The sequence below is a fragment of the Salmo salar genome, chromosome ssa14 (assembly GCF_905237065.1).
Source record: "Salmo salar chromosome ssa14, Ssal_v3.1, whole genome shotgun sequence".
NCBI lineage: Eukaryota > Metazoa > Chordata > Actinopteri > Salmoniformes > Salmonidae > Salmo > Salmo salar.
This window is the reverse complement of record NC_059455.1, coordinates 53,762,782-53,906,960: the sequence shown is the minus strand read 5'-3', so window position 1 is coordinate 53,906,960 and position 144,179 is coordinate 53,762,782. Positions and strand designations below refer to the sequence as shown.

The 144,179-nt window shown below is 43.6% G+C and overlaps 5 protein-coding genes across 12 annotated transcripts in view; 2 read left to right on the top strand and 3 right to left on the bottom strand.

The window, feature by feature from the left end:
• The window catches only part of ndc1 (NDC1 transmembrane nucleoporin), a 30,286-nt gene extending 13,238 nt beyond the window's left edge, over window positions 1-17,048 (bottom strand). For 3 of the 5 annotated variants that reach the window (XM_014141469.2, XM_014141473.2, XM_014141472.2), the window contains exons 1-8: window positions 16,733-17,048; window positions 11,224-11,344; window positions 10,440-10,541; window positions 9,832-10,006; window positions 5,908-6,040; window positions 1,489-1,597; window positions 1,334-1,385; window positions 544-676 (exon numbers count right to left, since the gene is read on the bottom strand). In XM_014141469.2, the coding sequence (XP_013996944.1) occupies window positions 544-676; window positions 1,334-1,385; window positions 1,489-1,597; window positions 5,908-6,040; window positions 9,832-10,006; window positions 10,440-10,541; window positions 11,224-11,344; window positions 16,733-16,771 (864 nt within the window). In that variant the 5' untranslated portion in view covers window positions 16,772-17,048. Of the gene's footprint in view, window positions 1-543; window positions 677-1,333; window positions 1,386-1,488; window positions 1,598-5,907; window positions 6,041-9,831; window positions 10,007-10,439; window positions 10,542-11,223; window positions 11,345-11,589; window positions 11,649-16,732 lie in introns of all 5 variants that reach the window. The other 2 variants (XM_014141474.2, XM_014141471.2) reach the window with 2 other exon arrangements.
• A 13,364-nt stretch (window positions 17,049-30,412) lies between these two features.
• Window positions 30,413-31,273, bottom strand: zgc:113691 (uncharacterized). Its single transcript, XM_014141489.1, has one exon. It carries the CDS (start codon window positions 31,271-31,273, stop codon window positions 30,413-30,415), a length of 861 nt encoding a protein of 286 aa, XP_013996964.1.
• Window positions 31,274-41,258: 9,985 nt separating this feature from the next.
• yipf1 (Yip1 domain family, member 1) lies at window positions 41,259-57,369 on the bottom strand. Its single transcript, XM_014141477.2, has 9 exons — window positions 57,297-57,369; window positions 52,864-52,920; window positions 51,477-51,643; window positions 49,484-49,571; window positions 47,179-47,295; window positions 46,831-46,997; window positions 46,462-46,644; window positions 43,918-44,032; window positions 41,259-41,873 (listed from the first exon to the last, which is right to left on the bottom strand). Exons 2-8 carry the CDS (start codon window positions 52,898-52,900, stop codon window positions 43,919-43,921), a joined length of 873 nt encoding a protein of 290 aa, XP_013996952.1. The 5' UTR covers window positions 52,901-52,920; window positions 57,297-57,369; the 3' UTR covers window positions 41,259-41,873; window position 43,918.
• A 227-nt stretch (window positions 57,370-57,596) lies between these two features.
• On the top strand, window positions 57,597-75,768 carry LOC106569833 (zinc finger protein ZFMSA12A). Of its 2 annotated transcripts, XM_014141479.2 has the most exons (10): window positions 57,597-57,740; window positions 65,729-65,931; window positions 66,463-66,555; window positions 66,762-66,857; window positions 67,067-67,177; window positions 67,357-67,486; window positions 68,461-68,875; window positions 68,906-69,370; window positions 74,903-75,020; window positions 75,093-75,768. In XM_014141479.2, exons 1-10 carry the CDS (start codon window positions 57,737-57,739, stop codon window positions 75,675-75,677), a joined length of 2,220 nt encoding a protein of 739 aa, XP_013996954.1. In that variant the 5' UTR covers window positions 57,597-57,736; the 3' UTR covers window positions 75,678-75,768. The 2 variants fall into 2 exon arrangements, with proteins under 2 accessions (XP_013996954.1, XP_013996953.1); XM_014141478.2 differs by having other exon boundaries at window positions 68,461-69,370.
• A 6,728-nt stretch (window positions 75,769-82,496) lies between these two features.
• On the top strand, window positions 82,497-137,105 carry LOC106569835 (MAP kinase-interacting serine/threonine-protein kinase 2). 3 transcript variants are annotated; one of them, XM_045694572.1, is made up of 13 exons: window positions 82,497-82,589; window positions 83,110-83,236; window positions 86,017-86,107; window positions 88,675-88,776; window positions 91,743-91,840; window positions 105,346-105,425; window positions 105,542-105,615; window positions 106,370-106,530; window positions 107,545-107,640; window positions 125,659-125,853; window positions 129,890-130,054; window positions 130,714-133,021; window positions 133,197-137,105. In XM_045694572.1, exons 2-12 carry the CDS (start codon window positions 83,186-83,188, stop codon window positions 131,101-131,103), a joined length of 1,503 nt encoding a protein of 500 aa, XP_045550528.1. In that variant the 5' UTR covers window positions 82,497-82,589; window positions 83,110-83,185; the 3' UTR covers window positions 131,104-133,021; window positions 133,197-137,105. The 3 variants fall into 3 exon arrangements, with proteins under 3 accessions (XP_045550528.1, XP_045550527.1, XP_045550529.1); XM_045694571.1 differs by having other exon boundaries at window positions 82,503-82,589; window positions 83,014-83,236; XM_045694573.1 differs by lacking the exons at window positions 82,497-82,589; window positions 86,017-86,107 and having other exon boundaries at window positions 83,014-83,236.
• Window positions 137,106-144,179: the final 7,074 nt, after the last annotated feature.

The window sequence follows — 144,179 nt, the reverse complement described above, 5'->3', positions numbered from 1 at the left end:
TGAGGAGCAGTACATTGATGTATAGTACCAGGTGAAGGTTAGGAGGAGGATTAGAGGTTAGGGTTAGGGTCCTGAGGAGCAGTACAGTGATGTATAGTACCAGGTGAAGGTTAGGAGGAGGATTAGAGGTTAGGGTTAGGGTCCTGAGGAGCAGTACAGTGATGTATAGTACCAGGTGAAGGTTAGGAGGGTTAGAGGTTAGGGTCCTGAGGAGCAGTACAGTGAAGGTTACACTCCGATCAGACCGACAGCGTCATTGCATCAATTCTACGTAATACAATCTGCAGTCAAACTCATTTCATTATCTAATCCAACATTTTGACTGGATGTGTGAGCGACAACAGTTCAACATTCACCCTTTTTCCTACTAAATTCTGTCAAGTCTACTCATACGATTTGATGTCTACGACGAGATAAATCCAACGTACGCAGCACACAGAACGCACAGCAACTGACTCTACAACGCTACGCTGCAAGGCAAACGCAACGACTCGTCGGTCTGATCGAGGTGTTACGGGGGGGGGTCATGGGAGTTATACGTACCTCGGTAACAAAGATCCTGAAGAGGAGTACTGTGATGTACCAGGTGAGGAGGAGGAAGGTCCCACTTATCCACAGGTGGTACAGGAGGGACAAGTCCAATAGACTAGACACACTGTCCAGGGAATGGATTGAACTGGGAAAAGGGGAAAGACCAGAACACTTCTGTCATCTGTTTAGTCTGTCTTGATGCATGTACCAGTCCATTCCAGTGGACTGTTGACATGTCCAGTTTCCACATGGAAAATCAATGTAGGACTTAAAATACATTAGGAAAGGAATATGAGGAGGCTAAAGAGAGCAGCCTAGCAGTCGAGGGGGTAGACAGGGGGTCAGCAGCCTAGCAGTCGAGGGGGGTAGACGGGGGGGTAGACGGGGGGTCAGCAGCCTAGCAGTCGAGGGGTAGGGGGGGTCAGCAGCCTAGCAGTCGAGGGGGTAGACAGGGGGTCAGCAGCCTAGCAGTCGAGGGGGTAGACAGGGGGTCAGCAGCCTAGCAGTCGAGGGGGTAGACGGGGGTCAGCAGCCTAGCAGTCGAGGGGGTAGACGGGGGTCAGCAGCCTAGCAGTCGAGGGGGTAGACGGGGGGGGGTCAGCAGCCTAGCAGTCGAGGGGTAGGGGGGTCAGCAGCCTAGCAGACCAGGGGGTAGACGGGGGGGTAGACGGGGTCAGCAGCCTAGCAGACCAGGGGGCAGACGGGGGGGTCAGCAGCCTAGCAGACCAGGTGGCAGGGGGGGGGGTTGTCAGCAGCCTAGCAGTCGAGGGGGTCAGATTTAAATAATATTATGGAGGTTAACCTGTTGATGTTGAGGTCTAGTGTTCTACAGATCCAGGCTCGTGGTGCATATCCTTAAAGACAGGGAGATAAAGACATCACTATCTGTTGACTACAGAACGGTTGGGAGACACCCCACTGAATATGCTCATACACACAAAGCCATGTGTTCCTTACCCATGAAGAAATACAGGAGAAGGAAGTTCCTGAGACAGTAAAGAGCCTGAACAGCACTGGCCTTCACCACTAGGGGCAGAGCTCCCTTGAAGCGGAGGTACTTGTATTGCTGAAACATGAAAGCAGAGCAGTGGAGGCAGCTGAGGGGAGGAGGGCTGATAATAAGGTCTGGAAAGGAGTAATGGAATGGTAGCAAACAAAGACGTGTTTTTTTTCTCCCCATGTGGTTAATTCCGTGCCATTGACTCCATTCCAGACCTTATTATGAGCCGTTCTCCCCTCAGCAGCTTGGAGGAGAACATGGCACTTCCTGATGTCTCATAACAACATAGTGCTATCAAAAAGGTAACAAAAACTACAATACCCAACAGTAGTAGTAGACATTGATGGGTTATGTTCAGTAGAGCGCACTGTAGGAAAACATTACGCAACTGAAAACAATATGCCACGTTGTTATTGGACAGGTTCCGGTAGCACCTCTGTTAGATCTTTCAACATTTTGTATCTACTGAACACAACCCAGCAGTGTAACAGTCATCCATTATCTTGTAGTTTTAGACACCGGGCGTTTCTCTGGGAAGAGGGGACAGGAGTTCTACCTACCTGGGTCCAGTTTCCCGATAGAGCTTAAGCTTACGAATGTTTTTAACGATGCAGCGTTCCTACAACGGACGAATATGTAGCGTGCGTTTCCCCAAAACAACACGCAGAGAACGTTCGCCATGTTTCAATACTGATGCCAGATCAGCTCCCAGAGAGATATTACCACCTAATGGGCTGCAATACTGACGCCAGATCAGCTCCCAGAGAGATATTACCACCTAATGGGCTGCAATACTGATGCCAGATCAGCTCCTAGAGAGATATTACAGAGATATTAGTAGCCTACAAATAGATCTCAGCATAACACTTACTTCAATATGAAGGAAATATATCGGCCTATAGGTCTACTGCATACATTCTTATAATGCGTATTTTTAATCCTTTGCCTGTTCAATTGCAAAGACATTGGCAACTTTGTTCCCAAGTTATCGGCGGTCACAGACAGATAAACAGCATGCAGTCGGGAAGTACTCAGACCCTTCACTTTTTCCACATTTTGTTAAGTTACAGCCTTATTCTAAAATGGATTACATTGTGTTCCCCTCCCCTCAGTCTACACACACACACACACTACCCCGTAATGACAAAGCAAAAACAGGTTTAAAACGTTGCAAATGTACTAAAAATACAAAACTGAAATATAACATTTACATAAGTATTCAGACCCTTCACTCAGTACCTTGTTGAAGCACCTTTTGGCAGCGATTACAGCCTCAAGTCTTCTTGGGTATGACGCTACAAGCTAGGCACACCTGTATTTGGGGAGTTTCTCCCATTCTTCTCTGCAGATCCTCTCAAGCTCTGTCAGGTTGGATGGGGAGCGTCGCTGCACAGCTATTTTCAGGTCTCTCCAGAGATATTCGATCGGGTTCATGTCCGAGCTCTGGCTGGGCCACTCAAGGACATGCAGAGACTTGTCCCGAAGCCACTCCTGTGTTGTCCTGAGCAGATTTTCATCAAGGATCTCTGTACTTTGCTCCGTCCATCTTTCCCTCTATCCTGACTAGTCTCCCAGTCCCTGCCCCTGAAAAACATCCCCACAGCATGATGCTGCCACTACCATGCTTCACCGTAGGGATGGTATTGTCCAGGTGATGAGCGGTACCTGGTTTCCTCCAGACGTCAGGTCAAAGAGTTCAATCTTGGTTTCATCAGACTAAAGAACCTTGTTTCTCATGGTCTGATTCCTTTTGGTGCCTTTTGGCAAACTCCAAGCGGGCTGTCACGTGCCTTTTACTGAGGAGTGGCTTCCTTCTGGCCACTCTACCATAAAGGCATTAATGGTAGAGTGCTGCCAAGATGGTTGTCCTTCTGGAAGGTTCTCCCCTCTTCATAGAGGAATTCTGGAGCTCTGTCAGAGTGACCATCGGGTTCTTGGTGACCTCCCTGACCAAGGCCCTTCTCCCCCGATTGCTCAGTTTGGCTGGACGGCCAGCTCTAGGAAGAGTCTTGGTGGTTCCAAACTTCTTCCATTTAAGGATGATGGAGGCCACTGTGTTCTTGGGGATCTTCAATGTTGCAGGAAAAAAAGGTCTGTACCCTTCCCCAAATCTGTTTCTTGACACAATCCTGTCCTGGAGTTGTAACGGACAATTCCTTCGACCTCATGGCTTGGTTTTTGCTCTGACATGCACTGTCAACTGTGGGACCTTCTATAAACAGGTGTGTGCCTTTCCAAATCATGTCCAATCAATTGAATTTACCACAGGTGGACTCCAATCAAGTTGTAGAAACATCTCAAGGATGATCAATGGAACAGGATGCACCTGAGCTCAATTTCAAGTCTCATAGCAAAGAGTCTGAATACTTACGTAAATAATGCATGTTTTTTTATTTGTAATAAAAATAAATAAACTGTTTTCGCTTTGTTATTATGGGGTATTGTGATGTCATTATGGGGTATTGGGTGTAGATTGACGAGGACAATTTTTTATTTAATCAATTTTAGAATGAGGCTGTGTAACGTAACAAAATGTGGAAAAAGTGAAGGGGTCTGAATACTTTCTGTACATGTTTATATGTTTAGCGGAGATCTTCTGAAGGGCAAAAAAAAGCATCTAACGACATAATCAGCTGGTCTGAACCAGTCAATTAATAACGAGCAACTTTATCAACCTAGCCAGCCAGCCAGGCAGCCAGCCAACCAGCCAGCCAGCCAGCATTCAAGGTTTTGTAAACGACTTGAGCTGCAACAGATTTCCACAAATTGTTACTAACCTTATTATAAACGACATAATGAAACATCTGTTCACTAAAAAATATTGTTCTCACATAGTGGTATTTAACCTGTTGGGGCTAGGGGGCAGTATTTTCACGGCTGGATAAAAAAACGTACCCGATTTAATCTGGTTACTAATCCTACCCAGTAACTAGAATATGCATATACTTATTATATATGGATAGAAAACACCCTAAAGTTTCTAAAACTGTTTGAATGGTGTCTGTGAGTATAACAGAACTCATTTGGCAGGCAAAACCCTGAGACATTTTCTGACAGGAAGTGGATACCTGATGTGTTGAATTACCTTTAAGCCTATGCCATTGAAACACACAGGGGTTGATTAATGTTTTGGCACTTCCTATTGCTTCCACTAGATGTCACCAGCTTTTACAAAGTGTTTTGAGTCTTTTACTGTGAGATCTGACCAAACAAGAGCCATGGAACGATGATGTCCCATTAGACACCTGGCGCGCGAGTTCATGTTGGGTACCCTCGTTCCAATACGTTATAAAAGAGAATGCAGTCGTCCACCTTGAATATTATTCATGTTCTGGTTAAAAAAGGCACTAATGATTTATGCTATACAACGTTTGACATGTTTGAACGAACGTAAATATATTTTTTCCCCTCGTTCATGACGAGAAGTCCGGCTGGCTTAGATCATGTGCTAACAACACGGAGCTTTTTGGACATAAATGATGAGCTTTTTTGAACAAAACTACATTCGTTATGGACCTGTGATACCTGGAAGTGACATCTGATGAAGAGAATCAAAGGTAATGGATTATTTACATAGTATTTTCGATTTTAGATCTCCCAACATGGCCGTCTTGTCTGTATAGCAAAGCGTATTTTTCTGGGCGCAGTGCTTAGATTATTGCAAAGTGTGATTTCCCAGTAAGGTTATTTTTAAATCTGGCAAGTTGATTGCGTTCAAGAGATGTAAATCTATAATTCTTTCAATGACAATATAATATTTTACCAATGTTTTCTAATTATTTAGTTTGTGGTGCTGACTTGATTGCCGGTTATTGGAGGGAAACGATTTCCTGAACATCAACGCCATAGTAAACCGCTGTTTTTGGATATAAATATGAACTTGATAGAACTAAAAATGCATTTATTGTCTAACATAATGTCCTAGGAGTGTCATCTGATGGAGATTGTAAAAGGTTAGTGCATCATTTTAGCTGGTTTTGGTGACCCTGTCTTTGAATTGACAAAACATTACACAGTTATTGTCAATGTACTCTCCTAACATAATCTAACTTTATGCTTTCGCCGTAAAACCTTTTTGAAATCGTAAAACGTGGTTAGATTAAGGAGATGTTTATCTTTCAAAGGGTGTAAGATAGTTGTATGTTTGAAAAATTTGAATTTTGACATTTATTTGGTTTCAAATTTGCCGCTCTTGAAATGCACCTGCTGTTGATAGGGTGCACATCGGGTGGCACGCTAGCGTCCCACATAGCCCCAAGAAGTTAACACTAAAATCACAGGAATTAGTGGTTTTGGGTAGACTTTAAATGTAAGATGCTTTTTGGGACACCGGACCCAGGATAAAAACAGATAGGAAGTAAAGAGACAGTACGTACCTGCATGGTGTGGAAGGAAACGTAGTTCATGTTGTAGACCACTCCCACCAGGCTGTGGCTATAGCCAATGAAGGCCCCCACCAGCAGCAGCACCAGGTGGTATTCATTCAGGCACATCTCAGGACCACTACTACTGTAACCAACACAACAACAGACAGATATATATTTGAACGGAGCTTTGCTCAATGATGAGGCATCGAAGAAGAAAGAAGTTAGGAAGGAAGGAAGGAAGGAAGGAAGGAAGGAAGGAAGGAAGGAAGGAAGGAAGGAAGGAAGGAAGGAAGGAAGGAAGGAAGGAAGGAAGGAAGGAAGGAAGGAAGGAAGGAAGGAAGGAAGGAAAAAAAGAAATCAACCAAAAAACTATTTCGCAACAAATTCAATACCTTCTAGACAAATTCCTGGACAAAATGTTTCACTGTAATAGTGAAGGTGTAAACTTGGCAGTAGAAAACAAACAGTATATTTGACTTCTCAGCTTCCCTATGAAATCTAAAAATGTCAACAAAATTAACAATGACAATTGGTTTGTTGAAGAATGCAAAAACCTAAGAAAGAAAAAAACAGAGACCAAGAAAACCTGAGTCTACGCCTTCACTATGGTGAATCACTAAAACAATACAGAAATACACTACGGAGAAAGAAGGAACAGCACGTCAGAAATCAGCTCAATGTAATTGAAGAAACAAACAAGCAAAAAAGGCTAAAAGTCTTGTCATGCTTCGTTGATTTCAAAAAAGCCTACTACTTAATTTGGCACGAGGGCCTGCTATAGAAATTGATGGAAAGTGGTGTTGGGGGAAAAACATACGACATTAAAAAATCCATGTACACTGTGACGGCCCTGAATGTTTCTGAACCGTCTCAGTGCTTCTCCTTCCAATAGGGTGCTTCCCCTTTAATTCCCAATTAAATAGCCAGCATCAGCTGCGCAAAAGTGGGGTTGTGATGGAAACGTGAGGATGTGTTCAACCCTCAGTTCTGAAGCGTCTCTCTTCCGTTTGTTGTGTTGTTTTAAAAGTGTGCTTTGTGTAGCCTAATAGCAAGTTTTACCCAGGATCGGATCCACTCTTTGCGTCCGTGGACTACACCTCTCCGTTGTTCTTCGTGGCCTTTCTCCGCTGGAGATCTGTCGGTGGATTGGCTTGTCTGACTGACCGACTAACTACAACCTTTTTGTATACGGTATTTCATTTGTTTTGGTGTGATGTATACGGTAATGATTTATGTAGTTAGTTGTAGTTGAGGACTTATTGAGATGTGTGGTAAATATTTGTTATTTTGATTGTATGATTGATACTGGATTTACGCTACACTGGGATGAACGGACAAACATTGCGTGACTAAGTTCACTTGAGTTCCCTGAACTTGTTTACCGGGCTGGACTCTTTTTAGGCCCGAGGTACAGGACATTTCTGGAGGAACTAGAGCTGTTTAAAGCACATTATTGTATATTGTTATGTGTGTGTGTGTGTGTGTGATCATTTGTTAGTAATACAAAACAACTGTATTCTGTTGCGTGGTTGTAAGTTCTTTCCAATGTTTTAAGGGTTTATGAAAAGTGTATTTCCATCCTGACTTTTACATGAGTACTTTGTATTGGTGTAGACTTGACGGACCAGATGGGACTCATTCCCTCCCAAACCAAAAGGAGAAACCAATATTTTCTCTGGTAGGCACAACCTACCTGGCACCCCTATAAACGATAACCTCAAGTCAAAACCGTTACAACACAAACAAGTGTGAGGTTAAAATAGGCAAAACATCTTTCCACAGGGCCGTGGGGTGAGACAGGGATGCAGCTTAAGCCCAACCCTCTTCAACATGTATATCAAAATATTGGCGAGGGCACTAGAACAGTCTGCAGCACCCGGCTTCACCCTGCTAGACACGGAAATCAAAAGTCTACTGTTTGCTGATGATTTGGTTCTTCTCTCCCCAACCAAGGAGGGCCTACAGCAGCACCTAGCTCTTCTGCACAGATTCTGATAGACCTGGGCCCTGACAGTAAATCTCAGTAAGACACAAACAACGGTGTTCCAAAAAAAGGTCCAGTTGCCAGGACCACAAATACCATCTAGACACCGTTGCCCTAGAGCACACAAAAAACAATAAATACCTTGGCCTAAACATCAGCACCACAGGTAACTTCCACAAAGCTGTGAATGATCTGAGACAAGAAGGGCCTTCTACGCCATCAAAAGGAACATCAAATCGACATACCAATTAGGATCTGGCGAAAATAATTGAGTCAGTTATAGGACCCATTGCCCTTTATGGTTGTGAGGTCTGGGGTCCGCTCACAAACCAAGAATTGACAAAATGAGACAAATACCAAATTGAGACTCTGCAGAATTCTGCGAGTAGAACGTGTACAACGTAAACCACCAAATAATGCATCCAGAGCAGAATAAGGCCGATACCCAGTAATTATCAAAATTCAGAAAATAAATTCTACAACCACCTAAAAGGAAGTGATTCTCAAACCTTCCATAACAAAGCCATCACCTACAGAGAGATGAACCTGGAGAAGAGTCCCCTAAGCAAGCTGGTCCTGGGGCGCCGTTCACAAACACCCCAGGACAGCAACACAATTAGATCCAACCAAATCATGAGAAAACAAAAAGATAATTACTTGACACATTGGAAAGAATTAACAAAAAAACAGAGCAAACTAGAATGCTATTTGGCCCTAAACAGAGAGTAGACAGTGGCAGAATACCTGACCGCTGTGACTGACCCAAACTTAAGGAAAGCTTAACCTCCGGTCAAACGTATGACCATATTAGTATCACATATTTCCCCCCAGAATACACACACCGACAAAGAATTTGAAAATAAATTTTGACAAACTCCCATATCTACTGGGTAAAATAGGTAGGTAGCCTAGTGGTTAGAGCATCGGGCCAGTCACCGAAAAGTTGCTGACAAGGTAAACATCTGTCGTTCTGCCCCTGAACAAGGCAGTTAACCCACTGTTCCCCTGTAGGCCGTCATTGTAAATAAGAATTTGTTCTTAACTGACTTGCCTAGTTAAATAAAAGGTTAAATTAAAATTAAATACCACAGTGTGACATCACAGCAGCAAGATTTGTGACCTGTTGCCACAAGAAAAGGGCAACCAGTGAAGAACAAACACCATTGTAAATACAACCCATATTTATGTTTATTTATTTTCAATTTTGTACTTTAACTATTTGCACATCATAACACTGTATATATACACACACACATAATGACAATTGAAATGTCATTATTCTTCTCGAACTTTTGTGAGTGTAATGTTTACTGTACATTTTTTATTGTTTATTTCCTTTTAGTTTATTATCATCTATTTCACTTGCTTTGGCAAAGTTAACTTATGTTTCCCTTAAATTGATTTGAATGAAATTGAGATAAAAGGAAAGTTGCAACTAAACCCTCAACTTATGAGGATAGTATTTTTCACTCATACAGGGGGGAAAAACAAGTATGTTTCACTTAAGTTAACTGAAGGTCCCCAACCTCAACCAAAATATTGATCAAATAAACAGCGCCAAGGCAATTATGAATAAAAGTATTCTTTCATAAATAAGGAATTACTACTCTACAGCTATAAAGATCTATGCAGGAACTGGCCAACCAGGCTGGAAGTTTTACCGTGTCCAACATGTGCTACTTGTTATTGAAAAGTACAACACTTCCCTAGCCGGTAGATAGCTTGACTCGTTCTACTAGCCCAGTCTGAAAAGTACAACACTTCCCTAGCCGGTAGCTAGTTTGACACGTTCTACTAGCCCAGTCTGAAAAGTACAACACTTCCCTAGCCGGTAGCTAGTTTGACACGTTCTACTAGCCCAGTCTGAAAAGTACTAGCCTGGCACCATCTTCATTTCCATCCCTGTGTGTATACCAGGTAAACCTAAAACATGTTGTGTGGTGTCTCACCTCTCATCCTGTGTACAGGGGTGCCCCAAGGACCGGTAGCGCCCTCCGATGGTGAAGGCACAACACCAAGCTACTACAACACCCATGATGCAGTGCACCAGTGAGTGGACGAACTGACGGGGGTGGAGCACCTGACCCAGTAGGGCGATCTTGGAACAGGCGATGGATGGGACGACTGGTGGGAATCAATCAAACAATAAATAAATAAAACAGGGTGAATGCTGGGACTGTGTTGTCCCAGGACATTGGCACCTCCATATACAGGGTGAATGCTGGGACTGTGTTGTCCCAGGACATTGGCACCTCCATAAACAGGGTGAATGTTGGGACTGTGTTGTCCCAGGACATTGGCACCTCCATAAACAGGGTGAATGTTGGGACTGTGTTGTCCCAGGACATTGGCACCTCCATAAACAGGGTGAATGTTGGGACTGTGTAAACAGTGAAAGCATCATTTATATCTATTTTCTTCTCTCCAGTAATTGTATTGTCTTGGTTCCACCCACGGACCCTGATTGACTCTCAAGAGATGACATGCAGCAATCCCCTCTGGATCCTTCCACTCAGAAGTGCGATCCCCTGGGAGAACCCTTCATGGACTGGCTCACCTGTACAATACTCCAGGTTGAAGAAGCCCACCAGCAGCACCACTCCACAGAGCAGAATGAAGGAGAAGATTGCACTGGTACTGGTTAATAGGGACAGGCATTCTGGAAGCAGACATTACAATAATGAATAGGCTGCTGAATACCTATATATACCCACCTACTGGCACTGGTCAACAAGGCCAAGCATTCTGGAACGAGACATTACAATAATGTGCTTACAAGCAGTCTCCGACATAACTGTCTTAGCTGGCTACACAGCCAGAGAACGACTACAGTAAGGTAAGTTAGTCTGACTGGCTACACAGCCAGAGAACGACTACAGTAAGCTAAGTTAATCTGACTGGCTACACAGCCAGAGAACGACTACAGTAAGCTAAGTTAGTCTGACTGGCTACACAGCCAGAGAACGACTACAGTAAGCTAAGTTAGTCTGACTGGCTACACAGCCAGAGAACGACTACAGTAAGCTAAGTTAGTCTGACTGGCTACACAGCCAGAGAACGACTACAGTAAGCTAAGTTAGTCTGACTGGCTACACAGCCAGAGAACGACTACAGTAAGCTAAGTTAGTCTGACTGGCTACACAGCCAGAGAACGACTACAGTAAGTTAGTCTGACTGGCTACACAGCCAGAGAACGACACAGTAAAGTGAGTTAGTCTGACTGGCTACACAGCCAGAGAACGACTACAGTAAGCTAAGTTAGTCTGACTGGCTACAGTAAGCTAATACATTTTGACATTGTGTTCAAGGTGAGCGTATTGGCGTATGAAAAGTTCTCTTACCGGAGATCCAGAGTATCGGGTGAAACAGGCTGAATCTGCTGAGAACGACAAACAGGGCTGTGGTGGGAAGCAGCAGCAGGACAGACCACGCCATACTGGCTACTGCTCTCCAACAAATCACCTGGAAACACCACCATTCATACATCACATTGGGAAGTGACTCTTATGCCATAATTGTGTTCCCTGAAAAAAAATGTTAGCCTGAATAAGCCTAGCTGAGGAACGCTGAACTCTGTTCTCTTACATCGAGGTGGAGTTGAGTTCTGATCATCGGTCGCGTGACTTGCTAGCGACAACATTGAGGCACCATCAGTCGATGCTTGTAAAAATACATTTTTTTTTAACGCCAATTCTGAAAACAATTACCTGTAACTATGTTTCTTCTGTACAATCACATTCCTCCCATAGGGAGCTGAAATTCATACCTGAAAAAAATATATATATATTTAAAAACATTGCGAATACAACCACTGACTTTTTCCTCCTTTGTGTTGCGCAACTCAGTGAATGGCACATAGTCGTACAGGACAAACATAGGTACAGGTAAGGGTTTTCAAAATAGACATTTTTACAAGCGTCGACTGACAGTGCCTCAATGTTGTTGCAAGTAAATTACACTCCACCTCGATATAAGAGAACAGAGTTGAGTGTTCTTCAGTTAGAATAAACCCATCCCTCTACTAGAGTTGCAAAGGGTCGGAAACTTTCCAGTAAAGTTCCAGAATTATTCCATGGGAAGTTAAGCGCCCGGGAATTTGGAGAATTTAGCTTAAATTCATCAAAACAAGTTAGCTTATAACAGTGAACTTTTTTTTTGTGGGATACACATAAGGCAATTCTAGGTCTTGTGGCATATTTTGGTTAAACTATCCCCTATTCAATGGAATTGCAACACTCTGCATGCAGTGCACTATTCCATCACATGTACAGCTGATTCTCAAGATCTGGCACACTAATGAGATGCTATTGAGCCCACACTACTACACTGTCTGAGCCAAGGACTACATTCTTTCTGGTAAGTTGATTACAATACTGGGTGGGGTGAATATATTTTATATGACATATGATTTTTTGTTAGCTAGTAAATAGTAGCCTACAGCAAAGTGTGTTTAAATCATTTCTAATTTCTTAACACTTTCTGCTAGTTAGTTTTTGCTACCATGTTGGTTTTAGCTTGCTTGAGCCTGCTAACTGAGGAGTGTTAATTCACCTGTTTCCATACATGTTTCATTTTAAAACATCTTACAAGAGGAGTTGTTTAATCTAACTGCTTAACTATTTATCTGTACATGGAATTGTATGTTTTTTTTGTACAAATTTTATTCCTAATCTTCACAGGAAAATGCCACGGACACCATCTGATGTGTGGAGACATTTCACTGCAGCTAATGTAGAAGGAAAAGCTGTGTACATTTGCAAATACCGCGACAAATCATATGTGAACAATGCAACAAAGATGCAGAATAATTTGTCCATGTGCATAAAGTTCCCTCAGCGCTCACAACAAGTAACGTCTGACTAAAGTCCCTCTACTTCTATTGGAGGTGAAAATGATGAATCAGGCACCTTATCGATAGCAACAGCTCATGGTCCTCCTGGAATCAGAAGTTTTTTTGACTCAATAGAGGAACGTAGTCAGAGAAATGCTGATGAATGTCTTGCTCGAGCTGTGTATGCAACTGGTTCACCTCTGATGCTCACAGGCAATGTGTATTGGAAGAGATTTCTGAATGTTCTTCGCCCAGCATACACCCCTCCAACCAGACATGCTTTATCTACTCATTTACTGGATGCAGAGTTCAACAGAGTTCAAGTGAAGGTCAAGCAAATCATAGAGAAAGGAGACTGTATTGCAATCATCTCTGATGGGTGGTCGAAAGTTCGTGGGCAAGGAATAATTAACTACATCATCGCCACCCCTCAACCAGTATTCTACAAGAGCACAGACACAAGGGACAACAGACACACCGGTCTCTACATTGCAGATGAGCTGAAGGCAGTCAATGACCTTGGACCACAGACGGTATTTGCACTGGTGCCAGACAATGCTGTGAACATGAAGTCTGCTTGGTCTAAAGTGGAGGAGTCCTACCCTCACATTACACCCATTGGCTGTGCTGCTCATGCATTGAATCTGCTCCTCAAGGACATCATGGCACTGAAAACAATGGATACACACTACAAGAGAGCCAAGGAAATGGTTGGGAATGTGAAGGGTCATCAAGTTATAGCAGCAATCTACCTCACCAAGCAAAGTGAGAAGAATAAGAGCACCACATTGAAGCTGCCCAGCAACACCCGTTGGGGTGGTGTTGTCATCATGTTTAACAGTCTCCTGGAGGGGAAGGAGTCTCTCCAAGAAATGGCCATACCACAGTCTGCCGATATGGACAGCCTCATCAAGAGGATCCTCCTGGATGATGTATTTTGGGAGAGAGTGGTAAGCAGCCTGAAACCTATAGCAGTAGCCAATGCACAGATTGAGGGAGACAATGCCATCCTGTCTGATGTTCAGACTGCTTGCAGATTTAAGAGAAGAAATCCGTACTGCCCTGCCCACTTCACTGTTGCTCCAAGCAGAGGAAACTGCAGTTCTGAAATACATCAAAAAGTGTGAAGACTTCTGCCTGAAGCCCATACACGCTGCAGCGTACATGTTGGATCCCAAGTATGCTGGCAAGCGCATTCTGTCTGGCACATAGATCAACAAGGCCTAGGGTGTCATCACTACCGTGTCTCACCACCTTGGCCTGGATGAGGGCAAGGTTCTTGGCAGTCTGGCAAAGTACACTTCCAAGCAAGGGCTTTAGGATGGAGATACAATATGGTAGTCGTGCCAAACATATCTCATCAGCCACCTGGTGGAAGGGACTTTGTGGATCTGAGGCTCTTTCCCCTGTTTCCTCCATCATCCTCCAAATCCCACCAACATCAGCCGCCTCAGAGCGCAATTGGTCCTTGTTTGGGAACACACACACCAAAGCACACAACAGGCTGACCAATACAAGGGTTGAAAAATTGGTGGCCATCTGGGCAAATGAGGCTTTTTGAGCCTGACAACGAGCCATCCTCAACAAGGTTGGAAAGTGACAGTGAAGATGAGGCCTCAGAGTCTAATGTTCAAGAGGTGGACATTGAGGAGGTCCAGGGAGAAGACATGGAAGCCTGAGAGGAAGACAACCAAAGCTTTAGTTTCTAGACTATCATTTTACAGATTTATGTTAAACGTTTCTGGGAGATGTGATGGATCATTGGGGATCATTCAATATTCCCTTTCTTTTGTTGTTCAGTGAAATCATCCCATGTGAAGGGTCAACTAATTTAATTAAAGTTAAATTCGTAACTAAATTGGTTATTTTTTTATTTCTATTGGAAGGATTTAATCATTTGCAGTTATGTCTACTTATGATAAGGTAAAATGTTTTTTCTCCATACGATATGGTAAATATCCAATGCAAAAAACATCTACATTTAATTGCCATTAATATTAATTTGCATACATTCCTGTTAATTCACATTAATTCCCACGGAAGTTTTCCACCTCTGAGTAATCCCCAAAACATGCAACCCTAGTGGTGACACTGTCTGTGATTTATTTAGAATTCAAGGAACACTTAACCAGCATGGCTACCACAGCATTCTGCAGCGATACGCCATCCCATCTGGTTTGCGCTTAATGGGGCTATCATTTGTTTTTCAACAGGACAATGACCAAACACACCTCCAGCCTGTGTAAGGGCTATTTGACCAAGAAGGAGAGTGATGTAGTCCTGGCATCCACAATCACCCGACCTCAACACAATTTGAGATGGTTTGGGATGCAGTGAAGGAAAAGCAGCCAACAAGTGCTCAGCATATGTGGGAACTCCTTCAAGACTGTTGGAAAAGCATTCCTCGTCAAGCTGGTTGAGGGAATGCGAAGAGTGTGCAAAGCTATCATCAAGGCAAAGGGTGGCTACTTTGAAAAATCTAAAATATATTTTTGCTTACTACATGATTCCATGTGTTATTTCATAGTTTTGATGTCTTCACTATTATTCTACAATTTATAAAATTGTCAAGAATAAAAGAAAAAAAGCCTTGAATGAGTAGGTGTGTTCAAACCTTTGACTGAAATTATGACCAATTCCTCAGTAGCCTATTCATGCAGGCTATTGGGAAACACAAGCACTTCTTACCTCAAAAAATTGCCTTGCTATTTATGTTGAATAAATTAGTCTTAATTTGAACTAAGCAAGCTGCTAAATCGTTCATTTTACATCTAGGGCTATAGGGCTACCTGCTTTTATCAAAGCAAACCATGGCAAAACTGAATCACAATCATCAACCTAGATTTTAGTCTGTAGCTTAAACACCTATTGAAATGACAAGTCATTCTCAGGAAATGGGCCATTTATAACAGCTTATATGATTAACATCAGGCATATAATAACAGAAATTGCCAGAAAATAGCCTAACATTAAAAAAAATTACGTTAGTCCAAGTGGTTCTTGCTTTAGAGATTGAGATCCTCTGTCCCAACTTTCATCACTCAAACTCTCCTGTTGGATTCATCTATGTTATGGACATATGCAAAGGGGATTTATTTACAATTATAAACATGGTTTAAGCCCTGAATGCTGACTGACTGAAAGCAGCGGTATATCAGACCAAATACCATGGGCTATGAGAAAGCTTTCCTTTTAATTATGTTGGTACACAGTTTATTACAGCAATAAGGCACCCCGGGGGTTTGTGGTCAATATACCACGACTAAGAGCTGTATCCAGGCACTCAGCTTTGCATCATGCACAGGAACAGCCCTTAGCAGTGGTATATTGGTCATACACCATACCCCCTTGTGCCTTATTGCTTAATCATAGCAGTCAAACGAGTTAAATCGCCATCCATTGATGGAAAATGATCTGGCGAGTTTAATTAGGGTGAATAATTTTATGTCTTGCCACATATTCAGTCATGTCATAGCTTGCAATAACTATTATTTTGAGAATAACACGAATTACACTTCTAATGTCGTTACAAGTTACTATGTTATTCCTTCTAATTGGATCGATAACATTATGGAAAAGGGTTTATTGTATAAATATGGCAACTCCACTCTTGCTGTGAAAAGAAACTAACTATTGGGCTGGTTTTCCAGGCCTTTTGTGCGGGTTTTGAGTAGTATGTTTGGGCTAGAAATAGTAGCTCGGAGCCAGACCCTCTGGTCAAAGCTGAATGCTACGTTAAACTACTAAGTTACCTAACTTATGTGAAACTTGAACATCAAGCTAGCTTTTCTACAATTACAGACAGCCAGCAACAACTAGTGTTGTTGTTGTTGTTATACTAGCAATGAAATGTAGCTACTGTTACTAGCTAACTAGTTAGTTAATAGCAAGCTAGCTACTGTAATTGGATAACAACCACGGGTAACTAGCTAACTAGCTACTGTAATTGGATAACAACCACGGGTAACTAGCAAACCAGCTAACTGTGGTTTAGTTGTTTAAAATAGGGCAGTGCTTACCTTACGAACGAACCAACAACTTTGATCCGCTGAAAACATTTTGTTTCGATAAAGATTTTTTTTGATCCGACTTGCAAAAAAAAATAAAGTGTTGATAAAATGTGCCTCATGTGCTCGCTAGTCGTCAAACTCCTCGACAATATCTCATTCTTGTGCAGTTTCACATATAGCGCGGCACATGCATTCAAAGGACATGTCAGGACCCCTTTCACAGTCTGTCCAAAGAGATTACAGCATGAAGAGAGACTAAAACCGCTTCTCCAAGACAAATCTCACAGTCTGTAAAAGCGATGTCATGGTGACGACGGCGAATTCAACTCATGCGGCGCCCCCAACTGCGCATGTGCAGTCCGTCATTGGGTCTCGCCACCCCAACAGCGCATGTGCAGTCCGATCGGGGTCTCGCCGCCCCTACTGCGCATGTGCAGTCCGTCATAGGGTCTCGCCGCCGCCCCAACTGCGCATGTGCAGTCCGTCAAACTCAAAGGACTTCTCCATCGATATAAAGTTGTTTTTGATGAAAAATGAAAACATGTCACTTTCACGACGTTGGAGTAATAACATGTTCAACTACTTAAGACATTGGCTCGAATCTTGGTTCTGCTTTTAGATTTCGAGAAAATTAACAATAATTTTTTTTTTTTTTTTTCACTTCTCTCATTGACTTCTCAAACCCCCTAAACTCCGGTCTGTTTGGTCCGTTTCGGGAAGCGTCCCCAGAAGGGTCGTGATGTTGCGTCTCTGGGTTTAGAAACTCTGTGGTCTGTCACATAGAAATTAGGTGGTGGGCCGATGCCGAAAAAACGTGAAGTTGATCGATCCCCATCGAGGGAGGACCTGATCTTTTGTATATAACAGTACAACATTCTTATAATGACTATAAAAATTTGTTGGCACCTTAACTTGTCATAAAAAAATATATTTCAACACCCTTTCTACTCAGGCAAATTTGCAAAATGCTAAACTTGGAACCAATAGGATCTTTCGTACATACCCCTCGTGATGAAGACAGCCAATGGCTGTAGGATGTAAACACAGCCTCCAATGAAAACTCGAGCTGCTTCCTGTACGTGCGTGTAAGTGTGCGCAGAGATGGAAATTAGATCTGTTTTGGAGTGAAATGCAACAGGAATTGCCCTACTGCCTCTGATCTGGCGAACTAACTAAACACAAATGCATCGTTTGTAAATTATGTCTGAGTGTTGGAGTGTGCCCCTGGCTATCCATAAAAAACACGAAAATGGTGCCGTTTGCTTTGTTTAATATAAGGAATTAGAAATTATTTATACTTTTACTTTGGATGCTTAAATATATTATATCAATTACATTTTATTTTGCTACTTAAGTATATTTACAATCAAATCCTTTTAGACTTTTACTTTAGTAGTATTTTACTGGGTGACTTTCACTTTTACTTGAGTAACTTTCTATTATGGTATCTATACTTTCACTCAAGTATCACAATTGGAGACATTTTACACCACAAGTCAACGGTGTTTCCTCTTCAGAGATGACCAGGGATGTTCTCTTGATAAGTGTGTGAATTGGACTATTTTCTGTCCTGCTAAGCATTCAAAATGTAACGAGAACTTTTGGGTGTCAAGGAAAATGTATGGAGTGATAAAATACATTATTTTATTTAGGAATGCAGTGAAGTAAAAGTAAAAGTTGTCAAAAATATAAATAGTAAAGTAAATTACAGATACCCCCCAAAAAACGACTTAAGTAGTGCTTTAAATAATTTTTACTTAAGTACTTTAAACCACTGCCATAGCCAATTTATTAAAAGCTAACCAATGTTAGTTTGACTAGCCAAGCCAGCTACTGTAAATGTCAATTTGCCTGCCCAGGAGGCTCGTGTTTCATTAGCTGTCTCGCTGTCAGTGAATTACATTGTTGAATCATGTTTTGGCATAATTATATGTCTCATTTTAAGTAACTAGTTGCAGGCTTAAATAAACATTAAATCATATACTTTGCATAGAAACCTAAATAAAAGCATGTAGATAGAATGATGTGTCTCGTGTATGTTAGAATGGAGGTTAAAAACTACAGTAACATTTGCGTATTAGCCAACAAATCATAACCTACACATAAACCATACCTTGCAATACAATCTTGTCTAAAAACAGTTGTACAATGTGCTCTGCAAAAAGAAAACCAGAGTTTGATTTCTAAACCAGATGAGTTCTCAAATAGCAGCTGCCCAATTCCATGGTGGGCATGGATAATGCTGGATGTATTGAACTATAAGGTAAAGAGAATGATAATCCAATTCCATGGTGGGCATGGATAATGCTGGATGTATTGAACTATAAGGTAAAGAGAATGATAATCCAATACCATGGTGGGAATGGATAATGCTGGATGTATTGAACTATAAGGTAAAGAGAATGATAATCCAATACCATGGTGGGCATGGATAATGCTGGATGTATTGAACTATAAGGTAAAGAGAATGATAATCCAATACCATGGTGGGAATGGATAATGCTGGATGTATTGAACTATAAGGTAAAGATAATGATAATCCAATACCATGGTGAGAATGGATAATGCTGGATGTATTGAACTATAAGGTAACGAGAATGATAAAGATCCTGACTTTCTAAATTCTTTCCAATCAATTCATTGTTCTACTGACTATGACTGAGTGTGAGAATTGTTTAACATAATGTACATTTCATACATATACACACAAACACATTTAATGTTTCACTATTTATTGAGTACGGGGACAAATTGTAAAGGTGTCTCAGGCAGTTTATAGAGAGAGAAGTGCTGCGGGAGGCACAATCTTTACAATGTTGCTGTCCAGATATGACAGCTTTACCATCTATGCCAAAAGGCTGGACCGCTAATGGAGACTGTAGAACTGTCATCAACCCATGCTTCAGTATTCCCCCTTCTCTCTAGGAGCATTCGTGTGCCCAGGCGACATACAGTTGAAGTCAGAAGTTTACATACAGTTAGGTTGGAGTCAATAAAACTCCTTTTTCAACCACTCCACAAATGTCTTGTTAACAAACTATAGTTTTGGCAAGTCGGTTAGGACATCTACTTTGTGCATGACACAAGTCATTTTGCCAAGAACTGTTGCCAGACAGATTATTTCACTTATAATTCACTGTATCACAATTCCAGTGGGTCAGAAGTTTACATACACTAAGTTGACTGTGCCTTTAAACAGCTTGGAAAATTCCAGAAAATGATGTCATGGCTTTAGAAGCTTCTGATAGGCAAATTCACATCATTTTAGTCAATTCGAGGTGTTCCTTGTGGATGTATTTCAAGGCCTACCTTCAAGCTCAGTGCCTCTTTGCTTGACATCAAGGGAAAATCAAAAGAAATCAGCCAAGACCTTTGTAGACCTCCACAAGTCTGGTTCATCCTTGGGAGCAATTTCCAAATGCCTGAAGGTACCACGTTCATCTGTACAAACAATAGTACGCAAGTATAAACACCATGGGACCACGCAGCCGTCATAACGCTCAGGAAGGAGACGCATTCTGTCTCCTAGAGATGAATGTACTTTGGTGTGAAAAGTGCAAATCAATCCCAGAACAACAGCGAAGGACCTTGTGAAGATGCTGGAGGAAACAGGTACAAAAGTACCTATATCCACAGTGAAACGAGTCCTATATCGACATAACCTGAAAGGCCGCTCAGCAAGGAAGAAGCCACTGCTCCAAAACCGCCATAAAAAAGCCAGACTACGGTTTGCAACTGCACATGGGGACAAAGATCGTACTTTTTGGAGAAATGTCCTCTGGTCTCATGAAACAAAAATAGAACTGTTTGGCAATAATGACCATTGTTATGTTTGGAGGAAAAAGGGGAAGCCTTGCAATCCGAAGAATACCATCCCAACCGTGAAGCACGGGGGTGGCAGCATCATGTTGTGGGGGTGCTTTGCTGCAGGAGGGACTGGTGCACTTCACAAAATAGATGGCATCATGAGGGAGGAAAATTGTGGATATATTGAAGCAACATCTCAAGACATCAGTCAGGAAGTTAAAGCTTGGTCGCAAATTGGTCTTCCAAATGGACAATGACCCCGAGCTGGTGTATTGTGGGAAGCTTGTGGAAGGCTACACGAAACGAAATTACCAAATACTAATTGTGTGTATGTGAATTTCTAACCCACTGGGAATGTGATGAAAGAAATTAAAGCTGAAATAAATCACTCTCTACTTTTATTCTGACATTTCACATTCTTAAAATAAAGTGGTGATCCTGAAACTGACCTAAAGACAGGGAATTTTTACTAGGATTAAATGTCAGGGATTGCGATAAAAAAAACTGAGTTTAAATGTATTTGGCTGAGGTGTATGTAAACTTCCGACTTCAACTGTAGGTGTATCGAAAGGATCCCACCCTGGTCACCAGTGTAGCTGACCGATGCAGGGAGAGATAAGTGCCTTAGCAGAATTCTACCCACTGCATGTTACAGTAGTAAAATTATCTGTGTTTCACCTCGTCAAATTTATTTTATATTGAATTTAGTCTTCGAGATGCTGTAACGAACATGTGTATGTAACCAGAAGGTTGCTGGATCCAATCCCCTAGCTGACAAGGTCAAAATCTTTCGTTCTGCCCCTGAGCAAGGCAGTTAACCCACTGTTCCCATCACGCCGAAGACGTGGATGTCGATTCAGCCCCCCCCCCCTTTATCAACTCTCTGGGGTTGGGTTAAATGCGGAAGACACATTTCAGTTGAATGCATTCAGTTGTACAACTGAAGAGGTATCCCCCTTTCCCTTTCCCTCTCTGTAGTTGGCACTCTAAAATACACATTCTTCACAGTCTAGTGCAAGACAAAACCCACAAAGAAAAGACAACAGGCCAAGGCCATATGTGGTCTCAATGTCTAACAGTGATGGCTGGGCTTGTTCAAACTGCAGTAGGATGGTTCTCCTCACAGGTGAGGGAATCAGCTGAGCCCATGCTTGCTGAATAGCACCTGGTTGGTCTCTGGGATCAGGACACAGGAGAGGACAGCTGAATAGATCATGGAAGACAAAAGTGAGAAAAGAATGAATCACAGCAAAGGATTGTAGTTTATAAGCAAGAAAATGCTCTGCATCCTACTGCAACTTAGCTACAGATTGTACACCAGAAAACGTGATTTAAACAAAGGATTGTTGGAATGTCCATTACTGGACGTTACAGGTTTGCCTATACATAACGCTGCCATAGATTCTTCAACTAACCTGGTATTGGCGATAGTCTCTTCATTCTCAATTCTGGAAATTTGGTAACTTACATTGCATTCAGAAGGTATTCAGACCCCTTTCCTTTTCCCACATTTTGTTAGGTTACAGCCTTATTCTAAAATGGATTTAAAAAAATGTCTCAATCTACACAGAATACCCCATAATGACAAAGCAAAAAACAGGTTCTTAGATAATTGAGCAAATGTATTCAAAAGAAAAAACATTCAGACCCTTTGCTATGAGACTATAAATTCAGCCCAGGTGCATCTTGTTTCCATTGATCATCCTTGATGTTTCCACAACTTCATTGGAGTCCACCTGTGGTAAATTCAATTGATTGGACATGATTTAGAAAGGCACACACCTGTCTATATAAGGGTCCACAGTTGACAGTGCATGTCAGAGAAAAAAAACAAGCCATGAAGTCGTAGGAATTGTCTGTAGAGCTCCGAGACAGGATTGTGTCGAGGCACATATCTGGGGAAGGAAACCAAAACATTTCTGCAGCAAAGAAGGTCCCCAAGAACACAGTGGCCTCCATTATTGTTAAATGGAAGGAGTTTGGAACCACCAAGACTCTTCCTAGAGCTGGCTGCCCAGCCAAACTGAGCAATCGGGGGATAAGGGCCTTGTTCAGGGAGGTGACCAAGAACCCGATGGTCACTCTGACAGAGCTCCAGAGTTCCTCTGTGGAGATGAGAGAACCTTCCAGAAGGACAACCATCTCGGCAGTACTCCATAAATCAGGCCTTGTGTTAGAGTGGCCAGATGGAAGCATCTCCTCAGTAAAAGGCACATGACAGCCCGCTTGGACTCTCAGACCATGAGAAACAAGATTCTCTGGTCAGATGAAACCAAGATTGAATGCTTGGATGCCAAGCATCACGTCTGGAGGAAACCTGGCACCATCCCTACATTGAAGCAAGGTGGTGGCAGTATCATGCAGTGAGGATGTTTTTCAGCGGCAGGGACTGGGAGACTAGTCAGGATCGATGGAAAGATGAACTGAGCAAAGTACAGAGAGATCCTTGATGAAAACCTGCTCCAGGGGTTTACCTTCCAACAGGGGCGAAGGTTTACCTTCCAACAGGACGACAACCCTAAGCACACAGCCAAGACAAAACAGGAGTGGCTTCGTGACAAGTCTCTGAATGTCCTTGAGTGGCCCAGCCAGGGCCCGGACTTGAACCCGATCAAACATCTCTGCAGATACCTGAAAAAAGCTGTGCAGCGATGCTCCCCATCCAACCTGACAGAGCTTGAGAGGATCTGCAGAGAAGAATGGGAGAAACTCCCCAAATACAGGTGTGCCAAGCTTGTAGTGTCATACCCAAGAAGACTCAAGGCTGTAATTGCTGCTAAAGGTGCTTCAACAAAATACTGAGTAAACGGTCTGAATACTTATGTATATGTGATATTTCCTTTTTTAAAATTGTTAATACATTTGCAAAAATGTTGATTTATGAGGGAGAAAAAACAATCCATTTTAGAATAAGGCTGTATCTCAACAAAATGTGGAAAAAGTAAAGGGTCTGAATACTTTCTGAATGCACTGTTAATTAAAAACATAGACTGAACCAATTGCAGTCTTTTTTTGCAATAGAGGGCATAACAACCACATGAATTGATGATCAAATTAAAAGCCATATCAGGCTCCTCTGAGAAAGTCAAGTTTTCAGGAGAAGATCAAAACAATAAAAGCATGTCATCCTGTTTTTCTTTCCTAATCATTTTTATTTTTTATCTTCATTTATTTTTATTTATCCTCATGTTTCCACATTAGCCTTTTTATATACTCCATTTATACTTTATATACTATTCTGTCTTTACTGTATGTTTCCATTCGTTTCATAATGAAAAAAGCCTTACAGTATGTGTTATAAAGCCTTACAGTATGTGTTATAAAGCATTACAGTATGTTATAAAGCCTTACAGTATGTTATAAAGCCTTACAGTATGTGTTATAAAGCCTTACAGTATGTGTTATAAAGCCTTACAGCATGTGGTATAAAGCCTTACAGTATGTGTTATAAAGCCTTACAGCATGTATTATAAAGCCTTACAGTATGTTATAAAGCCTTACAGTATGTTATAAAGCCTTACAGCATGTTATAAAGCCTTACAGTATGTGTTATAAAGCCGTACAGTATGTGTTATAAAGTCTTTCAGTATGTGTTATAAAGCCTTACAGTATGTTATAAAGCCTTACAGTATGTGTTATAAAGCCTTACAGCATGTGTTATAAAGCCTTACAGCATGTTATAAAGCCTTACAGTATGTGTTATAAAGCCTTACAGTATGTGTTATAAAGCCTTACAGTATGTGTTATAAAGCCTTACAGTATGTTATAAAGCCTTACAGTATGTTATAAAGCCTTACAGCATGTTATAAAGCCTTACAGCATGTGTTATAAAGCCTTACAGCATGTGTTATAAAGCCTTACAGTATGTTATAAAGCCTTACAGTATGTGTTATAAAGCCGTACAGTATGTGTTATAAAGTCTTACAGCATGTGTTATAAAGCCTTACAGTATGTTATAAAGCCTTACAGTATGTGTTATAAAGCCGTACAGTATGTGTTATAAAGCCTTACAGTATGTGCTATAAAGCCTTACAGTATGTGTTATAAAGCCTTAGTGTGTATTAATGCCTTACAGTATGTGTTATAAGGATTTACATTATTATAAAGCCTTACAGCCTGTGTTATAAAGCCTTACAGTATGTTAAAGCCTTACAGCATGTGTTAAAGCCTTACAGTATGTTATAAAGCCTTACAGCATGTGTTAAAAAGCCTTACAGCATGTGTTATAAAGCCTTACAGTATGTTATAAAGCCTTACAGTATGTTATAAAGCCTTACAGCATGTTATAAAGCCTTACAGCATGTGTTATAAAGCCTTACAGCATGTTATAAAGCCTTACAGTATGTGTTATAAAGCCTTACAGTATGTGTTATAAAGCCTTACAGCATGTGTTATAAAGCCTTACAGTATGTTATAAAGCCTTACAGTATGTTATAAAGCCTTACAGCATGTTATAAAGCCTTACAGCATGTGTTATAAAGCCTTACAGCATGTTATAAAGCCTTACAGTGTGTGTTATAAAGCCTTACAGTATGTGTTGTAAAGCCTTACAGCATGTGTTATAAAGTCTTTCAGTATGTGTTATAAAGCCTTACAGTATGTGTTCATTGGTTTCATAGTGAAATATAGCCTTATTATTTTTTATTTTTTTCACCTTTATTTAACCAGGTAGGCTAGTTGAGAACAAGTCCTTTATTTAACCAGGTAGGCTAGTTGAGAACAAGTTCTCATTTGCAACTGCGACCTGGCCAAGATAAAGCAAAGCAGTTCGACACATACAACAACACAGAGCTACACATGGAATAAACAAACATACAATCAATAATACAGTAGGAAAATCTATATACAGCATGTGCAAATAAGGTAGGATAAGAGAGGTAAGGCAATAAATAGGCTATGGTGGCATAGTAATTACAATATAGCAATTAAACACTGAAATGGTAGGATGTGCAGAAGATGAATGTGCAAGTTGAGATACTGGGGTGCAAAGGAGCAAGATAAATAAATACAGTATGGGGATGAGGTAGATTGAATGGGCTATTTACAGATGAGCTATGTACAGGTGAAGTGATCTGTGAGCTGCTCTGACAGCTGGTGCTTAAAGCTAGTGAGGGAGGTAAGAGTCTCCAGCTTCAGAGATTTTTGCAGTTCGTTCCAGTCATTGGCAGCAGAGAACTGGAAGGAGAGGCGGCCAAAGGAAGAATTGGCTTTGGGGGTGACCAGTGAGATATACCTGCTGGAGCGAGTGCTACGAGTGGGTGCTGCTATGGTGTCCAGTGAGCTGAGATAAGGCGGGGCTTTACCTAAAAGAGACTTGTAGATGACCTGGGGCCAGTGGGTTTGGCGATGAGTGTGAAGCGAGGGCCAGCCAACGAGAGCGTACAGGTCGCAGTGGTGGGTAGTATATGGGGCTTTGGTGACAAAACAGATGGCACTGTGATAGACGGCATCCAATTTGTTGAGTAGAGTGTTAGGGGCTATTTTATAAATGACATCGCCGAAGTCGAGGATCGGTAGGATGGTCAGTTTTACGAGGGTATGTTTGGCAGCATGAGTGAAGGATGCTTTGTTGCGAAATAGGAAGCCGATTCTAGATTTAATTTCGGATTGGAGATGCTTAATGTGAGTCCGGAAGGAGAGTTTACAGTCTAACCAGACACCTAGGTATTTGTAGTTGTCCACATATTCTAAGTCAGAACCGTCCAGAGTAGTGATGCTGGACGGGCGGGCAGGTGCGGGCAGCGATCGGTTGAAGAGCATGCATTTAGTTTTACTTGCATATAAGAGCAGTTGGAGGCCACGGAAGGAGAGTTGTATGGCATTGAAACTCATCTGGAGGTTAGTTAACACAGTGTCCAAAGAAGGGCCAGAGGTATACAGAATGGTGTCATCTGCGTAGAGGTGGATCAAAGAATCATCAGCAGCAAGAGCGACATCATTGATGTATTCAGAGAAGAGAGTCGGCCGAGAATGGAACTCTATGGCACCCCCATAGAGACTGCCAGAGGCCCGGACAAGAGGCCCTCCGATTTGACATACTGAACTCTATCGGAGAAGTAGTTGGTGAACCAAGCGAGGCAATCATTTGAGGAACCAAGGCTGTTGAGTCTGCCAATAAGAATGTTGTGATTGACAGAGTCGAAAGCCTTAGCCAGGTCGATGAATACGGCTGCACAGTATTGTTTCTTATCGATGGCGGTTATGATGTCGTTTAGGACTTTGAGCGTGGCTGAGGTGCACCCATGACCAGCTCTGAAACCAGACTGCATAGCGGAGAAGGTACGGTGAGATTCGAAATGGTCGGTGATCTGTTTGTTAACTTGGCTTTCGAAGACCTTAGAAAGGCAGGGCAGGATGGCTATAGGTCTGTAGCAGTTTGGGTCTAGAGTGTCTCCCCCTTTGAACAGGGGGATGACCGCGGCAGTTTTCCAATCTATGGGAATCTCAGATGATACGAAAGAGAGGTTGAACAGGCTAGTAATAGGGGTTGCAACAATTTCGGGCAGATCATTTTAGAAAGAGAGGGTCTAGATTGTCTAGCCCGGCTGATTTGTAGGGGTCCCGATTTTGCAGCTCTTTCAGAACATCAGGTATCTGGATTTGGGTGGGGGAGGTTTGGGCGAGTTGCTGTGGGGAGCGCAGGGCTGTTGACCGGGGGAGGGGTAGCCAGGTGGAAAGCATGGCCAGCCTTACAGTATGTGTTATAAAGCCTTACACTATGCGTTAAAAAGCCTTACAGCATGCGTTATAAAGCCTTACAGTATGTTATAAAGCCTTACAGCATGTGTTATAAAGCATTACAGTATGTTATAAAGCCTTACAGTATGTTATAAAGCCTTACAGTATGTGCTATAAAGCCTTACAGTATGTGTTATAAAGCCTTAGTGTGTATTAATGCCTTACAGTATGTGTTATAAGGATTTACATTATTATAAAGCCTTACAGCCTGTGTTATAAAGCCTTACAGTATGTTAAAGCCTTACAGCATGTGTTAAAGCCTTACAGTATGTTATAAAGCCTTACAGCATGTGTTAAAAAGCCTTACAGCATGTGTTATAAAGCCTTACAGTATGTTATAAAGCCTTACAGTATGTTATAAAGCCTTACAGCATGTTATAAAGCCTTACAGCATGTGTTATAAAGCCTTACAGCATGTTATAAAGCCTTACAGTATGTGTTATAAAGCCTTACAGTATGTGTTATAAAGCCTTACAGCATGTGTTATAAAGCCTTACAGTATGTTATAAAGCCTTACAGTATGTTATAAAGCCTTACAGCATGTTATAAAGCCTTACAGCATGTGTTATAAAGCCTTACAGCATGTTATAAAGCCTTACAGTGTGTGTTATAAAGCCTTACAGTATGTGTTATAAAGCCTTACAGCATGTGTTATAAAGTCTTTCAGTATGTGTTATAAAGCCTTACAGTATGTGTTCATTGGTTTCATAGTGAAATATAGCCTTATTATTTTTTATTTTTTCACCTTTATTTAACCAGGTAGGCTAGTTGAGAACAAGTCCTTTATTTAACCAGGTAGGCTAGTTGAGAACAAGTTCTCATTTGCAACTGCGACCTGGCCAAGATAAAGCAAAGCAGTTCGACACATACAACAACACAGAGCTACACATGGAATAAACAAACATACAATCAATAATACAGTAGGAAAATCTATATACAGCATGTGCAAATGAGGTAGGATAAGAGAGGTAAGGCAATAAATAGGCTATGGTGGCATAGTAATTACAATATAGCAATTAAACACTGAAATGGTAGGATGTGCAGAAGATGAATGTGCAAGTTGAGATACTGGGGTGCAAAGGAGCAAGATAAATAAATACAGTATGGGGATGAGGTAGATTGAATGGGCTATTTACAGATGAGCTATGTACAGGTGAAGTGATCTGTGAGCTGCTCTGACAGCTGGTGCTTAAAGCTAGTGAGGGAGGTAAGAGTCTCCAGCTTCAGAGATTTTTGCAGTTCGTTCCAGTCATTGGCAGCAGAGAACTGGAAGGAGAGGCGGCCAAAGGAAGAATTGGCTTTGGGGGTGACCAGTGAGATATACCTGCTGGAGCGAGTGCTACGAGTGGGTGCTGCTATGGTGTCCAGTGAGCTGAGATAAGGCGGGGCTTTACCTAAAAGAGACTTGTAGATGACCTGGGGCCAGTGGGTTTGGCGATGAGTGTGAAGCGAGGGCCAGCCAACGAGAGCGTACAGGTCGCAGTGGTGGGTAGTATATGGGGCTTTGGTGACAAAACGGATGGCACTGTGATAGACGGCATCCAATTTGTTGAGTAGAGTGTTAGGGGCTATTTTATAAATGACATCGCCGAAGTCGAGGATCGGTAGGATGGTCAGTTTTACGAGGGTATGTTTGGCAGCATGAGTGAAGGATGCTTTGTTGCGAAATAGGAAGCCGATTCTAGATTTAATTTCGGATTGGAGATGCTTAATGTGAGTCCGGAAGGAGAGTTTACAGTCTAACCAGACACCTAGGTATTTGTAGTTGTCCACATATTCTAAGTCAGAACCGTCCAGAGTAGTGATGCTGGACGGGCGGGCAGGTGCGGGCAGCGATCGGTTGAAGAGCATGCATTTAGTTTTACTTGCATATAAGAGCAGTTGGAGGCCACGGAAGGAGAGTTGTATGGCATTGAAACTCATCTGGAGGTTAGTTAACACAGTGTCCAAAGAAGGGCCAGAGGTATACAGAATGGTGTCATCTGCGTAGAGGTGGATCAAAGAATCACCAGCAGCAAGAGCGACATCATTGATGTATTCAGAGAAGAGAGTCGGCCGAGAATGGAACTCTATGGCACCCCCATAGAGACTGCCAGAGGCCCGGACAAGAGGCCCTCCGATTTGAAATACTGAACTCTATCGGAGAAGTAGTTGGTGAACCAAGCGAGGCAATCATTTGAGGAACCAAGGCTGTTGAGTCTGCCAAAAAGAATGTTGTGATTGACAGAGTCGAAAGCCTTAGCCAGGTCGATGAATACGGCTGCACAGTATTGTTTCTTATCGATGGCGGTTATGATGTCGTTTAGGACTTTGAGCGTGGCTGAGGTGCACCCATGACCAGCTCTGAAACCAGACTGCATAGCGGAGAAGGTACGGTGAGATTCGAAATGGTCGGTGATCTGTTTGTTAACTTGGCTTTCGAAGACCTTAGAAAGGCAGGGCAGGATGGCTATAGGTCTGTAGCAGTTTGGGTCTAGAGTGTCTCCCCCTTTGAACAGGGGGATGACCGTGGCAGTTTTCCAATCTATGGGAATCTCAGATGATACGAAAGAGAGGTTGAACAGGCTAGTAATAGGGGTTGCAACAATTTCGGGCAGATCATTTTAGAAAGAGAGGGTCTAGATTGTCTAGCCCGGCTGATTTGTAGGGGTCCTGATTTTGCAGCTCTTTCAGAACATCAGGTATCTGGATTTGGGTGGGGGAGGTTTGGGCGAGTTGCTGTGGGGAGCGCAGGGCTGTTGACCGGGGGAGGGGTAGCCAGGTGGAAAGCATGGCCAGCCTTACAGTATGTGTTATAAAGCCTTACACTATGCGTTAAAAAGCCTTACAGCATGTGTTATAAAGCCTTACAGCATGTTATAAAGCCTTACAGTATGTGTTATAAAGCCTTACAGTATGTGTTATAAAGCCTTACAGCATGTGTTATAAAGCCTTACAGTATGTTATAAAGCCTTACAGTATGTTATAAAGCCTTACAGCATGTTATAAAGCCTTACAGCATGTGTTATAAAGCCTTACAGCATGTTATAAAGCCTTACAGTGTGTGTTATAAAGCCTTACAGTATGTGTTATAAAGCCTTACAGCATGTGTTATAAAGCCTTACAGTATGTGTTATAAAGCCTTACAGTATGTGTTATAAAGCCTTACAGTATGTGTTCATTGGTTTCATAGTGAAATAAATCCTCCTTTTCACGTTGATGATTCCCATTTCCCAGCTGGAGGCCATTTCCCAATGTATGATGGTTGCCATTTCCCAATGTATAATGGTTGCCGTTCCCCAGCTGGTGATTCCCATTTCCCAATGTTGTTAAACCCCCTTGTTTATCTATTGAAGACCTTCTCTTGTGGTGTCGTGATCGTGGCGAAGGAGAAGGTTTGGTCTCAAACGCATTGGGTGGGAGTTTCTGGGCTGAATTGATGGACATCTCTGTTTGTGCTCCCTTGTGAGACACAGGTTTCTCTCCGGGCCTCTGGGGTAGGCCTATCGCAGGGAGAGTGAGCTGCTCTCTTTGAGATCTCTTATCCTCCCAGAGTTTCAACAAACGGCGTTGATTATTCGTCATGTCCTTCAGGTTCTGCTGTAATGACTGCACCTGATATTCCAGAAGAGTTTTGGACGTGACAGCATTTGCCAGCTCCGATGTCAGATCATCAATGGTCAAACTGAGTCGACCTGTTTTCTCCACCAGGGAACTGCACTGACGCTCCTTCTCGTGCATGTCAGAGATGATGTCCTTGGTGGTCTTGCCGTTGAACTGGGGGCTCGCCTCCAGGCCTATCTCTTGACGGAGAGCCTTGACATGCTTGCGCAGCTCCTTGTTCTCCGAAGTCATGGTCTTGAATTTTTGTTTCAGCACCTCCGTTGACTTCATCCTGGACTCGTACTGTCTCAGCTTCTCCCTCATAATACTCTCCCTGTGCACCGCATCGTCTCTTTCCTTCCTGCATTTCTCCAGGAGTTTCAACATCTCAAACTTGGAGACGTTCTCTTTTTTCTCAGCCATCCTTTATAGCTTTTTACAGACTCAAATATCACACCTAAAATTAGAATCCCCTGGTGTAGGATAATAACCTATTAATCCTCTGTTCTCTACTCCTGGTTTCAGGTTTCTCTACTGCAGGTCTCTCCCATGAGTTCCAATAGATCAACAAATCATTACAGAAATCGTAACATGAATATTCCTCAGGATGTAGAATGTTCCATCCATTGTTATATCCACCCTGGATATAAGCACTTGACACAATCCCCTCGTATTAAGTCTATCAGAGAGAGAACAGAGAGAGAAAAAGCAGAGAGGCAGGCAGGCGGCACCAGGGAAGCTCCAGCTGGGAGAACAGCAGTTCCTCTCCAGTGTAACACTAAGCTCAGGGCTAGAATGACCGTTAATTAGGCCAGGCCATCTCTTTGACACAGATAGTTCCAGTGTAACACTAAGCTCAGGGCTAGAATGACCGTTAATTAGGCCACGCCATCTCTTTGACACAGGTAGTTTCAAGTGACACAATGTTTCTATTTTCTTAATTAAAGCCAAATACTTGAGCCCCTCTTGATTGGTAAATGCATCAACATAAGCACTTCTTGATCGGTAAATGCATCAACATAAGCCCTTTTTTACTCAGTAAATGCATCAACATACAGTGAGGGAAAAAAGTATTTGATCCCCTGCTGATTTTGTACTTTTGCCCACTGACAAAGAAATGATCAGTCTATAATTTTAATGGTAGGTTTATTTTAACAGTGAGAGACAGAATAACAACAAAAAAATCCAGAAAAACGCATGTCAAAAATGTTATAAATTGGTTTGCATTTTAATGAAGGAAATAAGTATTTGACCCCCTCTCAATCAGAAAGATTTCTGGCTCCCAGGTGTCTTTTATACAGGTAACGAGCTGAGATTAGGAGCACACTCTTAATTAAAGGGAGTGCTCCTAATCTCAGTTTGTTACCTGTATAAAAGACACCTGTCCACAGAAGCAATCAATCAATCAGATTCCAAACTCTCCACCATGGCCAAGACCAAAGAGCTCTCCAAGGATGTCAGGGACAAGATTGTAGACCTACACAAGGCTGGAATGGGCTACAAGACCATCGCCAAGCAGCTTGGTGAGAAAGTGACAACAGTTGGTGAGATTATTCGCCAAATGGAAGAAACACAAAAGAACTGTCAATATCCCTCGGCCTGGGGCTCCATGCAAGATCTCACCTCGTGGAGTTGCAATGATCATGAGAACGGTGAGGAATCAGACCAGAACTACACGGGAGGATATTGTCAATGATCTCAAGGCAGCTGGGACCATAGTCACAATTGGTAACACACTATGCCGTGAAGGACTGAAATCCTGCAGCGACCGCAAGGTCCCTCTAGCTCAAGAAAGCACATGAACAACCCCGTCTGAAGTTTGCCAATGAACATCTGAATGATTCAGAGGACAACTGGGTGAAAGTGTTGTGGTCAGATGAGACCAAAATGGAGCTCTTTGGCATCAACTCAACTCGCCGTGTTTGGAGAAGGAGGAATGCTGCCTATGACCCCAAGAACACCATCCCCACCATCAAACATGGAGGTGGAAACGTTATGCTTTGGGTTTTTTTTCTGCTAAGGGGACAGGACAACTTCACCGCATAAAAGGGACGATGGACGGGGCCATGTACCGTCAAATCTTGGGTGAGAACCTCCTTCCCTCAGCCAGGGCATTGAAAATGGGTTGTGGATGGGTATTCCAGCATGACAATGACCCAAAACACACAGCCAAGACAACAAAGGAGTGGCTCAAGAAGAAGCACATTAAGGTCCTGGAGTGGCCTAGCCAGTCTCCAGACCTTAATCCCATAGAAAATCTGTGGAGGGAGCTGAAGGTTCGAGTTGCCAAACGTCAGCCTCGAAACCTTAATGACTTGGAGAAGATCTGCAAAGAGGAGTGGGACAAAATCCCTCCTGAGATGTGTGCAAACCTGGTGGCCAACTACAAGAAACGTCTGACCTCTGTGATTGCCAACAAGGGTTTTGCCACCAAGTACTAAGTCATGTTTTGCAGAGGGGTCAAATACTTATTTCCCTCATTAAAATGCTAATCATTTTATAACATTTTTTACATGCATTTTTCTGGATTTTTTTGTTGTTATTCTGTCCCTCACTGTTCAAATAAACCTACCATAAAAATTATAGACTGATAATTTCTTTGTCAGTGGGCAAATACTTTTCCCCCTCACTGTAAGCCCTTCTTGGTCAGTAAATGCGCCCTAGATTGTAGCTGTGTTTTGGTCAATAAAAATAGGAGTCGTATAGTATCTGTGGTAGTGTATAGTATCTGTGGTAGTTTATAGTATCTGTGGTAGTGTATAGTATCTATGGTAGTGTATAGTATCTGTGGTAGTGTATAGTATATGTGGTAGTATATAGTATATGTGGTAGTGTATAGTATCTGTGGTAGTGTATAGTATCTGTGGTAGTGTATAGTATCTGTGGTAGTGTATAGTATCTGTGGTAGTTTATAGTATCTGTGGTAGTGTATAGTATCTATGGTAGTGTATAGTATCTGTGGTAGTGTATAGTATATGTGGTAGTATATAGTATATGTGGTAGTGTATAGTATCTGTGGTAGTGTATAGTATCTGTGGTAGTGTATAGTATATGTGGTAGTGTATAGTATCTGTGGTAGCGTATAGTATCTGTGGTAGCGTATAGTATCTGTGGTAGTGTATAGTATCTGTGGTAGCGTATAGTATCTGTGGTAGCGTATAGTATCTGTGGTAGTGTATAGTATCTGTGGTAGTGTATAGTATCTGTGGTAGTGTATAGTATCTGTGGTAGTGTATAGTATCTGTGGTAGTGTATAGTATATGTGGTAGTATACAGTATCTGTGGTAGTATATAGTATCTGTGGTAGTGTTTAGTATATGTGGTAGGGTATAGTATCTGTGGTAGTGTATAGTATATGTGGTAGTGTATAGTATCTGTGGTAGCATATAGTATCTGTGGCTAGTATAGGTTATATATAATGTTTTCCATCGTATTGGAATAATGATACTGTAGATCTGTTCCCGTCCCACAACCTGTTACTGTCAGGCTGACTGATTGACATTGATTGACATTGGCTAATGTCCACGTATTAAAAACATTAAGGGACAAAAGCTGCACTTAAAATCAGCAAATGTCTAGACGTCCACTCTGTTAAATTGACTTTGAGACACTGCAATTACTCTAGTCCTTCCCTCTAAGTTACCTTCTGTCCCTGAATGATTTAAACATTCAAATTGTACTGATGTACTGGCTTACTTTAACCTGTTAGGGCTAGGGGGCAGTATTTGCACGGCTGGATAAAAAAATGTACCCGATTTAATCTGGTTACTAATCCTACCCAGTAACTAGAATATGCATATACTTATTATATATGGATAGAAAACACTCTAAAGTTTCTAAAACTGTTTGAATGGTGTCTGTGAGTATAACAGAACTCATTTGGCAGGCAAAACCCTGAGACATTTTCTGACAGGAAGTGGATACCTGATGTGTTGTATTACCTTCAAACCTATGCCATTGAAAAACACAGGGGCTGAGGAATATTTTGGCACTTCCTATTGCTTCCACTAGATGTCACCAGCCTTTACAAAGTGTTTTGAGTCTTCTGGAGGGAGATCTGACCGAACAAGAGCCATGGAACGATGATGGCCCATTAGACACCTGGCGCGCGAGTTCATGTTGGGTACCCTCGTTCCAATACGTTATAAAAGAGAATGCATTCGTCCACCTTGAATATTATTCATGTTCTGGTTAACTAGGCAAGTCAGTTAAAAACAAATTCTTATTTACAATGGACTGCCTACCCCGGCCAAACCCGTACAAAGCTGGGCCAATTGTGCGTCGCCCTATGAGACTCCCAATTACGGCCGGATGTGATACAGCCTGGATTCGAACCAGGGACTGTAGTGACGCCTCTTGCACTAAGATGCAGTGCCTTAGACCGCAGAGTCCATGTGTGTGTGTGTGTGTGTGTAACTATTTAACTGTACTAGAATGCTTAAAAGGCTGCTAAAATGTAAAATATTGGTTATCAGTATAATTCTTTTTGGGCAAAGAAAATATTGGATATCAGTATCAGCCAAAACGTCATATCGGTGCATCCCTATATATTATATTTAGAAAGAGGAAGGAAAGTAATTTAAGCACATGTTTTTGTTTCAGTCTCCTCCATCTCCACTAACTGAAACTAATTGTATGGATTTTTTTTCTCTTAATAATGTAAAATTAACATCTGTACAGAAAGACTCATGTGAAGGCCAAATTACAGAGGAAGAACTTATTGATGCAATTAAAGCCTTTAAGGCAGAGAAAACTACAGGGCTGGATGGCATACCAGTGGAGGTATACCAAACTCCAGGGATGGATGACATACCAGTGGAGGTAAACCAATTTTTCTTTTATATACTCAGAGGACCGTTATTAGCATGTTTTAACCACTCCTCTATAAATGGTAGATTATCAGACACTCAACAAGGTCTGAATTCATTATTACTGAAACACGATACAAGTGGTAAATATAAAGATCCAGTCCATATAAAAAATTGGAAGTCCCTTACAATTCAGTGTTGTGATGCAAAAATGCTAGCAAAATGTATAGCGCATAAAATTAAAAAAGGTTTTGTCAGATATTATTAATTCTAATCAGACAGGTTTTTTAGATGGATGATACATTGGAGATAATAGAAGACAAGTACTGAAAACAATAGAACACTATGAAGAACCTGGGGAAACAGGCCTGGTTTTCACAGCTGACTTTGAAAATGATTTTGATAAAGTACGACTGGAGTTTATATATAAATGCCTAAAGATTTCCATTTTGGTAAATCTTAAAGTCATGTATAGTAACAATATGTAACAAAATGTAAAATAGTAAATAATGGCTACTTCTCATTAAGTTTTAATAAACTGTCAAGTGGAATAAAACAAGGTTGTCCACTATTGGCATATCTATTTATTATGGACATTGAAATGTTAGCTATTAAAATCAGATCCAACAACAATATCAAGGGATTACAAATCAAGGGCTTAAAAACAAAGGTGTCATTGTACGCTGATGATTCATGTCTTCTTTTAAATCCACAGTTTGGATCCGTCCACAGCCTCATAGATGAGGATCTAGATACTTAAAAAAAAAATATATATGGAAATGTCTGCTCTACCCAAAATTACAACCAACTAATTGCAGCATTACCGCAAAAATGTTAGAGGAAAGTGTAAGGGGGGAAAAGTAGGGAACTTGTCTGTTGGCCATTAAAGACCATAATTGGTTAAATAAAATTGTGTTAAATAAAAAAAGTATACCAGTTTCATTTAAGGACCAAAAATGAACAGCTGTGCCATATAGATGGCAAAATAGTTGAAAAGAGATTTTCGACGTACTGATTCCATGGCACATGGTTTATGAACTGATACGCAAAATGAAGCCGGATTCAAAACTTAGAATTTTTCAATTTAAATTATTATACAAAATTCTTGCAACCAATAGAATGTTATATACAGTTGAAGTCGGAAGTTTACATACACTTAGGTTGGAGTCATTAAATCTCGTTTTTCAACCACTCCACAAATTTCTTGTTAACAAACTATAGTTTTGGCAAGTCGGTTAGGACATCTACTTTGTGCATGACACAAGTCATTTTTCCAACAACGCATTCTGTCTCCTAGAGATGAACGTACTTTGGTGTGAAAAGTGCAAATCATTCCCAGAACGGCAGCAAAGGACTTTGTGAAGATGCTGGAAGAAACAGGTACAAAAGTTTCTATATCCACAGTAAAACGAGTCCTATATCGACATAACCTGAAAGGCCGCTCAGCAAGGAAGAAGCCACTGCTCCAAAACCGCCATAAAAAATCCAGACTACGGTTTGCAACTGCACATGGGGACAAAGATCGTACTTTTTGGAGAAATGTCCTCTGGTCTGATAAAACATAATGACCATCGTTATGTTTGGAGGAAAAAGGGGGATGCTTGCAAGCCGAAGAACACCATCCCAACCGTGAAGCACGGGAGTGGCAGCATCATGTTGTGGGGATGCTTTGCTGCAGGAGGGACTGGTGCACTTCACAAAATAGATGGCATCATGAGGGAGGAAAATTGTGGATATATTGAAGCAACATCTCAAGACATCAGTCAGGAAGTTAAGGCTTGGTCGCAAATTGGTCTTCCAAATGGACAATGACCCCAAGCATACTTCCAAAGTTGTGGCAAAATGGCTTAAGGACAACAAAGTCAAGGTATTGGAGAGGCCATCACAAAGCCCTGACCTCAATCCTATAGAACATTTGTGGGCAGAACTGAAAAAGCATGTGCGAGCAAGGAGGCCTACAAACCTGACTCAGTTACACCAGCTCTGTCAGGAGGAATGGGCCAAAATTCACCCAACTTATTGTGGGAAGCTTGTGGAAGGCTACCCAAAACATTTGACCCAAGTTAAACAATTTAAAGGCAATGCTACCAAATACTAATTGAGTGTATGTAAACTTCTGACCGACTGGGAATGTGATGAAAGAAATAAAAAGCTGAAATAAATCATTCTCTCTATTATTCTGACCTTTCACATTCTTAAAATAAAGTGGTGATCCTAACTGACATAAAATAGTAAATTTTTACTAGGATTAAATGTCAGGAATTGTGAAAAACTAAGTTTAAATGTATTTGGCTAAGGAGTATGTAAACTTCCGTCTTCAACTCTATATGGGGGATACAACCTTCCCAGCTCTGCAGATTTTGCTACGAAGAGACAGAATCATTAGATCATTTGTTTTGGTACTGTCCATATGTAGCTTGTTCTTGGTCGCAGGTCCAGGAATGGCTGAAGAACTGGAACCTTTACCTGGAACCAACTCTGCAGATAGCAGAGTTCTTGGTCACAGGTCCAGGAATGGCTGAAGAACTGTAACCTTTACCTGGAACCAACTCTGCAGATAGCACTGCTGGGAGATCTGAAAAGTCATAGTCAATATGATCAATAATATAATAATACTATTAGCAAAAAAAAATATATATTTTGTTTTTATTTACAAGATGTAGAAATTATGAGAACATAGAACGGTTCAGAACTTTTGTGAAACATCACAGCACAGTTGAAAAAAAATATTTGGAAACAGAAATCCAATATGGATGGTGTTAAGACATAGATGGGAGGGGTTGAATGGAGCTGAAGGATGGGACTAATAACAACTAATAACAACAAGATAACAAAATGTAAAACATACTGTGTCCATAAAACATATATAGGTTCAGATTTTTTTGTGAAATAAATAGATGAGAGAGGTTGAGATTAGAGGAAGGACAGGAGTAAAAACAAACAAAACATAACTATTGTAAAATAGATTGTGTTCATGAAATGTATATAGTATTATATAGTATGTATAAACTGCAAGTAAAGGCCTAAGCGTTGTTGTTCTCTAGTTTACTCCAATTAGGGGAGGGGTGGTAGGGTTAGAAAGTAATAAAGGAAAATATATTTAAAAAAATATGTATATACAGTACCAGTCAAAAGTTTGGTGACACCTACACATTCCAGGGTTTTTCTTTATTTTTACTATTTTCTACATTGTAGAATAATAGTAAAGACATCAAAACTATGAAATAACACACATGGAATCATGTAGTAACCAAACAAGTGTTAAAACAAATCAAAATATATTTTATATTTGAGATTTAAAAGTAGCCACCCTTTGCCTTGATGACAGCTTTGCACACTCTTGGCATTCTCTCAACCAGCTTCATGAGGTAGTCATCTGGAATGCATTTCAATTACCAGGTGTGCCTTGTTAAAAATGTACTTGTGTAATTACTTTCCTTTTTAATGCGTTTGAGACAATCCGTTGTGTTGTGACAAGGTAGGGGTGGTATACAGAAGATAGCCATATTTGGTAAAAGACCAAGTCCATATTATGGCAAGAACAGCTCAAATAAGCAAAGAGAAACAGCTGTCCATCATTACTTTAAGACATGAAGGTCAGTCAATCCGGGGCCTTTCAAGAACTTTTAACGTTTCTTCAAGTGCAAAAACCATCAAGCGCTATGATGAAACTGGCTCTCATGAGGACCGCCACAGGAAAGGAAGGGCCAGAATTACCTCTGCTGCATAGGATAAGTTCATTAGAGTTACCAGCCTAAGAAATTGCAGCCCAAATAAATGCTTCACAGAGTTCAAGACACATCTCAACATCAACTGTTCAGATGTGACTGCATGAATCAGGCCTTCATGGTTGAATTGCTGCAAAGAAACCACTACTAAAAGACACCAATAAGAAGAAGAGACTTGCTTGGGCCAAGAAACACGAGCAATGGACATTAGACCGGTGGAAATCTGTCCTTTGGTCTGATGAGTCCAAATTTGAGATTTTTGGTCCCACCTGCCGTGTCTTTGTGAGAGACACAGGTGAACGGGTCATCTCTGCATGTGTGGTTCCCACCGTGAAGCATGGAGGAGGAGGTGTGATGATGTGGGGGTGCTTTGCTGGTGACACTGTCAGTGATTTATTTAGAATTCAAGGTACGTTTAACCAGCATGGCTACCACAGCATTCTGCAGCAATACACCATCCCATCTGGTTTGCGCTTAGTGGGACTATCATTTGTTTTTCAACAGGGCAATGACCCAACACACCTCCAGGCTGTGTAAGGGCTATTTGACCAAGAAGGAGAGTGATGGAGTGCCTCATCAGATGACCTGGCCTCCACAATCACCTGACCTCAACCCAATTGAGATGGTTTGGGTGTCATTGTCGTGTGTGTAGGTGGCAGGGAAGTCAGGCGCAGGAGAAACCAACTTGGTGTAACTGGAGTAGTTTAATTATTATAAAACAAACTCCAAAAAAACCAACGTACATAAAAATAAACATGGGTAAACATACCCGTCGCACACCTATACAAAATACACGAACACATAACCACAAACAATCTCCGACAAGGACATGAGGGGAAACAGAGGGTTAAATACACAGCATGTAATTAATGGGATTGGAACCAGATGTGTAGGAAGACAAGACAAAACCAATGGAAAATGGATCAATGATGACTAGAAGACCGGTGACGTCGACCGCCGAGCACCACCCGAACAAGGAGGGGCATCAACTTCGGCAGAAGTCGTGACATTGGGATGAGTTACACTGCGGAGTAAAGGAAAAGCAGCCAACAAGTGCTCAGCATATGTGGGAACTCCTTCAAGACTGTTGGAAAAGCATTCCTCATGAAGCTGGTTGAGAGAATTCCAAGAGTGTGCGAAGATGTCATCAAGGCAAAGGGTGGCTACTTTGAAGAATATAAAATCTAAAATATATTTTGTTTTAACAATTTTTTGGTTACTACATGATTCCATATGTGTTATTTCATAGTTTTGATGCCTTCGCTATTATTCTACAAATGTAGAAAATAGTAAAAATAAAGAAAAACCCTGGAATGAGTCCGTGTGTCCAAACTTTTGACTGGTACTGTATATATGGGGGATTGGAAGTGATGCAGACAATTACATTACAATCTAACCCCTAAAAAAAATTATCTACCCCCTGGAACTCTAGCAGTGTATAACGAAGACAGAGGACTGGAAGTTTCTGGACCTCTAGCAGTGTATAATGAAGACAGAGGACTGGCAGTTTCTGGACCTCTAGCAGTGTATAACGAAGACACAGGACTGGCAGTTTCTGGACCTCTAGCAGTGTATCACTAAGACAGAGGACTGGCAGTTTCTGGACCTCTAGCAGTGTATAACGAAGACAGAGGACTGGCAGTTTCTGGACCTCTAGCAGTGTATAACGAAGACAGAGGACTGGCAGTTTCTGGACCTCTAGCAGTGTATAACGAAGACAGAGGACTGGCAGTTTCTGGACCTCTAGCAGTGTATAATGAAGACAGAGGACTGGCAGTTTCTGGACCTCTAGCAGCTCTTTTCTGTACATTTAGTATATGCGATAGTAATGACTCGGTAACAATGAAAAAAAATGTAATACAAAGAAGCGTCTTTCAAATTACATTTTTTTGTGAACAGTGTCTTATCAATATCAAGTTGTATGTATATATTTAACAGTAAAACTATGATTAGTTAAACAAGGAAGGGACTGGCTCTACCCAGTAACACAACGCATGTTTAATTCTATATCATTAAGGCAAACAGTTCAGACACCATCCCATTACAAATAACATTCTGTTGTCACCACCAGTGTCCGTTTCCAGAAGTCAGCAGGGGGGGGGTGTTCCAAATAGCACCCTATTCCCTACATAGTGCATTAATGGGGTCCTGGTCAAAAGCAGTGCACTATATAGAGAATAGGGTGCCATTTGGTAAACAACCCAGGTCTTCGGACCAGGGTCGTAAACATTAGTAAGTACATACACATGAAAAACATTTTTTAAAACACTTTGCAACGGAAAACGCAAATATGCGTTTATTATTGTTTCAGTCCATTTTCTTCCTTTTGGTTCTTAATGAATACAATCCAGGTGTGTGTGTCGTGCTGTAACCCGTTACTGTGTCTTTAAGGGCTTTAACAGGAAGACCCACCCAGGCAAGGTCGGTGCAGCAGGTCGGTAACCAAGACGACACCATGACACCATCGCCACGGCAACTCGATTCTACCTAATAAAAGGTAACAGGAGACGTTGCAATTAAAAAATAATAACACTTGTTCACTGTGGGAAGGATAAATAATTTCCAGGACAGGAAGTCTGGTGTCAGATGATGTTGGGTAAAACAGGTGGTGGTAAATAACTTAAAAATGTTTTTATGCTAACTCACACATTTGTAGACAATGAGTAAAAAAACACAAGGTTTTAGTGGTGGACATTTTATCTAAACAGGACAACTCCAACAGGATGTACAGTGGCATGGAAAACCACATAATACATTCACAAGTCTTTTCACATGTGTGTAGTACAGGAAGTGCTGAGTGATTAGTGCTTTTTTGAGGTCAGTTCAGTTTCGGTTCGATAAAAAAAAAAAAAAAGGATCACGTTTTTTGATTTCGATGATTAAAAAAAAAAAAAACATGAAATGTATTATGAAATAATAACGTTCAAATTATTTGAGAGCTTTTTAACGCAAATTCCAAAGCCTAAAAATAACGAACATTCAATTGCCAAAACATTTTAAATATTCCATTGTCTCTGTCACTTCCACATTGGGTTGACATCAATAGAAACATAGGAAATTACTATGAAACAATGACATATTTCAGTTGTGTATATTGCTTATTTTGATAATTGCATTATTTTTAAATCCTCAAAGTTATCATCTCATATCAGACAGTAGCAGCCAGCCAGCCAGCCCATCTAACGTTATGTCTCTCCATACTGTACTGTCTGTAGTTATCGTCTCATCTCTGATCAGACAGTAGCAGCCAGCCAGCCAGACCATCTAACGTTATGTCTCCCATACTGTACTGTCTGTAGTTATCGTCTCATCTCTGATCAGACAGTAGCAGCCAGCCAGCCCATCTAACGTTATGTCTCTCCATACTGTACTGTCTGTAGTTATCGTCTCATCTCTGATCAGACAGTAGCAGCCAGCCAGCCAGACCATCTAACGTTATGTCTCCCATACTGTACTGTCTGTAGTTATCGTCTCATCTCTGATCAGACAGTAGCAGCCAGCCAGCCCATCTAACGTTATGTCTCCCCATACTGTACTGTCTGTAGTTATCACCTCATCTCTGATCAGACAGTAGCAGCCAGCCAGCCAGACCATCTAACGTTATGTCTCCCCATACTGTACTGTCTGTAGTTATCGTCTCATCTCTGATCAGACAGTAGCAGCCAGCCAGCCAGACCATCTAACGTTATGTCTCCCCATACTGTAGTCTGTGGTCATCCTATTTAGCTAGGATGCTGTTGAGCTGTCTGACTAAATAATTTTACTAGTTCTTTAAAGTAGATAAGGCATACTTTCACAAACTGTCGCTGTCCCTCGTCGTTGTGTTGTGTACATTCCTCTCACATGCGGTCTGTGTGTGTGTAACGTAATGTAGTAGCAGGCGTAAAAGTATATCCATCCAGAGATCTGTATGTAATGACGAGATGCTCATGTCTCCACCCTTTAACAACGGGAGTCGTTGTCACAAAGGTGGGAAGGCAGGCGACAAGCTTAGGTTCAAAATAACCCCATAGAAACACATTTTTTGGCGAGAGTGAAACCTCTCGTGTCGCCTCTTTTTCTCTGATTCGTCTCTGAGCTGGGGGGGAAAAAAATGGCGCAATGGATTATGGTCATTGTAGTTAATTACCACGTGTCTTTGCTAAGCTAGGCTGAATATTTGCTATATGAAAACTACAACTCAATTCAGCCCAGCGTCCCACATAGTTCTTGACTTGATTTCTTCGATTTCTCTCATGAATGATTTGATTTCGAACCGGAGTCGGTCAAATAGTTGTTTAATAAACCCCCCCCCCCCCAAAAGACATCTTGGTTAATCGCTCAGCACTAATTACAGGTTAGTTCAATGTATGCACACATGACTAAGTCGCTTGGAACAAAAGCATCTAGTAAATGGCATATGTTATTATTATATTATATTTTACTCATGTTGGCTGCGGTGAAGGAGCCGCTAACATGTTATTATTATATAAGACCACCAGTGGAGGTATGAATGTCTACAACGCAAAATATCTTTAGTTGTACCATTTACCTCAGGACATTGTATTAGTTCTGTGCATCTTCATGGTTAGAGATGACTTGGTTCCATGGCCCACCACAGCATTAACAGCAGTGTGTTCAACCTCCAACGTACTGAAGAAATAAGCCTGGATGAAAATAAACACAGAAAATAATTTATTCTGAGTGAACACTGGGGTTCTGCCCCAAAATGACACCCCCCATTCCCTTTATAGTGCACTACTTTTGACCAGGACCACCCATAGGGAATAGGGTGTCATTTGGGACACATCCGAGACCAACAAGCTAGATAGGAACAGAGGCTCTGGTCAAAAGTAGTGCACTATATAGGGAATAGGGTGTCATTTGGGATGAACCTCATTTCCTGTCAGTCTTTTTTTTTTTTATTAAGCCCTTCTGACACTCAATCTCTCTCTCTGTAAGCAGAGGGGTCGTTCCACGAAATGGGTGCCCTTTGCCCCTAAATTATTATTTACGTCTGTCCCTCATTTTAAGCAATTCGTAACATACCATAGAAAATGGATAATGGACATCTACAAATGAATACATACGTTTTACATTTACATTTTAGTCATTTAGCAGACAAACACCATGCTCTACCAACTGAGCCACACGGGACCACATACCATAGGAAACTTTACATACAGTGCCTTCGGAAAGTATTCAGACCCCTTGACTTTTCCCACATTTTGTTACGTTACAGCCTTATTCTAAAATGGATTAAATAAAAACACATTTCTTCATCAATCTACTCCCATATGCAGCTGTCAGGTTACCGTGACAACGGTCACAACAACAAAGTCAAAGTTGAATGTCTCTTGCTCTTACCCGGCAAAAGCAACGGCTATATAAAACGGGTGAATGCCGACAAGAAAAATGTAAAAATAGAGCTGTTTTAAGAAACAGGAAACATACTGTGAATCATATGTGAAAGCAGTATATTGTACCATTCCACCTAGTTAAATGATTCACAGCAGGTGACATCGTTTGGGTCTTCTGAACAACATGGTGGAAAAGGAAGTAAGTCTTCTCTCTCTTTTTGGTCTATTTATAAATTGTTTTATCATCTTTATCATCGGGGCGGCAGCGTAGCCTAGTGGTTAGAGTGTTGGACTAGTAACTGAAAGGTTGCAAGTTCAAATCCCTGAGCTGACAAGGTACAATTCTGTCGTTCTGCTCCTGAACGAAGCCGGATAAGAATTTGTTCTTAACTGACTTGCCCAGTTAAATAAAGGTAAAATAAAAAATATAAATCTTTAACTAAGCTCAACATGTCAACCCTGTTCACTCAATTAAAAGTTAGGAAAATTTGATAAAATGCAGCCATTTTTTACATTTTTTATCTCAATAGCAAATCCTTTTTTCTGGGTACCTTACTGTGATTACTTTAAATTATAATGGTCAAAAAGAAACAAAAATAGCTTCTCAAGGAAGAATTTTGTTAAGACTGTCTGGGAGTGGTCTGAGTGGGGAGGGGAAAACTGAAAACTAGCTGTTATTAGCAGAGAGATTTGGAACTCTTACTTATTGGTCTATTAACACATTTACCACCTGGTGATGTCACCAGGCAATCCAAAACTCCATCCCACCAAAACAGGCTGAAATGTATTTTCAAACAGCACTTACACTAAAAGGGCATTATCATAATTTTTTTAAAACAATTTCACAGTATTTTCTGTAGGCTAAACATATCCTCCATGCAATTGAATGTTGAAAAATATATTAGTGTTATTTTTTAGAAGTTTGCATATGCAAAAAGGCACCCATTTCGTGGAACGACCCAGAGACATGTGATTCTCCTGAGTAGCTAGCTGGCTATAGTCACACGTCGAAGTGGAATGACTGTCCATTTTCCAGTCAGTCATTGTTTTTGACAAGCAACCTCCTTCACCCTCCCTCTTTTTCTTCCTGCTCAACCTCACCCTCCTCTCCTTCCTTCCTTCCTTCCTTCCTTCCTTCCTTCCTTCCTTCCTTCCTTCCTTCCTTCCTTCCTTCCTTCCTTCCTTCCTTCCTTCCTTCCTTCCTTCCTTCCTTCCTTCCTTCCTTCCTTCCTTCCTTCCTTCCCCTCCCCCTGAGGTAAACTAACTTGACTCCTTTAATCTCTTTCTCATGCGCCGTCAAGAGGGACACTCCAAAAGTGGCCGTCACGAGGGAGTGTAGTCAAAGATATTGTGGTCTTCGTTGCAGCGCTCAGGCAGTTGCCACGCTACAAGGCTCCAGTAGAATAGTGAGGAGGTAACTGAGCTCATTAAGTCATTGTGTGGGTCCCATTTGGAGATGCAACCATTGGTGCTACAGATCACAAGCCAGGTGAGGTTATCTAAACTGGGTCAGTCAAAGTCGGTGATTGTTAAATCAGGACATTGTATTACATGACCAGGACACAACCCAAATCCGTAAGGCCAGTGTCGTGTTCACCAGGCACTAAAAAGAACAAAAAAAAGCGGTCTGCACTTGCCCAATAAGAAACACTCCATGGTGCACAACGTTTAGAAACGTTTTGCTACGCTGTGCCCTAATGAACACGACCCAGGTGTGTTTTCCCGGGAATGTTTACCTTACAACCGAACGCCAAGAGGATGTGGAGCGACACGATGGCTGTCATGATCGCTACGGCAACCCGGCGTTGGTCGTCACGGACGGCGGGCCAGAAGGTCAAGACCAGGACAGAACCAGAGAGACAGAGAGCCACAACGATGGAAAACCACCTAACGGCCTCGTACGGGATGATCCACAACACCTGTCAACAACAACAACAACACCTGTCAATAAGTTACAACATCATAATTTTTTTTTTAAAAGACAGGAATAAACATATCCTCAACATTTGCATTCCAACAAAGTAAATGTGACAATATTGAACCTCATAAAATATAAAGAATGCCGCATAATCAGACATAAAACAGTGTAATGTGTCATGTTTTACCACAGCGGGTATGTAGACGGCCAGGGAGTATCCGTAGACACAGACGATCTCCAGGAAGGAGTAAGAAACTATGTTCATAACCTTGGAGTTCCTCCAGACAAGCAGGCCCCACAGGGCCAGGGGAACCAGCCACGCATAGCTGTAGATCGCCGTCGCCGCAATGGTCACTGGGAGAAAAAAAAACACACAGAGAAACAGTAGCAACAATCACATTCTTTTCTAAAACATTTACAGGAAATGACTTTTTTTGTTATGTTCAGTATCTATTTGATTGAGTCTTGGAAAGAGCAGCAGTCAGTTTGATCCTGTGTTTTATTTTACCTTTGAAAAACGTAATATGACACTCACCTTTCTGGAACTCTGGGACGTATTTATACTGGGGTTTCCCCAGGTAAACCAGGAAGTTAGAGATGTTTCCACAGATGGCGATGACAAAAACCAGAGTAGCACAGATCCAGAAGGGACCTGGAGGACACAGAGATTGACAGACGGTATGAGTAATCTGTAGTATTTGACGATGCATCATGGCCAGTTTAAAATGCTGCTTCCAAGTCCCCGAATCCACTTGATGAAGTTGAATTTTATTCTGCCACTTGTTGAATGCCCTCATCAAGACACAGGTGCCATTATATACTCGGTGTTATCCACACGTACATAGAGTAGCCAGCCAAATAGAAAAAGTAGCCAGCCAGGTGCCCCTCTGTGTTCAAAATGTTTTGCAGAAGGAGCTCTATTTTGGTGGCCTCTGGTACATTCTTATGCCTTAATTCCAAACCCGAAATACACAGCGAAATGATTGAATACTTTATCGAGTTTACCTCTCACATTGAATAATATGTGTTGTGGTATTGTCTAGAAAGACATGACTTTTCCATTGAAATGAGTGAAAATGTTTGAATTCAGTGTATTGTTGTTTTGTCTCGGTCTAGGACTATACGATCAAAACTATTTAAACCTTTTTTTAACATTTATCTTGTGTCTTCTCTTGAGATTTACATTTACATTACATTTTAGTCATTTAGCAGACGCTCTTATCCAGAGCGACTTACAGTAGTGAATGCATACATTTCATAAAAAACATTTTCCGTACTTGTCCCCCGTGAGATTAAAGTCTCATTTATAGGTTTACTGCAAGATATTAATTGCCACAATTACGTTTTCTCTTCAAATTATGTATTTTATTAAAACAGAAAAATGAAGTATCCTGCATTATCTTAAAAAATTTAATTAAAGGATTTGATTTTTCCAGGTTTCCGTTTATACAGTTTTTTCAGGGTTTCGCTCTTTAAAAATCACACTTTTTTTTATAGAAAAACAACATAATTGGATGTTTTAAGTCCACAACAATGCTTAAACCTCATTAGGAGACCGCGTGTTGATTTTTGGGTGTAGTTCCCCTTTAATTCCAGTGAGCACCTAGCAAGAGGCTGTTGTTTAACAGTCATTTTGTAGAGAACATGTGATTGTAGAGTTTGTAAAAACAAATACCCACTGGAATGATGTTTGTCCCTCATGTAGTCTATTTCACTTCCTCAAAATCCCCGGAATGAATCTAAGATAACTCAAGAAATCTGTAATTAATTGACGTTTTTGCCAAGAATGTGTTAGTCGCGCAATTTGACATCTAACTAAGAAAGTTTTAGTCGAGAAAAGTCGCTAAGTATGTTTTAGTCTCTGGTGAGACCTGAAAATAGCTGTACAGCAACACTCCCCATCCAACCTGACAGAGCTTGAGAGGATCTGCAGAGAAGAATGGGAGAAACTCCTCAGGTAGCATCATACCCAGAAGACTTGAAGCTGTTATCGCTGCCAAAGGTGCTTTAACAAAGTACCGAGTAAAGGGTCTGAATACTTATGTAAATGTAATATTTAAGTTTTTTATTTTTAATACATTTGCAAAAATGTAAAAAAACAGTTTTTGCTTTGTCATTATGGGGTATTGTGATGTCATTATGGGGTATTGTGTGTAGATTGATGAGGAGGTAAAACGATTTCATCCATTTTAGAATAAGGCTGTAACGTAACAAAATGTGTAAAAAGTCAAGGGGTCTGAATTCTTTCCGAAGGCACTGTATGAGATGAACTTTATTCAGTCATTTCGACACCTTTTATAAACTAGTCAACACTGGCTGTTCAGTTGTAAATCAACACACAGTAAACAGCCTACTTGGCGCCACGAAACACGCAAAATAAATTAAATGAATGTGTCAGAAAACAATAATTAAATTGTGGATTTTTAGTATCATCGTTACCATATGGGACGTCCATCATGCTCTCTCCCTCCTCTGTGGAAAGAAATTCAACTGCAACCAACCACAACACACACAAATTGTACCAGGAGGTGGGACAGACCGCAGACTATGTTACCCAGGTTATCGCTGGCTTTGTAACTGAGAGGCGCCTGCCCTGTCAACAGATTGGTAGAAGATGCATATCGTTCATTGTAGCGAGAGTGGGATCGACGGACTAACCAATTAAGAAAAACCAATTAAGAAAAACGTTTAATTAAAAGTAACCTAGTTAATATAAAGTGGAAAAAGTAGACGGCTGAAAGTAAGTCTGTAAGTGGCTGATTAGCCGCCAGCTGGCGCTAACGGAAAACATTAAAGGTTAGCGTAACAACGATTCAGGTCATGACTAGTAGGAAGCTCACCATAAAGATCAGGGTTGTTGCGGATGTAGAGATGGACAAAATTCTTCCCTGGCCATGGCAATAACGACCCCAGGATTCTCTCTCTCACCTAGAGGAAACACATTAAAAACACAGTCATTACAGCGCAGTCATTACAACAAAGTCATTACAGCACAGTCATTACAACACAGTCATTACAACACAGTCATTACAACACAGTCATTACAGCACAGTCATTACAACACAGAAATATAATAAATACATTATTACATATCCAAGGCGGACGCCTATCCTATGCAGGGATGGATTATCGAAAGGGCACACAGGGCCCCCAACTTTTTGTTCTGTTTTTTTGGGGGGTTATGGGTCACCTGGAGGTCGTGGGCCCCCTAGATAGCATATGTGTAGAATTGCAGGACAACTAAGAAAACTATTATTTTATTATTTTTATTTTTTAATCTCTCAGCCTCAATGCAAAATGTTAACAATAGCATGAGACGAGCTATAAAACAGCGAATTTCTCTCTCTGACCCATGCCAACAAGTGTAGAATTGCAGGAAACTGCAACATTTTCTCTTCGCCTCATGACAAAATGTGTAGAATAGCATTATAAAACTGCAATTCTTTCTACACAAACCGTGTGTTGAAATGCAGGAAGTTAGCCGTTTACCCCAACAAAATAAAAATCAAGGTCCTGATCCAATGTAACTTAATTCGTGTTACGTAATAACGTGGTAAACTACACTACACTATATATATATATATATATATATATATATATATATATATATATATATATATATATATACACACACACACACAAAAGTATATGGACACCCCTTTCAGCCACACCCCGTTGCTGACAGGTGTATAAAATCGAGCACAAAGCCATGCAATCTCCAAAGACAAACATTGACAGTAGAATGCCCTTACTTAAGAGCTCAGTGACTTTCAACGTGGCACCGTCATAGGATGCCACCTTGCCAACAAGTCAGTTCATCATATTTCTGCCCTGCTAGAGCTACCCCTAGTCAACTGTAAGTGCTGTGAAGTGGAAACGGATAGGAGCAACAACGGCTCAGAAACGAAGTGGTAGGCTACACAAGGTCACAGAACAGGACCTTAGAGCGCTGAAGCGCATAAAAATCATCTGTCCCTGGTCGCAACCCTGACTACCGAATTCCAAACTACCTCTGGAAGCAACGTCAGCACAAGAACTGTTCGTCGAGAGCTTCACGAAATGGGTTTCCATGGACGAGCAGCCGCACGCACACAAGCCTAAAATCACCATGCGCAAGGCCAAGCATCGGCCGGAGTGGTGTAAAGCTCGCCGCCATTGGACTCTGGAGCAGTGGAAACGCGTTCTCTGGAGTGATGAATCACGCTTCACCATCTGGCAGTCCAACAAGACGAATTTGGGTTTGGCGGATGCCAGGAGAACGCTACCTGCCCCATTCCATAGTACCAACTGTAAAGTTTGGTGGAGGAGGAATGATGGTCTGGGGCTGTTTTCATGGTTCGGGCCCCTTAGTTCCAGTGAAGGGAAATCTTAACGCTACAGCATACAATGACATTCTAGATGATTCTGTGCTTCCAACTTTGTCGCAACACTTTGGGGAAGGCCCTTTCCTGTTTCAGCATGACAATGCCCCCCATGCACAAATGAGGTGCACACAGAAATGGCTTGTCGAGATCAGTGTAGAAGAACTTGACTGGCCTGCATGAAGCCCTGACCTCAACCCCATTGAAAACCTTTTGGATGAATTGGAACACTGACTGCGAGCCAGGCCTAATCGCCCAACATCAGTGTCCGACCTCATTAATGCTCGTGGCTGAATAAGTCCCCACAGCAATGTTCCAACATCTAGTGGAAAGCCTTCCCAGAAGAGTGGAGGCTGTTATAGCAGCAAAGGGGGGGACCAACTCCATATTAATGCCCATGATTTTGGAATGAGATGTTCCACCAATAGGTGTCCACATACTTTTGGTCATATAGTGTATGTATTTTTCTGACCTCAGTCTTGTCGTCATTGGCCAATGGGTCATTGTCCTCTTCGAAGGATGTCACAGGTGCAGATCTCCTCTGTTTCTGAGGTTTGTGACTTCCTGCTGCTGTGTCCTCGATACTGATGGTAGTCGCATCTCCGTTCCCTCCCAAATGGCTCTCAGAACTGTCAAATTCTGATTCAGAATGTCAGTTAAGAGAAAGGTTATGACAAAGATTCTGATTCAGAATGTCAGTAAAGAGAAAGGTTATGACAAAGATTCTGATTCAGAATGTCAGTAAAGAGAAAGGTTATGACAAAGATTCTGATTCAGAATGTCAGTAAAGAGAAAGGTTATGACAAAGATTCTGATTCAGAATGTCAGTAAAGAGAAAGGTTATGACAAAGATTCTGATTCAGAATGTCAGTAAAGAGAAAGGTTATGACAAAGATTCTGATTCAGAATGTTAGTAAAGAGAAAGGTTATGACAAAGATTCTGATTCAGAATGTTAGTAAAGAGAAAGGTTATGACAAAGATTCTGATTCAGAATGTTAGTAAACAGAAAGGTTATGACAAAGATTGTGATTCAGAATGTCAGTAAAGAGAAAGGTTATGACAAAGATTGTGATTCAGAATGTCAGTAAAGAGAAAGGTTATGACAAAGATTCTGATTCAGAATGTTAGTAAACAGAAAGGTTATGAGATTCTGATTCAGAAAAAGCCCCGCCTAATACCACCATCTAGTGGGCACAACCTGGTAATATCAGGATTTTTGAAGAAATGAATTTGTTCAAAACTATTCAAATATTCTCTCTCTCTCTCTCTCTCTCTGGTTAATTACTCACCACATTTTATGCACTGCAGTGATAGCTATCTGTAGCTTATGCTTTTAGTACTAGATACATTTTCTGATCCTTTGATTGGGTGGACAACATGTCAGTTCATGCTGCAAGAGCTCTGATAGGTTGGATGACGTCCTCCGGAAGTTGTCATAATTACTGTGTAAGTCTATGGAAGGGGGTGAGAACCATGAGCCTCCTAGGTTTTGTATTGAAGTCAATGTACCCAGAGGAGGACAGAAGCTAGCTGTCCTCCGGCTACACCATGGTGCTACCCTACAGAGTGCTGTTGAGGCTACTGTAGACTTTCACTGCAAAACAGTGTGTTTTAATCAGTTATTTGGTGACGTGAATATATTTAGTATAGTTTTATCTAAAATTAATAACTTTTTTAATGCTTCACTATTTATTTATTTTTAATGAAATTCACTAAAGAGGATGGTCCTGCCCTTCCTTCTCAGTAGAGCTTCCACCGATCTGAATGGCATTATTATTATAATGTATACAGTCTATAAGACTGAGCCCGAGTGGTGTCATTCTGTATCCGAATGGCATTACAGTCTATTAACACTCACCTTGAAAATTTAAGAGGAAATCGCTGTTAGCCGCCATGTAGGAGACTAATCAAGAGTCTGTGGAGACAAAGAAGATCAGTGTCAAGATACACGCTTCTCCATAGAGATCCATTACGCTGCTGGCACTGTAACGTTACAGGGAATGTGGATAAACGTGTACATTTGCAGACCGTAGCCGTGCTTGATGCCTACTTTACACCACAGAGAAATGTGGGGTTGGAAAGTCACAAGTTTAGACAAAGAACACAAGATCGAGACGAAACTATCGATGGCTGTATGAATGCATTAAGAGAAACTATCGATGCCTGTGTGAATGCATTAAGAGAAACTATCGATGGCTGTGTGAATGCATTAAGAGAAACTATCGATGGCTGTGTGAATGCATTAAGAGAAACTATCGATGCCTGTGTGAATGCATTAAGAGAAACTATCGATGCCTGTATGAATGCATTAAGAGAAACTATCGATGGCTGTGTGAATGCATTAAGAGAAACTATCGATGCCTGTGTGAATGCATTAAGAGAAACTATCGATGGCTGTGTGAATGCATTAAGAGAAACTATCGATTGACTTAGTGGGACCGATCCATAATGAATACATAATTACCGTAACTGACTATTACACCTGTTACCCAGAAGCTGTTGTCATATCTGACATATCTTCAAGTACGGTGTCTGCAAAGATGTTTAAAATCTTTGTACGCATTGGGTACCCCCTAGAGGTGGTTATAGATAATGCCAGACAATTTGTTGGACAGACTTCTGAAAACTTGTTGACGTTAGAGCATCGCCATAATCCTAACAGAAAAAAATTGAGCGATTCTATCGATATCTGAAGAAAGCATTCAGAACAGCCAAAAGTGAGGTGAAGAGCCGGAAAGAGGAGCTACCAAAAATGATGATCGCTCAACGCCTCAACGTGCTTTAGGGGAACCACAAGCCTTTCTCATATTTGGAAGAGACATTCAAACCAAGTCGCCAAGTATCGAGAAGTAAAAGGAAAAAGCAAAAGACATTCCAAAATCACCACAAAACCTACAAACAGAAAATTAAACACTACGCTGACAAAACAATCAGAGCCAAAGAACACAACTTTGATGTTGGAGATATTGTGTACATTGTAAGTATGGAAAATGGAAAGTTGGATGCCAAATTCCGAGACACACACACTATGTGTTACTGTGACAAAACTTAGGCAACTCATTTAAAACTAGTGAGCACAGAAGATGGATCTAGAAAGCCAGCATGGGGACATGGTAATGTAAAAAGGTTTTGAACTCAAATAACTGATATAAAAGAAGATTTGTATCAAGAGTTCCTGAAATGTTGAATTTGACTGTTGAATAATGATGGAGAATAAGAGCACCTCCTCCCAGCTGCCCACTGCACCGAGGATAGGAAACTCTGTCACCACCGATAAATCCACTATAATTGAGAATTTCAATAAGCATTTTTCTACGGCTGGCCATGCTTTCCACCTGACTACCCCTACCCCGGTCAACTGCCCGGCACCCTCCACAGCAAACCGCCCAAGCCCCCACCATTTCTCCTTCACCCAAATCCAGATAGCTGATGTTCTGAAAGAGCTGCAAAATCTGGACCCCCTCCGAATCAGCCGGGCTAGACAATCTGGACCCTCTCTTTCTAAAATGATCTGCTGAAATTGTTGCAACCACTATTACTAGCCTGTTCAACCTCTCTTTCGTATCGTCTGAGATTCCCAAAGATCGGAAAGCTGCCGCAGTCGTCCCCCTCTTCAAAGGGGGAGACACTCTAGACCCAAACTGCTACAGACCTATATCTATCCTATCCTGTCTTTCTAAGGTCTTCGAAAGCCAAGTTAACAAACAGATTACCGACCATTTCGAATCCCACCGTACCTTCTCCGCTATGCAATCTGGGTTCAGAGCTGGTCATGGGTGCACCTCAGCCACGCTCAAGGTCCTAAACGATATCATAACCGCCATCGATAAGAGACATTACTGTGCAGCCATATTCATCGACCTGGCCAAGGCTTTCGACTCTGTCAATCACAACATTCTTATGGGCAGACTAAACAGCCTTGGTTTCTCAAATGACTGCCTTGCCTGGTTCACCAACTACTTCTCTGACAGAGTTCAGTATGTCAAATCGGAGGGCCTGTTGTCCAGACCTCTGGCAGTCTCTGTGGGGGTGCCATAGGGTTCAATTCTCGGGCCGACTCTCTTCTCTGTATACATCAATGATGTCGCTCTTGCTGCTGGTGATTCTTTGATCCACATCTACGCAGACAACACCATTCTGTATACTTCTGACCCTTCTTTGGACACTGTGTTAACTAACCTCCAGACGAGCTTCAATGCCATACAACTCTCCTTCCGTGGCCTCCAACTGCTCTTAAATGCAAGTAAAACTAAATGCATGCTCTTCAACCGATCGCTGCCCGCACCTGCCCGCCCGTCTAGCATCACTACTCTGGACGGTTCTGACTTAGAATATGTGGACAACTAAAAATACCTAGGTGTCTGGCTAGACTGTAAACTCTCCTTCCAGACTCACATTAAGCATCTCCAATCCCAAATTAAATCTAGAATCGGCTTCCTATTTCGCAACAAAGCCTCCTTCACTCACGTTGCCAAACATACCCTCGTAAAACTGACTATCCTACCGATCCTCGACTTTGGCGATGTCATTTACAAAATAGCCTCCAGCACCCTACTCAACAAACTGGATGCAGTCTATCACAGTGCCATCCGTTTGTCACCAAAGCCCCATATACTACCCACCACTGCGACCTGTACGCTCTCGTTGGCTGGCCCTCGCTTCATACTCGTCGCCAAACCCACTGGCGTCAGGTCATCTATAAGTCTTTGATAGGTAAGGCCCCGCCTTATCTCAGCTCACTGGTCACCATAGTAGCACCCACCCGTAGCACGTGCTCCAGCAGGTATATCTCTCTAGTCACCCCAGAAAAGCCAATTCCTCCTTTGGCCGCCTTTCCTTACAGTTCTCTGCTGCCAATGGCTGGAATGAATTGCAAAAATCTCTGAAGCTGGAGACTCTTACCTCCCTCACTAGCTTTAAGCACCAGCTGTCTGAGCAGCTCACAGATCACTGCACCTGTACATAGCCCATCTGTAAATAGCCCATCCCACTACCTCGTCCCCATACTGTATTTATTTATTTATCTTGCTCCTTTGCACCCCTGTATCTCTACTTGCACATTCATCTTCTGCACATCAATCACTCTAGTGTCTAATTGGTATATTGTAATTACTTTGCCACCATGGCCTATTTATTGCCTTACCTCCTTGTTCTTACCTCATTTGCACTCACTGTATATATATTTTCTTCAACTGTATTATTGACTGTATGTTTGTTTATTCCATGTGTAACAAACTGTGTTGTTTGTGTCGAACTGCTATGCTTTATTCTTGGCCAGGTCGCAGTTGCAAATGAGAACTTGTTCTCAACTAGACTACCTGGTTAAATAAAGGTGAAATAAATAAATAATAATGTTGATATGGAAGCACTGAAAAATTGCAGTTGTAACTTTTATTTATGTAAAAAAAAAGTACTTACCTTTTGAATGTAAAATAAAATAATATTTAATGTGTAAGCTATTGTAACAACAATGTTAGAAACGGGAATACAATTTCATTGTTAAAGTTGTGGACTTTAAATCTAACAAGGGAAAGGAGGTAGTATAGTACTATTGCAAGACTACGTACCTGTTATAGTGATGAAGACGTGACTAGAACTCGACAATGAAAATGGCTTTGAAGATCCAGTTGTTATTAGAGCGAGTTAAACGAGTCTACCTTTTTTAATTCAACAACATCCGCGTTCCAGCGGTGGATTTGATCTGCGCACCTGAACGAGTCCCCCCTCTTTAGTGAAGTGAGTTCAGAACAACTGAATGTATGCGTAGTATAAGTAGTTTTCACATAAAAACGTTATATGTCCGAACTCAGAGGAAAATAACATGTTTACTGTGGTAGAACGTTTATTTTGATTGGCGATTGTCTGCATTTATCAGAGTGCTGTCAGTTGTAAACAATTATTAGGGGTTATCGTTCTTGCAATGCATGTAAACGTTTCAATGGAACTATTATATTAATCCGACGATAAACAATAACAGCATTATTGTGTGCATGTAACCTTACTCAGTGATGATGGCCTATTTAGAAATTAGGTAGCCTATGGTTAACTTTTGTGTTTGAGGGTATTCAAAAGTGTAACTTTTCTTTATACAATGTGTGTGGAGGGCCATCCATTTTCATTTCAGAGGCCCGATCTTCTCCATGTAACGCTTAATATAAATAACGTTCACTCCCTAATCCTAATGCATAGCTATGCCAAATACAAGGAAGGCATTGCATTTCATTAGCTACATTGTGAATAATAACTCCAGTAACGATTAAATAACCCAATGACCATAAATATATACTTTACCCTCTCAGCAGTTTGGAAGTAAAGAAATATGTGGAAGGTAAACTCTGCTCCCTTTTCCGGTCGCATTTTCGTTTTTCTAAATAATAGTCAAATGATCTGATCTCGAAACAGTACATAAAAATCAGCGCATATTGTCATTTTATAAATATTGTATTTCTGATCATGATTTTAAAGAAAATGACTGAAGGTGGAGAAATCTTCTTTATCAAAGAGAAAATACCTCCTAAAGAAACCATGGGGACTTTTATTTTGACATGAAGCAGCAGGACCGTTTCCCGGAAGTACTCGTTTCTACGCCGACGACGAAGAAGAAGAAGCCGAAAAAGGTGTTTTCTTTGCTGGCTAGAATAGCTAACTAGCTACTATATTTATTAGATAAGCCATTCCTTCCATTTCTCTTTATACAAATCCGAAGCAAGAAGTTATTTTGGAGGTGAAATATGGGTATGTATTAGTTGATGTACACATTGCATTTGTTATTTTTGGTAACTACTAGTGTTTTAGTGGCTTCGGCCCTCAAGCCAAGGCGTTTGTGTTAGCTAGCTAGCTACAATAGGACATATTTTTGATAAGTAACCCAAGATAGACCAGAGCCTGTTGTTTCCAATGGAAACCAACTAATTATAATGGGAAGAACAAACAAGGAGGTGGGCTGAGCCAAGGACGAGCTACTGCCATCCTATTGGCTCATTCTAGCATTTATTTGCATATTTCCGTTAGGGAACGCCTACGCTGTGAAGTGCGCGTGCGCAGTAACTCAATTCGTCCTTGAGCTCCTTGGAAATATATATATATTTTTTTTAACTTTGACAAAGCAAAAGGGTAAAGTCTACAAAACGCAGTTTGTTACAGATTCTATTTTTGGAAACAGAAAACTGTATGGAGATCCAAATATTTTATCGATGAGAAAATTAGCAGATCTCCCTCCATCATTTCCTTCTGCCAGCCATTGGGCTTTCCTCTCAGCACCATATTTGGGTAGTGAGTGGAAACGCCAACAGGACACTTTACATTTGTACATCCGGTGAAAAATTCTGCCTCATTGTTCTATCTGTGACAATATAGTGTGTGATTACGGCCCAGAATTTGGGCGTTCCTGCATGTAGGCATCTCTGCGTCTGCAGGAACGCCCCCCCCCCCTCTCGAACATTCCGTTGGTTCCTGTATGAACACCACTCTCGAGCACGCCCTCATCATGCTTGTGTTACACTTTTGAAATTATGGATTTCCCTATTGTCTATGTGATTTTAAAATGTGGGTCAAAAAGGAAATAAAAGTACTATCTGAGTTTTTCGGGGGCGAATGACACTTGTCTACCGGTGTCCTAGCAAGCTACAGATGTTTCCCCTGCATCCCTCCCGCTGTGTACCGGAGTCGTCCTAGCTAGCACAGTGGCCTTCGCTCCCGCCCGCTGTGTACCGTAGTCCTCCTAGCTAGCACAATGGCCTTCGCTCCTGCCCACTGTGTACCGGAGTCCTCCTAGTTAGCACAGTGGCCTTCGCTCTTGCCTGCTGTGTTCCGGAGTCCTCCTAGCTAGCACAGTGGCCTTCGCTCCTGCCTGCTGTGTACCAGAGTCCTCCTAGCTAGCACAGTGGCCTTCGCTCTCAGCTGCTGTGTACCGGAGTCCTCCTAGCTAGCACAGTGGCCTTCGCTCCTGCCTGCTGTGTTCCCGGAGTCCTCCTAGCTAGCACAGTGGCCTTCGCTCCCGCCTGCTGTGTACCAGAGTCCTCCTAGCTAGCACAGTGGCCTTCGCTCTCAGCTGCTGTGTACCGGAGTCCTCCTAGCTAGCACAGTGGCCTTCGCTCCTGCCTGCTGTGTTCCCGGAGTCCTCCTAACTAGCACAGTGGCCGTCGCTCCCTCCTGCTGTGTTCCCGGAGTCCTCCTAGCTAGCACAGTGGCCTTCGCTCTCAGCTGCTGTGTACCGGAGTCCTCCTAGCTAGCACAGTGGCCTTCGCTCCTGCCTGCTGTGTTCCCGGAGTCCTCCTAACTAGCACAGTGGCCTTCGCTCCTGCCTGCTGTGTTCCCGGAGTCCTCCTAGCTAGCACAGTGGCCTTCGCTCCCTCCTGCTGTGTTCCCGGAGTCCTCCTAGCTAGCACAGTGGCCTTCGCTCTTGCCTGCTGTGTACCGGAGTCCTCCTAGCTAGCACAGTGGCCTTCGCTCCTGCCTGCTGTGTACCAGAGTCCTCTTAGCTAGCACAGTGGCCTTCGCTCCTGCCTGCTGTGTACCGGAGTCCTCCTAGCTAGCACAGTGGCCTTCGCTCCTGCATGCTGTGTACCAGAGTCCTCTTAGCTAGCACAGTGGCCTTCGCTCCTGCCTGCTGTGTTCCCGGAGTCCTCCTAGCTAGCACAGTGGCCTTCGCTCCCTCCTGCTGTGTTCCCGGAGTCCTCCTAGCTAGCACAGTGGCCTTCGCTCTTGCCTGCTGTGTACCGGAGTCCTCCTAGCTAGCACAGTGGCCTTCGCTCCTGCCTGCTGTATACCAGAGTCCTCCTAGCTAGCACAGTGGCCTTTGCTCCCGCCTGCCCTCACTAACATTAACAGAAAAGCAGTGCCCAACATGCGGGGGTAAAGGAAGCTATCTACTGGTGTCCTAGCTGGCTAGCTACTTATCCTGCCTCCCGCCTGCTGTTTACCAGAGTTCTAGCTAGCTAGCACCCAGAGTCCTTTGCTAACGCCTGCCGAACACCTTCCCTCGCCGTCGTTAACAGAACTGTTTCGTCAGGCGGGGGCGAAGTACACTGTCTTCCAGTGTGCTAGCTACCTATCCCACCTGATGTGTACTGGCGACCTAGCTAGCTATCTAGCAACTGTGTCCATCGCAAACGCCTGCCGAACACCTGCCCTTGCCGTCGTTAACAGAATTGAGAGAAAATAGTGCCCGACAGGCGGGGGCGAAGTACACTGTCCTAGCTAGCTAGCTACCATTGTCGCATCTGCCTCTTCTTCTTATGTGGGGTCTATTGGCATCCAACGCTATGGTACATTACTGCCGCCTTCTGTACTGGAGCGCTCCCACCTCCGTACCGGAGTCCTAACTTAAAAATGGACCAATAGAAGAATAAAGAGGGGTTCCTGCAGATGCAGCAATGCCCACATGCAGGAACGCCCCCAAATACGGGCTGCAATTTCACCCTTCTCGCTAGCTACAGTAGCCAAGCTCATGTGTGTTGTTCAAGACAAAAGGGTTTCAGTTAGCAAGCAGCAACTTGCACATTCCATAGAACAACAGAATCAAACAATTGATGCATTTGCCAATTGGCCATGCTCCCAGCAGGCTTTGCGGTGCCAATGTGAAAAAATTAGTGTCAACTAGAGGTCAACCGATTAATCGGAATGGCTGATTAATTAGGGCCGATGTTATTGAAACTTTAAAATCGGTAATCGGCATTTTTGGACACCGATTATGGCTGGTTACATTGCACTCCACGAGGAGACTGCGTGGCAGGCTGACTACCTGTTACGCGAGTGCAGCAAGGAGCTAAGGTAAGTTGCGATCTGGCATTAAACTTACCTTTATTAAAATCAATCAATCTTAACATAATCACTAGTTAACTACACATGGTTGATGATATTACTAGTTTATCTAGGCTGTCCTGCGTTGCATATAATCGATGCGGTGCCTGTTCATTTACCATCGAATCACAGCCTACTTCGCCAAACGGGTGATGATTTAACAAGCACATTCACGAAAAAGCACTGTCGTTGCCTCAATGTGTACCTAACCATAAACATCAACGCCTTTCTTAAAATCAATACACAAGTATATATTTTAAAACCTGCATATTTAGTTAATATTGCCTGCTAACATACATTTATTTTAACTAGGGAAATTGTGTCACTTCTCTTACCTTCTGTGCAAGCAGAGTCAGGGTATATGCTGCCTGGCTCGTTGCAAACTGTGTGAAGACCATTTCTTCCTAACAAAGACCATAATTAATTTGCCAAAATTGTACATAATTATGACATAACATTGAAGGTTGTGCAATGTAACAGCAATATTTCAACTTAGGGATGCCACCCGTTAGATAAAATACGGAACGGTTCCGTATTTCACAAAGAATAAACGTTTTGTTTTCGAAAGGATAGTTTCTGGATTTGACCATATTAATGACCTAAGGCTCGTATTTCTGTGTGTTATTATATTATAATTAAGTCTATGATTTGATATTTGATAGAGCAGTCTGACTGAGCGGTGGTAGGCAGCAGCAGGCTCGTAAGCATTCATTCAAACAGCACTTTCCTGCATTTGCCAGCAGCTCTTCGCTGTGCTTCAAGCATTGAGCTGTTTATGACTTCAAGCCTATCAACTCCCAGGATTAGGCTGGCAATACTGTAGTGCCTATAAGAACATCCAATAGTCAAAGGTATATGAAATACAAATGGTATAGAGAGAAATAGTCCTATAATTCCTATAATAACTACAACCTAAAACATCTTAGCTGGGAATATTGAAGACTCGTGTTAAAAGGAACCACCAGCTTTCATATGTTCTCATGTTCTGAGCAAGGAACTTAAACGTTAGCTTTTTGACATGGCACATATTGCACTTTTACTTTCTTCTCCAACACTTTGTTTTTGCTTATTTAAACCAAATTGAACATGTTTCATTATTTATTTGAGACTAAATTGATTTTATGGATGTATTATATTAAGTTAAAATAAGTGTTCATTCAGTATTGTTGTAATTGTCATTATACAAATAAAGAAAGAAAATTAAAAATCGGCCGATTAATCGGTATCAGGGGTTTTTGTCCTCCAATAATCGGTATCGGCGTTGAAAAATCATAATCGGTCGACCTCTAGTGTCAAGCACTTGAAGCTTATGTCAATAAATTCCAGTCAATGGGAAAAGATGACTCACAGACAGATAGACATATCTCTCTCTCTATTCTCTAATCCCCCTCTCCCTGTCTCTTCTCTCTCTCCCTCCCTCTCTCTACTTCTCTTTGCCTCCCTGTCTCTTCTCTCTCCCTCCCTCTCTCTACTTCTCTTTGCCTCAGTGTCTTTCTCTCTCTCCTCTTTATCATGCCCTGCTCTCCCTCTCTATCTTTCTTTCTCACTCTCTCTTTCTCCCTCCAGCTCTCTCTCTCTCTCTCCGTCCTCTCTGACTCTTTCTTCCCTCTCCCCCTCCCTCACTCTCCCCTTTCTCTCTCCTCCCCACTATTCTTTCTCCCTTTTTCTTTCCATTCCTCCCCCTCTTCTAATCTCTCTCTCTCCATCCACTAACAGGATATTGATGCATCAATGGCATTGACACATAAGTCAAAACATTGGATTCAAGGAAAACAAGCTGGTGATACAGCTGCAATAGGTAAATTGGTGAAAGTCTAAGGCAGACAGAGACGCAGGCAGATGGATGCAGTCAGTCAGTTTCTGTCAGTCAATAAATGTTTTAGTTTTTTTTACCAATATCCTCTTCAGAATTCATTCTAACAAACTCTTAACTTATAGAACTGCAAAACTATTGTGTCCATTGGAGGTCAAAAATGATTTTGGGTGATTGACTTCAAATTTCATATGCTGGGTCATGATGGTACCCCGGTCACAAATATGTACAATTTGGGGAGATTCACCTATCGAAACCGCCCCTATTACCCCCCCCCCAATTAAAATCAAATTGTATTTGTCACATGCGCCGAATACAACAGGTGTAGTAGACCTTACAGTGAAATGCCTAATACAACAGGTGTAGTAGACCTTACAGTGAAATGCTGAATACAACAGGTGTAGTAGACCTTACAGTGAAATGCTGAATACAACAGGTGTAGTAGACCTTAAAGTGAAATGCTTACTTACAGTTGAAGTCAGAAGTTTACATACTCCTTAGCCAAGTACATTTAAACTCAGTCTTTCACAATTCCTGACATTTAATCCTAGTAAAATTTCCCTGTCTTAGGTCAGTCAGGATCACCACTTTATTTTAAGAATGTGAAATGTCAGAATAATAGTTGAGAGAATAATTTATTTCAGTTTTTATTTCTTTCGTCACATTCCCACTGGGTCAGAAGTTTACATATCCTCAATTAGTATTTGGTAGCATTACCTTTAAATTGTTTAACTTGGGTTAAATGTTTCGGGTAGCCTTCCACAAGCTTCCCACAATAAGTTGGGTGCATTTCGGCCCATTCCTCCTGACAGAGCTGGTGTAACTGAGTCAGCCCCCTTGCTCAAACACAATTTTTCAGTTCTGCAAACAAATTTTTCTATGGGATTGAGGTCAGGGCTTTGTGATGGCCACTCCAATACCTTGACTTTGTTGCCCTTAAGCCAATTTCCCACGACTTTGGAAGTATGCTTTGGGAGATTGTCCATTTGGAAGACCCATTTGCAACCAAGCTTTAACTTTCTGACTGATGTCTTGAGATGTTGCTTCAATATATCCACATAATTTCCCCCCCCCCCCTCATGATGCCATCTATTTTGTGAAATGCACCAGTCCCTCCTGCAGCAAAGCACCCCCACAACATGATGCTGCCACCCCCGTGCTTCACGGTTGGGATGGCGTTCTTCGGCTTGGAAGCCTCCCCCTTTTTCCTCCAAACAAAATGATGGTCAATATGGCCAAACAGTTCTATTTTTGTTTCATAAGACCAGAGGACATTTTTCCAAAAAGTACGATCTTTGTCCCCATGTGCAGTTGCAAACCGTAGTCTGGCTTTTTTATGGCGGTTTTGGAGCAGTGGCTTCTTCCTTGTTGAGCGGCCTTTCAGGTTATGTCGATATAGGACTCTTTTCGCTGTGGCTACAGATACTTTTTGTACCTGTTTCCTCCAGCATCTTCACAAGGTCCTTTGCTGCTGTTTCGGGATTGATTTGCAATTTTCGCACCAAAGTACGTTCATCTCTAGTAGACAGATTCAATTCAATGTACAGCTTCCTGGAGACTCTTTAGCAACATAGGACACAGCCGTTCATAAACATGTGGGGCCAACTCATAAACCATATGCAACACACCACTTAGCCTGGAGGTGTGTTGGGTCATTGTCCTGTTGACAAACAATTGATAGTCGCACTAAGCGCAAACTAGATGGGATGGCGTATCGCTGCAGAATGCTGTGGTAGCCATGCTGGTTAAGTGTGCCTTGAATTCTAAATAAATCACAGACAGTGTCACCAGCAAAGCACCCCCACATCATCACACCTCCTCTTCCATGCTTCATGGTGGGAACTACACATGCGGAGACCATCCGTTCACCTACTCTGCGTCTCACAAAGACACAGCGGTTAGAACCAAAAATCTCAAATTTGTACTCATCAGACCAAAGGACAGATTTCCACCGGTGTAATGTCCATTGCTTGTGTTTCTTGACCCAAGCAAGTCTCTTCTTCTTATTGGTGTCCTTTACTAGTGGTTTCTTTGCAGCAATTCGACCATGAAGGCCTGATTCACAGTCTCCTCTGAACATGTTGATGTTGAGATGAGTCTGTTACTTGAACTCTGTGAAGCAATTATTTGGGCTGCAATTTCTGAGGCTGGTAACTCTAATGAACTTATCCTCTGCAGCAGAGGTAACTCTGGGTCTTCCTTTCCTGTGGCGGTCCTCATGAGAGCCAGTTTCATCATAGCGCTTGATGGTTTTTGCGACTGCACTTGACACTTTCAAAGTTCTAGAAATTGTCCGTATTGACTGACCTTCATGTCTTAAAGTAATGATGGACTGTCGTTTCTCTGTGTTTATTTGAGCTGTTCTTGCCATAATATGGACTTGGTCTTTTACCAAATAGGGCTGTCTAAGACACTGCATCTCAGTGCTAGAGGCGTCACTACATACCCTGGTTCGATTCCAGGCTGTATCACAACCGGCCGTGATTGGGAGTCCCATAGGGCGGTGCACAATTGGCCCAGCGTCGTTAGGGTTTGGCCAGGGTAGGCCGTCATTTTAAATAAGAATTTGTTCTTAACTTACTTGCCTAGTTAAATAAAGGTTGGATAAATAAATAAATAAATACCTTTTCACAACACAACTGATTGGCTCAAAACGCATTAAGAAGGAAAGAAATTCCACAAATTAACTTTTAACAAGGCACACCTGTTAATTGAATTGCATTCCAGGTGACTACCTCATGAAGCTGGTTGAGAGAATGCCAAGAGTGTGCAAAGGTGTCATCAAGGCAAAGGGTGGCTACTTTGAAGATTCTCAAATATAAAATAGATTTTGATTTGTTTAACACATTGTTGGTTATTACATGATTCCATATGTGTTATTTCATAGTTTTGACGTCTTCACTATTATTCAACAATGTAGAATAGTAAAAAATAAAGAAAAACCCTTGAATGAGGAGGTGTGTCCAAACTTTTGACTGGTACTGTATATCCACATGGCTTCTCTTTGGATGACAAATTAAGGAATGCACAAGTCCGGGAGAAGGGAAAAGGATTGTGACCCAACCTCCTCTCTCTCCATCTCTCTCCTCTCTTTCCCCTCTCCTAACAGAATCCCCCTTTCCTCTGCTCTCCCTGGGTGTCCTGGTTCCTCCTCTCCGGATGATGTCAGCACTCATGTGGCAGGTGGTGCGCCAGGGCAACATAAATCAGTATGGGAAATTGGAGGAGTTTGTTTCCATGGTCACAGAGGCGGTTCCATATCTCCTGTCCAACAGACAGAGGTGGCTGCTGACCCTGGCTCTCAGGGGACGGGTAAGAGACTCCCTGATAGATTTGTAAGAGATTCCCAGCATGTTTTGAGAGTCTAGACTTCAGCATGGCTCAGTGCAGAATCACTGAGTTTGCACCCCAATATAACAAACTCAATCCAATTCAATCTGGGGTCCAGATTAGCAGCTTGCTCAGGCCAATCACCTGGAAGGTTCTGTTTGTGATTGGAGGCTAAAAATAGGAAGTCGGACATTTACATTTACATTTTAGTCATTTAGCAGATGCTCTTATCCAGAGCGACTTACAGTAGTGAATGCATACATTTCATACATTTTTTTTCCGTACTGGTCCCCCGTGGGAATTGAACCCACAACCCTGGCATTGCAAACACCATGCTCTACCAACTGAGCCACAGGGGACATGTAAGTCTGCTTGTTGCGGGTGCATGGGGATAGAAGAAATACCCACGGCTCTTGTTCGTATCACTTATAGTTTATTAAGGTTGTGTGATTGGAGGCTACGTATGGGTTGAATTCATGTAACAGTCGGTAACTGTGTTGGTTCTTGTCTCAGGTGAGTCTACAACTATTAGGGTCTGGACATCCTGATGACCTCGAGGCTGTTCAAACCCACCTGGATAGAATCACAGCATCTGGTCTCAAACAGGTGACTGTTTAAATCAACTGGTGCGCAATTCAGGACAAGCCTGCTCTCTTAAGCAGTAAGGGCCAGTTTCCCAGACACAGACTAAGCTTTGTCCTGGACTAAAAAGCACTTTCAAAGGAGATTCTCCAGGACTAGGGTCAGACTGTGTACGAGAAACCGCCACTGTGCAGCTTCTTTATGTTTGTCTGGACCCTTATGTGTTGCAGTCAAACGATGCAGCAATTGAATTAGCTGAAGCCAACTTCCTGCAGCTGATCCAGAGCCTAGTGGAAGACCCAGATAGAAGGGAACACTTCTTCAAGGTATGATGGAGTCTAGTGGAAGACCCAGATAGAAGGGAACACTTCTTCAAGGTATGATACTTCTCCAAGTCACACCGATACAGATCCCCAACTGATGCACTGTCCATAATCAGATCAAGTTGGCCTCATGTTTAGTGCTAACCTAAATACAAGGAAGTATGCAGTTTTTAGACTATTGAAACAGGTTGTAAGTCTCTCTTGTACAATAGGTTGTGTTCCCCGTGGAGTATGGACCTAATTTTGACTCGGCGCTGCAGACTTTGGTGTGTCATTTGCTGTCCAGACTGGAGGAGCTGCTGCCTGTCCCTGACTTCAAACAGGTACGGACAGACAGACCTGACACAGAGCCACAGTAAGATAGAGAAACAATAGCTATTTCTTGTTCTGAACAGTAAACCGGGTTCACTAAGGTAAAACATTTTTAAGAAAATTGCATATGTGTAAATCTTTGTCATCACAATACTGTAATTTTCAGCACTGTTCTCTCTGCTGTCTCTAGACTGCTTTGTTGATCAGTGCTGCCCCCTATGTCCTGGAGGACTTCATGTGCAGTGTCTCCCATGCAGAGGATCTGAAGACCTTGCTACAGAACCCACAGTACCACGGGAAACTCAAGCAGCCCAAGAGCGGTAAGCCTCTGTCTGAGTCCCAAATGGCCCTATTCTCTTTAGCGCTCTGCTCAAAAGTAGTGTACTCTATAGGGAAGGGGGTGTCAAACTCATTCCATGGAGGGCTGAGTGTGCTGGTCTTTGTTATTTCTTTTCAATTTGTGTCCAATGAACATTGACACGCAGGTTGAGGGTAACTAATCAGTGGCCTTTAATTGATCAGTAGAGTACAAGGGAGGAGTGAAAAACTGGGCCCTCCATGGAATAGTTTGATACCTTTGATAGAGGGAATCTGCTGCCATTAGGTACACCCCGTCCGTCCGGTACACCCCCCTGTCCGGTACACCCCGTCCGTCCGTCCGGTACACCCCCCTGTCCGGTACACCCCCCGTCCCCCGTCCGGTACACTCCCCTGTCCGGTACACCCCCTGTCCGGTACACCCCCGTCCCCCGTCCGGTACACCCCCTGTCCGGTACACCCCCTGTCCGGTACACCCCCATCCCCGTCCGGTACACCCCCTGTCCGGTACACCCCCCATCCCCGTCCGGTACACTCCCGTCCGTCCGGTACACACCCCTGTCCGGTACCCCCGTCCCCCATCCGGTACACCTCGTCCGTCCGTCCGGTACACCCCCATGTCCGGTACACCCCCCGTCCCCTGTCCGGTACATCCCCTGTCCGGTCCACCCCTGTCCCCGTCCGGTACACCCCCTGTCCGGTACACCCCCCATCCCCGTCCGGTACACCCCCCATCCGGTACACCCCGTCCCGTCCGTCCGGTACACACCCCTGTCCGGTACACACCCCTGTCCGGTACCCCCGTCCCCATCCGGTACACCCCCGTCCCGTCCGTCCGCCCGGTACACACCCCCCGTTTGACAATCTGTAGATTAAATACAACGCTGATATAACCTTCATCATCTAATAACCTATATAATAATCTCACAATTGTTTCCCATCTTCTTTCCATTGGTCCTGGTTGTCACTTGTTCAGCTCCTTTGCAGATGGAGGACCATCTCCTCTTCTCCTTGTCCTTCCCTCCCTCACTGAGACTGGTCAATACCTCGCACCACAGCGCCAGCCAATCCAAAGCCTTCTCTGACTGTGAGAACCCGCCCCTGCAGGTCAGAGGTAACCAGGGGACTATGACTGACAATTTGAGTGGCCAATGGGCTGAGTCCAAAACAAGTATAGATCAAAACAACATGATTGGAACAGATTCAGTAGAAAACCAAGGAGGTTCTCGAAGAACGGATAACCAGAAGGACGTGAAGGAGAAGGATGTAGGAAGGAAAGCAGTAGACACGGAGCACCAATACTGTCTGAGCGCCAATACTGCTCCTCAAGACACGGCACCATCAGCCAGCCAACAAGCTACCTCAGTCTCTGCCCAGGACGCCACCTCAACATCCACCAACACTACACAAGGGTCCTCGACATCCACCAACACTACACAAGGGTCCTCGACATCCACCAACACTACACAAGGGTCCTCGACATCCACCTCGAGCACCATATCATCGTCAGAGCAGCCGCGGCAGCGCGTGGCCCACAGGTGCCCCCAATGTGGCCGTTGTTTCATCTACCGCTATAAGATGTTAGAGCACCAGAGACTCCACACGGGGGAGAACCCTTACAAGTGTTCCCAGTGCGGTAAGACCTTCAGAAGGTCCTCTGAGATGTCCACCCACCGCCGGACACAGTGCTCCAACGCTGCCTATGTCTGTATTAAATGTGGGAGCAGTTTTGGGTCGGTCAGAGAGAGGGTCAGCCACCGGTGTTGTGGCAGCAAAGCGGCGGCGCCGAAGTTTGAATGTCCGCAGTGTGGGAAGAACTTCAAGTGGCACAACTCGTTAAAGAAACACCTGGTAACCCACACCAGGAAGAAAGGCTTCAATTGCAGGTACATTAACATACGATTACGCTAATTAACATTACATGATTATGCTAATTAACATTACATGATTATGCTAATTAACATTTCACGATTACGCTAATTAACATGACACTATTACGCCAATTAACATTACACTATTACCGTCCCAAATGGCACCCTATTCCCTATATAGTGCTTCATTCTATGAGGGAAAGGGGGATACCTAGTCAGTTGTACAACTGAATGTATTCAACTGAAATGTGTCTCCCTCATTTAACCCAACCCCTCTGAATCAGAGAGGAGCGTGGGGGCTGCCTTAATCGACATCTTAGGCACGCGGGGAACAGTGGGTTAACTGCCTTGCTCATTGACAGAACGACAGATTTGTACCTTTTCAGCTCAGGGATTCGATCCAACAACCTTTCAGTTACTAGCCCAACACTCTAACCACTAGGCTGCCTGCTGTAGCTAGAGGACTCCTGATATCTCCAGCAGTGATTCTAGAGGTCTCCTGATATCTCCAGGAGTGATTCTAGAGCTAGAGGACTCCTGATATCTCCAGGAGGGGTTCTAGAGGACTCCTGATATCTCCAGGAGGGGTTCTAGAGCTAGAGGACTCCTGATATCTCCAGGAGGGGTTCTAGAGCTAGAGGACTCCTGATATCTCCAGGAGTGATACTAGAGCTAGAGGACTCCTGTTATCTCCAGGAGTGATTCTAGAGCTAGAGGACTCCTGATATCTCCAGGAGTGATACTAGAGGACTCCTGATATCTCCAGGAGTGATACTAGAGGACTCCTGATATCTCCAGGAGTGATGCTAGAGGACTCCTGATATCTCCAGGAGTGGTTCTAGAGCTAGAGGACTCCTGATATCTCCAGGAGTGGTTCTAGAGGACTCCTGATATCTCCAGGAGTGATTCTAGAGCTAGAGGACTCCTGATATCTCCAGGAGGGATTCTAGAGCTAGAGGACTCCTGATATCTCCAGGAGTGATTCTAGAGCTAGAGGACTCCTGATATCTCCAGGAGTGGTTCTAGAGGACTCCTGATATCTCCAGGAGTGGTTCTATAGCTAGAGGACTCCTGATATCTCCAGGAGTGGTTCTAGAGGACTCCTGATATCTCCAGGAGTGGTTCTATAGCTAGAGGACTCCTGATATCTCCAGGAGTGATTCTAGAGCTAGAGGACTCCTGATATCTCCAGGAGTGGTTCTAGAGGACTCCTGATATCTCCAGGAGTGGTTCTATAGCTAGAGGACTCCTGATATCTCCAGGAGTGGTTCTAGAGCTAGAGGACTCCTGATATCTCCAGGAGTGGTTCTAGAGCTAGAGGACTCCTGATATCTCCAGGAGGGATTCTAGAGCTAGAGGTCTCCTGATATCTCCAGGAGTGATTCTAGAGCTAGAGGACTCCTGATATCTCCAGGAGTGATTCTAGAGCTAGAGGACTCCTGATATCTCCAGGAGTGATACTAGAGCTAGAGGACTCCTGATATCTCCAGGAGGGATTCTAGAGCTAGAGGACTCCTGATATCTCCAGGAGGGATTCTAGAGCTAGAGGACTCCTGATATCTCCAGGAGTGGTTCTATAGCTAGAGGACTCCTGATATCTCCAGGAGTGGTTCTATAGCTAGAGGACTCCTGATATCTCCAGGAGTGGTTCTATAGCTAGAGGACTCCTGATATCTCCAGGAGTGATTCTAGAGCTAGAGGACTCCTGATATCTCCAGGAGGGATTCTAGAGCTAGAGGACTCCTGATATCTCCAGGAGGGATTCTAGAGCTAGAGGACTCCTGATATCTCCAGGAGTGATTCTAGAGCTAGAGGACTCCTGATATCTCCAGGAGTGATACTAGAGCTAGAGGACTCCTGTTATCTCCAGGAGTGATTAATATATTTTTTTGTCTGTCTGTTGTGGTCTAGCACTGTCTTTTTGCTAGCTAGCACCATCTACTTTAAGTGCTGCCTGTTTTCCCAGTAGCCTACTTGGTGTGTGAACTGCTGACTGTACTGCTGACTGTACTGAGTTGATCTGCAGAGTTATTTGAGGAAGGCCCCTACACCTCTCTCACTGAGTATCTAACCTAGTTATTGGAGGAAGGCCCCTACACCCCTCTCACTGAGTATCTAACCTAGTTATTGGAGGAAGACCCCTACACCACTCTCACTGAGTATCTAACCTAGTTATTGGAGGAAGGCCCCTCTCACTGAGTATCTAACCTAGTTATTGTAGGAAGGCCCCTACACCACTCTCACTGAGTATCTAACCTAGTTGTTGGAGGAAGGCCCCTCTCACTGAGTATCTAACCTAGTTATTGGACGAAGGCCCCTCTCACTGAGTATCTAACCTAGTTATTGGAGGAAGGCCCCTCTCACTGAGTATCTAACCTAGTTATTGGAGGAAGGCCCCTCTCACTGAGTATCTAACCTAGTTATTGGACGAAGGCCCCTCTCACTGAGTATCTAACCTAGTTATTGGAGGAAGGCCCCTCTCACTGAGTATCTAACCTAGTTATTGGACGAAGGCCCCTCTCACTGAGTATCTAACCTAGTTATTTGAGGAAGGCCCCTACACCCCTCTCACTGAGTATCTAACCTAGTTATTGGAGGAAGGCCCCTACACCCCTCTCACTGAGTATCTAACCTAGTTATTGGAGGAAGGCCCCTACACCCCTCTCACTGAGTATCTAATCTAGTTATTGGACGAAGGCCCCTACACCCCTCTCACTGAGTATCTAATCTAGTTATTGGACGAAGGCCCCTACACCACTCTCACTGAGTATCTAACCTAGTTATTGGACGATGGCCCCTCTCACTGAGTATCTAACCTAGTTATTGGAGGAGGACCCCTCTCACTGAGTATCTAACCTAGTTATTTACAGATGACCTCATTTAGCTCTTCTCTAGCTTTGTCATCTGTGTGTTTTCTCTCCCTGTTTGCTTCTCTCCCCGTTTGCTTCTCTCCCCGTTTGCTTCTCTCCCCGTTTGCTTCTCTCCCCGTTTGCTTCTCTCCCCGTTTGCTTCTCTCCCCGTAGGCTTCTCTCCCCGTAGGCTTCTCTCCCCGTAGGCTTCTCTCCCCGTAGGCTTCTCTCCCCGTAGGCTTCTCTCCCCGTAGGCTTCTCTCCCCGTAGGCTTCTCTCCCCGTAGGCTTCTCTCCCCGTAGGCTTCTCTCCCCGTAGGCTTCTCTCCCCGTAGGCTTTACAGACAAACTCCACCCCTTGGCTGTGTTGGTCAATTTCTTCAACAGATTATCAGGTCTATATAATTCTGAAACATACATTAGTAATGGAAAGGAAACACATACTCTTGGTTTAATTATTACATCTCTCCTTTAGTAATACAGTTGTAGGCAGAAGTTGGTACAGAATACAGTATAACAGTATATGATAGTTCTCCCCAAGTTCTGTAAAATGTCTAAGACATCCTGTAACTCATATAGCCTCTCCCGGTCCTCCTTGCGTGAGTTTCCCTGGCAACAACATTTGAATAAATCGAACCTCCCCCTGACAACATCAACCATCTTATCAGCAATTAAAGGCTCAGAAATGGGTTTGACTGAAACTTGACCTTTTCATCACAAGTATAGAGTCATGACAAGGTGAAGGAGTCCAAGCATCTCCTGACAGGGGGCTGGTTTCATCAGGTCTGCGGCGGCCTCGTGTTCTCTGAAAAACCAGATAACCACGGTGAGATCCAGACAGGAGGAGTCTGAACGTAGACGCCTTCTGATAGTGTCTGAAAGGCACAACACTCAAAAACAGGTTTTAACCTCCTGAAGAGGATACCTTATAGTTTATCATAACACAATTTATTAAAAAATACCAGCCTATTGAGTCCAGTGGTCCCATTCACACAGAACTACTCTACGCCTTGACCTCTTTCTCCCCTCTCTCCAGAACTACCCTACGCCTTGACCTCTTTCTTCCCTCTCTCTCTCCAGAACTACCCTACGCCTTGACCTCTTTCTCCCCTCTCTCCAGAACTACCCTACGCCTTAACCTCTTTCTCCCCTCTCTCTCTCCAGAACTACCCTATGCCTTGACCTCTTTCTCCCCTCTCTGCATAACTACCATACGCCTTAACCTCTTTCTCCCCTCTCTCTCTCCAGAACTACCCTACGCCTTGACCTCTTTCTCCCCTCTCTCTCCATAACTACCATATGCCTTAACCTCTTTCTCCCCCCTCTCTCTCCATAACTACCATACGCCTTAACCTCTTTCTCCCCCCTCTCTCTCCATAACTACCATACGCCTTGACCTCTTTCTCCCCTCTCTCTCTCCAGAACTACCCTACGCCTTGACCTCTTTCTCCCCTCTCTCTCCAGAACTACCCTACGCCTTGACCTCTTTCTCCCCTCTCTCTCTCCATAACTACCATACGCCTTGACCTCTTTCTCCCCTCTCTCTCCAGAACTACCCTACGCCTTAACCTCTTTCTCCCCTCTCTCTCTCCAGAACTACTCTACCCCTTGACCTCTTTCTCCCCTCTCTCTCCAGAAAAAAATGTTACTGAGTTACAGTTCATATAAGGAAATCAGTAAATTTAAATAAATTCATTAGGCCCTAATCTATGGATTTCACATGACTGGGCAGGAGCGCAGCCATGGGTGGGCCCCACTTGGGTGCCAGGCCCAGCCAATCAGAATTAGTTTTTCCCCTCAAAAGGGCTTTATTACAGACAGAAATACTCCTCAGTTTCATCAGCTGTCCAGGTGGCTGGTCTCAGATGATCCCACAGTTTCATCAGCTGTCCAGGTGGCTGGTCTCAGATGATCCCGCAGGTGAAGAAGCCGGATGTGGAGTTCCTTGGTTGGTGTGGTTACACGTGATCTGCGTTTGTTAGGCCAGTTGGACGTACTGATAAATTCTCTAAAATGACTTTGGAGGTGGCTTATGGTAGAGAAATGAACATTCATACCAATTGCACGCTCCCTCAACTTGAGACATCAGTGGCATTGTGTTGAGACAAAACTGCACATTTTTAGAGTGGCCTTTTTATTGTCCCCAGCACAAGGTTTACCTGTGTTATGATCATGCTGTTGATATGCCACACCTGTCAGGTGGATGAATCGTCTTGGCAAAATAGAAATTCTAAATAATGGGGGTGTAAACAAATTGTGCCACTTTTTAATTTTTTCAAATCTTTTTGTGCATATGGAACATTTCTGTGATTTTTTTATTTTTATTATTTCAGTTCATGAAACATTTAACATCTTGCGTTTTTTTATATATTTTTTTTCAGTATACTTTTGACCAGGACCCATAGGGATTTGGTCAAAAGTAGTGCACTATATAGGGAATAGTATGGCATTTGGGACGCTACCATGTGATTCATGATTGGTGACTCATGTAAATAATGTTTTATATTTAATGTCCTGTAATGGAAAAGCAAATATCTTTGAAAAGACAATAACTGTTACCCAGATAGCAGCCTAGTCCCTTTATAGAGCTCTATGGGCCCTGGTCAACAGTAGTGCACTATAAAAGGGGAACAGGAAGTCATTTGGGACACAGACAATAAAGGCTATCTTCTATAAAGCGCTATCCTATGTATTCTAAGGTACTGTGGTGAGGGGCCGTTCCCAGGTATAGCTGAGCTGAGGACCCACCAGAAGGTCCATGATGGAGAAGAGAAGCCCTACAAGTGTGAACAGTGTGGAAAGGGCTTCAGCTCCCAGGTATTCTGTTGTATTCAGCTCCCAAGTATTCTATTGTATTCAGCTTAAATATGTTTAATAACATTTATTTAGGGCTGGCTACATGGCCATGAGCAGCGCCACTCCCAAGAGAGGTCCAAGATCTGCCCCAGCTGTGGAAAGGCCTTCAGGTGCAAAGGAGACCTGAAGCTGCACATACGGACTCACACCGGCGAGAGACCGTACCAGTGCACCTACTGCGCCAAGCGGTTCTCTGTGAACGGAAACCTGACTATACACATCAGGACTCACACAGGGGAGAAACCTTTCCTCTGCTCTGACTGCGGCAAGGCCTTCTGCTCTGCAGGAGAGCTGCAGATCCACAGGAGAACACACACTGGGGAGAGGCCGTACAAATGCACCGTCTGTGAGAAAGGCTTCACCATGGCTAGTCAGGTGACTCTTCACATGCGGGTACACACGGGGGAACGACCCTACGTGTGTCATGAGTGTGGAAAGGCATTTCGTCGCGGTGCGGAGCTGAAGACACACATCCTGAATCACAGTGGGGTGAGACCGTACCCCTGTCGTCTCTGTTCTAAGACCTACACCTGCCTTAGTCACCTGAAGAGACATCTGAAGACTCACGGGGACCAGGCGGTGGATATGAGCAGTGAGTTGTCTGTATCTGCTGTATAATAAACCAGTTAAAGACTCACAGGGCCCAGTCAGTGGATATGAGCAGTCGGTTGTCTGTATCTGCTGTATAATAAACCATTTGAAAAGGAAACACTTACCTTTAACACTGTGTTGTCAATATAAAAGGTGCATATTTTATTTTCTGACGGCTGCTTATGCTACTTATATTAACAAGTAGTTGACTGAACTCTGTAAGGATCATCGCCATGTTTGCTTATTGCTACTATCAGGACTAAGACTGTTGCTTCTAGAACAAGACGAGTGTCGCTTCTAGAACAAGACGAGTGTCGCTTCTAGAACAAGACGAGTGTCGCTTCTAGAACAAGACGAGTGTCGCTTCTAGAACAAGACGAGTGTCGCTTCTAGAACAAGACGAGTGTCGCTTCTAGAACAAGACGAGTGTCGCTTCTAGAACAAGACGAGTGTCGCTTCTAGAACAAGACGAGTGTCCCTTCTAGAACCAGACGAGTGTCCCTTCTAGAACCAGACGAGTGTCGCTTCTAGAACCAGACGAGTGTCGCTTCTAGAACCAGACGAGTGTCGCTTCTAGAACCAGACGAGTGTCGCTCTAGAACCAGACGAGTGTCGCTTCAGAACCAGACGAGTGTCGCTTCTAGAACCAGACGAGTGTCGCTTCTAGAACCAGACGAGTGTCGCTTCTAGAACCAGACGAGTGTCGCTCCAGAACCAGACGAGTGTCGCTTCTAGAACCAGACGAGTGTCGCTTCTAGAACCAGACGAGTGTCGCTTCTAGAACCAGACGAGTGTCGCTTCTAGAACCAGACGAGTGTCGCTTCTAGAACCAGACCAGTGTCGCTTCTAGAACCAGACCAGTGTCGCTTCTAGAACCAGACCAGTGTCGCTTCTAGAACAAGTGACATTTTTCTTTGTTGCAGTTCTAGGTGTTTTATAATCATTTTGATCATGATCTTAGATTGAAGCTTTTGGATGATTGCAGTATCTAGTGTTTCTGTTCATCTCACATGTCAAGTTAAAATAGTTTATTTTCATCTCACATGCCAAGTTAATCCATTTCTGTTAATCTCAACATGCCTGGCCAACAGCCGGTGAAATTGCAGAGCGCGAAATTCAAATTAAATTACTATAAATATTAAACTTTCATGAAATCACAAGTGCAATACGTCAAAATATAGCTTAACTTGTTGTTAATCTAGCCACCGTGTCAGATTTCAAAAAGGTTTTACGGCGATAGCAACCATGCGATTATCTGAGAACAGCACACAAATGCATAACAAATCATTTTCAATCAGGGAGTTGCTACACGAAAGTCAGAAATAGCGATATAATATATGCCTTACCTTTGAAGATCTTCTTCTGTTGGCACTCCAAAATGTCCCAGTTACCTCACAAATGATCTTTTTGTTCGATAATGTCGGTCTTTATATCCATAAAAACTCAGTTTAGCTGGCGGGCTTCAGTCAAAAATTCACTGTTTCCCTCCATCAAAATGCATACAAAATGAATCTCAAACATTACTAATAAACTTATCCAAACAAGTCAAACAGCGTTTTATAATCAAACCTTAGGTATCCTATTACGCAAATAAACGATAAAATTTAAGACGGAGAATCGTTATTGTCTTTACCGGAGATAAACAAAAAGAAGGCGCACTCGTCCATGCGCATGGAAACACTACAAGCCAAAATGGGAGCCATCTAGAAAAACTACAATTTCTGGGTCATTTTTCCAAAAACCAGCCCGAAACTCTTTCTAAAGACTGTTGACATCTAGTGGAAGCCCTAGGAATTGCAATCGGGCACGATTTTGCCCAATTATAAAAGTGCCAGCCATTGAAATCAGTGGTAGGATGAATTTTTTTTGGGGGGGATGGTTTGTCCTCGGGGGTTTTGCCTGCCATATCAGTTCTGTTATACTCACAGACATTATTCTAACAGTTTTAGAAACTTGAGAGTGTTTTCTATCCAAATCTATATGCATATCCTAGCTTCTGGGCCTGAGTAGCAGGCAGTTTACTTTGGGCATGCTTTTCATCCGGACGTCAAAATACCGCCCCCTACCCTAGAGAAGTCAATCCATTTCTGTTCATCTCACATGTGTTGGTTCTGTTTTTTTGTGCTCCGTTTTATTTATTTAACAAATAAGGAACACTCAAAATATGCACTGAAATCACAATAATTTTAATCAAAATACAGCTGCAGACAGAAGTCAAAGATCAAACATCACACATACAACTGATTTCTCTCGAGTTCTGCCCCATAGGAAAAGTCCAAGTTGCTTTTATCATGCTTGTAGTCAACCCCCTGTGATGTCACTGCATACGTCATTACCTGCTACTCATCAGACCAAGCCCATGCATACACAGCTATACAAACTTGCAAGAGATACAATAGTTCCAGTGTTTTCTAAGGCCTCAGCAGTAAATGTCCACTCCCCCAAATTGATTTATAGAGGTATGTCTGACTAGTCTCTTATCTCTTCTACTCCCCTGCAGGGTTCTGTGTTTATCTTTTGAAGTGCTTTCTCACAGACCCCATGCAATAATTCACACATTTCTCACACCGTTTCTTTATAAGATGCAGAGACTTAGAAAAGACTGTGGAACAATTTTTAAAACCTTATAATGAATATAGATATTGTTAATCTGTAGTCTAGGATCCTATAAATGTAGAGGTGGGGTCCCATAGCCCCTCCCCTTCTATTAATACAACATAAGCATAATCAATTATTATAATACATCAAACATTTGTTGCAGCCCCTATCGTGACCCCAATTTGACCCCATCACATGCCAAATTAATCCATGTCTGTTCATCTCATGTGCCAAGTTAATCAGCAATGGAAAGTGGTTTGTTGACTAATGGAACTTTTAGTTGTGAGGAGATATATGGAAGTCTCTCCCAACCCACCTTAGAGGGTATGCAATCATGTTTGACCCGATTTTTCAATAAGCACATTTTCTGCAGAATAAAACCCCAACTCAAACTCAATTTCACACTGACTTGACCTTGGTCAAACTGTATTCTACAAAGATATAACGTATGATTGTTTTGAATAATGTTAATTGAAATGAAACTATTAAATTATTTCTTGACTATTGGCATTTCTATTAAGCTTCTTACATAAGGCTACTATAGTATAATGCTATTTAACAGAGTCCAATATCAATGTAGAAATGTAGAAAAATGTAGAAAAATAAGTTATTTATCCTTAACTTCTCTGTCTCCACTCCCATTGGATTGCAAGTCGAACGCAGAGTTGGGTGTAGGTGGAAGCCTCCGATGAGGCGTTGGCTCTCTCTCCTCAAAAGACCAATGGGGCATTTGAAATCAAGAAGAGGGTTCACTGAGAGAAAGACAACGGGAGAAAAATAATTTGCATACTCCTCGACTCCTTCTCAAAACACCCATTGGATGAGAAAGCCAGAGGTCCCTCCCCTCTGACCATCTCGTCCAATGAGTTTTGAGAAGGAGGTGAGGAGAGAGGACACAAGGAGTATGCAATTGAGATTCTCCCCATGTGACACCCCAAAAGGGACAATGGCAACCAGTGGCCAAAGCAGAAACTGAGATCAGTGATCAGTTTTTACAGAATTGTTTCTCATTCCATTCCTGAAGGACCCCCCCAGGGGGATTGAGAGACCCTGTTCTAGACATCAGACGGCTAGCAGGGCGGTTTTAGTACTTGTCAGTGCTGGATTTTGTGGCAGGGCTCGTTGACCATCTGTGGGTGGTCATCTCCTTCCTGTTTGGGGGTAGGGACCACACTGGACACAGCTGTAGCGCCCCCTGGTGTGCTTCCACAGAATGCAGCTGTTGAAGGACCGACCTGGGGTGGAGGGGAGGACGAACAGGGGCTGAGTCCCAATAATCTACTTTCTCCTGAAGTGTACACTCATTCACTACTTCCCACAAATCTAAAAGCATTGTATTGGTGGAGGCTTGAGCTAGTGGGAGTTTCCATCATATCTCTGATACCAGTCATTTGCTTTCAAATCAGTGAGGAGAAGTGAACAAGTGCACACTTTGTGAAGAAGGACAGGTCATTGGGACATGACTCGAGGTTTAGGGTAAATGTAGTATCATTAGGACAGTGGCAAGTAGTTTTAATTTGTGTCAAAGCATGTGCAACCTAAACAAATGGATCAAGGTTATTGACAAGGGACAAAGTGAAGGCTGGTGAACACGATTCAACATAGAGGAAAAACAGCAGACAGACACACGATGAAGCCACAAGCTCACAGCCCTGTATTCATTAGTCTACACTAGACAGACCTCTCTACTAAAACCCTCTGGACAGACCTCTCTACTAAAACCCTCCAGGCAGACCTCTCTACTAAAACCCTCCAGACAGACCTCTCTACTAAAATCCTCCAGGCAGACCTCTACTAAAACCCTCCAGGCAGACCTCTCTACTAAAACCCTCCAGGCGGACCTCTCTACTAAAACCCTCCAGGCAGATCTCTCTACTAAAACCCTCCAGGCAGACCTCTACTAAAACCCTCCAGACAGACCTCTCTACTAAAACCCTCCAGACAGACCTCTCTACTAAAACCCTCCAGGCAGAACTCTCTACTAAAACCCTCCAGGCAGACCTCTCTACTAAAACCCTCCAGACAGACCTCTCTACTAAAACCCCCCAGACAGACCTCTCTACTAAAACCCTCCAGACAGACCTCTCTACTAAAACCCTCCAGGCAGACCTCTCTACTAAAACCCTCCAGACAGACCTCTCTACTAAAACCCTCCAGACAGACCTCTCTACTAAAACCCTCCAGACAAAGTTTCCAGTCATTGATCATTCCTGCTTTTTTCCCCCTGTTATTTGTATATGTGAAAGGGGGAGGGGGTATCAATTATGGTCATGTAAAAGCCATCTAAAGACCAAGTCATAATTCCTGCATTTTCACAGACCCTGTAACCAAAATACAAGTACCAGGTCTGTGTGAATGGTTCTCTGCAGGTACCAGGTCTGTGTGAATACATTTTTTTTTTAAAGATGTTGGATAAAACATTGAATTTGGTATTACTGCTGTTAGCCAATCAAAACACATTGAATAACAGATTCACTACATGGAAGAACAGATCGTCCTCAAAAATATCTAAAAGGAAGTTTGTTCTGAAGTGTCTGTCCTGTATCTGAGAGTTAGAAGAAAGATCAGGAAACCATTTTTTTTACAAGTATTTCCCCCCTTATTTTAGGCATTAAACTACACTATATATACACACAAGTATTTTGCACACCTCTTCAAATGAGTGGATTCGGCTATTTCAGCCACACCCGTTGCTGACAAGTGTATAAAATTGAGCACACAGCCATGCAATCTCCATAGACAAACAGTGACAGTAGAATGGCCCTTACTGAAGAGCTCAGTGACTTTCAACGTGGCACCGTCATAGGATGCCACCTTTCCAGCAAGTCAGTTCTGCCCTGTTAGAGCTGCCTCCGGTCAACTGTAAGTGCTGTTATTGTGAAGTGGAAACGTCTAGGAGCAACGATGGCTCAGCAGCGCAGTGGTAGACCAAACAAGCTCACAGAACAGGACCTTGAAGCGCATAAAAATCATCTGTCCTCGGTTGCAACACTCACTACAGAGCTTCAAAATGCCTCTGGAAGCAACGTCAGCACAAGAACCACCAGATCAAGACCCTGTCATGGCCAGCCCAATCTCCAGACCTGAACCCCATTAAAAACCTCTGGAATGTGATCAAGAGGAAGACGGATGGTTAAAGCCATCAAACAAAGCCGAGCTGCTTGAATGTTTGCGCCAGGAGTGGCATAATGTCACCCAACATCCATGTGAAAGACTGGTGGAGAGCATGCTAAGACGCATGAAAGCTGTGATTTAAAATCAGGGTTATTCCACCAAATATTGATTTCTGAACTCTTCCTAAGTTAAAACATTAGTAGTATTGTGTTGTTTAAAAATGATTATGAACTTATTTTCTTTGCATTATTCGAGGTCTGACAACATTGCATCTTTTTTTGTTATTTTGACCAGTTGTCATTTTCTGCAAATAAAAGCTCTAAGTGACAATATTTTTATTTGGAATTTGGGAGAAATGTTGTCAGGGGTTGAAAGAATAAAACAAACATTTTAATTTTACCCAAACACGTACCTATAAATAGTAAAACCAGAGAAACTGATCATTTGCATTGGTCTTTTAATTCTTTCCAGAGCTGTATACACCTACATTTGTTTTTTTTTTCAACTGGGACCTTCAGACGAGGCTTTTGGGCGTCCTTGAGCAAAAACAATCGACATGTACGTGTTCGTGAGCCCTTTCCCAACAATGCAGAGGTTAAAAAGTAAGAAAACAAGCACCCACTTATGGTAACTCGTATCAGATTGCCTAATGACGATACCGCTAATTCAAAAACATGCCAGGGATGTAACAGGATGAAACTGGAGGACTGAGGACTGGCCACCCCTCATAGCCTGGTTCCTTTCTAGGTTCTTCTCTAGGTTCCTTTCTAGGTTTCTTCCTAGGTTTTGGCCTTTCTAGGGAGTTTTTCCTAGCCACCGTGCTTCTACACCTGCATTGCTTGCTGTTTGGGGTTTTAGGCTGGGTTTCTGTACAGCACTTTGAGATATCAGCTGATGTAAGAAGGGCTTTAGAAATACATTTGATTTGATTTGATTTGAACTAGGCTATAGATTACGTGCAATTTGGGTTGCAGTCGGTTGCGTTGAAGTTGCATATGAAAAACATTGCTCCGCCTTCCTTTGCTAAATTATCCTATCATGTGTGTCCTAATGTTATGTCGTCAGTGTTTACTGTGAGCTGATTGGATAAACCGGTCCAGAGTGGGCGTGGGGGGGGGGATCATCAGAGGTTATAAAAAGCCAGCCCCTCACAGCCATTCGCTGCTTCTCGAAATAATCAACGGTCATTCAACAAAGGCAGGCTGGAGTAACACGGACAATAACGGGGTAAATTAAAATGGAATATCTGGAATATATTATTATCTGTCATAAAGTTTTGGGGATATCGACCGTACCCGAAATATGTTACGAGTTTATCAGGAGTTGAGTCAACTTCAACCCTGTGGTAATCTAGCTAGCGAGGTTAGCATACCTAGCTAAAGTTACTGTTGGTGAACATGACGTGTTTTTAAAAACAACAATGGATGCTCAATGGACGTTCAAACTAGTTCAGTCTAGATACCTCTTTGGGTAATGTAGACATTTTGAATGCATTTTCACAATGCCAACAAATCTATTTAAAAGGTTTTAACTTTGTTTCATTTCAACTGTAACGTTAGTAAACTAAAGGGAAATTTGAATGGGCTAGCCGTGTCCACTTGACTCGGTTATATCAGCTAGTGACAAATGTTTTTTTACTGTCTCACAACAGGAATCCCGTTTTTAAATGACCACTTAACCATCCAACAACAATCTATGTCAAGACTACCGACGGATCACATCTAACTGCCGTGTCTTCTGTCTCTAGCGTTGGACCACAGTGACAGTGCATACCTAATCTAAATCAGTATATCGTCTAAATTAACCAAGACCGACATCCAAAAATGGTTCAGAATACCACCCCAGAAGTCACTGGCTTCCACCGCTCTTTTAATGTGAGTTACTCTTTTTGTTTATTATTACTGCTTTTAAAAAAGTCATTATCCAAATGTGTTTCTTAATTGAATAGAAGTATTGAAGAACCGAATTGATTCAAAGGCTGGAGGAACATGCGTTACAATATTGTGAACGGATGTTGCTCAGTCATTGCATATCTTCTGTGTTAATTTTAGTCCAGTCAGTCTGGATCCCAGACAATGCTATTTCAGTCAGTGACAGTAAGGTATGTATACCTTCCTGGGGAGAGTGCAGAAGTGTAACTGTGGTCACTCTGTGGTGTCTCACGTTTGCCCTAGCCCAATATTAGACCTCTGCTTTAATTAATTACTTAATTAATGAGACAGGGGTATTAGACAGCGGTTCCAATTACTTTTTCCCCACAAGTCCATTTTCATATCTAAAAGTTCTTGTGACCCCACACTATGTCCAAAAAAATGTAATTAACAGCCAATGTTTACTTTTATATTTGGGGTTATGGCAGACAACTGAAAAATATTCAAAAAAAAAAGTCAAATAATGGCATCAGTGATCTTCAGGTCGGAAAGTCGGCGCTCTAGAAAGAGTCACGAGTTGGAATTCCGAGTTGGATCAACGTGCAAAAAGCATATTCCCAGTTGGAGCTTGTTTGTCCTCAGAGTTCACAGTAGTCTTGAACGCAGCATTAAGGTTTAGAGTCTGCAATAGTTTGTGGTTTCATAGCTTAGCCGGCCTAGCGAATCACTGTGGGAATTATTCAAGTGCAATTGCATTTGCATTTGGGGGGGTAGCATCAAACTGCTCTTAATAGTTTCTTGTTCACTGCTCACTGAACCCCCCCCCCCCCCCGTCACAGAAACGTTTAGAAGGTAGGTTAGTCATTAGACTGTCCCCCCCTCCCCCGTCACAGAACCGTTTAGAAGGTAGGTTAGTCATTGGACCATCCCCCCGTCACAGAACCGTTTAGAAGGTAGGTTAGTCATTGGACCATCCCCCCCCTCCCCCATCACAGAACCGTTTAGAAGGTAGGTTAGTCATTGGACCATCCCCCCTTCACAGAACCGTTTAGAAGGTAGGTTAGTCATTAGACCGTCCCCCCCTCCACCGTCACAGAACCGTTTAGAAGGTAGGTTAGTCATTGGACCATCCCCCCTCCCCGTCACAGAACCGTTTAGAAGGTAGGTTAGTCATTGGACCGTCCCTGTCCCAGAACCGTTTAGAAGGTAGGTTAGTCATTGTACCGTCCCCCCCTCCCCCGTCACAGAACCGTTTAGAAGGTAGGTTAGTCATTGGACCATCCCCCAGTCACAGAACGGTTTAGAAGGTAGGTTAGTCATTGGACCATCCCCCCTCCCCATCACAGAACCGTTTAGAATGTACATTAGTCATTGGACCATCCTCCCCGTCACAGAACCGTTTACAAGGTAGGTTAGTCATTGGACTGTCCCCCCCATCACAGAACCGTTTAGAAGGTACGTTAGTCATTGGACCATCCCCCCTCCCCGTCACAGAACCGTTTAGAAGGTAGGTTAGTCATTGGACCATCCCCCCGTCACAGAACCGTTTAGAAGGTAGGTTAGTCATTGGACCGTCCCTGTCCCAGAACCGTTTAGAAGGTAGGTTAGTCATTGGACCGTCCCCTCCCTCGTCACAGAACCATTTAGAAGGTAGGTTAGTCATTGGACCATCCCCCTCCCCCGTCACAGAACCGTTTAGAAGGTAGGTTAGTCATTGGACCGTCCCCCCACCCTGTCACAGAACCGTTTAGAAAGTAGGTTACTCATTAGACTGTCCCCCCTCCCCGTCACAGAACCGTTTAGATGGTAGGTTAGTCATTGGACCATCCTCCCCCGTCACAGAACCGTTTAGAAGGCAGGTTAGTCATTGGACCATCCCCCTCCCATCACAGAACCGTTTAGAAGGTAGGTTAGTCATTGGACCATCCCCCCCTCCCATCACAGAACCGTTTAGAAGGTAGGTTAGTCATTGGACCGTCCCTGTCCCAGAACCGTTTAGAAGGTAGGTTAGTCATTGGACCGTAGCCCCCCTCCCCCGTCACAGAACCGTTTAGAAGGTAGGTTAGTAATTGGACCGTCCCTGTCCCAGAACCGTTTAGAAGGTAGGTTAGTCATTGGACCGTAGCCCCCCTCCCCCGTCACAGAACCGTTTAGAAGGTAGGTTAGTAATTGGACCATCCCCTCCACCCGTCACAGAACCGTTTAGAAGGTAGGTTAGTCATTGGACCATCCCACCGTCACAGAACCGTTTAGAAGGTAGGTTAGTCATTGGACCATCCCTCCTCCCCCTTCACAGAACCGTTTAGAAGGTAGGTTAGTCATTGGACCATCCTCCCCTCCCATCACAGAACCGTTTAGAAGGTAGGTTAGTCATTGGACCATCCCCCCGTAACAGAACCGTTTAGAAGGTATGTTAGTCATTGGACCGTCCCCACCCTCCCGTTGCTATCAAATACCCTTTTTAATAGATGAATCAGAGGTTTAATGCTTTGTCATAGATCTCTATTGCTCTTAATGACACCTCTGCTTCTTCTACAGGCCACTCTTGGCTGTGACAATCTAAATATGTCCCGGGTGTCAGGAGAAGGATTTGTTCAGTTTTAACCTGGAGGTCAGCCAGGGTCTGAGGAGGATTTTGGTTTGGACTAAATCGGTCCTTTGGCCTGTGGGGAGAAATGTTTAGTCTTTCCTGCTGCTTCAAATGGCCTTGTGATGTGAATGACTCTCCTCTAGGCTGTGTCAAACTCAAAGCCTTGTCTGTTTCTGTTCTGTTCCTCCCTTAGGTCCAAAACCCTTTTAATTCTGAAGATTATACCAAAACAGACTCTAGTCTCCACGAGTCAAACTTACATTTAGATTGTCCCCCAAGACCTGGTAAGTTCCTGGCATCAAAGTCCTTTTTTGATTTGGGATTTACTGTTTCTGATTTGATTTTTAAAACACACACACACACACACACACACACACACACACACACACACACACACAGGGGCCATCTGACTCGCAGTGACCTTGCTATGAGGGTATCATCACTATGTCTGTCAGTTAAACTTCAGTCCTGATTAGATGGGTGACGCTGGCATATCATATACTACCTCTGCTGCTTTCATCTGCATGATAACAGAACTCCCGTCATAACTCTCCCTGTTTCCCAAAGCCATCTGAAGGCTAAATTCATCGTTAGTCTTCCTAGGAGCATCGTTATCTCTGCCTTGTTGCCGGGCTGTAGGCGGAGGCGGGCGGAGGCGGGCTGTAGGCGGAGGCGGGCGGAGGCGACTCTAGGCGGGGATGGTTCTAGGCGGCGGTAGTCGGAGGTGGCTCTAGGCGGCTCTAGGCGGAGGTGGCTCTAGGCGGAGGTGGCTCTAGGCGGCGGTAGGAGGAGGTGACTCTAGGCGGCGGTAGGAGGAGGTGACTATAGGCGGAGGTGGCGGTAAGCGGAGGTGGCTCTAGGCGGCGGTAGGCGGAGGTGGCTCTAGGCGGCGGCTCTAGGCGGCGGCGGCTCTAGGCGGAGGCGGCTTTAGGCGGAGGCGGCTCTGGTAGGCGGCTCTAGGCGGCTCTGGTAGGCGGCTCTAGGCGGCTCTGGTAGGCGGCTCTAGGCGGCTCTGGTAGGCGGAGGCGGCTCTGGTAGGCGGAGGCGGCTCTGGTAGGCGGAGGCGGCTCTGGTAGGCGCAGGCGGCTCTGGTAGGCGCAGGCGGCTCTGGTAGGCGCAGGCGGCTCTGGTAGGCGGAGGCGGCTCTGGTAGGCGCAGGCGGCTCTGGTAGGCGCAGGCGGCTCTGGTAGGCGCAGGCGGCTCTGGTAGGCGCAGGCGGCTCTGGTAGGCGCAGGCGGAGGCTCTGGTAGGCGCAGGCGGAGGCTCTGGTGGCGCAGGCGGAGGCTCTGGCAGGCGGAGGCTCTGGCAGGCGGAGGCTCTGGCAGGCGGAGGCTCTGGCAGGCGGAGGCTCTGGCAGGCGGAGGCTCTGGCAGGCGGAGGCTCTGGCAGGCGGAGGCTCTGGCAGGCGGAGGCTCTGGCAGGCGGAGGCTCTGGCAGGCGGAGGCTCTGGTAGGCAGGCGGAGGCAGGCGGCTCTGGTAGGCGGGGATGGCTCTAGGCGGAGCTGGCTCTAGGCGGAGCTGGGCTTCTTTTTGCTCTTTGTAATTTGTCTCAATATATACTACTCAAAAAAATAAAGTGAACACTTAAACAACACATCCTAGATCTGAATGAAAGAAATAATCTTATTAAATACTTTTTTCTTTACATAGTTGAATGTGCTGACAACAAAATCACACAAATAATCAATGGAAATCCAATTTATCAACCCATGGAGGTCTGGATTTGGAGTCACACTCAAAATTAAAGTGGAAAGCCAAACTACAGGCTGATCCAACTTTGTAATGTCCTTAAAACAAGTCACCCTCATGGAGTCTGTTTCTGACCGTTTGAGCAGACACATGCACATTTGTGGCCTGCTGGAGGTCATTTTGCAGGGCTCTGGCAGTGCTTCTCCTGCTCCTCCTTGCACAAAGGCGGAGGTAGCGGTCCTGCTGCTGGGTTGTTGCCCTCCTACGGCCTCCTCCACGTCTCCTGATGTACTGGCCTGTCTCCTGGTAGCGCCTCCATGCTCTTGACACTACGCTGACAGACACGGCAAACCTTCTTGCCACAGCTCGCATTGATGGGCTATCCTGGATGAGCTGCACTACCTGAGCCACTTGTGTGGGTTGTAGACTCCGTCTCATGCTACCACTAGAGTGAAAGCACCGCCAGCATTCAAAAGTGACCAAAACATCAGCCAGGAAGCATAGGAACTGAGAAGTGGTCTGTGGTCCCCACCTGCAGAACCACTCCTTTATTGGGGGTGTCTTGCTAATTGCCTATAATTTCCACCTGTTGTCTATTCCATTTGCACAACAGCATGTGAAATGTATTGTCAATCAGTGTTGCTTCCTAAGTGGACAGTTTGATTTCACAGAAGTGTGATTGACTTGGAGTTACATTGTGTTGTTTAAGTGTTCCCTTTATTTTTTTGAGCAGTGTATTTAATGTGTAGCCCTGTGCTCAATGATGTGTCTGGTCTGTGATTTACTGCGTTTGTATTGAGGAAGCATTAGAATAAGACACAATATTTGAAGCCATTAGGTGGTAATATCATTCTATGAGCTGATCCGTCGTCAGTAATTGTGAAATGATTACAATGTTTAGGAAAGATTTTAATGGAGAAAAGCTGATCTGAGAGCAGTGTTCCGTTTCTTTTCGATCCTAGAACTGTTGCAACGTGACCCACTTAGTGACCACTCTCCCCTTCTTTACCCAGGATGTGTTATTGTGCCGTCTCCATTCTGTCCTCTCTCTCTCTCTCTCTCTCTCTGCCGCTCTCGTCCAAAGACGCTCAACCAGCAGACCTGTAACTCTGGATGTATGCCATCAACTGTCCCCTCATCTCCTATCCTCCTCCCTCCTTAGACATGCCAGCCAGCCAGCCTATTAACATCCCAGATGCCAAGAAGAGGACCAAGAAGAAGAAGAGATGCAGGGTCACCGACAGTTTCACTGGACGATTCCAAGGCAAGTCACTAGAAAATTATTTATATTTCAAAAGAAATTCACAAAAGCTCTGACGGAGGCCGCGAGGCCGATGCGTAAAGCTCTGACGGAGGCCGCGAGGCCGATGCGTAAAGCTCTGACGGAGGCCGCGAGGCCGATGCGTAAAGCTCTGACGGAGGCCGCGAGGCCGATGCGTAAAGCTCTGACGGAGGCCGCCGCGTAAAGCTCTGACGGAGGCCGCGAGGCCGATGCGTAAAGCTCTGACGGAGGCCGCGAGGCCGCTGCGTAAAGCTCTGACGGAGGCCGCTGCGTAAAGCTCTGACGGAGGCCGCTGCGTAAAGCTCTGACGGAGGCCGCTGCGTAAAGCTCTGACGGAGGCCGCTGCGTAAAGCTCTGACGGAGGCCGATGCGTAAAGCTCTGACGGAGGCCGGCGCGTAAAGCTCTGACGGAGGCCGCTGCGTAAAGCTCTGACGGAGGCCGATGCGTAAAGCTCTGACGGAGGCCGATGCGTAAAGCTCTGACGGAGGCCGATGCGTAAAGCTCTGACGGAGGCCGATGCGTAAAGCTCTGACGGAGGCCGCGAGGCCGATGCGTAAAGCTCTGACGGAGGCCGATGCGTAAAGCTCTGACGGAGGCCGATGCGTAAAGCTCATTAAATATCAGTGATACTATCAAGAGTAGTGTGCGGATTCCTTTTTTCCTTCGTCTTGTTCAACTGTTATCATATACCTGCAAAAAAAAGATTGCTCAGATGTGCGAGTGCCCTTTCTGAATGTTGTACTAGATAATGATTATCCGCTGTCAAATGAAAGCATGTGAGTACGCTATATAATAATCCCAAATGTATACATCCACATGTGTTCTGCCCATCAGGCCCCAACTTTTACATTTAACTAACGTACCAAACAAACTAGCTTTTATCTAGATCATCCTGCATGAAATATGCTTATTTGTTGTTTCTTGTCAGATACAATTTTATTTGTCACATGCACCGAATACAACAGGTGTAGTAGACCTTACAGTGAAATGCACCGAATACAACAGGTGTAGTAGACCTTACAGTGAAATGCACCGAATACAACAGGTGTAGTAGACCTTACAGTGAAATGCACCGAATACAACAGGTGTAGTAGACCTTACAGTGAAATGCTGAAAACAACAGGTGTAGTAGACCTTACAGTGAAATAGTTACTTACAAGTCCTTAACCAACAATGCCGTTGTAAGAAAAATGAGTGTTAAGTAAAAAAATAAATAATAATTAAAGAGCATTTTACTTCAATATTATTTTAATAAAAAGCATGAATTAGCGCTCACCCAGAGACAATAAGGTGCTGACTAATGGCAAATAAACTGTAAGCTATAAAAAGTTTCTCTTTCTGTGTGTATATCTCCCAGTAATTTATTGGGTAACCACCAACGTTTCGGCGTCACTGCCTTCATACCCAATAAATTACTTGGAGTTTATGTACAGTGCATTTGGAAAGTATTCAGACCCCTTGACGGTTTCCACATTTTGTTACGTTACAGCCATCTAAAATTGATTAATTTCCCTTGTCAATCTACACACAATACCCCATAATGACAAAACCAAAAAACGGAAATATCACATTTCCATAAGTATTCAGACCTTTTACTCAGTGCTTTGAAGCGCCTTTGGCAGCGATTACAGCCTCGAGTCTTCTTGGGTATGACGCTACAAGCTTGGCGCACCTGTTTTTGGGGAGTTTCTCCCATTATTCTCTGCAGATCCTCTGAAGCTCTGTCAAATGTTAGATCGGGTTCAAGTCCGGGCTCTGGCCGGGCCACTCAAGGAGAGAGAATTGTCCCGAAGCCACTCCTGTATTGTCTTGACTGTGTGCTCAGGGTTGTTGTCCTGTTGGAAAGTGTACCTTCGCCCCAGTCTGAGGTCCTGAGCTCTCTGGAGCAGGTTTTCATCAAGGATCTCTCTGTACTTTGCTCCGTCCGTCTTTCCCTCAAGCCTGACTAGTCTCCCAGTCCCTGCCCCTGAAAAACATCCCCACAGCATGATGCTGCCACCACCGTGCTTCACTGTAGGGATGGTGCCAGGTTTCTCCAGACTTGACGCGTGGCTTTCAGGCCAAAGAGTTCAATCTTGATTTCACCAGACCAGAGAATCTTGTTTCTCATGGTCTGAGAGTCTTTAGGGGCCTTTTGGCAAATTCCAAGCAGGCTCTCATGTGCATTTTACTGAGGAGTGGCTTCTGTCTGGCCACTTTACCATAACGGCCTGATAAGTGGAGTGCTGCAGAGATGGTTGTCCTTCTGGAAGGTTCTCCCATCTCCACAGAGGAACTCTAGAGCTCTGTCAGAGTAACCATCGGGTTCTTGGACACCTCCCTGACCAAGGCCCTTCTCCCCCGATTGCTCAGTTTGGCGACCAGCTCTAAGAAGAGTCTTGGTGGTTCCAAACTTCTTCCATTTAAGAATGATGGCCACTGTGTTCTTGGGGACCTTCAATATTGCAGACATTTTTTTTCGTTTCCTTCCCCAGATCTGTGCCTCGACACAATCCTGTCACGGAGCTCTACGGACAATTCCTTCGACCTCATGGCTTGGTTTTTGCTCTGACATGCACTGTCAACTGTGCGACCTTATATAGACAGGTGTGCCTTTCCAAATCATGTCCAATCAATTGAATTTACCACAGATGGACTCCAATCAAGCTGTAGAAACATCTCAAGGATGATCAATGGAAACAGGATGCACCAGAGCTCAAATTCAAGTCTCATAGCAAAGGGTCTGAATACTTATGTAAATAAGGTTTTGTATTAGTAATAAATTATCATTAGTCATTATGTTTTTTTGTGTAGATTGGTGGCAGAAAAAAATGTATTTCATCAATTTTTGAGTAAGGCTGTAATGTAACAATTTGTAAGGGGTCTGAATACTTTACAAATGCACTGTACATATAGTGTGCAACGCTCCTGTATTTTTATAGCTTCCATGTTAATATTTTGTCATCAGATGTGTACGTGCTGCAGATGGAGGTGCTGGGCGAGGGGGCCTATGCTGTCGTCCGGACCTGTATCAACCTCATCACCCAGAAGGAATATGCTGTCAAGGTGCTGTTCTCTGCCTCTCTCTGCCTGTGCCTCTCTCTGCCTCAGCCTCTCTGGTTATACGTGCGTCTCTGTGGCTGACTGAATATCAAGAAAGTGTCACATTCTATAAAACTCCCAGATATTGTGTGAACCAGGTTTCATGATCGAACCTGACGAAGTCACGGTGTGCCAAAACGTTAGTTCAGACATGAATAAAGTGTAAATGACAGAGTGCTACTTTATTTCCCCAAGGTTGGTATCTGTGTCTACAGCACCACCTTGTTAACGTTGTAGGGTGTCAGAGGTTTGGATATCAACACAAGTTTTAGACTAGTGACGGGCCACGTGTTGCACACTGCTCTTACCTACGTCTGGAACTAAAGAGGCCATGTGCTAAACGGGGACACTGGAGGCCGTGTGCTAAACGGGGACACTGGAGGCCGTGTGCTAAACGGGGACACTGGAGGCCGTGTGCTAAACGGGGACACTGGAGGCCGTGTGCTAAACGGGGACACTGGAGGCCGTGTGCTAAACGGGGACACTGGAGGCCGTGTGCTAAACGGGGACACACTGGAGGCCGTGTGCTAAACGGGGACACACTGGAGGCCGTGTGCTAAACGGGGACACACTGGAGGCCGTGTGCTAAACGGGGACACACTGGAGGCCGTGTGCTAAACGGGGACACACTGGAGGCCGTGTGCTAAACGGGGACACACTGGAGGCCGTGTGCTAAACGGGGACACACTGGAGGCCGTGTGCTAAACGGGGACACACTGGAGGCCGTGTGCTAAACGGGGACACACTGGAGGCCGTGTGCTAAACGGGGACACACTGGAGGCCGTGTGCTAAACGGGGACACACTGGAGGCCGTGTGCTAAACGGGGACACACTGGGGGGCCGCGTGGTAAACTGGGGGGCCGCGTGGTAAACTGGGGGACTGGGGACCATGTGACTCTTCATTCTCTGCTACCTGGGGAAACTAGCCCTGAGCTGGGTCCCAAATGGTATCCCATTCAGTACACTACTCACTATGTAGGAAATGGGGGTTAGTTGGGATGCGACTCTAGATACTCCCTGTTTTTCATCAGCCATGTACGCAATGCACAACTTCCCTTCATTCAGACTGTCGGGTGATGTCTGTCGGGTGGGTGATATGCAGGTTTGAAGTGGTTAGTTATGTTTGATTTTAGTATTTTGGCATAGCTTGTTGCTGCCTCTGTTGTGGTAGCTGTGAGATGTCATCACTGCGTCCTATAGCCAGTGTTATTTAAATGGTAGCTGTGAGGCGTGGTCATCACTGCGTGGTGTGTCCTGTAGCCAGTGTTATTTAAATGGTAGCTGTGAGGCGTGGTCATCACTGCGTGGTGTGTCCTGTAGCCAGTGTTATTTAAATGGTAGCTGTGAGGCGTGGTCATCACTGCGTGGTGTGTCCTATAGCCAGTGTTATTTAAATGGTAGCTGTGAGGCGTGGTCATCACTGCGTGGTGTGTCCTATAGCCAGTGTTATTTAAATGCTAGCTGTGAGACGTGGTGTGTCCTGTAGCCAGTGTGTTATTTAAATGGTAGCTGTGAGGCGTGGTCATCACTGCGTCCAGTAGCCAGTGTTATTTAAATGGTAGCTGTGAGGCGTGGTGTGTCCTGTAGCCAGTGTGTTATTTAAATGGTAGCTGTGAGACATGGTCATCACTGCGTCCTGTAGCCAGTGTTATTTAAATGGTAGCTGTGAGACGTGATCATCACTGCGTGGTGTGTCCTGTAGCCAATGTTATTTAAATGGTAGCTGTGAGGCGTGGTGTGTCCTGTAGCCAGTGTTATTTAAATGGTAGCTGTGAGACGTGGTCATCACTGTGTCCTGTAGCCAGTGTTATTTAAATGGTAGCTGTGAGACATTGTGTGTCCTGTAGCCAGTGTGTTATTTAAAAGGGTAGCTGTGAGGCGTGGTGTGTCCTGTAGCCAGTGTTAAACCCTCCAGTACAGTTGTTACTGTAGTCTATTGTCCTGCAGCAGCTGCTAACTCAGCACAAACTTCCTCTTGTGATTGTTCTGAACCTCGGGCCTTGTCTGTCAGCCAATCACAGCCAAGGGTGGGAGAAACGGGGACCCAGGGAGGAGCGGACGGGGACCCAGGGAGGAGCGGACGGGGACCCAGGGAGGAGCGGACGGGGACCCAGGGAGGAGGGTTGTGTTTATGTAAAAGATAAAAAGGTCTCACACAGGGTGCCATTTGGGAAGTTGCCCAATCTGCTATATCGTTCACTACTTTTGACCCAGACTCATAGGGCTCTGGGCAAAAGGAGTGCACTATGTAGGGAATAGGATGCCATTTGGGACTCTACCATGTTCTCTTACTGGGCCAGGGAATTTGAAACAGGCCTTTGTCCTCATGCTGGTCGGGTTACATAAGTTGACTCAACGGACTGACTCCCTCTGGCAGTTTCTCTGTTATTATGAAATGTCCTCTACTAAAGCAGTTCAACAACATGTTCAGATCACATCCCTGACTTGTACTCTAGAGAGGAGAAAAAACCTTTCTTCATAGTTAAAATAAAAAACAGATGATTTCGGTCTGATCAACACCGCTCTAGCTCTGTCACCTTCCGCTGCTGTGGAAATGCGACGTTGCATTTCTCAGTCGATGGATTGAGACCCAGCCGGTGCAAAAACATATCACTAGATTAAACGGACAGATTTTTATGGGGATTTTTTAAAATTATGCTTATTCAATTTCCGTGGCGATGAGGACATCGACCTTAGGGGGTTAACTTGATAACATTTGGATAGATGAATACTTTATCACCTGCTGTGGGGACTATATCCCTTCATTTGTTTCCATTTTGTAGGTCCTACCCCTTTTATTCGACTGGTCGATTGTTTGGTTGATAGGCAGGCAGTTGGTCGACAGATTTCTTTTGTCGAGCAGTGGCACACGAGACGGCGGTCTGATTCACGGGCGGTCTGATTCACGGGCGGTCTGATTCACGGGCGGTCTGATTCACGGGCGGTCTGATTCACGGGCGGTCTGATTCACGGGCGGTCTGATTCACGGGCGGTCTGATTCACGGGCGGTCTGATTCACGGGCGGTCTGATTCACGGGCGGTCTGATTCACGGGCAGTCTGATTCACGGGCAGTCTGATTCACGGGCAGTCTGATTCACGGGCAGTCTGAGTGGACTAATCCATTGCGGAGAATGCTGAGATGGCCCACCAGTATTACGTTGACAATTAATTACCATAATGTCTCATCTACAATGTTTGTTTAGTTACTGTAATTTCTGTTAATTAATTGAATATATTATTATAAGAGTCTTGCTGATCTCATTGTAGGAGTGGACAGGTTTGCGGACACACGTTTGCGGAGCGCACAACACAGGCTACACTTGTGAGGGAAATGTTTGTTTATTTCATAACATTTACTAGTTGTCAATTTATTTAATTGTCTTTTGTTTTTCGGCGCTCCTGTCAATCTCGAGTAAGGACACGCACCTGATTACGCTTAGAACTATGCCTAGGCTACCTGGCCTGTGAATGTGTCCATATGGGGATCTGATACGGCTTCTGATTGTCTTAACTCATCATCACTGTGGAGCTTCTCAGTCATTTCTTCACCTCCAAAAAGCTAGTAAATTAACATCTGTTTTTATATCCATTGAGAATGACAACAGTTCCTCAATGTAGCTTATTTAAAAAGTATTTCCAGCTCTCTCTCTCTTTCCGTAACCACTCAGCATGAAAAGGGGAAAAAAGGTCATGCTCTGATCCGGTGGGACTGTCGTAAAATAGACCTTCCTGATTTACTAATTATCCCTTGCTCAAATAGCCTATAGCTGTGTCTTTGTCCTGGGAATGCTGAGGGCCCAGAATATTTTATGCCAGTTTGCTAGCAAGCTTCAGGCCAGACCAAAGTGTTTCAAGTTCCTTACAGACAGGCCAAGCATAGCCAATGTGATATTTATTTTTATCCGGGTATTTTCTACCTGCGGGCTGCGATTTTTATTTTATTTTAATTTTGTTAAATTTTTTTAGTATTTTTTTTTTTTGTATATGTATTTTTATAATTTGTTTTATTTTACCCCCTTTTTCCCCAATTTCGATCTTGTCTCATTGCTGCAACTCCTCAACGCGCTTGGGAGGCGAAGGTCGACTCATGCGTCCTCTGAAACATGAGCCCACTAAACCCGCAACTAACGTTGTCAGAGGAAACACAGTTCAACTGGCGACCGGGGTCAGCGTGCAGGAACTCGACTCGCCACAAGGAGTCACTAGAGTAAAGCCACCCCTCGGCCAAACCGTCCCCAAACCCGGACGACGCTGAGCCAATTGTGCGCCGCCCTATGGGGCTTCCGATCACGACCAGTTGTGCTACAGCCAGGGATCGAACCCGGGTCTGTAGTGACGCCTCTTCCACTGCGATGCAGTACCTTAGACCGCTGCACCACTCGGGAGGCCCTTATTTGTTGGGTTTATGTCGGCTATTTTTACATATTGCCAATAGAAGTTACTTTTTGATTTGTATTGTTATTTAGATAGAATTTTGATTAACCACATGATGTTGATTTTGACATATGAAAACCTTTATTATAAATGAAACTAACACAAATATGCATATGAAAATCATAACTGGCATGCAGATCAGTAGAAATGGTAGGATGACTTGGCACTCCAAATGGAGACGGTTGTAGACTGCTGGTGTAGCCTGTTACTGGCAACTTCAGGAACATAATGGCAGAATCTGCCAAGGCCAGCAACAGCAGCTATATCGATCTCTTGCTCCCTCTTTAGTAATTTGTCTTGATTTTTAATTAAAGCATCAGACAAAGAAGCCTAATTATAGTTGATTTTATTCAGACATAGGTTGTGTCTATATATGTGAAAATACAGTTAATATTGACCAATTGATTGGTCGAAAGAACAGACTACGCTTGGTTGACCCAGATTGTTTTAGTCGGGGACAGCCTTACTATTTGGTTTTGTACATAAGGGAGATAACTAGTCAGTTGTACAACTGAATATGTATTCTGCATTTAACCCAACCACTCTGAATCAGAGGTGCTGGAGCAACCTTTCGGTTACTGGCCCAATCCTCCTACCTGCCAGGCTACCTGCCGCCCCATCTGTGACGTACTTCTCTGTACAAAGACTTGTGTTATTGTTTTTGAAAAAGTCATTTCAGCTATTGTTAACTCCCGCTGTCATTCTAAGTCTGTTTCCTCAGGCAGATGGCTGGTAGTCTGAAGAAAGGAAATGCTCCATGGTAACCCTTCTCTTCCAGTCACAGTCAGGCCCTAGAGACATCAGCTGACTGCATCTGTTTGCCTAAGTGTTGACCTGACTAGTAACTCGGTGTTACTGTTATTTGTTGATTCAATTGGAAATGGGTTAGAAGCAGGAGCCATATGGAGTGCATGGTTAGGCAACAAATGAGTTTCAGCTCGCTGCTGACTCAGGCCCCTGTTTTGCGGACGCTGTGTGCTTGTGTGAGCGAGTAGTGGCCTAGAGTCTGTTCTACTTCCTGACGCCCTTTCAGCCCACAATAGAAAGCTCCCCCCCCCAAACTGGCAGCAGGCAGGTCACTCACGCCGTTAATAAGCGACACGAGGAGTCTGCAACCTTTCTCATGTGGAATGACAATTCGTCTCTGCATTTCTACCCATCTGCGTGCCAGGTATGGTTTTTCATACCCACACTTTCTTCTAGCATTTCATTTACATTACACCACAGCATTGGAGAATTCAACAATTGGAGAATTCAACAATCTAAAACCAGATAACGGTACAGTTGGAAAAGATACCGGGACACCTTGGAATCATGATGCAATAAGCATTACAGCCTGCAGGGGAAAGATTATCTTGATTTTAAAAATAAATGTCCTATAAATCACATTCGCTACGCGTGGCCTGTCTGCAACGAACTAGAAACATTTGTATTAACTTGGCTCAGGCCTGAAGCCCAGAGAACTTGCAATATTGTTAAAAAACATTCTGGGCCCTCAGTTTTTCACACCAGTGAGCTCGGGACAGACCCGGCTGTAGACTATTTGAAGGGGTAAGAGGTCATCAGGAAGGCAGTGAGCTCGGGACAGACCTGGCTGCAGACTATTTGCTAAAGGGATAAGAGGTCATCAGGAAGGCAGTGAGCTCGGGACAGACCCAGCTGAAGGGATAAGAGGTCATCAGGAAGGCCTGGATCAGAGCATGGTGTTTTTCCCTTTCTCACTGACTGGTTATCAAAACAGAGTGAGCCTGGGAAGATGTTTTCAATACATTGAGGAACTGTTTTCTTGCTGTTTGAGGTGAGGAAGACTTTACTTTGAGAAGTTCCACAGCTCATTAGTGGTGGTGCTTTAAGCCAATCAGAAATACAATCAGATTCCCAATTGGGCACATTTTAGGCTATATGCACACAGGCCAGGTAGCCCATTGGCCTAGTTCTATGCGTAATCAGGTGTGCTGTCTTAACGTTGACAGGACTGCTCCAAATAAAAGACAATGATTCAATTGACAAAACTTGTAATTGGAATCAAATCAAATTCTATTGGTCACATACATGTGGTTAGCAGATGTTATTGGTCACATACACGTGGTTAGCAGATGTTATTGGTCACATACACGTGGTTAGCAGATGTTATTGCGAGTGTAATGAAATGCTTGTGCTTCTACTTCCGACAGTGCAGCGCTCGGCTCCTAAGTGGCGCAGTGCTCTGAGGCACTGCATCTCAGTGTAAGGTGGCGTCACTACAGTCCCTGGTTCGAATCCAGGCTCTATCACATCTGTCTGTGATTGGGAGTCCCATAGGACGGCGCGCAATTGGTCCAGCGTCGTCCAGGTTTGGCCAGTGAAAGGCCAGCATTGTAAATAAGAATTTGTTCTTAACTAACTTGCCTCGTTAAATATATTTTTTTATAAAAAAGTAAAATCTCACAATTTCAAAAATACCTAATACACAAATCTAAAGGAATGAAATTAACTCCAACTTGTTTCTCACAAGCATGGGTTATGTGCTCTGCAAACATCGTGTCCACTCAGACAATGAGAACGGTAAAAGACTGGAATAATGTATTGAGTTCATTAATAGAAATGACCGTAACCAAACAAACATTGTAGATTAGAAATTATAGGAATTAATGATAAATGTACTGTTGGTCATATGCACTGCATTCGGAAAGTATTTAGACCCCTTGACTTTTTCAAAATGTTACGTTACAGCCTTATTCTAAAATTGATTTTTTTTAAATCCTCATCAATCTACACACTATACCCTATAATGACAAAGTGAAAACAGGTTTTTAGAAGTTTGCAAATGTATTAAAAATAAACAACCTTTTTTAAAATAAGTATTCAGACCTTTGCTATGAGACTAGAAATTGAGCTCAGGTGCATCCTGTTTCCATTGATCATCCTTGAGATGTTTCTATAACTTGATTGGAGTCCTTCTGTGGTAAATTCAATTGATCGGACATGATTTGGAAAGGCACACACCTGTCTAAATACGGTCCCACAGTTGACAGTGCATGTCAGAGCAAAAACCAAGCCATGAAGTTGGAAGGAATTGTTCGTAGAGCTCAGAGACAGGATTGTGTCGAGGCACAGATCTGGGGAAGGGTACCAAAAATGTCTGCATTATTGAAGGTACCCAAGAACACAGTGGCCTCATCATTCATAAATAGAAGTTTGGAACAACCAAGACTCTAGGAAGAGCTGGCACCCCGGCCAAACTGAGCAGGGCCTTGGTCAGGGAGGTGACCAAGAACCCGATGGTCACTCTGACAGACCTCCGGAGTTCCTCTGGAAAAAGATTCCTTGGTCTGATGAAACCACGATTGAAGACTTTGGCCTGAAAGCCAAGCGTCACGTCTGGAGGAAACCTGGCACCATCCCTACGGTGAAGAATGGGGGTGGCGGCATCATGCTGTGGGGGTGTTTTTCAGCGGCAGGGACTGGGAGAGTAGTCAGGGTCGAGGGAAAGATGAACAGTACAGCTGTCATCAAGGCAAAGGGTGAAGAATCTTTTTGAAGAATCTCAAATATACAATATATTTTGATTTAACACTTTTGGGGGTTTCTACATGATTCCACATTATATAAACTGGTCATCTCTGTACACCAGATGCAAGACCCACTGGTTGATGCTTATTTATAAAACCCTCTTAGGCCTCACTACCCCCTTATCTGAGATATCTACTGCAGCCCTCATCCTCCACATACAACACCCATTCTGCCTGTCACATTCTGTTAAAGGTCCCCAAGTCACACATCCCTGGGTCGCTCCTCTTTTCAGTTCGCTGCAGCTGGCGACTGGAACGAGCTGCAACAAACACTCAAACTGGACAGTTTTATCTCCATCTCTTCATTCAAAGACTCAATCATGGACACTCTTACTGACAGTTGTGGCTGCTTTGTGTGATGTATTGTCTCTACCTTCTTGCCCTTTGTACTGTTGTCTGTGCCCAATAATGTTTGTACCATGTTTTGTGTTGATGCCATGCTGTGTTGTCTTAGGTCTTTATATGTAGTGTTGTCTCTCTTGTCGTGGTCTGTATGTGTGTTGTCCTATATTTGGATTTAATTTTTTATCCCAGGCCCCTGTCCCCGCAGGAAGCCTTTCGCCTTCTGCTAGGCCGTCATTGTAACTAAAGAATTTGTTCTTAACTGGCATTTCTAGTTAAATAAAACATTCTAAAATGTTATTTCATAGTTTTGATGTCTTCACTAGTATTCTACAATGTAGAACATAGTAAAAATAAAGAAAAACCCTTGAATGAGAAGGTGTCTGAACTTCTGTGTGTATATGTATGTATGTGTATGTCAATACGCTGCATTTCAAATCGTCAATAATCTAATGTATTCTGGGCTTGTATTATTAGACCTAGGCTAAATCTAAGCTTTCCACAACCATAAGACCCACTCATTTAATTATTTTGTCAAAATAGTTTAACTTGCATTTTTTTTGTTGCAATAATCATTGATCTGGCTTTTTTTGTTACACTTTTTTTTGTTTCAAATGGAAGTAGAAGCCATCAGAGTAAAGCATATCCTCTACTGACCAACCTCTGGTAGCAGGCAGTATAGAACATTAACACAGGTCCCAATCACCAGCCCACCTTCTAGTGAGTAGCCGGCTAATATTGATATCAAGTCTAGACGTTTTGGATCTATTTGCTTTGCTAAACAAGGTAGAACAGTACAGGAGGAGGGGCTTGGTGTCTGTGGAGGGGGAAGGTGGACAGTACAGGAGGGGCTTGGTGTCTGTGGAGGGGGAAGGTGGACAGTACAGGAGGAGGGGCTTGGTGTCTGTGGAGGGGGAAGGTGGACAGTACAGGAGGAGGGGCTTGCTGTCTGTGGAGGGGGAAGGTGGACAGTACAGGAGGAGGGGCTTGGTGTCTCTGGAGGGGGAAGGTGGACAGTACAGGAGGAGGGGCTTGGTGTCTGTGGAGGGGGGAAGGTGGACAGTACAGGAGGAGGGGCTTGGTGTCTGTGGAGGGGGAAGTTGGACAGTACAGAAGGAGGGGCTTGGTGTCTGTGGAGTGGGAAGGTGGACAGTACAGGAGGAGGCACTTGCTGTCTGTGGAGGGGGAAGGTGGACAGTACAGAAGGAGGGGCTTGGTGTCTGTGGAGGGGGAAGGTGGACAGTACAGGAGGGGATTGGTGTCTGTGGAGGGGGAAGGTGGACAGTACAGAAGGAGGGGCTTGGTGTCTGTGGCGGGGGAAGGTGGACAGTAGGGGAGGGGCTTGGTGTCTGTGGAGGGGGAAGGTGGACAGTACAGAAGGAGGGGTTTAGTGTCTGTGGAGGGGGAAGGTGGACAGTACAGAAGGAGGGGCTTGGTGTCTGTGGAGGGGGAAGGAGGACAGTACAGAAGGAGGGGCTTGGTGTCTGTGGAGTGGGAAGGTGGACAGTACAGGAGGAGGAACTTGCTGTCTGTGGAGGGGGAAGGTGGACAGTACAGAAGGAGGGGCTTGGTGTCTGTGGAGGGGGGAAGGTGGACAGTACAGGAGGGGCTTGGTGTCTGTGGAGGGGGAAGGTGGACAGTACAGGAGGAGGGGCTTGCTGTCTGTGGAGGGGGAAGGTGGACAGTACAGGAGGAGGGGCTTGGTGTCTCTGGAGGGGGAAGGTGGACAGTACAGGAGGAGGGACTTGGTGTCTCTGGAGGGGGAAGGTGGACAGTACAGGAGGAGGGGCTTGGTGTCTGTGGAGGGGGAAGGTGGACAGTACAGGAGGGGCTTGCTGTCTGTGGAGGGGGAAGTTGGACAGTACAGAAGGAGGGGCTTGGTGTCTGTGGAGTGGGAAGGTGGACAGTACAGGAGGAGGAACTTGCTGTCTGTGGAGGGGGAAGGTGGACAGTACAGAAGGAGGGGCTTGGTGTCTGTGGAGGGGGAAGGTGGACAGTACAGGAGGGGATTGGTGTCTGTGGAGGGGGAAGGTGGACAGTACAGAAGGAGGGGCTTGGTGTCTGTGGCGGGGGAAGGTGGACAGTAGGGGAGGGGCTTGGTGTCTGTGGAGGGGGAAGGTGGACAGTACAGAAGGAGGGGTTTAGTGTCTGTGGAGGGGGAAGGTGGACAGTACAGAAGGAGGGGCTTGGTGTCTGTGGAGGGGGAAGGAGGACAGTACAGAATGAGGGGCTTGGTGTCTGTGGAGGGGGAAGGTGGACAGTACAGGAGAGACTTGGTGTCTGTGGAGGGGGAAGGTAGACAGTACAAGAGGGGCTTGGTGTCTGTGGAGGGGGAAGGTGGACAGTACAGGAGGGTCTTGGTGTCTGTGGAAGGGGAAGGTGGACAGTACAGGAGGAAGGTGGACAGTAGAGGAGGGGCTTGGTGTCTGTGGACGGGGAAGGTGGACAGTACAGAAGGAAGGGTTTAGTGTCTGTGGAGGGGGAAGGTGGACAGTAGAGGAGGGGCTTGGTGTCTGTGGAGGGGGAAGGTGGACAGTACAGGAGGGGCTTGCTGTCTGTGGAGGGGGAAGGTGGACAGTACAGAAGGAGGGGCTTGGTGTCTGTGGAGTGGGAAGGTGGACAGTACAGGAGGAGGAGGGGCTTGCTGTCTGTGGAGGGGGAAGGTGGACAGTACAGAAGGAGGGGCTTGGTGTCTGTGGAGGGGGAAGGTGGACAGTACAGGAGGGGCTTGGTGTCTGTGGAGGGGGAAGGTGGACAGTACAGAAGGAGGTTCTTGGTGTCTGTGGCGGGGGAAGGTGGACAGTAGGGGAGGGGCTTGGTGTCTGTGGAGGGGGAAGGTGGACAGTACAGAAGGAGGGGTTTAGTGTCTGTGGAGGGGGAAGGTGGACAGTACAGAAGGAGGGGCTTGGTGTCTGTGGAGGGGGAAGGAGGACAGTACAGAATGAGGGGCTTGGTGTCTGTGGAGGGGGAAGGTGGACAGTACAGGAGAGGCTTGGTGTCTGTGGAGGGGGAAGGTAGACAGTACAAGAGGGGCTTGGTGTCTGTGGAGGGGGAAGGTGGACAGTACAGGAGGGTCTTGGTGTCTGTGGAAGGGGAAGGTGGACAGTACAGGAGGAAGGTGCACAGTAGAGGAGGGGCTTGGTGTCTGTGGAGGGGGAAGGTGGACAGTACAGAAGGAAGGGTTTAGTGTCTGTGGAGGGGGAAGGTGGACAGTAGAGGAGGGGCTTGGTGTCTGTGGAGGGGGAAGGTGGACAGTACAGAAGGAGGGGCTTGGTGTCTGTGGAGGGGGAAGGGGGACAGTACAGAAGGAGGGGTTTAGTGTCTGTGGAGGGGGAAGGTGGACAGTACAGAAGGAGGGGTTTAGTGTCTGTGGAGGGGGAAGGTGGACAGTACAGAAGGAGGAGCTTGGTGTCTGTGGAGGGGGAAGGTGGACAGTACAGAAGGAGGGGCTTGGTGTCTGTGGAGGGGGAAGGTGGACAGTACAGAATAAGGGGCTTGGTGTCTGGAGGGGGAAGGTGGACAGTACAGGAGAGGCTTGGTGTCTGTGGAGGGGGAAGGTGGACAGTAGAGGAGGGGCTTGGTGTCTGTGGAGGGGGACAGTAGAGGAGGGGCTTGGTGTCTGTGGAGGGGGAAGGTGGACAGTAGAGGAGGGGCTTGGTGTCTGTGGAGGGGGAAGGTGGACAGTAGAGGAGGGGCTTGGTGTCTGTGGAGGGGGAAGGTGGACAGTACAGGAGGGGCTTGGTGTCTGTGGAGGGGAAAGTGGACAGTACAGAAGGAGGGGCTTGGTGTCTGTGGAGGGGGAAGGTCGACAGTACAGGAGGAAGAAGGAGACGAGACTAAGAAGACAGAACGCTAATTTCTTTAACAATGTTTTACACACTTGAGATACAGGCATTCAAATGAATTCAATGTATCGGCCGGCCCAAGTTCTGCTGTCAGGTCAAACACACACTTCCTGGCTTTGTTAGAGATCCACCTGCATAAAGGAAGTGTGGTGACCTTGAACATTAAGTCCAGTTTCCTTCTAATGCAACGTTTTATTTTTATACCTTTATTTTAACTAGGCAAGTCAGTTAAGAACAAATTCTTATTTACAATGACGGCCTACTGGGGAACAGTGGGTTAACTGCCTTGTTCAGGGGCAGAACGACAGATTTTTACCTTGTCAGCTCGGGAATTTGATCTAGCAACCTTTCGGTTACTAGTCCAACGCTCTAACCACTAGGCTACCTGCTGGTTACTAGTCCAACGCTCTAACCACTAGGCTACCTGCTGGTTACTAGTCCAACGCTCTAACCACTAGGTTACCTGCTGGTTACTAGTCCAACGCTCTAACCACTAGGCTACCTGCTGGTTACTGGCCCAATGCTCTAACCACTAGGCTACCTGCTGGTTACTAGTCCAACGCTCTAACCACTAGGCTACCTGCTGGTTACTAGTCCAACGCTCTAACCACTAGGCTACCTGCTGGTTACTAGTCCACCGCTCTAACCACTAGGCTACCTGCTGGTTACTAGTCCACCGCTCTAACCACTAGGCTACCTGTAGCTGCTGAAGTCCAGTTTCCTTATAACGCTAAATGCAGCTGGTCAGGGAAGGCCCAGCATGTCTTCCACTGATAGATGTGTGGAGTCAGAACCCTCTAGGACTGATGGCATTTTCCCAATTCATTGTGAACATGGTGTGGTGCTTATGAGTCGGTCAAGGGTAGGCTCGGAGGACTGAGAATAGTTCAACGTCTGTAACCAGTGGAACTGGCATTTTTCTGCCTGAGCCTTAAGTGATCAATAAAGTAGCAAACACAGTGATTTAAATGGATTATTTAATTAATATTGTCATATTTTAGTTTTTTTCTGTAATTCTCCTAGTATTTCATTTTTCTATGGTCAATAGAACAGGGACCGTAGGTATGAGGGCCAGGCAAGAGCATTTCAAGAAAGTCTGTGTGTGTGTGTGAAACATTTTATATACATTTGAAGCTGGCATTTCTTTGGGGAGAACCCTGCACTTATGATAAGACTTACTAGACACAGTAGAATGGCTCTGATTGGCTGAAATCATTCCTTCAATAAGAGCAAATTATTCTCTAATATAAAAATGACTAATGAATAACACATCGTTAAATCTTGTTGATTGTCCAGATCGTCGAGAAGCGTGCGGGTCTCAGTCGGAGCCGAGTCTTCAGGGAAGTGGAGATGCTTTATCAGTGCCAGGGACACAGGTACAGCAGCCCCACTGGGACACACAGAGCAGGAGCATGGACCGCTGAGATTCACTACTGTATAGGAATAGGCATTACCTTAACACTGTTTCTAACCGGTCCTCTCCTGTCCGCAGAAACATTCTGGAGCTGGTCGAGTTCTTTGAGGAAGAAGACAAATTCTACTTGGTTTTTGAGAAACTAAGAGGAGGTTAGTGGATATAAATCTTCATTGCAAACTCTCCCATCCATAGAAAATGATGGTCCAAACTCTCCCATCCATAGAAAATGATGGTGCAAACTCTCCCATCCATAGAAAATGATGGTGCAAACTCTCCCATCCATAGAAAATGATGGTCCAAACTCTCCCATCCACAGAAAATGATGGACCAAACTCTCCCATCCACAGAAAATGATGGTCCAAACTCTCCCATCCACAGAAAAGGATGGACCAAACTCTCCCATCCATAGAAAAGGATGGACCAAACTCTCCCATCCATAGAAAATGATGGACCAAACTCTCCCATCCATAGAAAAGGATGGACCAAACTCTCCCATCCATAGAAAAGGATGGACCAAACTCTCCCATCCATAGAAAAGGATGGACCAAACTCTCCCATCCATAGAAAATGATGGTCCAAATTCTCCCATCCATAGAAAAGGATGGACCAAACTCTCCCATCCATAGAAAATGATGGACCAAACTCTCCCATCCATAGAAAATGATGGTCCAAACTCTCCCATCCATAGAAAACGATGGATCAAACTCTCCCAGTTTTGGACTTACGGTCAGTCAGTATTATATCAGAAGATGCGACCGCTTGAGGCAGTGTCTTCAGTGCATAGAGCAAGTTCAATAGTTGCCTCGCATCCTCTCCCCCCCTGGAGGCAGTGTCTTCATTAGGAGTTGACTTTTTGTTTTGCTCCGTATCAACCTCTCCATCCCTTCCTCTCTCCTCCTGCAGGGTCAGTGTTGACCCACATCCACCGTAGACAACATTTTAGTGAGCAGGAGGCCAGTTATGTGGTGCAGGACATCGCCAGTGCTCTGAACTACCTCCACAACAAGGGAATGGCGCACAGGGACCTGAAGCCTGAAAACATCCTGTGTGAGCACGGAGACCGGGTGAGTCTGAGTGCACGTGAACGCTCCTCCCACCGTCAGTCACAGGCTCCTGATGGGGACGAAGGAGAGCCAGAGTTGAGCCCAGTCTAGAACACTAGTGGTAGAACTTTAAATCCCATCATTCAGGCCCTGAAAACAGTGTGTGAGAGCATGGTGATTGGGTGAGTCAGTCATTCAGGCCCTGAAAACACTGTGGGAGCATGGTGATTGGGTGAGTCAGTCATTCAGGCCCTGAAAACACTGTGAGAGCATGGTGATTGGGTGAGTCAGTCATTCAGGCCCTGAAAACACTGTGGGAGCATGGTGATTGGGTGAGTCAGTCATTCAGGCCCTGAAAACACTGTGAGAGCATGGTGATTGGGTGAGTCAGTCATTCAGGCCCTGAAAACACTGTGAGAGCATGGTGATTGGGCGAGTCAGGGTGCACGTAACATGCACACCACACCGCCACAAGCGCTCCATAAACAGGTATAGATAATAAAGGAGAGACAGAGTTCAATGAAAATTCCACTAAATGTTGATCTTTTTGCTGTTTGTTTCATTAGTCCGCTGCTGATACAGTTTCTAAATGTTTTGCATGTCAGCAATCAAGTTTTCCAGATGTAAAACGTTCAAAATACAAAAACACTGCCAGTGTTATGCGTTTTTACACGACCAGCGAGACTTTAAATCTGTTCACTCAGGCCCTTACCTTGATAGATACAGTTATGGTAAATAGAATAATGGTTAGTTACATCCTAATGCAGTTAATATGCCATGATAAATATAATAATGGTTTAGTTACATCCTAATGCAGTTAATATGCCATGATAAATAGAATAATGGTTAGTTACATCCTAATGCAGTTAATATGCCATGATAAGGATAACTTAATAACGATGTAGAAAAGCTTTGCTTGGCTGTAGTTTTAGTGATTGTGTTATCTGGGTACCTGACTGGCCTAATTTAGTTGATTGATGTGGATAAATAAGAAGGTCAGTGGTCTAAATGACTAAGCTGTGTGTTTACCTGTAGATGTCACCAGTGAAGATCTGTGATTTTGACCTGGGCAGTGGCATCAGACTGAACAGTGACAGCTCTCCTATCTCTACACCTGAACTCATCACTCCGGTGAGTCCTAGTAATGTTCAGACCTCTCTGTCTCTTTGTTGATCCACTCCTCCCATCTCTCTCTGCGTCTGTCAAATACATATTTTTATTCATCACATGCTTGTTAACTTTTTGGTGACGGGGCAGTATTCGGAAATTCAGATGAATAACGTGCCCAAATTAAATTGCCTGCTACTCTGGCCCAGAAGGTAGAATATGCATATTAATAGATTTTGATAGAAAACACTCTGAAGTTTCTAAAACTGTTTGAATGATATCTGTGAGTATAACAGAACTCATATGGCAGGCAAAAACCTGAGAAAAATCCAACCAGGAAGTGTGGAAATCAGAGGTTTGTAGTTTTTCAAGTGATTCCCTGTCCAGTATACAGTGTCTGTGGGGTCATGTTGCACTTCCTAAGGCTTCCACTAGATGTCAACAGTCTTTAGAACGTTGTTTCATGCTTCTACTGTGACTGGGGAGAGAATAAGAGGTCCTGGAGTCAGATGACTGAGAGAATGACATGAGTTCAGTGGCGCACACTCACGTGAGAGTTAGCTGTGTTCCTTTTCTTTTCTGAAGACATTGGAATTGTCCGGTTGGAATATTACTGAAGACTCATGATAAAAACATCCTGAAGATTGATGCTATACATAGTTTGACATTTTTCTACGAACGTAAATATAACTTTTTTGGACTTTCGTCGTGACATTTTGCGCGCCCTTCCTGCATTTGGAGTAGTGGACTAAACGTGCGAACAAACAGGAGGTATTTGGAAATAAAGGATGGACTTTATCGAACAAAACAAACATTTATTGTGGAACTGGGATTCCTGGGAGTGCATTCTGATGAAGATCATCAAAGGTAAGTGAATATTTATAATGCTATTTCTGATTTTAGTTGACTCCAAAATGGCAGGTATCTGTATTGCTTGTTGTTGTTGTCTGAGCGCTGTACTCAGATTATTGCAAAGTGTGCCCTTCGCTGTAAAGTTTTTTTGAAATCTGACACGGCGGTTGCATTAAGGAGAAGTGTATCTATAATTCTTTGAATAACAGTTTAATATTTTATCAACGTTTATGATGAGTATTTCTGTAAATTGATGTGCTCATTCACCGGAAGTTTTGGGAGGCAAAACATTTCTGAACATTACCCGCCAATGTAAAATGGGGTTTTTGGATATAAATATGAACTTTATCGAGCAAAACATACATGTATTGTGTAACATGAAGTCCTATGAGTGCCATCTGATGAAGATCATCAAAGGTTAGTGATTAATTTTAGCTGTACTTCTGGTTTTTGTGACGCCTCTCCTTGCTTGGAAAATGGCTGTTGTTTTTCTTGTCTCGGCGCTGTCCTAACATAATCTAATGTTATGATTTCGCAGTAAAGCCATTTTGAAATCGGACAATGTGGTTGGATTAACGAGAAGTGTATCTTTAAAATGGGATATAATAGTTGTATGTTTGAGAAATTTGAATTTAGATTTTTGTTGTTTTGAATTTGCCGCCCTGCTATTTCACTGGCTGTTGAATAGTGTGTCCCGTGGGTGTGACACTAGCGTCCCACATTTCCCAGAGAGGTTAAACAACAGGTGTGGACTAACAGTGAAATGGTTGGTAAACAACAGGTGTAGACTAACAGTGAAATGCTTGGTAAACAACAGGCGTGGACTAACAGTGAAATGCTTGGTAAACAACAGGTGTAGACTAACAGTGAAATGCTTGGTAAACAACAGGCGTGGACTAACAGTGAAATGCTTGGTAAACAACAGGTGTAGACTAACAGTGAAATGCTTGGTAAACAACAGGCGTGGACTAACAGTGAAATGCTTGGTAAACAACAGGTGTGGACTAACAGTGAAAGGCTTACTTACGTGTCCTTCTCAACAATACAGAGAGAAAGAAAATATAAATAAATAAATAAAACGCATAATAGATAGACGATGAGTAACGATGACTTGGCTATATACACAGGGTTCCAGTACCTGGTCACCAGGTAATTGGGGGTAGATATATACACAGGGTTCCAATACCAGGTCACCAGGTAATTGGCGTAGATATATACACAGGGTTCCAGTACCAGGTCACCAGGTAATTGGGGTAGATATATACACAGGGTTCCAGTACCAGGTCACCAGGTAATTGGGGGTAGATATATACACAGGGGTCCAGTACCAGGTCACCAGGTAATTGGGGTAGATATATACACAGGGTTCCGGTACCAGGTCACCAGGTAATTGGGGTAGATATATACACAGGGTTCCAGTACCAGGTCACCAGGTAATTGGGGGTAGATATATACACAGGGTTCCAGTACCAGATCACCAGGTAATTGGGGGTAGATATATACACAGGGTTCCAGTACCAGGTAATTGGGGGTAGATCTATACACAGGGTTCCAGTACCAGGTAATTGGGGGTAGATATATACACAGGGTTCCAGTACCAGGTCACCAGGTAATTGGGGGTAGATATATACACAGGGTTCCAGTACCAGGTCACCAGGTAATTGGGGTAGATGTATACACAGGGTTCCAGAACCAGGTCACCAGGTAATTGGGGTAGATATATACACAGGAACCCAGTACCAGGTCCATGTTACCAGGTAATTGGGGGTAGATATATACACATGGTTCCAGTACCAGGTCACCAGGTAATTGGTGTAGATATATACACAGGGTCCCAGCACCAGGTCACCAGGTAATTGGGGGTAGATATATACACAGGGTTCCAGTACCAGGTCACCAGGTAATTGGGGGTAGATATATACACAGGGTTCCAGTACCAGGTCACCAGGTAATTGGGGGTAGATATATACACAGGGTTCCAGTACCAGGTCACCAGGTAATTGGGGGTAGATATATACACAGGGTTCCAGTACCAGGTAATTGGGGGTAGATATATATACACAGGGTTCCAGTACCAGGTCACCAGGTAATTGGGGTAGATATATACACAGGGTTCCAGTACCAGGTAATTGGGGGTAGATATATACACAGGGTTCCAGTACCAGATCACCAGGTAATTGGGGGTAGATATATACACAGGGTTCCAGTACCAGGTAATTGGGGGTAGATCTATACACAGGGTTCCAGTACCAGGTAATTGGGGGTAGATATATACACAGGGTTCCAGTACCAGGTCACCAGGTAATTGGGGGTAGATGTATACACAGGGTTCCAGTACCAGGTCACCAGGTAATTGGGGTAGATGTATACACAGGGTTCCAGAACCAGGTCACCAGGTAATTGGGGTAGATATATACACAGGAACCCAGTACCAGGTCCATGTTACCAGGTAATTGGGGGTAGATATATACACATGGTTCCAGTACCAGGTCACCAGGTAATTGGTGTAGATATATACACAGGGTCCCAGCACCAGGTCACCAGGTAATTGGGGGTAGATATATACACAGGGTTCCAGTACCAGGTCACCAGGTAATTGGGGGTAGATATATACACAGGGTTCCAGTACCAGGTCCGACCAGGTAATTGGGGGTAGATATATACACAGGGTTCCAGTACCAGGTCACCAGGTAATTGGGGTAGATATATACACAGGGTTCCAGTACCAGGTAATTGGGGGTAGATATATATACACAGGGTTCCAGTACCAGGTCACCAGGTAATTGGGGTAGATATATACACAGGGTTCCAGTACCAGGTAATTGGGGGTAGATATATACACAGGGTTCCAGTACCAGGTCACCAGGTAATTGGGGGTAGATATATACACAGGGTTCCAGTACCAGGTAATTGGGGGTAGATATATACACAGGGTTCCAGTACCAGGTCACCAGGTAATTGGGGTAGATATATACACAGGGTTCCAGTACCAGGTAATTGGGGGTAGATATATACACAGGGTTCCAGTACCAGGTCACCAGGTAATTGGGGTAGATATATACACAGGGTTCCAGTACCAGGTCACCAGGTAATTGGGGGTAGATATATACACAGGGTTCCAGTACCAGGTCACCAGGTAATTGGGGGTAGATATATACACAGGGTTCCAGTACCAGGTCACCAGATAATTGGGGTAGATATATACACAGGGTTCCAATACCAGATCACCAGGTAATTGGGGGTAGATATATACACAGGGTTCCAGTACCAGGTCACCAGGTAATTGGGATAGATATATAAACAGGGTTCCGGTACCAGGTCCATGTTACCACGTATTTGGGGTAGATATGAGGGTGTGGTGAGACCTGCTGGGTTAGATGATACTTTTCTCATCAGTAATCTTTAAAAAAACAACAACCGTATACTTAAAACTGGAAATCAACCAATCCTCCGTCATTAACACAATGGAAAGGTGAACTGCTTTATTATCTAAATGTTGAAAGTGTGTGAGTGACAGAGAGACTAAATGGTGCAGTTTGAGACTGTGTGGCACAGAGTGATGTGGGCGCTGGAGATGGGGGGGTGAGCAGGTGGTTCTGGGCAGGTGTGATGTCATGTGTATGTTTTGTATTCATAAAAATATATATATTTTTAGCTAGCAACAGCAGTCCGCTAGCTAGCTAGGTAGCTGTTTAGCTTTCAAGCTAATTTGTGGACCAGCTTGCTCCTTACCTCATTGGGTTTTCCCTCGCAGGCAGGGAGAATGTGATATGTGTTGGTATAAATTACATCTGTAGTTTTGGCTATAGTCAGTAAATGTCTCAGGAAATCTTATTTTCAAACTTGGAAACAGCTGAGTGTGTTTCAGAAAGGGAATAGATATCCTCTCCATGTTCCAGAAAGGGAATAGATATCCTCTCCATGTTCCAGAAAGGGAATAGATATCCTCTCCTTGTTTCAGAAACGGAATAGATATCCTCTCCGTGTTTCAGAAAGGGAATAGATATCCTCTCCTTGTTTCAGAAAGGGAATAGATTTCCTCTCCTTGCTGATCACTTGTCTTAGGGCTGAGAACCAGCCATGATCATGTTGATAGCCAGAAACTTGTCATCTACTTATAAATCAGCCTCAGTTTTTTTCTTTCAGGGTCTAAATGGCTTTTATAAAGGCTTGTCAGTTCTGGTAGCAAGCAGGGTCTAAATGGCTTTTATAAAGGCTTGTCAGTTCTAGTAGCAAGCAGGGTCTAAATGGCTTTTATAAAGGCTTATCAGTTCTGGTAGCAAGCCAGCACTGAAGTGACATAAATAAAACATGCAGCAGTGTTGTTTAAGTGAGTCATGTCTATATTTATCAATCAGCTCCTGCATTCTCCTCCTCTGCTACACAAACATGAACATTAGCATTTTATATATACAGACAGCACAGTGACCTACAGGCTTTTTAGGTGTTCTAAAGCCTAGATTCTCCTCTACAGCAGCCCGAACCTCTGGGCCCCTAAGAATATACAATATGCCGTCCAACCATGCACTTCTGTGAGTCATTCTGTATCAAAATGTAACAATCCGCTTCTGCTTTCCCTGTAACGTCGCCGGATCTCTAGGCTTTCCCTGTAACGTCGCCGGATCTCTAGGCTTTCCCTGTAACGTCGCTGTATCTCTAGGCTTTCCCTGTAACGTCGCCGGATCTCTAGGCTTTCCCTATAACATCGCCGTATCTCTAGGCTTTCCCTGTAACGTCGCCGTATCTCTAGGCTTTCCCTATAACATCGTCGGATCTCTAGGCTTTCCCTATAACGTCGTCGGATCTCTAGGCTTTCCCTGTAACGTCGCCGGATCTCTAGGCTTTCCCTGTAACGTCGCCGGATCTCTAGGCTTTCCCTGTAACGTCGCCGGATCTCTAGGCTTTCCCTGTAACGTCGCCGGATCTCTAGGCTTTCCCTGTAACGTCGCCGGATCTCTAGGCTTTCCCTGTAACGTCTCTAATACCGGGTGACGCTACACGTCTCTGACTGGGCCCTTAATGCCGGGTGGACACTACACGTCTCTTACTGGGCCCTAAATGCCGGGTGGACACTACACGTCTCTGACTGGGCCCCTAATGCCGGGTGGACACAACACGTCTCTTACTGGGCCCTTAATGCCGGGTGACACTACACGTCTCTGACTGGGCCCCTAATGCCGGGTGGACACAACACGTCTCTGACTGGGCCCTTAATGCCGGGTGGACACTACACGTCTCTTACTGGGCCCTTAATGCCGGGTGACACTACACGTCTCTTACTAGGCCCTTAATGCCGGGTGGACACTACACGTCTCTGACTGGGCCCTTAATGCCGGGTGGACACTACACGTCTCTTACTGGGCCCTTAATACCCGGGTGGACACTACACGTCTCTTCAAGCAGCCTCATAAATGTTTTCAGTCAGACATTCACGCTTGCCATACAGAGTTGAAATATCTAAACAATACATTTTGAATTTAATAACATTTCTTGTGATCTTTAGAACTGTGAACGCATAGTACTAGTAGTCTCCTGCTGGTGAGTCTACACTTTCTGTGTGATGTGACTCATCTCACTGTCTTCTTCTCTGGCTATATTCTCATGAAATCTATTTCATAATTGGTTTTAATCAGATATTATGCATTTTAACCTCTCTCGGGTATGTGGGACGAAATCGTCCCACCTAGTCAACAGCCAGTGGAATCGAGTGGCGCGAAATTCAAAAACCTTAAAAATGCTATAACTTCAATTTCTCAAACATATGACTATTTTACACCATTTTAAAGACAAGCCTCTCGTTAACTTCTCTAGGGCCAGTGGGACGAAATCGTCCCACCTACGTAACAGCCAGTGGAATCCTGTGGCGCGTTATTCAAATACCTTAGAAATGCTATTACTTCAATTTCTCAAACATATGACTATTTTACACCATTTTAAAGACAAGACTCTCGTTAATCTAAACACACTGTCCGATTTCAAAAAGGCTTTACAACGAAAGCAAAACATTAGATTATGTCAGCAGAGTACCCAGCCAGAAATAATCAGACACCCATTTTTCAAGCTAGCATATAATGTCACGTAAACCCAAACCACAGCTAAATGCAGCACTAACCTTTGATGATCTTCATCAGATGACACACCTAGGACATTATGTTATACAATACATGCATGTTTTGTTCAATCAAGTTCATATTTATATCAAAAAACAGCTTTTTACATTAGCATGTGACGTTCAGAACTAGCATACCCCCCGCAAACTTCCGGTGAATTTACTAAATTACTCACGATAAACGTTCACAAAAAACATAACAATTATTTTAAGAATTATAGATAGAGAACCCCTTTATGCAATCGCGGTGTCCGATTTTAAAATAGCTTTCGGTGAAAGCACATTTTGCAATATTCTGAGTAGATAGCCCGGCCATCACGGGCTAGCTATTTTGACACCCACCAAGTTTGGCACTCACCAAACTCAGATTTACTATAAGAAAAATTGGATTACCTTTGCTGTTCTTCGTCAGAATGCACTCCCAGGACTTCTACTTCAATAACAAATGTTGGTTTGGTTCAAAATAATCCATAGTTATGTTCAAATATCCTCTGTTTTGTTCGTGCGTTCAAGACACTATCCGAAGTGTAAAGAAGGGTGACGCGCACGACGCATTTCGTGACCAAAAAATTCTAAATATTCCATTACCGTACTTCGAAGCATGTCAACCGCTGTTTAAAATCAATTTTCATGCAATTTTTCTCGTAAAAAAGCCATAATATTCCGACCGGGAAAGCGTGTTTATGTTCAAAGAGAGAGAAAATAAAAACATGGGATCCCCTCGTGCACGAGCCTCAGTCTGATGGTCCTCTGATAGAGCACTTACCAAAGGCGCTAATGTGTTTCAGCCTGGGGCTGGAATTACATCATTCAGCTTTTTCCCGGGTTCTGAGAGCCTATGGGAACCGTAGGAAGTGTCACGTGACACCAAAGATCCTAAATGTTCAATAAACAGAGCCAAGAAGCCCAAGGAATGGTCAGAGAGGGTACTTCCTGTTTGGAATCTTCTCAGGTTTTTGCCTGCCATATGAGTTCTGTTATACTCACAGACACCATTCAAACAGTTTTAGAAACTTTAGGGTGTTTTCTATCCAAAGCCAATAATTATATGCATATTCTAGTTTCTGGGCAGTAGTAATAACCAGATTAAATGGGGTACGTTTTTTTTATCCGGCCTTGTAAATACTGCCCCCTAGCCCTAACAGGTTAATCTAACCACATTGTCCGATTTCAAAAAGGCTTTACAACGAAAGCAAAACATTAGATTATGTCAGGAGAGTACCCAGCCAGAAATAATCACACACCCATTTTTCAAACAAGCATATAATGTCACAAAACCAAAACCACAGCTAAATGCAGCACTAACCTTTGATCTTCATCAGATGACACTCCTAGGACATTATGTTATACAATACATGCATGTTTTGTTCAATCAAGTTCATATTTATATCAAAGTGACGTTCAGAACTAGCATACCCACCGAAAACCTCCGGTGAATTTACTAAATTACTCATGATAAACGTTCACAAAATACATAACAATTATTTTAAGAATGATAGAAACAGAACTCCTTTATGCAATCGCGGTGTCAGATTTTAAAATAGCTTTTCGGCAAAAGCACATTTTGCAATATTCTGAGTAGATAGCTCGCCATCACGGGCTAGCTAATTTGACACCCACCAAGTTTGGCATTCACTAAACTCAGAATTACTATAAGAAAAATTTGATTACCTTTGCTGTTCTTCGTCAGAATGCACTCCCAGGACTTCTACTTCAACCACAAATGTTGTTTTGGCTCAGAATAATCCATAGTTATGTTCAAATATCCTCTGTTTTGTCTGTGCGTTCAGGTCCTTATCCGAACGGTGACGCGAGGACGCATGTCGTGACAAAACATTTCAAAATATTCCATTACCGTACTTCAGTAATCAATTATTATGCTATTTTTCTCGTAAAATAGCGATAATATTCCAACCGGGCGACATTGTTTGTGTTCAAAGGCTGAAAGAAAAACATGGCCACTTCTCGGGGCCGCGCATCTCCTGTCTCTGAGCCACCAGCCTGACCACTCACAAACAGCGCTCCTGTACCTAGCCCAGAGACAGCAGAGATCTCATTCCATTTTCTGGCGCCTTCAGAGAGCCTATGGGAGCCTTAGAAATTGTCACGTTACAGCAGAGATCCTGTATTTTCGACAGAGATGCCACAGAAGCACAAGAAATGGTCAGAGAGGGCACTTCCTGTATGGAATCTTTTCAGGTTTTGGCCTGCCATATGAGTTCTGTTATACTCACAGACACCATTCAAACAGTTTTATAAACTTTAGAGTGTTTTCTATCCAAATCTACCAATTATATGCATATTCTCGTTTCTGGAAAAGAGTAGTAACCAGTTTAAATCGAGTACGTTTTTTATCCGGCCGTGAAAATACTGCCCCCTACCCTAGAGAGATTAACACAATTTACACAATTCTCTCAAGTCCAAAAAGTTATAAACAAATAAATGTCTAATATTTTGTAACATTGCTCCCATAATGAAAAGGCGTGAGTTAAACATAACACTGAAAATAACATCTTTAACATTAAAAGTAAAATTGAATCTGACTTCCCCAATTTGAGCTTTTTAGTCATTTCGGTAATGAGAAGACCAGGTGTGGTAAAGGGGGTGTTGGAGAATAAGAACCTCATTCTGAAGACAGCAGAGAATAAACGTCTACTACTCTAGATGATGCATCATGGGAGAATAAAACTTCATTTAAAAACTGATTGGAATTTTTACAGGAAGTATAAAAAGGGTTATATTAAGGAGACACCTCCACAGACACTGTACGTAATAAATATTATAGTTTAATGTCAACTTCAACTATTACACCATTTTTTTATCATTTATGGACAAACTACACTAACATATTTTGTGTTTTTGTTAAATTAAGTGTTGTTTATAAAGTAAATTGTATAAAATGATCTGAGAATTTGATCTAAGAATGTAATCCGGAAGTATTTTGTTCATGAGAATATGAGGTGAAAATGTTAAACATTCAGGCAAACGTAAAATGTATTTAAATAAGACTCTTGGCCACTAGATGTCTTAGTCCCCAGAATGCTAGTGGATTTTTGCAGATGCATCATGCTTGTGTAACTCAATTTGCTACAGACGTGTTTAAAACCGGTTTCATGAGAATCGGCTGGCTATTGCCGATCAATTCTCAAAACTTGTCATTGCACATCTCGCGCTTCAAGAGACTTGCCGATTTTGTGCCTATTTTATTTATTTTTTTAAATCACGTTTGAAAATATTGGGACGGCTCAGGCTGGATCGGTAGCCCTCGGATTGCGTCTCTGTCCCGCTCACGTTAAACTAGTGTCGTGAGGACCACTCTCCCAGAGTAAGCAACGTCATGGGGAATTTGTCTTCCATCTCAAACTTGTCTGGGACAGCTAAATCGAGGCCAGAATTGTGTCGTGTACACCTCTAAGTCTAGAGGTGAGGGAGGTATCTCGATTACAAACTGTTCCTTCCCTATCGCCTGGGGACTTTAAGAATGTACAGTATTTCTAACCTCTGTCTAAGTCTGGTGGAGAGGGAGGTGTTTTTTTCACCACGTCTAAATTAAACTGTTCCTTCACTATCGCCTGGGGACTTTAAGAATGTTCTCAGAGAAAGCAAGCGTGCTGGATATTTATTTTTTTATATTTTTTGTCCACCAGATACCAAAAACGGTGGATTCACTCTGGCATGGGGGTTACATCTCACTAACCCTAACCCTCCACCCCTTCCTCTCTTCTGTCCCTCTTTCCTCCCTTCATTTTAGCAGAATCCATATTTGTTTCTCCTGCTGTTACAAAACCAGTTCTGGGCTTCATTCCAAGGCCCCTACCCTAAATGTAGAAACCACATTTTGATTGGCTGGGCCAGCGGGAAGGAGTGGGCGTGTCAGCTGATCTGTAATGATTTTTAAAATATTTTTTACCACATGCCTGGTTCAGAAGATGTGTTCCAAATGGCACCCTATTCACTATAGGCCCTGGTCAAAAATAGTGCATTATTTAGGGTTCCCTTTGGGATGAATCCAGTCACGGGACTCTACTGATGTTTGTGGATTGTAGAGTGTAGTGTACAGGCAGGATATTACTGTTGGACTGTTGTGGATTCTAGAGTGTAGTGTACAGGCAGGTTATTACTGTTGGACTGTTGTGGATTCTAGAGTGTAGTGTACAGGCAGGATATTACTGTTGTGGATTCTAGAGTAGTGTACAGGCAGGATGTTACTGTTGTGGATTCTAGAGTAGTGTACAGGCAGGTTATTACTGTTGGACTGTTGTGGATTCTAGAGTGTAGTGTACAGGCAGGTTATTACTGTTGGACTGTTGTGGATTCTAGAGTGTAGTGTACAGGCAGGTTATTACTGTTGTGGATTCTAGAGTGTAGTGTACAGGCAGGTTATTACTGTTGGACTGTTGTGGATTCTAGAGTCTAGTGTACAGGCAGGTTATTACTGTTGGACTGTTGTGGATTCTAGAGTGTAGTGTACAGGCAGGTTATTACTGTTGTGGATTCTAGAGTGTAGCGTACAGGCAGGTTATTACTGTTGGACAAAGTTGATGCCTGGAGCCAATAAAACTCAACTTATATATTGCTATTTGACTCAAGTATCTATTAAAAGGTATATATTTTTTACTGTAGGTTGCGTTAGCTAGCCCTGGTCAGCTGCACCTGCACCAAAGCTATGGTATTTTTCATCTCATCCTAGACCTATCACAGGGCTTCCAGAACTTTCTTGGCCCAAAACCCCACATACACACACACACACACACACACACACACACACACACACACACACACACACACACAGAGCGCCAGGCATTCCACCATGTTCCAGCAAAGCCAAGGGAGATTAGTATAATGACAGCAGAAACAGACTTAGTTTCTGCTGTAGTTGGGTTTTTTAGTTGTTTGTGGTGCCTAGTTTCATGTTCTGGACCCTGGGGGTGGTAGCTAGCTAGGATGTTAGAAGAAGAATCTACTCCTCCCTTCAGCCCACTGCTAGTGGTTACTGGTTGTTGTGGGAGCTTATTCCCTCCTGATTTCCAGGAATCCTCCAACCAAGATTTTCAGAAAAACCTAAGGACTTTAGGAACGTTTCGGGAATTACCGCTTTCAAAACACTAAGTTCCAGAATTTTGCAACCCTAACACACGGCCTTGACGATTAGTTGAATCAGGTGTTTAAAGTGCAGGGCTAGAACAAAACGTGCATCACTCTCCGAGTGGGGGGTCCTGAACAGCTGTTTGGTGGCGAATCGGGGTACATGCTTGTCGACTGTCTGCCCTACGTGAACAGACAACTGACCAGGCTTCCCCAGAGGATGATGTCTCAGTAGAGAATGAAGACCCTGCTTCTGGACACAACATACAGCCTTCTATATGGAGAGTTCCTTAGCTTAGCAAGGGACTTAATCATCAGACATTACTTTTCAGACATTCAGGTTAACCTCTATGGGCTAGATGGGACGCTTGCCTACTCAACAGCCAGTGGAATCCCGTGGCGCGATATTCAAATACCTTAGAAATGCTATTACTTCAATTTCTCAAACATATGACTATTTTACACCATTTTAAAGACAAGACTCTCGTTAATCTAACCACACTGTCCGATTTCAAAAAGGCTTTACAACGAAAGCAAAACATTAGATTATGTCAGCAGAGTACCCAGCCAGAAATAATCAGACACCCATTTTTCAAGCTAGCATATAATGTCACGTAAACCCAAACCACAGCTAAATGCAGCACTAACCTTTGATGATCTTCATCATATGACACACCTAGGACATTATGTTATACAATACATGCATGTTTTGTTCAATCAAGTTCATATTTATATCAAAAAACAGCTTTTTACATTAGCATGTGACGTTCAGAACTAGCATACCCCCCGCAAACTTCCGGTGAATTTACTAAATTACTCACGATAAACGTTCACAAAAAACATAACAATTATTTTAAGAATTATAGATACAGAACTCCTTTATGCAATCGCGGTGTCCGATTTTAAAATAGCTTTCGGTGAAAGCACATTTTGCAATATTCTGAGTAGATAGCCCGGCCATCACGGGCTAGCTATTTTGACACCCACCAAGTTTGGCACTCACCAAACTCAGATTTACTATAAGAAAAATTGGATTACCTTTGCTGTTCTTCGTCAGAATGCACTCCCAGGACTTCTACTTCAATAACAAATGTTGGTTTGGTTCCAAATAATCCATAGTTCTATCCAAATAGCGGCGTTTTGTTCGTGCGTTCAAGACACTATCCGAAGGGTAAAGAAGGGTGACGCACCCGGCGCATTTCGTGCCAAAATAATTCTAAATATTCCATTACCGTACTTCGAAGCATGTCAAACGCTGTTTAAAATCAATTTTTATGCGATTTTTCTCGTAAAAAAGCGATAATATTCCGACCGGGAAACCCTGTTTTCGTTCAAAGACGAAAAAATAAAAACATGGTGTCGGCTCGTGCACGCGCCCCAGTCTCATTGTTCTCAGATCGACCACTATCCAAATGCGCTACTGTTTTTCAGCCATGGCCTGCAAAGTCACCATTCAACGTTCTGGCGCCTTCTGAGAGCCTATGGGAGCGTTAGAAAATGTCACGTTATGCCAGAGATCCCCTGTTTTGGCTAGAGATGATCAAGAAGGCCAAGAAATAGTCAGAGAGAGCGCTTCCTGTTTGGAATCTTCTCAGGTTTTTGCCTGCCAAAAGAGTTCTGTTATACTCACAGACAGTTTTAGAAACTTTAGGGTGTTTTCTATCCAAATCAAACAATTATATGCATATTCTAGTTACTGGGCAGGAGTAATAACCAGATTAAATCAGGTACGTTTTTTTATCCGGCCGTGCAAATACTGCCCCCTTTCCCCAACAGGTTAACTAATGCTGCTAGGGGTTTATAGTTATTCAGGTTAACTAATGCTAGGGGTTTATAGTTATTCAGGTTAACTAATGCTAGGGGTTTATAGTTATTCAGGTTAACTAATGCTACTAGGGGTTTATAGTTATTCAGGTTAACTAATGCTACTAGGGGTTTATTCAGGTTAACTAATGCTACTAGGGGTTTATAGTTATTCAGGTTAACTAATGCTACTAGGGGTTTATAGTTATTCAGGTTAACTAATGCTACTAGGGGGTTTATAGTTATTCAGGTTAACTAATGCTACTAGGGGGTTTATAGTTATTCAGGTTAACTAATGCTACTAGGGGTTTATAGTTATTCAGGTTAACTAATGCTACTAGGGGGTTTATAGTTATTCAGGTTAACTAATGCTACTAGGGGTTTATAGTTATTCAGGTTAACTAATGCTACTAGGGGTTTATAGTTATTCAGGTTAACTAATGCTACTAGGGGGTTTATAGTTATTCAGGTTAACTAATGCTACTAGGGGTTTATAGTTATTCAGGTTAACTAATGCTACTAGGGGGTTTATAGTTATTCAGGTTAACTAATGCTACTAGGGGGTTTATAGTTATTCAGGTTAACTAATGCTACTAGGGGGTTTATAGTTATTCAGGTTAACTTATGCTACTAGGGGTTTATAGTTATTCAGGTTAACTAATGCTACTAGGGGTTTATTCAGGTTAACTAATGCTACTAGGGGTTTATAGTTATTCAGGTTAACTAATGCTACTAGGGGTTTATAGTTATTCAGGTTAACTAATGCTACTAGGGGGTTTATAGTTATTCAGGTTAACTAATGCTACTAGGGGTTTATAGTTATTCAGGTTAACTAATGCTACTAGGGGTTTATAGTTATTCAGGTTAACTAATGCTACTAGGGGGTTTATAGTTATTCAGGTTAACTAATGCTACTAGGGGTTTATAGTTATTCAGGTTAACTAATGCTACTAGGGGGTTTATAGTTATTCAGGTTAACTAATGCTACTAGGGGTTTATAGTTATTCAGGTTAACTAATGCTACTAGGGGGTTTATAGTTATTTAGGTTAACTAATGCTACTAGGGGTTTATAGTTATTCAGGTTAACTAATGCTACTAGGGGGTTTATAGTTATTCAGGTTAACTAATGCTACTAGGGGGTTTATAGTTATTCAGGTTAACTAATGCTACTGGGGGTTTATAGTTATTCAGGTTAACTAATGCTACTGGGGGTTTATAGTTATTCAGGTTAACTAATGCTACTGGGGGTTTATAGTTATTCAGGTTAACTAATGCTACTGGGGGTTTATAGTTATTCAGGTTAACTAATGCTACTGGGGGTTTATAGTTATTCAGGTTAACTAATGCTACTGGGGGTTTATAGTTATTCAGGTTAACTAATGCTACTAGGGGTTTATAGTTATTCAGGTTAACTAATGCTACTGGGGGTTTATAGTTATTCAGGTTAACTAATGCTACTAGGGGTTTATAGTTATTCAGGTTAACTAATGCTACTGGGGGTTTATAGTTATTCAGGTTAACTAATGCTACTAGGGGTTTATTCAGGTGGACCAGTTCAACAGTATGATGACAGACATATTCAGGTGGACCAGTTCAACAGTATGATGACAGACATATTCAGGTGGACTAGTTCAACAGTATGATGACAGACTGACATATTCAGGTGGACTCGTTCAACAGCATGATGACTGACATATTCAGGTGGACTAGTTCAACAGTATGATGACAGACAGACATATTCAGGTGGACCAGTTCAACAGTATGATGACAGACTGACATATTCAGGTGGACCAGTTCAACAGTATGATGACAGACATATTCAGGTGGACCAGTTCAACAGTATGATGACAGACATATTCAGGTGGACTAGTTCAACAGTATGATGACAGACATATTCAGGTGGACTAGTTCAACAGTATGATGACAGACTGACATATTCAGGTGGACTTGTTCAACAGCATGATGACTGACATATTCAGGTGGACTAGTTGAACAGTATGATGACTGACATATTCAGGTGGACTAGTTGAACAGTATGATGACAGACAGACATATTCAGGTGGACCAGTTCAACAGTATGATGACAGACTGACATATTCAGGTGGACTAGTTCAACAGTATGATGACAGACATATTCAGGTGGACCAGTTCAACAGTATGATGACAGACTGACATATTTAGGTGGACTAGTTCAACAGTATGATGACAGACATATTCAGGTGGACCAGTTCAACAGTATGATGACAGACTGACATATTTAGGTGGACTAGTTCAACAGTATGATGACAGACATATTCAGGTGGACCAGTTCAACAGTATGATGACTGACATATTCAGGTGGACCAGTGGCTACAGCCTCATGTCCAGACTGATGCTGACATGAGGGAGGAGCCAGAAAATGGATCCTAACTTTAATGAGACTTTTAATTATATACATACAGTTGAAGTGGGAAGTTTACATACACCTTATCCAAATACATTTCAACTCAGTTTTTCACAATTCCTGACATTTAATCCTAGTAAAGATTCCCTGTTTTAGGTCAGTTAGGATCACCACTTTATTTTAAGAATGTGAAATGTCAGGAGTAATAGTATAGAGAATGATTTATTTCTGCTTTTATTTCTTTCATCACATTCCCAGTTTGTCAGAAGTTTACATACACTCAATTAGTGTTTGGTAGCATTGCCATGTGACAGCGGAATCACTAGCCAACGAGACCAGTAACGAACAGCAGAATCACTAGCCAACAAGACCAGTAACGAATAGCAGAATCACTAGCCAACGAGACCAGTAACGAACAGCAGAATCACTAGCCAACGCGACCAGTAACGAATAGCAGAATCACTAGCCAATTAGACCAGTAACGAATAGCAGAATCACTAGCCAATTAGACCAGTAACGAACAGCAGAATCAATAGCCATCAAAACCAGTAACGAACAGCAGAATCACTAGCCAACGAGACGAGTAACAAACAGCGCAATCACTAGCCATCAAAACCAGTAACGAACAGCAGAATCACTTGCCTGTCAATCTACTATCTAGTAGAAAAGTCAGCTTGTCATGCTGTGTGAGAAAGAAATGGCCTATCCCAAACAGACTCTGGGACAGTTGTGGGACGATAGATCCCAAATTCATACAACCAGTAGACCTAGGTTACATGAGTCTGATGCAACAGATCAGAACGTTTAGCTTAGAATGTTGATAAACTATTATTTCTTCACATTATAAGCACACAAGGCAGTAGGTTAAGCTCCAATGTTTGTTAAATAATGCAATTAGTGGGAACATTTTGAAAAAGGGGAGATCTAAAGATGCATCAACTAGCATGGGTTGCTAATATGACTAGGATTATCATCAACTAGCATGGGATGCTAATATGACTAGGATTATCATCAACTAGCATGGGTTAGTAATATGACTAGGATTATCATCAACTAGCATGGGATGCTAATATGACTAAGATTATCATCAACTAGCATGGGTTGCTAATATGACTAGGATTATCATCAACTAGCATGGGATGCTAATATGACTAGGATTATCATTAACTAGCATGGGATGCTAATATGACTAGGATTATCATCAACTAGCATGGGTTGCTAATATGACTAGGATTATCATCAACTAGCATGGGATGCTAATATGACTAGGATTATCATCAACTAGCATGGGTTGCTAATATGACTAGGATTATCATCAACTAGCATGGGATGCTAATATGACTAGGATTATCATCAACTAGCATGGGTTGCTAATATGACTAGGATTATCATCAACTAGCATGGGATGCTAATATGACTAGGATTATCAACGACTAGCATGGGTTGCTAATATGACTAGGATTATCATCTTCTTGAGAAGAGACTACAACAACACCACCGTTTAAACAACACCATCGCTACAATAACACCACCGCTACAACACCGCAACACCCCTCTTCTCTTCACCCCTCACCTCTTCTCTTCACCCCTCACCTCTTCTCCTCTTCACCTCTCACCTCTTCTCCTCTTCACCTCTTCTCCTCTTCACCTCACTTCTCTCCTCACCTCTTCTCTCCTCCTCCTCTCTTCACCACTTCTCTCCTCCTCACCACTTCTCTTCTCCTCACCACTTCTGCTGATCTGTTGTGAAAAGGCTGCGTGTGTAAAATGCAGACTAACAGTATACATCTGTCTCTGGTCTCTCCCCAGTGTGGTTCAGCAGAGTACATGGCTCCAGAGGTAGTGGAGGCCTTCAGTGAGGAGGCTACGATCTATGATAAGCGCTGTGACCTGTGGAGTCTGGGGGTCATCCTGTACATTATGCTGAGTGGGTACCCTCCCTTCGTAGGGCGCTGTGGCACCAACTGTGGCTGGGACTGGGGAGAGCCCTGCCAGGAATGCCAGGTAAGATACGAGCTAACACAAACATATCAATAACATGCTAAAAAACATACACACGCCAATTGTCTTCTACTACTTCTTCTACTACTACTACTACTACCAATACAACACACTACTACTACTACTACTACTACTACTACTACTACCACTACTACTACACTACTACAACAACCACTACTACTACAACACACTACTACTACTACAACACTACAACAACCACTACAACACACTACTACTACTACTACTACTACTACCACTACTACTACTACTACTACACTACTACAACAACCACTACTACTACAACACACTTCTACTACTACCACTACTACCACTACTACTACTACAGTACCACGGCTACTACACTACTACTACTACTACCACTACCACCACTGCTACTACTACTACAGTACCACTACTACTACAGTACCACTACTACCACTACTACAACACATCACTACTACTACCACTACTACTACTACTACTACTACTACTACTACTACTACAACACAGCACTACCACTACTACTACTACCACCACCACTACTACTACTACTACTACTACTACAACAACAACAACACACCACTACTACTACTACTATTACTACTACTACTACTACACACCACTACTACTACTACTACTGCACACCACTACTACTACTACTACTACCACTAACTGCAACAACAACACTACTACTACTACCACTACTACTACTACTACCTGCAACAACACTACTACTGCTACAACAACACTACTACAACAACACATTGCTACTAACTGCAACAACACTACTGCAACAACACTACTACAACTACTACCACTACTACTACCACCACCACTACTACATTTACATTTACATTTTAGTCATTTAGCAGACGCTCTTATCCAGAGCGACTTACAGTAGTGAATGCATACATTTCATACAATTTCATACATTTTTTTTTTTACTACTACCACTACTACTACTACCACCACTACTACTACAGTACCACTACTACTACAGTACTACTACTACCACTACTACTACTACTACTACAACACACCACTGCTACTACTACCACTACTACTACAGTACTACTGCTACTACAGTACTACCGCTACTACTACCACTACTACTACTACAACACACCACGCCACTACTACTACTACTACCACTACTACTACTACCACTACTACTACTACTACCACCACTACTACCACTACTACCACCACCACTAATACTACTACCACCACCACTAATACTACTACTACCACTACTACTACTACTACTACTACAACACACTACTACTACAACACACTACTACTACTACTACTACTACTACTACCACTACTACCACTACCACTACTACTACTACTACTACCACCACTACTACTACTACTACAACACACCACTACCACCACTACTACTACTACTACTACTACTACTACTACTACTACTACAACACACCACTACTACCACTACTACTACTACCACTACTACTACCACTACTACTACTACTACAACACACCACTACTACTACTACTACTACTACTACTACTACTACTACTACAACACACCACTACTACTACTACTACAACCTACTACTACTACTACTACTACAACCTACTACTACTACTTCTACTACCACTACTACCACTACTACTAATACTACAACACACCACTACTACTACTACCACTACTACTACTACTACTACAACACACCACTACTACAACCTACTACCACTACTACAACCTACTACTACTACAACCTACTACTACTACCACTACTACACCACTACTACTACTACAACACACCACTACTACTACCACTACTACTACTACTACTACCACTACTACTACTACTACCACTACTACCACTACTACTACTACTACCACTACCACTACTACTACTACTACTACAACACAACACTACTACTACCACTACCACCACCACCACTACTACCACTACTACTACTACCACTACTACTACTACAGTACCACGGCTACTACACTACTACTACTACTACCACTACCACCACTGCTACTACTACTACAGTACCACTACTACTACAGTACCACTACTACCACTACTACAACACATCACTACTACTACTACTACTACTACTACTACTACAACACAGCACTACCACTACTACTACTACTACCACTACCACCACCACTACTACTACTACTACTACTACTACAACAACAACACACCACTACTACTACTACTACTACTACTATTACTACTACTACTACTACACACCACTACTACTACTACTGCACACCACTACTACTACTACTACTACCACTAACTGCAACAACAACACTACTACTACTACCACTACTACTACTACTACCTGCAACAACACTACTACTGCTACAACAACACTACTACAACAACACATTGCTACTAACTGCAACAACACTACTGCAACAACACTACTACAACTACTACCACTACTACTACCACCACCACTACTACTACCACTACTACTACTACCACCACTACTACTACAGTACCACTACTACTACAGTACTACTACTACCACTACTACTACTACTACAACACACCACTGCTACTACTACCACTACTACTACAGTACTACTGCTACTACAGTACTACCGCTATTACTACCACTACTACTACTACAACACACCACGCCACTACTACTACTACTACCACTACTACTACTACTACTACTACTACCACCACTACTACCACTACTACTAATACTACTACTACCACTACTACTACTACCACTACTACTACTACTACAACACACTACTACTACCACCACTACCACTACTACCACTACTACTACTACAACACACCACTACTACTACCACTACTACTACTACCACTACTACTACTACTACCACTACTACCACTACTACTACTACTACCACTACCACTACTACTACTACTACTACAACACAACACTACTACTACCACTACCACTACTACCACTACCACCACCACTACTACCACCACCACCACCACCACTACTACCACTACTACTACTACTACTACTACTACTACTACTACCACTACTACTACTACCACTACTACTTCTACCACTACTACTACTACTACTACTACCACTACTACTACTACTACAACACACCACTACTACTACTACTACTACTACTACTACAACACACCACTACTACTACTACTACTACAACCTACTACTACTACTACTACAACCTACTACTACTACTTCTACTACTACTACTACTACTACCACTACTACTAATACTACAACACACCACTACTACTACTACCACTACTACAACACACCACTACTACAACCTACTACCACTACTACAACCTACTACCACTACTACACCACTACTACTACCACTACAATGCTGCTGCTGCTGCAACAGCACTCCCATAGAGAAGTAGAGGCACATATCAACGTGTTGAGACCCCTACCCTGCTCCCTACCCCCCTACCCAGCTCCCTACCCAGCTCCCTTCCCAGCTCCCTACCCAGCTCCTTACCCAGCACCCTACCCAGCACCCTACCCTTCACCCTACCCCTCACCCTACCCTGCTCCCTACCCTGTTCCCTAACCCTGTACCCTACCCTGTACCCTACCCTGTCCCCTAACCCCCCTACCCTGAGCCCTACCCTGTACTCCACCCTACCCCGCTCCCTACCCTGTCCCCTACCCTTTCCCCTACCTCCCCTACCCTCTTCCCTACCCTGGCCCCTACCCTGTACTCTACCCTGCCCCCTACCCCCCCTATCATTTTCCCTTACCCTGCTCCCTACCCTGTTCCCTGCTCCCTACCCTGCTCCCTACACCCTACCCTGCCCCCTACCCTGGTCTCTTTCTGTTGCTCTGAACATGATGCCTCTAAAGATGCCCGTCTGTTAGTGATATTAAAGCCAGTTTGGCCAGACTAAAACAACCAACACATTTTTTTTAAGAACCTTTCTACAACAGTATGTCTTTTGTCACATCTCCAGAACATGCTGTTTGAGAGCATCTTAAGTTCTTAAATCTATAACTGTCCCCAAACCCAGTCTCTCTCTTGGCTCCTCTCCAGAACATGCTGTTTGAGAGCATTCAGGAGGGGAAGTACGAGTTCCCTGAGAAGGACTGGAAGCAGATCTCCTCTGGAGCTAAAGACCTCATCACCAGACTTCTGGTCAGAGATGCCAAGAACCGCCTCAGTGCTGCTCAGGTCCTGCAGCACCCCTGGGTCCAAGGGGTATGGATCTTATCTGTTTCTGTCTCTCTGTGTCTCTCTGTGTGTCTCTGTTCTTGGGCACAGGCACTATGGTGGTCTACATGAAACACGTAGGTATTACACACTGGGTCAGGGAGAGGTGAAAATGTTAGTGAAGACACTTGCCAGCTGGTCAGGTTTATGCTCTGAGTACGTGTCCTGGTAATCCATCTGGCCCCGTGTTAACCTGTTTAAAGGTCTTACTCACATCGGCTATGGAGAGCGAGATCACAGTCGTCTGGAACAGCTGGTGCTCAAATGCATGGTTCAGTGTTGCTTGCCTCGAATTTAGCTCATCTGGTAGGCACTGGGCAGTTTGTGGCGGGATTTCTCTTTGTGTAAGCCATGATAGTTTGCAAAGCCCTGCCACATCCAAGGAGTGTCAGAGCCAGCGTAGTAGAATTTGAGCTTAGGTACTGTATTGACGCTTGGACTGTTTGATGGCTCTCATTCCGTCTGGCTTTCTTTCTCTCACTTGTCTGTCTCTCTCAATCTTTCTTTTGATCTCTCCCTCCATCTCTCAGTTCAGCTCTCTGGTTTTGAACTATAAGACAGAGCAACTTTGACCTCTAATGGAAGGGACAAAAGGTAGCTGCCTAGAATTCATGACCTAATCATTCCGCGTCTGTCTCTTCCCTCAGTGTGCTCCCAACACCGTGCCCTCCAGGATGAACCACAGAGGCAGCAGAGCCCAGGACCTGACCTTCTTCGCCGGCCAGGCTGTGGCCGTCACCCGCCAGCTAGCTGAGCAGGACGAGAGCGACCGTCAGGAGAGAGAGGACCTCAACGAAGATTCTGAGGAAGAAGGGTCGTTGGGGTCCCTCTCTCTGTCCCCCTCGCCCCACCACATGGCTACCAGCACCACTGCCAGCTGCAGCCTCAGCCCCCAGAGCTCCCTGCGCCCCCTCTCCCCCTTGTCCTCTCGGCTGGCCCGGCGAAGGAGGAGAGGGCCCCCCCACACAGGGCCAGTGTGTGCCTCGGAGCTCCGGCAGCTCCTTGCCCCCCTGGTCATCATGGAGGACTGTGTCTGAAACCTCTAATAATCGTTAAACTGACCGACCAACTGCAAAACCTAACCTGATAATGCTCCTGAAAAATTCATAGCTCATCTCCTCCTCTCACCTCTTTTCCCCCTCTACCCCCTCCCATCATCTTTCTCATCACTAAGCTACACCTGCAAATACCTCAGTGGCTTGGATGATGATGGGGTCGTGGTCTTCGAAGCACTTAAAGAAGCACATTGACCCTATGCCTAATTCAAAGGAGGGAGGTAGGGGAAAGGGATTTTGAAGGCACAAAAAAAAACAAAAAAACAACTACAATTGAAACAAGCTCCCACACCAAAGGACCAATGGCTGCTACTGCTGATGTTCCACGCGCTGTACTCAGAGGAGCTGGGTCATCCCACTTTGAATTGAAAACTTCATCAACCAGCTTCATCAGATACACTAAAGACACCAGGATGGATCTACTAACTAGAGGGGGTATACTGCAAAGTGGGTTCAATGAGTTAGCCAGATAACTTTGATAAGCAAGTCGAAATAGACATTGATTTTTTTTGTTAATATTTTTTTTAAATAAAGCTAAACTTGGATATGTTTTTTTGTTTGTTAAATCAAATCGACATGCTGTTTTTCAAGCTTATCTTTCTACAAAATAAAAAGGAATCAGAATATGTAGGCACGTTAGCTGGCTAACTCCTTTATAGTATACCCCTCAGGACCTTCCCTCTCCTTCAGTCTACGAGGGTGGGATGGCCCACCTATCCAGCTAGCATCAGTGTTGTAACGCACTTATCCAAACTCACTGAGTGGCTCACTCAAACCCTTCCTGCTTGTTGTAGTGGGAGCTCAGGTGGCCTGATAACCGGGCCCGGCCGATAGGCTAGCTAACTCTTTACGAGGCAGCTAGGCTAGCTAACTCTTTACGAGGCAGCTAGGCTAGCTAACTCTTTACGAGTCAGCTAGGCTAGCTAACTCTTTACGAGGCAGCTAGGCTAGCTAACTCTTTACGAGGCAGCTAGGCTAGCTAACTCTTTACGAGGCAGCTAGGCTAGCTAACTCTTTACGAGGCAGCTAGCCTAGCCAAGTCTTTACGAGGCAGCTAGCCTAGCCAAGTCTTTACGAGGCCGCAAGGCTAGCCAAGTCTTTACGAGGCCGCAAGGCTAGCCAAGTCTTTACGAGGCCGCAAGGCTAGCCAAGTCTTTACGAGGCCTCTAGGCTAGCCAAGTCTTTACGAGGCCTCTAGGCTAGTCAAGTCTTTACGAGGCCGCTAGGCTAGCCAAGTCTTTACGAGGCCGCTAGGCTAGCTAACTATCTAGTACCTCCTCATTGCTGGGACTTTACACACCAACACAAAGTCCAAACAACATCTCACCTGTTATCATTATTTCTGCCCCTTGACCACTGCTGTTGTGGTGGTAATATCGATCTGAGATCTGAGCCGTTCTGATTTGACATGTTGTGCTCACTGACTGGCTGCATCACAAGTGGCATATAGGGAATAGGATGCCGTTTTGATGCAGTCATTGTTGCTGACTGTAATAGGAAGACATGGACCCTGCCAAAGTAGCCTGAGCTCTTAGGGCTGGTTCCCCCTGGCACAAGTTAAACTGAGCCGGACCTGGACTAAAATTCACTTCAAATGGAGAATCCTTTAGACATGTTTCTTAGTCCAGGACTAAGTTTAATTAATCTGTGTCTGGGGAAACAAGCCTTAAATTGGTCTGAATCCAAGAGAGAGTCCCAGCAACGAAGGTACTTAAAACTTTAACACAAACTGTTTTCCAGCAGATACCTCAGGACCTAGAAATATATATATAGAGAGAGCTGGGGGGGGACTTCACCAGGTATCAATACAACTGTTATTGACTCACCAGGTATCAGCCAGGTATCAATACAACTGTTATTGACTCACCAGGTATCAATAGAACTGTTATTGACTCGCCAGGTATCAGCCAGGTATCAATACAACTGTTATTGACCTACCAGGTATCAGCCAGGTATCAATAGAACTGTTATTGACTCGCCAGATATCAGCCAGGTATCAATACAACTGTTATTGACTCACCAGGTATCAGCCAGGTATCAAGAGAACTGTTATTGACTCGCCAGATATCAGCCAGGTATCAATAGAACTGTTATTGACTCACCAGGTATCAGCCAGGTATCAATAGAACTGTTATTGACTCGCCAGGTGTCAGCCAGGTATCAAGAGAACTGTTATTGACTCACCAGGTATCAGCCAGGTTTCAATAGAACTGTTATTGACTCGCCAGGTATCAATAGAAGTCAAAGGGAGACGAGGGGAGAGAGAGATCCTCAGTTTTTCTTTACTTCAATTCACGCGATCAAAAGATGTACATTCTAATATTATTAAGAGGTTTGAAAGGCCTTGGTAATACTTGACAATGGTCATAATCTGTCATGTTGATGACAAGTCATTTAGTGAATAATCAAGGCCTTGGTTGTCCAGGTGACTGCTTTTTCAGTGTGTCCAGACGAGGCTCCAGCATGGCTAGCTAGCTGGTAGTATTCCAAGAAGACCAAATGAACCACTTGTAGAGCGAATGCCCAGGGCCATGTGTTTTAGTCCCATATTAGGGCTAGTACTGTGGCTATAACCAGCTGCCCAGATCAGCCTAGTACTGTGGCTATAACCAGCTGCCCAGATCAGCCTAGTACTGTGGCTATAACCAGCTGCCCAGATCAGCTTAGTACTGTGGCTATAACCAGCTGCCCAGATCAGCCTAGTACTGTGGCTATAACCAGCTGCCCAGATCAGCCTAGTACTGTGGCTATAACCAGCTGCCCAGATCAGCTTAGTACTGTGGCTATAACCAGCTGCCCAGATCAGCCTAGTACTGTGGCTATAACCAGCTGCCCAGATCAGCCTAGTACTGTGGCTATAACCAGCTGCCCAGATCAGCTTAGTACTGTGGCTATAACCAGCTGCCCAGATCAGCCTAGTACTGTGGCTATAACCAGCTGCCCAGATCAGCCTAGTACTGTGGCTATAACCAGCTGCCCAGATCAGCTTAGTACTGTGGCTATAACCAGCTGCCCAGATCAGCCTAGTACTGTGGCTATAACCAGCTGCCCAGATCAGCCTAGTACTGTGGCTATAACCAGCTGCCCAGATCAGCCTAGTACTGTGGCTATAACCAGCTGCCCAGATCAGCCTAGTACTGTGGCTATAACCAGCTGCCCAGATCAGCCTAGTACTGTGGCTATAACCAGCTGCCCAGATCAGCCTAGTACTGTGGCTATAACCAGCTGCCCAGATCAGCTTAGTACTGTAGCTATAACCAGCTGCCCAGATCAGCTTAGTACTGTGGCTATAACCAGCTGCCCAGATCAGCTTAGCTCCGCTTAACTTTTGTATAGGAATGTCACATGTTGCTATAAAATAAAAGTTACTATCACATGACCTAAAGCAACAACGATATGTTATTTAAAGTTCTCAACAGTCTTTCTCAAAATCTAAATTGAATTAATTTTGGGGCCAATTAGGGAAAGCATTCCAAACAACAGATCTTAAAGGATATGACGCAGATGTGAATGATAAACCCATACTTTATATTTCGGGGGGGGGTTAACTCCCAATAACTCCTAGGGTTGTGTCCCAAAGGCACCCTATTCCCTATGCAGTGTACTACTTTAGACCAGAGCCCTATGGCACCCTATTCCCTATGCAGTGCACTACTTTAGACCAGGGCCCATAGGGCTCTATGTGCACTATACAGGAAATAGGGTGCCATTTGGGACGTTTCTCTACTATACTGTGTCAGGCTGCTGTTTCTCCGGCTGTTAAGCTTCTGTTTTTACTGTTGTTTTAAAGTTTCTACATTGTTGGTGGGAACAGACAGAGAGGTTCTGTGTCCCGGTTCAGAGAGAATAGTTCTGTTATTGAACTCTGTTGTTGATGGGAACAGACAGAGGGGTTCTGTGTCCCAGTTCAGAGAGAATAGTTCTGTTATTGAACTCTGTGGTTGATGGGAACAGACAGAGGGGTTCTGTGTCCCGGTTCAGAGAGAATAGTTCTGTTATTGAACTCTGTGGTTGATGGGAACAGACAGAGGGGTTCTGTGTCCCGGTTCAGAGAATAGTTCTGTTATTGATGGAACAGAGGGGTTCTGTGTCCCGGTTCAGAGAGAATAGTTCTGTTATTGATGGAACAGTATGTTGAGGAGGGTGGAGAGATAAATGAGATGAATATGGTTATTTAACTTCAGTGTTTCTGTCTATCTTGTTCAGATCAAACCACAAACTGTTTGCTTTATGGTTTTTCTTTTGTGCTGGTAACGTCGTTGAACAACTGTGTGTCGCAGAAATCTATCGTAAGTGCCATCTTAAAACAAGTCCATCCGTTAGTTTCGACTTTTGTTTTATCCTGAATGTCTGAATCTCTACCACAGTACGTCTGGGAAGACCCTAGTTAACACTGCCACACAGTTTCTGCTCTAACATAGACCAGTCTAGCCCAAGTGAAGCCTTTCATGTAGAATCCAGGCGACAACCAGTCACCAGCAGCTTCATAAGCAGTAGAAAAACAAGCCCCTCTGCTGTGTATTGGACCGAGCCTGTCAGGATAGATGGCAGTGTATTGGACAGAGCCCGTCAGGATAGATGGCAGTGTATTGGATAGAGCCTGTCAGGATAGATGGCAGTGTATTGGACAGAGCCTGTCAGGATAGATGGCAGTGTATTGGACAGAGCCCGTCAGGATAGATGGCAGTGTATTGGACAGAGCCCGTCAGGATAGATGGCAGTGTATTGGACAGAGCCCGTCAGGATAGATGGCAGTGTATTGGACAGAGCCCGTCAGGATAGATGGCAGTGTATTGGACAGAGCCCGTCAGGATAGATGGCAGTGTATTGGACAGAGCCCGTCAGGATAGATGGCAGTGTATTGGACAGAGCCCGTCAGGATAGATGGCAGTGTATTGGACAGAGCCCGTCAGGATAGATGGCAGTGTATTGGACAGAGCCTGTCAGGATAGATGGCAGTATGTTGACCCTGAAAAGTAGGACTGACCTCTAAGAAGTAGGACTGACCTCTGAGATGTAGGACTGACCTCTGAGAAGTAGGACTGACCTCTAAGAAGTAGGACTGACCTCTGAGAAGTAGGACTGACCTCTGAGAAGTAGGTCCCATTTGAGTCCCCATACAGAGAAAGGCCCAAGTATATTTTTGCTATGATATACATCATATTCCTAACTCCAACTCTATTTTTCTAACGTGTGGGTAGGCTCATGTAAAGCCTGTTTTCAAATGAAACATGATGAAGCCTTTGATAATAATATGGTATAATTCAGTTCATGTTCCCTCGTTGCTAAGATACAACCCTCACTGTTGTTGTCAGTCAGTGACAATCTGCCTGATGGGTAGCCTGAAATCCAGGAAGTACTAACGTTCCACTCCTCGCCACTGTTTGGCATGACAAGGATTGGCAAGGAGTGGAATGTTAATACAAGATTACTGTGTTTTCAGCCTACGTGGCGGTCAGGCTGTTGGAAACCGTTCAAAACCTCAAATAGTGTCAGAATGAATGTGAAACACTTTTAAATAATGTTTTTAGTTTTGAACAAGTCCCTGAAAAGTCAACGCCTTGATTTAATTGAACCTGCGTTCATTTTTTTCATCTGAAAATGGAACTAGCAAATCTATCCAGATGTTTTTATTTTATTTTTTTACTTTCTTTTGGCGCAATGCATTTTTGGTTATGACCCTCACTGACATTCTGTTCAGTTGTAGTGGCCCCTAGTCTGTTCTGGGGCTCGTCAGTCGGTCATTTTGATCTTTCTGTTTGGTCCACTGTGTGCTTGGTTCATTCAGCAGCCTGTAGACGCATGTGGGGAGGGAACGAAAATCGAACTGCAAAGCAGCGGAACAATGGATGTCAAAAAGCACTTTGTCATGACATACCTCTACTCAAACCATTTTCTCTAAGCCGTTGCAAAACAATTTTGTATTGTACAATTCTTTTTTGGGGGAAAAAAATTGAAATAAATTTAATCCACAGAGAAAAAGATTGTCTTGTCTGTCGTCCTTCGACTCTGAAATTCACTTCCTGCAACTCACATGTTGGCTTTCAGAACTCTCTCTATAACTCTGTCTCTCTCCCGTTCTCTTTCGATGTATATCGTTTCTGCTAGCTGGCCCAACTTCACGTGTCTCTGGATAGTAAGAACTACACTACATCTGTGGTAATTAACACCGCTTCCCACGCATCACGTTCATGGAGCAGCAGGAACCTCTGTTGCTGTGTGCGAGGTAACTACTGATATCCTGTCGGCCACCCTTCTAACCAGGCTCGGTAACTACCGATATCCTGTCGGCCACCCTTCTAACCAGGCTCGGTAACTACCGATATCCTGTCGGCCACCCTTCTAACCAGGCTCGGTAACTACCGATATCCTGTCGGCCACCCTTCTAACCAGGCTCGGTAACTACCGATATCCTGTCGGCCACCCTTCTAACCAGGCTCGGTAACTACCGATATCCTGTCGGCCAACCCTTCTAACCAGGCTCGATTACTACCGATATCCTGTCGGCCACCCTTCTGACCAGGCTCGGTAACTACCGATATCCTGTCGGCCACCCTTCTAAATAGGCTCGGTAACTACCGATATCCTGTCGGCCGCCCTTCTGACCAGGCTCGGTAACTACCGATATCCTGTCGGCCACCCTTCTAACCAGGCTCGGTAACTACCGATATCCTGTCGGCCACCCTTCTAACCAGCCTCGTTGTGCGCTATCATTGTCATTTGATCAATCGCTTACCTTCCTACTGCGTCATAGTAGTTGCTGACTGCCGACATATTTACTCCAGATAACGGATTTATCAGACATGGAGGTTTGATTGGTTGACTGGTAACACCAGCCCAGTAATCCACGTGGAAACTGGCGGGGAAAGCAAAACGTGATGTGCCACTGGTCTTTAATGATATCAAATGCTGAGCAAACCTAACCGTATCTACTCTAATAATCTTACTGAGTGTGAACCAGTGACAGAACTTATTCTGAGCTAAGGAAGCTTTCTTACTGAGTTCAGTTTATTTATCCAGGGATAATGTACAACTGTCAGTGGAATTTTTCTATCCCAATGATAATAATTACCAATCAATAAGCCTTGATTAATCCTCAAGGTTTGTAAGACACTGGGTTAAGAATAATTAGGCAAAGACTCAGCTTTCTGCAAAAGGTTCGTACGGTTTATTCAGAGAACGTTCTGAGGTACATTACACAAAGATGTTCATTTTATGCTCACTCCCCGCTTACGCACATACCTCCACACAAACAGTAGGTGAATTGTATCCCTCCCCGGACTTCTCAACACTGTTAATCACTACCCAGCGCTGTCTGTTCCTTTCCCCCGAGATTAGAGGAACCTTGAGGGTCACTCCCTTTCTTCTCTAAGTTACTCCAAGTTCCTCAGCTGTCGGGTCAATCCCAGTCTACTTGTTGTTTTCTTAGGCCCACTAAAACACACACACATTTTGTCCCGATTAGTACTTTTAATTATTCATTATACATGCTACATAACTACTAATTACTAATTGGTTACGTGACAGGGTTGGGTTCTTTATTCATTTACCTTTATTATATAATTCTCTTATCAACAACAGAAACATTCGTCTCAGTAGTTAAGATGTAGCTAACTGCTCATTTTTAACTGCCAGCACACAGCTTTATCATTTAATGTGCACTGCACATTAAACAATAAACAACATAGGGCTCCAACTCTGGTCCTGGAGTATTACTGAGTGTGCATCCTTTCATCCATTAGAATAGTGATGACAGAAATACAGAGTAATCATGGTTATTCATGACCTCATCTCCTCACCCCTCCTCTCCTCACCCCTCCTTTCCTTACTCTTCCTTTCCTCACCCCTCCTCTCTTCACCTCTGTACTTGGCATGAGGATTCACACCCTACTGCTGTTGCTCTCTCTCTCCGCCACCAACACCTCATGTTTCAGCATGATAACGCACGGCCCCACAAGGATCTGTACGCCATTCCTGGAAGCTGAAAATGTCCCAGTTCTTCCATGACCTGCATACTCACCAGACATGTCACCCATTGAGCATGTTTGGGATGCTCTGGTTCGACGCGTACGACAGCGTGTTCTAGTTCCCGCCAATATCCAGAAACTTCACACAGCCATTGAAGAGGAGTGGGACAACATTCCACAGGCCACAATCAACAGCCTGATCAACTCTATGTGAAGGAGATGTGTCGCGCTGTATGAGACAAATGGTGGTCACACCAGATACTGACTGGTTTTCTGATCCACGCCCCTACCTTATTGTTTTAAGGTATCTGTGACCATCAGATGCATGTGAAATCCATAGATTAGGGCCTAATGAATTTATTTCAATTAACTGATTTCGTCATATGAACTATAACTCAGGAAAATCTTTGAAATTGTTGGATGTTGCGTTTATATTTTTGTTTAGTGTCGTTTGGGGAACAGAATTATATGGTGTTAGGGGAGGGTTTGGCCAGGGAGGGGGCCTTTACTTGGCTCATCGCGCTCTAGCGACTCCTTGTGGTGAGCCGGGTACCTGCAGGCTGACTGCGGTCGTCAGTTGAACGGTGTTTCCTCTGACACATTGGTGCGGCTGGCTTCCGGGTTAAGTCACCTCCCGAGCCCGTTGGGGAGTTACAGCGATGAGACAAGATCGAAATTGGAAAGAAAATATATATATTTTTTTAATAAATCGATGACAAAATTAGCAGAATGTCGGCCAAAATCTCACCTCATCTTCACCCACCGCCGGCCACTGGGCTTCCTCTCATCACCATATTTGGTAGTGAGAGGAAACGCCAAGCAGATGGTTCCCATTTTATACATCCGGTGAAATATCTGGCTGATTGGTCCATCTGTGGTTAGGTCTTTAGTGTATTTACACCAGTGAAGTCTTCCCTACACACTATATCATGCTGTCTATGATTTCCACACGTGATGAGATGTGCTAAACATTCCCAGAATCACATTTGATAAGAGGGTACTGTTTTTACATCCCAAATGGCACACTATTTCCTATATAGTACACTACTTTAGACCAGAGCCATATGGGCTAGTGAAATAATAGGGTGCTATAGTCCTACATAGAGGGAATAGGGCGCCATAAGCCTACATAGAGGGAATAGGGCGCTATAGGCCTACATAGAGGGAATAGGGCTCTATAGGCCTACATAGAGGGAATAGGGTGCCATCTCAGATGCTCCCTTTGTCTATCCACTGAGCTACGATGGAATCCTGTGTTTGTGATGCTTCCCATGTAGTCCTCACTCAGTGAACATGTCTGTAGGTTCGGCTGCTCCCTCCATCTGGCTGTTCAGTACTTCATGGTGGCTGACTGTTAGGCTCTGGCGCCCTCTGGTGTTCACAATGTGTTCCTGCACAAACCATGTGTTTTCAACCAGTAGAACTTTCTCCAAACAGTTAAGTTTTACATTTGATAAAAATGTGTTACTATCAAAAAATATTTATAATGCATTATTATACCTTAGATACGTTGATACCTTTTAACAACTAATCTTTGGCAAGATTACGAGATCAAGTCTTAGTCAACCCACGTGAAATGCAAAACAATTTATTTTGGTAAAGAAATGAAATCAGTTCTGAATACTCCATGTAGATTTATGTGTGTGATAGTGTCCTACCAGGGGTGTGTCCTACCAGGGGTGTCATACTTGAGTAAAAGTAAATATATGTTAATAGAAAATGACTCAAGTAAACGTGAGTCACCCAGTAAAATACTACTTGAATACAAATCTAAAAGTATTTGGTTTTAAATATACTTTAATATAAAAAATAAATGTAATTCCTAAAATATGTAAGTATCAAAAGTATAAATAATTAAAAAGTCCTTTTATTAAGCCCTTTTATTCTTGTTCTGGCTAGCATTAGTTGTTGATCTTGTTGTTGTTGTTGTTGTGCATAACAGAGAGAGAGTAAACCTTTTCATGGTTGTTTGATCAATAGGACTGTAAAGTTCCAAAATGTAAGAGAACTCGCGTGGTGTTTTACGTATTAGCAGAAATCCATTCAGGTGCATTTTGTGGCTTTTGGTGAAATGTGTTCTAATGATCTAAAGTCACGTTGTTGCTACTTCCTGTAAAAACACAGTCCAGTTCATAGTGAATGATGACAGGTCCTACTGCCTGTAAACACACAGTCCAGTTCATAGTGAATGATGGCAGCCCCTACTGCCTGTAACACACAGTCCAGTTCATAGTGAATGATGGCAGGTCCTACTGCCTGTAAACACACAGTCCAGTTCATAGTGAATGATGACAGGTCCTACTGCCTGTAAACACACAGTCCAGTTCATAGTGAATGATGACAGGTCCTACTGCCTGTAAACACACAGTCCAGTTCATAGTGAATGATGACAGGTCCTACTGCCTGTAAACACACAGTCCAGTTCATAGTGAATGATCAAATCAAATGTATTTATATAGCCCTTCGTAAATCAGCTGATATCTCAAAGTGCTGTACAGAAACCCAGCCTAAAACCCCAAACAGCAAGCAATGCATGTGAAAGAAGCACGGTGGCTAGGAAAAACTCCCTAGGAAAAACTCCCTAGAAAGGCCAAAAACCTAGGAAGAAACCTAGAGAGGAACCAGGCTATGAGGGGTGGCCAGTCCTCTTCTGGCTGTGCAGGGTGGATATTATAACAGAACATGGTCAAGATGTTAAAATGTTCATAAATGACCAGCATGGTCAAATAATAATAATCATAGTAGTTGTCGAGGGTGCAACAAGCACGTCCGGTGAACAGGTCAGGGTTCCATAGCCGCAGACAGAACAGTTGAAACTGGAGCAGCAGCACGGCCAGGTGGACTGGGGACAGCAAGGAGTCATCATACCAGGTAGTCCTGAGGCATGGTCCTAGGGCTCAGGTCCTCCGAGAGAAAGACAGAAAGAGAGAATTAGAGAGAGCATATTTAAATTCACACAGGACACCGGATAAGACAAGAGAAATACTCCAGATGTAACAGACTGACCCTAGCCCCCGACACATAAACTACTGCAGCATAAATACTGGAGGCTGAGACAGGAGGGATCAGAAGACACTGTGGCCCCATCCGATGATACCCCGGACAGGGCCAAACAGGCAGGATATAACCCCACCCACTTTGCCAAAGCACAGCCCCCACACCACTAGAGGGATGTCTCCAACCACCAACTTACCGTCCTAAGACAAGGCCGAGTATAGCCCACAACGATCTCCGCCATGGCACAACCCAAGGGGGGCGCCAACCCAGACAGGAAGACCACGTCAGTGACTCAACCCACTCAAGTGACGCACCCCTCCCATGGACGGCATGGAAGAACACCAGTAAGCCAGTGACTCAGCCCCTGTAAAAGGGTTAGAGGCAGAGAATCCCAGTGGAAAGAGGGGAACCGGCAAGGCAGAGACAGCAAGGGCGGTTCGTTGCTCCAGCCTTTCCGTTCACCTTCACACTCCTGGGCCAGACTATACTTAATCATAGGACCTACTGAAGAGATAAGTCTTCAGTAAAGACTTAAAGGTTGAGACTGAGTCTGCGTCTCTCACATTGGTAGGCAGACCATTCCATAAAAATGGAGCTCTATAGGAGAAAGCCCTACCTCCAGCCGTTTGCTTAGAAATTCTAGGGACAATTAGGAGGCCTGCGTCTTGTGACCGTAGCGTACGTGTAGGTATGTACGGCAGGACCAAATCGGAAAGATAGGTAGGAGCAAGCCCATGTAATGCTTTGTAGGTTAGCAGTAAAACCTTGAAATCAGCCCTTGCCTTAACAGGAAGCCAGTGTAAGGAGGCTAGCACTGGAGTAATATGATCACATTTTTTGGTTCTAGTCAGGAATCTAGCAGCCGTATTTAGCACTAACTGAAGTTTGTTTAGTGCTTTATCCGGGTAGCCGGAAAGTAGAGCATTGCAGTAGTCCAGCCTAGAAGTAACAAAAGCATGGATTAATTTTTCTGCGTCATTTTTGGACAGAAAGTTTCTGATTTTTGCAATGTTATGTAGCTGGAAAAAAGCTGTCCTTGAAACAGTCTTGATATGTTCTTCAAAAGAGAGATCAGGGTCCAGAGTAACGCCGAGGTCCTTCACAGTTTTATTTGAGACGACTGTACAACCATCCAGATTAATTGTCAGATTCAGCAGAAGATCTCTTTGTTTCTTGGGACCTAGAACAAGCATCTCTGTTTTGTCTGAGTTTAAAAGTAGAAAGTTTGCAGCCATCCACTTCTTTATGTCTGAAACACAGGCTTCTAGCGAGGGCAATTCTGGGGCTTCACCATGTTTCATTGAAATGTACAGCTGTGTGTCGTCCGCATAGCAGTGAAATTTAACATTATGTTTTCGAATGACATCCCCAAGAGGTAAAATATATAGTGAAAACAATAGTGGTCCTAAAACGGAACCTTGAGGAACACCGAAATTTACAATTGATTTGTCAGAGGACAAACCATTCACAGAGACAAACTGATATCTTTCCGACAGATAAGATCTAAACCAGGCCAGAACTTGTCCATGTAGACCAATTTGGGTTTCCAATCACTCCAAAAGAATGTGGTGATCGATGGTATCAAAAGCGGCACTAAGATCTAGGAGCACGAGGACAGATGCAGAGCCTCGGTCTGACGTCATTAAAAGGTCATTTACCACCTTCACAAATGCAGTCTCAGTGCTATGATGGGGTCTAAAACCAGACTGAAGCGTTTCGTATACATTGTTTGTCTTCAGGAAGGCAGTGAGTTGCTGTGCAACAGCTTTTTCTAAAATTTTGGAGAGGAATGGAAGATTCGATATAGGCCGATAGTTTTTTATAATTTCTGGATCAAGATTCGGCTTTTTCAAGAGAGGCTTTATTACTGCCAATTTTAGTGAGCTTGGTACACATCCGGTGGATAGAGAGCCGTTTATTATGTTCAACATAGGAGGGCCAAGCACAGGAAGCAGCTCTTTCAGTAGTTTAGTTGGAATAGGGTCCAGTATGCAGCTTGAGGGTTTGGAGGCCATGATTATTTTCATCATTGTGTCAAGAGATATAGTGCTAAAACACTTTAGTATCTCCCTTGATCCTAGGTCCTGGCAGAGT

Coding starts and splice junctions, on each gene's coding strand:
- zgc:113691 (XM_014141489.1), bottom strand. CDS start 31,273: ATGGCTGAGAAAAAAGAGAACGTCTCCAAGTTTGAGATGTTGAAACTC.
- yipf1 (XM_014141477.2), bottom strand. CDS start 52,900: ATGGCGGCTAACAGCGATTTCCTCTTAAATTTTCAAG. Junction 51,644..52,863: donor TTTCCTCTTAAATTTTCAAG/GTGAGTGTTAAT, acceptor ATTCTGAATCAG/AATTTGACAGTTCTGAGAGC. Junction 47,296..49,483: donor CAACAACCCTGATCTTTATG/GTGAGCTTCCTA, acceptor TGTGTCCTCCAG/GTCCCTTCTGGATCTGTGCT.
- LOC106569833 (XM_014141478.2), top strand. Junction 65,932..66,462: donor CCCTGGCTCTCAGGGGACGG/GTAAGAGACTCC, acceptor TTCTTGTCTCAG/GTGAGTCTACAACTATTAGG. Junction 66,556..66,761: donor CAGCATCTGGTCTCAAACAG/GTGACTGTTTAA, acceptor TATGTGTTGCAG/TCAAACGATGCAGCAATTGA.
- LOC106569835 (XM_045694572.1), top strand. CDS start 83,186: ATGGTTCAGAATACCACCCCAGAAGTCACTGGCTTCCACCGCTCTTTT. Junction 83,237..86,016: donor GCTTCCACCGCTCTTTTAAT/GTGAGTTACTCT, acceptor TTCCTCCCTTAG/GTCCAAAACCCTTTTAATTC. Junction 130,055..130,713: donor AGCACCCCTGGGTCCAAGGG/GTATGGATCTTA, acceptor CTCTTCCCTCAG/TGTGCTCCCAACACCGTGCC.